The following is a 144,179-nucleotide window of genomic DNA, read 5'->3' as shown; positions in this document are numbered from 1 at the left end:
CCACATTATAAATAAGTTATTACAGTACAGAAATTACAAACAACTTACACTCAGATTTTTGAAATCCCTAGCCTCCAGTCTAGGAATTTCGGCCGCCCCCCTCTCTCTGTCTTAGAGAATTTTCAGTCTGCGAATTTCGAATTTGCAGTCTGAATTAGCAGATCATATGTGTTTTATCTCTTCGTAGAAACTTCTGATATACTTTCTAGTGCAGTCTATCATAGGGATTAAACTTCTGTTCGTGGACCTGATTGAAGAATTGTTCGTTCATCAGTTCCTGGGATATACAACAAGAGCAGTTTAATCTGTTGGTGTCCATAATCTCGTTTCGAGATTTTAAGGTAAAATTTATATTGTTTAAATTTTATATTATCAATTTTAATCGTAGGAATTTGATACCCATATGGAATCGTTCCATATAAAAATTTTAAAACTTCCGCTGCACCGGGTATCATTTTTTTTTTCGATCCGGAGAACGACCGTGTTCCAACAGTGGTATCAGAGTCAGGCTGTTCTTGGATTTTACGATTAAAATTTTGTCTATTGTACAAAGCCCCGATTGAAAATTGTTTCAGTTGGTCCACGAGGCAATGGGTCAAAATTGTTTGAGCCCAAAATTTTTAAGAAAATTAATTTTTGGATAAATTTTGAATTTTGGAAATTTATAAATTTAATCCCATAAATTAAATTTTTAATTATTAATTTTGGTACAATTGATAATAAAATATGATTTTATGTATAAAATTGGATTTTATATGTAAAATATGATTTTATGGATAAACTAGATAAAATATGATTTTATATATAAAATAAGATTTTATGTTTGAAATATGATTTTATCTATTTATATTTATTGTCATTGCATGATATCCAATAAATTAATTTTTGAATTAAATATTATTGGATAAGGATGATCGATTGTCATGACCAATATTATAGGTGTATGTTAGGTTGTTTACATTTGACTTTATTATTGATTGTTGGATTTTATTAATGGGCCTGGTTTATGGCCCAAATTTGATTTTATCATTTGTAATAAAAGTGGGGCCCGTTTAAATATTTAAATATTTAAATATTGTTTAAATGTTCCTACCTTCCATCAACGATCAATGTATGAGATGCTACCCGCGGATACGGTCCGGCTCATATTATTAGGGGGGCCCGTTCGTCGAAAAAAAGTACATTGGATCGACACATGTTGTAAGTTGGATGGAACTCCCATGGGATTGGCTCATATTATTGGGGATCCACATGGCGACCGTCCATCACAACTTAATATTGATGGGTAATCTTGACATGTCACAATAAACGGCGTCATATTATTGGGCCCTTATTGGACATGAGGTAAAAACATGGAGGTTGCTTTGGAAGCAATTGGGCTCTACCTTTTGAAAATTATGGTTGGCTGATATTATTCGGGACTATAGTTTGTCAATTGGACTCCATGTTCCCACTAAAGAAAATGTTTTTCGTTTTCACTAGAGGGTAGTGAAATCGTTAAAATAGTGGGAGTGAGATTCATAAAATAAATTTCGCCTATTTTATGTCTTAGTAAATTAATTAAACAATCACTGATTATTGTCTGTTTCTTTTCAGTATTTCATTAAGATGAATTCGCGCAATCCACTATTCTCTATTCTCGAACAAAATAAACTGACTGGCGCAAACTATATGGAATGGTTCCGTAAGTTGAAGATTGTCTTGACCTCGGAGAAGATGTTCTACGTGTTAGAAAAATCTCCTCCGAAGGAAGCACCAGCTGATATAAGTCCGGAAGAATTGGCCAAACTTGATAAATGGTGGGACCATGATATCAAGGCCAAATGCTATATGCAAGCTTCGATGTCTGATGAACTCCAGAGGTGATTTGAGGATACCGTGAATGCTGCTGACATTCACGTACAACTCAAGGAACTTTTTGGGGCTCAATCGAGAGCTGAAAGGTTCGCTACTATAAAAGAGTTAATGGCGTGTTGCATGCGTGAAGGGACTTCGGTCCGTGATCATGGGGTACGCGTGATTTGGCTCATTTAGAAGTTGGTAACGCTTGAATTGGTATTGGAGCATGAACTCAATGTGGACTTATTACTTCTCTCTCTTCCTTCATCGTTTGATGGTTTTGTGGTGAATTTCAATATGAACAAGATAGAGGCCTCCCTTGAAGAGATGGTCAATATTCTTGTAACTTATGAAGCCACTTTAAAGAAGGATAAACCGGTTCTCTTGGTGGGCTCCTCTTCTTCTGCTAAGAAGGGGCCAAGTACAAAGGATAAGAAACTTTCTGCCCCATCCAAGAAAACCGGACCCGAGAAGAAGAACAAGACAAAGGCTTCAAACATGGAAAAGTCCAAGGATGTTTGCCATCACTGCAAGAAACCCGGTCATTGGAAACGTAACTACAAGGAATATCTAGAGCAGTTGCGAACTGCGAAGGCTATGTTTTATATTGAAATAAATGTTTCACTTAATACTACTTCTTGGGTATTGGATACCGGATGTGCATCTCACATTTGCAATGATTTGCAGGTGATGATAAGAAGTCGCAAGCTTAGAATGGGTGAGACCCAGCTGAGGCTCGGAAATGGTTCTAGAGTTGAAGCCAAAGCTGTGGGAGACGTTTATTTAATTTTGCAGAACGATTTTAAGTTACTTTTGAGAGACGTTTTATTTGTTCCAGACTTGATTAAAAACATTATTTCTGTTTCTATGCTTGATAGAGATGGTTGTTCTTGCAATTTTGTGAATGGGATTTGCAATATTTACAAGAATGAATGTTTGATTGGAAATGGACAACTTGAAAACGATCTATATAACTTAAAATTAAAAGACGTTCCATTAAATTATGTTGATAAACCGGTAACAACGAACAAAAGGAAAATCGATAGTCAAAACCCGGTAAACCTTTGGCATGCTAGGCTAGGTCATATTTCCTCAAGGAGGATGAACAAGATAGTGGGAGAGGGCATGTTTGATATGTCTGATATTAACTCTCTACCTACTTGTGAGTCCTGCCTGAAAGGAAAAATGACTAAATCTCCTTTCAAAGGAAAACCTGAGCGTAGTCAAAATCTATTGGATTTGATCCATACGGATGTTTGCGGACCATTTAGTATTGGTACAAAATTTGGTCACACCTACTTCATTACCTTTACTGATGATTATTCTAGGTATGGGTACTTATATTTGATGAAATATAAGTCTGAATCATTTGAAAAGTTCAAAGAATTCAAGGCTGAAGTAGAAAACAAACTAGGTAAGAGGATTAAAGCACTTCGATCGGATCGAGGTGGAGAATACTTGAGTACCGAGTTTTTTAGCTATCTAAAAGAGAATGGGATTCTCTCTCAGTGGACTCCTCCTATGACACCTCAGCTTAATGGTGTTTCAGAGCGTCGCAATCGAACTTTGTTGGACATGGTTCGATCCATGATGAGCTTCACTGAGCTCCCACCTTCGTTTTGGGGCTATGCTCTTGAAACGGCGGTATTGTTGTTGAACAACGTTCACACTAAAGCAGTGAACAAAACACCATACGAGTTATGGAATGGCAAAGCTCCTAAGTATTTGTACTTGAGGATTTGGGGATGTCCTGCTTACGTGAAGCAGACAGTGGGAGATAAGTTGGATAGTCGATCCACGTTATGTTATTTTGTAGGGTATCCGAAGAATTCAATCGGATATTATTTCTATCATCCTACTGAAACAAAAGTGTTTGTTTCAAGGAATGCCACCTTCTTAGAGAAGGAGTTCTTATTGGATAAGAAAGGCAAGATGATGGAACTCGAAGAAATTCGAGAAGAACCCAAGATACAAAATAATGATCCTACACCTCAGGAACCATTGATTGACACGCCTATTGCTAGAAGATCCGAGAGGACTTCTAGGCCTCCTATTAGATATGGTTTTCTTCTTGAAGGGGAGCAAAGTGAACCCGACATTGGATGTGATCCAAGAAACTTCAAGGAAGCAATTTCTGATGCAGATTCGAATTTATGGCTTGAAGCTATGCAGTCGGAAATAGATTCGATGCATACAAACTGTAACGCCCCGATTTTATCTTAATCGACTTTATTTGAGATAATCGGAGATTCCAGAGTTCAAGAGCCGACTTGATTTTGATCAGGATCCTTTTTGCAAATTTCGGATTTTTTAGGGACTAAAACGCAAATATGGACTTAATTAGATATTTATACCTTGTTTTGACTCCTCCTTCACTCCACCCTCTTCTCTCCCAACCGATTCCTCCATTGAAGGCATGAGAAAAGCTTTTCAAGCTTTTGGATTTCAGTCCGAGCTCGATCCGTCCGTTGGAATTTATTTCTGAAGGCAGATTAGCGATCACGGCTGCGAGAGCTTCGTTATATCGTAAGTTTTTCTACGATCAAATACGTTCTAATTTTGGGATGTCGTTAGAATCGTTTGAGATTCGAGTATGTTGATCTTGGCAGAGTTCTGATCGTTTATTCTCTGTCGGTTTTGAAATAGAGCGTCGTTCGGAATTGTTATGAATTTTGAAGGGATTTTCGAAAATGTGAGTTTTGATATGTGTTGGATTTGAGTTTGAATGTTTGAATGATGATTGTTATCAGTTGTTGGGATTGATATTATGCTGTCTGCGTTTCCGGTTTATCAGATTATAGCCGTTATGCCGTCAGTTTGAAGTTTGAATATCGTTTCGTTGTTTTGATTAAACGATGTTTGATTGAAGAATTGGAATGCCGATATTGATCTTTATGACTTCTTTGTTAGATTGATTTGAAGCCAGTGGAGTTGCGAGATTTCAGCTTTGAACAGTTCTGAAGATTATAGCCGGTATCGTATCGATCTTCTTATTGTCGACTAGAAAGTTTGATTGAATCTAAAGTGAATTATTGTTGTTGTTCCAGGTTCGGAGCATCGACGTCTTGAGAAGAGGTATAAGATGACTTAGACTGAAATGGAACGTGTGACTCGAATCCGACTTGATTCAAGTGTTCCGAAGAATCACATACTTGCATGTTATTTGCTCTTGAATTTAGTTTATTGAGTTATGTTTTGCATTGCATTCATCTTGAGCCAGAATCCTTGACTTGAACAGCGGGCAAGACGACCCTTTTATGATAGACGTTTTGGGGATTATATTGTGAGTGGCCTGGGTGTAGCCGTTTCACGTAGTGCTAGCATACTCCTTATAGTCGCACCAAAGTCTAGAGGATAGAGATACGTAGCACCACCTCGATCGGGAGAGTCGGTGAGTTGTTTACGTGATCTCGTCCTCGGGATCCCAAAAGCTAAAGTAGCAACTCTTTGATTATCCGACTTGATAATCCCATATTTTAAAGACATGCATTGCATTGCATGCATTTGAATTGAGTTTAGATATGAATTTGGAAGTTGATGTATTTCGTTTGAGATACTTATTTGATATTGCATGTCTGTCTCTTTTACTGGGAATATCGTTCTCACCGGTTATCCGGCTGTTGTCTTTGTTTGTATGTGTACTTGGCAACAGGTGGGGCAGGACCGAGTCAGAGGCAGCATGGCTAGGTGGTTGAGATGATAGACGTGAGGCCTTGTTGTTTTAGAAGTCGAATATGTAATCGAACGTAGATTGTATTCGAACTCGTTTTGTATCGGTTATGGAACTTAGAAGTGATGCATGTTCTACTAGATTGATTATTGTACAACTCTAGAACTTCATGTATTGTATTTTGACAGTTTGGTGTATCAATGCATGCTTATGATTAAGTTGGTTTATGGTTTTGCACTTTCCCAAGCTTTAGTTTTGCTTTTGGGAGTGTTTTTCAGTGCAGGTCGAAGAGGCAGCGCGCCCGCGCGACTTGAGGAGCGCCCGCGCCTCCCCTGGGCTTGGAATTTCGCATTTTACGAAATTCCGGCGCGCCCGCGCCTGAAGCTCGTTTTTAAAAAAAAAAAAAAATTTGTTGTTTCGCGACGTGATTTTGCGTCGCCAAATGTCCGATTTTGCGTCGCCAATTGTGCTGGATTAATTTTATGTTTTCTTTGGCGAGATTAGATGATTAGAATCGAGGTCTCACACAAACCAAGTTTGGACTTTAGTAGATCCTCCTGATGGAATTGTTCCAATAGGGTGTAAATGGATCTATAAGAGAAAACTTGGGCCTGATGGAAAGGTACTGACATACAAGGCACGATTGGTGGCAAAAGGTTATACTCAAAGACAAGGAGTTGACTATGATGAAACTTTTTCACCAATCGCAATGTTCAAGTCCATAAGAATTCTTATTGCCATAGCAGCATGGTATGACTATGAGATATGGCAAATGGATGTGAAGACTGCATTTCTTAATGGAAACATTAAAGAAGAAATCTATATGATGTAGCCCGAGGGATTCACATCCATGGGAAGCGAGCATAAGGTATGCAAGCTTCAGAGATCGATCTATGGTCTCAAACAAGCATCAAGAAGTTGGAACCATAAATTTGATGAAACAATAAAGGATTTTGGTTTCATCAAGAACCCGGAGGAACCGTGCGTGTACAAGAAAGTAGTTAAGGATGCTGTGACATTCTTAGTACTTTATGTTGATGACATCTTACTCATTGGGAATGATGTAGGGATGTTGCAGTCAACAAAGATATGGTTATCAGGTAGATTTTCGATGAAGGATTTGGGTGAGGCATCCTATATTCTAGGGATACAGATCTATAGAGATAGATCTAAGAGAATGATAGGACTTACTCAAGCTACCTACATCGACACTATATTGAAAAGGTTTTCAAGGGATGAGTCCAAGAGAGGACATCTACCTATGTGTCATGGAGTCTCTCTATCCAAGTTTATGTGTCCCAAGACTGATGAAGAGATAGAGAAAATGACACACATACCATATGCGTCAGCCATAGGGAGTATCATGTATGGGATGATATCCACCAGACCGGATGTGGCATTTGCTCTGAGTGTCACGAGCAGATATCAAGCCAATCCTGGTCAAATGCATTGGAAAGCCGTGAAGGATATTCTTAAGTACTTGAGAAGAACTAAGAATGTATTCATGGTTTATGGAGGAAGAGAACTGAAATTAGAAGGCTATACCGACTCTAGCTTCCAAAGTGACGTGGATGACTCGAAGTCAACCTCTGGATTTGTGTTCATGCTCAACGGCGGTGCTGTCTCTTGGAAGAGTTCCAAGAAGGACACCACAGCGGATTCCACCACTGAGGCAGAATACATTGCGGCATCAGCTGCTGCTAAAGAGGCCGTTTGGATGAGGAATTTCGTCCAAGAGTTGGGCGTTATTCCTGAAGCTGTTGGTCCAGTCCCGGTATACTGTGACAACACGGGTGCCGTTGCTCAAGCAAAGGAACCAAGGTCTCATCAAAGATCCAAACACGTACTGAGGAAATACCACATCATCCGGGAGATCATGGAAAGGGGAGACATCACTGTCGAGAGAGTGGCCTCTGCAGACAATATCGCTGATCCACTTACTAAGCCCTTGCCAGGACCATTATTTGACAAACATCGCGAAGCAATGGGACTACATAGTATGACTAGTTGGCTTTAGGGCAAGTGGGAGATTGAAAGAGTGGGTGCCCGGTGAGCCAACTTGTGGCTAAGGGCTTTTATGACTCTATGTATAAACAATCTTTTGTCTAATATAATTTACACTTTTATAATGGCATTTACTTTATCTTTTATCATATTATTATGTTGTGACATACTATAAGATGTTTAGATGAAGACCTTGAATATACTATAGTATATGTAAGATGTGGTGGCACATGGGGATGGCTATCATGAAACACATCTTATAGTCACTGTATATTCTAAACAGTTCCTAGTCGATTGAGCCGTCCGTTAATAAGGATAAGGATCGCTCGAGATTGAGACTAGCATTTGCGATGCCGAGTACCACGTTTCATTGGTATGGAACATAGAGATGTTCAAAGCATGCAAATGGATATTCATACGATGAATGATCGAACTACCCTATCCGGACTTTCCAAGTGGTTATCACTTATCGAGTGGATAAAGTCCGCGGTTTTGGTTGTACACCATTAGTCCTTACTACTTGAAACATCATTGAGACTCTATATGCTAGTACTGTACTTTGACTCGTTTACCGACTCTATTGGGGTCATCAGGTGTCGGGATTGGGTACAGTTACGACACATATAGGAGTCGATGCTTTGTTGTCAAGGATTCAACACATACTTGTGAGTGTGGATATCCTATGCAATCTGATGAGATATTAGTGTGACGAATCTCTGACCAGAGTACATGATGTGTTTTAAGAAATGGTTTCTTAGTAGCACATGCGATGTCACTATTTGATCTTCAAGATGCATTGCATAGTTATCGAATCTCGAACGACTCTCGATTTACCAATGGTTGTCGATTCGATTGGGATATATGGATGAAGGGACCGTACTGTACGCTAACCAAAATCTATTGGTTCTTGCAGGCACTATCAGTGATACCTAGGGAATCATGGGGCGATGTTGCTAGGCGCTCTTACCATGATTCGATGGGCAAGTCGGAAATTGTTGTTCCGAGTCAGAAGGAATTGTGAGCCCACGGCTAGCTGTATCCATGAACCATTGAGGGTCACACAAGTAATGGATTTTTAATCCCCGTTGAGATAATTAAATTTAAAGAGTTAAATTTAGTGAATAAAGAAGTGGGACTTCTTATTTAAGAGTAGAGGAAGTAAGATTTCCTAAAATGACATAGTGATGGACATTTTTGGAAACCACTGAATTCGGATTCAGAAAATTTATCTTGACTTTAAAAGATGCAGAAATGGTTTCTGTGCATATTGGTGAAATTGGTTTATCAATCTGAGTCACGATGAATTTTATATTAATTTCTGAACATGCGAGCTTTGCTTGTCAGGCTTGAACTTAGGACTAATGGGCCCTAAGCTATTAGCAGCCCACATTATAAATAAGTTATTGCAGTACAGAAATTACAAACAACTTACACTCAGATTTTCGAAAACCCTAGCCTCCAGTCTAGGAATTTCGGCCGCCCCCCTCTCTCTGTCTTAGAGAATTTTCAGTCTGCGAATTTCGAATTTGCAGTCTGAATTAGCAGATCATATCTGTTTTATCTCTTCATAGAAACTTCTGATAGACTTTCTAGTGCAGTCTATCAGAGGGATTAAACTTCTGTTCGTGTACCTGATTGAAGAATTGTTCGTTCATCAGTTCCTGGGATATACAACAAGAGCAGTTTAATCTGTTGGTGTCCATAATCTCGTTTCGAGATTTTAAGGTAAAATTTATATTGTTTAAATTTTATATTATCAATTTTAATCGTAAGAATTTGATACCCATATGGAATCGTTCCATATAAAAATTTTAAAACTTCTGCTGCACCGGGTATCATTTTTTTTTTTCGATCCGGAGAACGACCGTGTTCCAACAGTTCTTGCAGGCACTATCAGTGATACCTAGGGAATCATGGGGCGATGTTGCTAGGCGCTCTTACCATGATTCGATGGGTAAGTCGGAAATTGTTGTTCCGAGTCACAAGGAGTTGTGAGCCCACGGCTAGCTGTATCCCTGAACCATTGAGGGTCACACAAGTAATGGATTACTAAATTCCGTTGAGATAGTTAAATTTAAAGAGTTAAATTTAATGAAAGAGAAGTTGGACTTCTTAACTAAAGGGAGTGGAATTTCCTAAAATGACATATGGATGGGCATTTTTGGAAATCACTGAATTCGGATTCAGAAAAATTATCTAGACTTTAAAAGATGCAGAAATGGTTTCTGTGCACATTGGTGAAATCAGTTTATCAATCGGAGTCATGATGAATTTTATATTAATTTCTATAATAACAGGCTTGGCTTGTTGGGCTTAAGTTATGGATTATGGGCCCTAAGGAGTTAGAGTCCTAATATAATTATAACTTAATCTAGTCTAGAAATTATCTATAAATATAGGTGTAGTGTTCGAAAATTAGAGGCATTCCATTCTTGCAATTTTCGAATTACACACAAATATTTTCAAGGGGTTTTTTCGAAAATCCTCTACTCCCTTTTGAGAAAATTCGGTCTGTGATTTTTCTGAAAAGTCACTTTCTGAATTGACAGATCAAATCTGTTTATTCTCTACGATAAGCATCTGGTTGATTTCTAGTGCAATCAATCAGAGGGTTTCTGTTTTCTATTCGTGGACCTAATTCCGGAGATTGATCGAGCAAGTCATCGGTTCCCGGGATTTACAACAAGAGCAGATTAAATTTTGTTGGAGTCCATAATCAAGCCTTAGCTTGAAGAGGTAAAATATTTAACTGTGTTTATTATTTTACTTGCAAAAATTTTAATCGTTAGGATTTGATACCCACGATATGGAATCGTTCCATATCGAAAAATAACATTTTTAAACTTTCGCTGCTCCGGGTATCACATCCGTGTGATCAGAGAACGCATGTTCCAACAGTGGTATCAGAGCCAGGTCGTAAACTTTGATCAAACGATTAAATTAATCGATTGTACAAAATTTTTAGCCTCGGTTTTTGAAACAAAACGAAAAATTTTTAAAATTAAATTTGAAGGGAAACAAGGGCAATCGGGCACCAAGCGTCGCTGCCCACCTCCACGTGGGAAGCCCTATCCCACATGGAGGCGGGGCTGCCCGGGAATGTCCCGGGTAGTCCGGAAATTTTAAAATTTGATTTTTTGGATTTTTTGAAATTTTTGAAATTTTTTTTTTGGTCCGATCAAAAATTGTTTTTGATTGGTCCACGAGGAATCGGATCAAATTGTTTGAGTCCGAAATTTTTAAAATTGATTTTTGGATAAATTTGAATTTTTGGAAAATTTTTAAATTTTATCCGTTAAATTAGATTTTATAAAATTAATTATTTTGGTACAATTGATGATAAGATATGATCTTATGAAATGATAAGATAAAATTTGATTTTATCTTTTTAATTATGATACCATTGCATGTTATCCAATTATTTAATTTTGAATTAATTATTGGATAAAAGGATGATCGATTGCCATGACCAATATTATAGGTATATGTTAGGTTGTTTACATTTGGTTTTATTGTTGTTGGGTTTTATTAATGGGCGTGGTTTATGGCCCAATTTGAATTGTCATTTGTAATAAAAAGTGGGTCTGGTTTATGGCCCATTCCCACCCTTAAATATATATTCCCTACTTGTCATCGAAATTTATTGTAAATTTATTAGACGTAGTGGGAGATAAAGATTTGAAGACAAAGGTGGGCCCAGCAGACAATAAAGACCGAAGAAATGTAAATTGGAAGCTCAATGTAATAGGATTGCATTGCATACTTGCATATCACCTAGGATTGGACTTAGACTCGTGATTGGCAACCACGGGTCGATTAGTGATTGGGATCGATCATCCTTTAAATAATATATGATATTATTGTTGTATGCATGTTTAGACTAAATTGTAAGAATCCTGCAAGCATACAAATATTGCATGATGAGACAATTTTCAAAATTTAAAATCTCTCATTTTAAATATGATTTAAAATTGATATCAAGATAAACAGAAGGGAATTTAAATATTGTTTAAATGTTCCTACCTTCCATCAACGATCAATGTATGAGATGCTATCTGCGGGCACGGTCCGGCTCATATTATTTGGGGGGGGGGGGGGGGGGCCGTTCGTCGGAAAGCTGTACATTTGATCGACACATGTTGTAAGTTGGGTGGAACTCCCATGGGATTGGCTCATATTATTGGGGATCCACATGGCGACCGTCCATCACAACTTAATATTGATGGGTAATCTTGACATGTCACAATAAACGGCGTCATATTATTGGGCCCTTATTGGACATGAGGTAAAAACATAGGGGTTGCTTTGGAAGCAATTGGGCTCTACCTTTTGAAAATTATGGTTGGCTGATATTATTCGGGACTATAGTTTGTCAATTGGACTCCATGTTCCCACTAAGGAAACTAGTTTTCCGTTTTCACTAGAGGGTAGTGAAACCGTTAAAATAGTGGGAGTGAAATTCATAAAATAAATTTCGCCATATTTTATGTCTTAGTAAATTAATAAAACAATCATCGATTATTGTCTGTTTCATCTCAGTATATCATTATGATGAATCTTCGTAATCCACATGTTTCAATTCTCGAACAAAACAAACTTTCTGGCGCAAACTATACGGAATGGTTCCATAAGTTAAGATTGTCCTGAGCTCGAAAAAGATTTTCTAAGTGTTAGAAAAGGCTCCTCCGAAAACAGCCCCGGCTGATGTAACTTCGGAAAGGTTGGCCGAACTAGAGAAATGGTAGGACCATGATCTCAAGGCCAAATGTTACATGCAAAGATGGACAAGTCTAATAAGTTTGACATCACTGCAAGAAACCCGGTTACTGGAAGCGCAACTGCAAAGAATGTATATCGAGTAGTTACGAACTACAAAGGATATATTTTATAAATGTTTCACTTAATACTATTTCTTGGGTATTGGATACCAGATGTAGATCTCACATTTGCAATGAGTTGCAGATGATGACAAAAAGTCGTAAGTTTAGGATGGGTGAGACCCAGTTAAGGCTCGGGAATGGTTCCAGAGTTGAATCCGAAAGCTATGGGAAACATTTTTTTAATTTTGCAAAAACAATTTTAAGCTATATTTTGAGAGAGATGTTTTTATTTGTACCAAGATTTCATTAAAACATTATTTTTTTTTCTATTCTTGATAGAGAAGATATTTCTTGAAAATTTGCGAATGGGATTTGCAATATTTACAAGAATGAATGTTTGATTTGAAATGGACAATTTAAAAACGATCTATATAACTTAAAATTAAAAGACGTTCCAGTTGATTATGTTGATAAACCGATAACAACAAACAAAAGGAAAATCGATAGTCAAAACCCGGCAAACCTTTGGCATGCTAGGCTAGGTCATATTTCCTCAAGGAGGATGAACAAGCTAGTGGGAGAGGGCATGTTTGATATGTCTGATATTAACTCTCTACATACTTGTGAGTCCTGCCTAAAAGGAAAAATGACTAAATCTCCTTTCAAAGGGAAGCCTGAGCATAGTCAAAACCTGTTGGATTTGATCTATACAGATGTTTGTGGACCATTTAGTATCGGTACTACATTTGGACACACCTACTTCATTACCTTTACTGATGATTATTCTAGGTATGGGTATTTATATTTAATGAAATATAAGTCTGAATCATTTGAAAAGTTCAAAGAATTCAAGGCTGAAGTAGAAAACAAACAAGGTAGAAGTATTAAAGCACTTCGATCGGATCGAGGTGGAGAATACTTAAGTACCGAATTTTTGAGCTATCTAAAAGAGAATGGGATTCTCTCTCAGTGGACTCCTCCTATGACACCTCAGCTGAATGGTGTCTCGAAGCGTCGCAATCGAACTTTGTTGGACATGGTTTGATCTATGATGAGCTTCATTGAGCTCCCTCCTTCGTTTTGGGGCTATGCACTTGAAACGGCGGTATTATTGTTGAACAATGTTCACACCAAAGCAGTGAATAAAACTCCATAAGAGTTATGGAATGGCAAAGCTCCTAAGTATTCATACTTGAGGATTTGGGGATGTCCTGCTTACGTGAAGCAGACAGTGGGAGATTGAAAGAGTGGGTGCCCAGTGAGCCAACTTGTGGCTATGGGCTTTGATGACTCTTTGTACAAACGATCTTTTGTTTAATGTAATTTACACTTTTATTAATGGCAATGACTTTATCTTTCTTCATATTGTTATATTATGATATACTATTGTTGTTTTGATAAAGACCTTGAATATACTATAGTGTATGTAAGATGTGGTAGAACATGGGGATGTCTATCATGAAATACATCTTATAGTCACTGTATATTCTAAACTGTTCCTAGTCGATTGAGCCGTCCGATAATAAGGATAAGGATCGCTCGAGTTTGAGACTAGCTTTGCGATGCGGAGTACCACGTTTCATTGGTAGGGAACATGGAGATGTTCGAAGCATGCAAATGGATATTCATAGGATGAATAATCGAACTACCCTATCCGGACTTTCCAAGTGGTTATTACTTATCGAGTGGATAAAGTCCGCGGTTTTGGTTGTACACCATTAGTCCTTACTACTTGAAACATCATGGAGACTCTATATGCTAGTACTGTGCTTTGACTCATTTACCGACTCTATGGGGGTCATCAGGTGTCGGGATTGGGTACAGTTACAACACATATAGGAGTCGATGCATTGTTGTCAAGGATTCACCACATACTTGCAAGTGTGGATATCCTATGCGATCTGAGGAGATATTAGTGTGACGAATCTCTGGCCAGAGTACTTGATGTGATTTAAGAAATGGTTTCTTAGTAGCACATGCGATGTCACTAATTTGATCTTCAAGATGTATTGCATAGTTATCGAATCTTGAGCGACTCTCGATATACCAATGGTTGTTGATTCGATCGGGATATATGGATGAAGGGACCGTACTGTACGCTAACCAAAATCTACTGGTTCTTGTAGGCACTATCAGTGATACCTAGGGAATCATGGGGCGATGTTGCTAGGAGCTTTACCATGATTCGTTGGGCAAGTCGAAAATCGTTGTTCCGAGTCACAAGGAGTTGTGAGCCCACGGCTAGCTGTATCCCTGAACCATTGAGGGTCACACAGTGTAATGGAGTTTTAATCCCCGTTGAGATAGTTAAATTTAAAGAGTTAAATTTAATGAATAAAGAAGTTGGACTTCTTAAATAAGAGTAAGGGAGTAGGATTTCCTAAAATGACATAGGGATGTACATTTTTGGAAACCACTGAATTCGGATTCAGGAAAATTTATCTTGACTTTAAAATGTGCAGAAATGGTTTCTGTGCACATTGGTAAAATCGGTTTATCAATCGGAGTCACGATGAATTTTATATTAATTTCTGAACATGCGGGCTTTGCTTGTCGGGCCTCAACTTTTGACTAATGGGCCCTAAGGTGTTAGTGGCCTGCATTATAAATAAGTTATTGCAGTACAGAAATTACACACAGTTGGTCATAATTTTGAGAGACAGTTTTCGAAAAAAACCCCTAGCTCTCTCTAGAAATTCGGCCGCCCCTCCTTCTCTCTGTCAGAGATTTTCCGGTCTGTGATTTTGAATTGCAGACAGATTAGCGAATCAAATTCGTTATTCTCTTCGCAGAAAACTTCTGATAGATTTTCTAGTGCAATCTATCAGAGGGATTAAACCTCCATTCGTGGACCTGATTGAAGGAAAGCTTGTTCATCAGTTCCAGGGAGATACAAGAAGCGCAGAGAAATCTGTGTGGTGTCCAATAATCTCGCTTCGAGATTGAAGGTAAAATTTAATAATAGTTATTTAATTTTACACACACAAATAATTTAATCGTATGGTTGATACCCACACTATGGAATTGTTCCATACTAAAAATTTTAAACTTCCGCTGCACCGGGTATCAATCGTGATTGATCTGAACGCCAGTTACCCAACAGTGGTATCAGAGCCAGGTTACTCAGATCAAACGATTAAATTAATCGATTGTACAAAAATTTTTGAGTCTTGGTTTTTTAAAACAAAATAAATATTTTAAATAAAAAAAAAAAAAATTTCGGGCAAAACCCGGGCAGCGATTGGATTGCTGCCCGGTGGGGCAGCGACGGTCGCTGCCCCGGGCGGCGCCGGGGGCGCACAGCGCCACCCACGGCGGCGCACGTCGCCGCCCAGGGGCGGCGCTCAGCGCCGCCAGGGCAGCGCTCGGCGCTGCCCAGCGCAGGGCAGCGATTGTCGCTGCCCTAAAGGGGCAGCCGGGCTGCCCCGGCCCGCGCCCACGGGTGCGGGCCGGCCCGGGAGTGTCCCGGGCGGCCCGCGGGAAAAATTATTTTTGTATTTAAATTAATTTTAATGTGTTAAAATTTTATTTTTGGTCCGGTCAAAAATTGTTTTTGATTGGTTCACGAGGCATCGGATCGAATTGTTCGAGTCCGAAAATTTTAAAATTGATTTTTGGATAAATTTGAATTTTTGAAAAATTTTAATATTTTATCCTTAAATTGAATTTTGAAATCAATTATTTTTGGTACAATTGATGATAAGATTTGATCTTATGTATATATTAAGTAAAATATGATTTTATCTATAAAATTAGATTCTGTAGATAAAATATGATTTTATTTAATAAAAGGTAAAATATGATTTTATATGTAAAATTTGATTTTATATATAAAATATGATTTTATCCTGTTTAAATTTAAATTGCCATATGCATGATATCCAATAAATTAATTTTGAATTAAATGTTATTGGATAAGGATGATCGATTGCCATGACCAATTTTGTAGGTGTATGTTAGGAATTTACATTTGTTTTATTGTTGTTGGTTTTATTAATGGGCTTGGTTTATGGCCCAATATGAATGTCATATGTAATAAAAGTGGGCTTGGTTTATGGCCCGTTCCCACCCCTAAAATGTATCCCCTACTTGTCATTGCTATTTATTGTAAATACATTAGATTTAGTGGGAGATCAAGATTTGAAGATGGTGGGCCCAGCAGACAATAAAGACGAAGAAATGTAAATTGGAAGCTAATGTAATAGGATTGCATTGCATACTGCATATTACCTAGGATTGGACTAAGACTCGTGATTGGCAACCACGAGTCAATTAGAAATGGAATCGATCATCCTAAATATAATATATGATATTATGATTGTATGCATGTTTTAGACATAATTGTATGAATCCGGCAAGCATACAATAAATTGAAAAATGATGAGACAAATTTTCATAATTAAAAATCCCTCATTTTAAATATGATTTAAAATTGATATCAAGATAAATAAAGGAAATTTGAATTTGTTTAAATGTTCCTACCTTCCATCAACGGTCAATGTATGTGATGCTACCCGCGGATACGGTCCGGCTCATATTATTGGGGGGGCCCGTCCGTCGGAAAGCTGTACATTGGATCGACACATGTTGTAAGTTGGGTGGAACTCCCATGGGATCGGCTCATATTATTGGGGGATCCACATGGCAACCGTCCATCACAACTTAATATTGTTGGGTCATCTTGACATGTCACAATAAACGGCGTCATATTATTGGGCCCTTATTGGACATGAGGTAAAAATATGGAGGTTGCTTTGGAAGCAATTGGGCTCTACCTTTTGAAATTATGGTTGGCTGATATTATTCGGGACCATAGATTGTCAATTGGACTCCATGTTCTCACTAAGGAAAACAGTTTCCCGTTTTCACTAGAGGGTAGTGGAATCGTTAAAATAGTGGGAGTGAGATTCATAAAATAAATTTTGCCTATTTTATGTCTTAGTAAATTGCTTAAACAATCACTGATATTTGTCTGTTTCTTTTCAGTATTTCATAAGATGAATTCGCGTAATCCACTTTTCTCGATCCTCGAACAAAACAAGTTGACTGGCGCAAACTATACGGAATGGTTCCGGAAGTTGAAGATTGTCTTGACTTCGGAGAAAATGCTCTACGTGTTAGAGAAATCACCTCCGAAGGAAGCACCAGCTGACGTAAGTCCGGAGGAATTGGCCAAACTTGATGCATGGTGGGACCATGACATCAAGACCAAATGCTATATGCAAGCCTCGATGTCTGATGAACTCCAGAGGCGATTTGAGGACACCGTGAATGCTGCTGACATTCACGCTCAACTCAAGGAACTTTTTGGGGCTCAATCGAGGGCTGAAAGGTTCGCTACTGTTAAGGAGCTAATGACGTGTCGCATGCGTGAAGGGACTTTGGTCCGTGATCATGGGGTACGAGTGATTTGGCTCATACAGAAGTTAGCAACTCTTGATTTGGTGTTGGAGCATGAACTCAACGTGGATTTACTGCTTCTGTCTCTTCCTTCTTCGTTTGACGGATTTGTGGTAAATTTTAATATGAACAAGATAGAGGCCACCCTTGAAGAGATGGTCAATATGCTTGTGACATATGAATCCACACTAAAGAAGGATAAACCAGCTTTCTTGGTGGGCTCCTCATCTTCTGCTAAGAAGGGGCCAAGTACGAAGGGTAAGAAACGTTCTGCCCCACCCAAGAAAGTCGAACCCGAGAAGAAGCACAAGACAAAGGCTTCAAACAATGGAAAATCCAAGGATGTTTGTCATTACTGCAAGAAGCCCGGTCATTGGAAGCGCAACTGCAAGGAATATCTAGAGCAGTTGGGAACTGCAAAGGGTATGTTCTATATTGAAATAAACATTTCACTTAATACTACTTCTTGGGTATTGGATACCGGATGTGGATCTCACATTTGCAATGATTTGCAGGTGATGACAAGAAGTCGCAGGCTTAGAATGGGTGAGACCCAGCTGAGGCTCGGGAATGGTTCCAGAGTTGAAGCTACAGCCATTGGAGATGTTTGTTTAATTTTGCAGAACGGTTTTAAGTTATTTTTAAGAGATGTTTTATTTGTTCCGGATTTAATTAAAAACATTATTTCTGTTTTTATGCTAGATAGAGATGGTTATTCTTGCAATTTTGTGAATAGGATTTGCAATATTTACAAGAATGAATGTTTGATTGGAAATGGACAACTTGAAAACGATCTATACAACTTAAAACTAAAAGACGTTCCAATAAATTATGTTGATAAACCGGCGACAACAAACAAAAGGAAAATCGATAGTCAAAACCCGGCAAACCTTTGGCACGCTAGACTAGGTCATATTTCCTCAAGGAGGATGAACAAACTAGTGGGAGAGGGCATGTTTGATATGTCTGATATTAACTCTCTACCTACTTGTGAATCCTGCCTAAAAGGGAAAATGACTAAATCTCCTTTTAAGGGGAAACCTGAGCGTAGTCAAAATCTGTTGGATTTGATCCATACAGATGTTTGTGGTTCATTTAGAGTTGGAACTCAACATGGCCACACCTACTTCATTACCTTTACTGATGATTATTCAAGGTATGGGTATTTATATTTAATGAAATATAAGTATGAAGCATTTGAAAAGTTCAAAGAATTCAAGGCTGAAGTAGAAAATAAGCTAGGTAAAAGTATTAAAGCACTTCGATCGGATCGAGGTGGAGAATACTTAAGTACCGATTTTTTGGACTATCTAAAAGAGAATGGGATTCTCTCTCAGTGGACTCCTCCTATGACACCACAGCTTAATGGTGTATCGGAGCGTCGTAATCGAACTTTGTTGGACATGGTTCGATCCATGATGAGCTTCACTGAGCTTCCACCTTCGTTTTGGGGCTATGCGCTTGAAACGGCAGTATTGTTGTTGAACAACGTCCACACTAAAGCAGTGGACAAAACACCATACGAGTTATGGAATGGCAAAGCTCCTAAGTATTCGTACTTAAGGATTTGGGGATGTCCTGCTTACGTGAAGCAGACAGTGGGAGATAAGTTGGATAGTCGATCCAGCTTATGTTATTTTGTAGGGTATCCGAAGAATTCAATCGGATATTATTTCTATTATCCTGCTGAAACAAAGGTGTTTGTTTCTAGGAATGCCACCTTCTTGGAGAAGGAGTTCTTATTGGATAAGAAAGGCGAGATGATGGAACTCGAAGAAGTTCGAGAAGAACCCGAAATACAAAATAACGATCCTACGCCTCAGGAACCATTACTGGACACGCCTGAACCTAGAAGATCCGAGAGGACTTCTAGACCTCCTGTTCGATATGGTCTTCTTCTTGAAGGGGATCAAGATGAACCCGACATTGGATGTGATCAAAGAAACTTCAAGGAAGCAATTTCTGATGCGGATTCAAATTTATGGCTTGAAGCTATGCAGTCTGAATTGGATTCAATGCATACAAACCAAGTTTGGTCTTTAGTAGATCCTCTTGATGGAATTGTTCCAATAGGGTGTAAATGGATCTACAAGAGAAAGCTTGGGCCTGATGGTAAGGTATTGACCTACAAGGCGCGATTGGTGGCGAAAGGTTACACTCAAAGACAAGGAGTTGACTATGATGAAACCTTTTCACCAGTTGCAATGTTCAAGTCCATAAGAATCCTTATTGCCATAGCTGCATGGTATGACTATGAGATATGGCAAATGGATGTGAAGACTGCTTTTCTTAATGGAGACATTAAGGAAGAAATCTATATGAAGCAGCCGGAGGGGTTCACATCCATGGGAAGCGGGCATAAGGTATGCAAGCTTCAGAGATCAATTTATGGTCTAAAACAAGCATCAAGAAGTTGGAACCAGAAATTTGATGAAACAATAAAAGATTTTGGTTTCATCAAGAACCCGGAGGAACCGTGCGTGTACAAGAAAGTAGTTAAGGATGCTGTGACATTCTTAGTACTTTATGTTGATGACATCCTACTCATTGGGAATGATGTAGGGATGTTGCAGTCAACAAAGATATGGTTATCAGGTAGATTCTCGATGAAGGATTTGGGTGAGGCATCCTACATTCTTGGGATACAGATCTATAGAGATAGATCTAAGAGAATGATAGGACTCACTCAATCAACCTACATCGACACCATATTGAAACGGTTTTCAATGGATGGGTCCAAGAGAGGACATCTACCCATGTGTCATGGAGTTTCTTTATCCAAGTCTATGTGTCCCAAGACTGATGCAGAGATAGAGAATATGACACATGTACCATATGCGTCAGCTATAGGTAGTATCATGTATGGGATGATATCTACCAGACCGGATGTAGCATTTGCTCTGAGTGTCACGAGCAGATATCAGGCTAATCCTGGTCAAATGCATTGGAAAGCCGTGAAGGACATTCTTAAGTACTTACGAAGGACTAAGAATATGTTCATGGTATATGGAGGACGAGATCTGAAACTGGAAGGCTATACCGACTCTAGCTTCCAAAGTGACGTGGATGACTCGAAGTCAACCTCTGGATTTGTGTTCATGCTCAATGGCGGTGCTGTCTCTTGGAAGAGTTCCAAGCAGGACACCACAGCGAATTCCACCACTGAGGCTGAATACATTGCAGCATCAGCTGCTGCTAAAGAGGCCGTTTGGATGAGGAAGTTCGTCCAAGAGTTGGGCATCATTCCTGAATTTGTTGGTCCAGTCCCGGTGTACTGTGACAACACGGGTGCCGTTGCTCAAGCAAAGGAACCAAGGTCTCATCAAAGATCCAAACACGTACTGAGGAAATACCACATCATCCGGGAGATTGTGGAAAGAGGAGACATCACTGTTGTACGAGTGGCCTCTGCAGACAATATCGCTGATCCGCTTACTAAGCCCTTGCCAGGACCATTGTTTGACAAACATCGCGAAGCAATGGGTCTACGTAGTATGACTAGTTGGCTATAGGGCAAGTGGGAGATTGAAAGAGTGGGTGCCCAATGAGCCAACTTGTGGCTATGGGCTTTGATGACTCTTTGTACAAACGATCTTTTGTTTAATGTAATTTACACTTTTATTAATGGCAATGACTTTATCTTTCTTCATATTGTTATATTATGATATACTATTGTTGTTTTGATAAAGACCTTGAATATACTATAGTGTATGTAAGATGTGGTAGAACATGGGGATGTCTATCATGAAATACATCTTATAGTCACTGTATATTCTAAACTGTTCCTAGTCGATTGAGCCGTCCGATAATAAGGATAAGGATCGCTCGAGTTTGAGACTAGCTTTGCGATGCGGAGTACCACGTTTCATTGGTAGGGAACATGGAGATGTTCGAAGCATGCAAATGGATATTCATAGGATGAATAATCGAACTACCCTATCCGGACTTTCCAAGTGGTTATCACTTATCGAGTGGATAAAGTCCGCGGTTTTGGTTGTACACCATTAGTCCTTACTACTTGAAACATCATGGAGACTCTATATGCTAGTACTGTGCTTTGACTCGTTTACCGACTCTATGGGGGTCATCAGGTGTCGGGATTGGGTACAGTTACAACACATATAGGAGTCGATGCATTGTTGTCAAGGATTCACCACATACTTGCGAGTGTGGATATCCTATGCGATCTGAGGAGATATTAGTGTGACGAATCTCTGGCCAGAGTACTTGATGTGATTTAAGAAATGGTTTCTTAGTAGCACATGCGATGTCACTAATTTGATCTTCAAGATGTATTTCATAGTTATCGAATCTTGAGCGACTCTCGATATACCAATGGTTGTTGATTCGATCGGGATATATGGATGAAGGGACCGTACTGTACGCTAACCAAAATCTACTGGTTCTTGTAGGCACTATCAGTGATACCTAGGGAATCATGGGGCGATGTTGCTAGGCGCTTTACCATGATTCGTTGGGCAAGTCGGAAATCGTTGTTCCGAGTCACAAGGAGTTGTGAGCCCACGGCTAGCTGTATCCCTGAACCATTGAGGGTCACACAGTGTAATGGAGTTTTAATCCCCGTTGAGATAGTTAAATTTAAAGAGTTAAATTTAATGAATAAAGAAGTTGGACTTCTTAAATAAGAGTAAGGGAGTAGGATTTCCTAAAATGACATAGGGATGTACATTTTTGGAAACCACTGAATTCGGATTCAGGAAAATTTATCTTGACTTTAAAATGTGCAGAAATGGTTTCTGTGCACATTGGTAAAATCGGTTTATCAATCGGAGTCACGATGAATTTTATATTAATTTCTGAACATGCGGGCTTTGCTTGTCGGGCCTCAACTTATGACTAATGGGCCCTAAGGTGTTAGTGGCCTGCATTATAAATAAGTTATTGCAGTACAGAAATTACACAGTTGGTCATAATTTTGAGAGACAGTTTTCGAAAAAAACCCCTAGCTCTCTCTAGAAATTCGGCCGCCCCTCCCTCTCTCTGTCAGAGATTTTCCGGTCTGTGATTTTGAATTGCAGACAGATTAGCGAATCAAATTCGTTATTCTCTTCGCAGAAAACTTCTGATAGATTTTCTAGTGCAATCTATCAGAGGGATTAAACCTCCATTCGTGGACCTGATTGAAGGAAAGCTTGTTCATCAGTTCCAGGGAGATACAAGAAGCGCAGAGAAATCTGTGTGGTGTCCAATAATCTCGCTTCGAGATTGAAGGTAAAATTTAATAATAGTTATTTAATTTTACACACACAAATAATTTAATCGTATGGTTGATACCCACACTATGGAATTGTTCCATACTAAAAATTTTAAACTTCCGCTGCACCGGGTATTAATCGTGATTGATCTGAACGCCAGTTACCCAACAGAGATAAGTTGGATAGTCGATCCACCTTATGTTATTTTGTAGGATATCCGAAGAATTCAATCGGATATTATTTCTATCATCCTACTGAAACAAAAGTTTTTGTTTTGAGGAATGCCACCTTCATGGAGAAGGAGTTCTTATTAGATAAGAAAGGCAAGATGATGGAACTCGAAGAAATTCGAGAAGAACCCGAGATACAAAATAACGATCCCACACCTCAAGAACCTTCAGTGGACACGCCTACACCTAGGAGATCAGAGAGGACTTCTAAACCTCCTATTCGATATGGTCTTCTTCTTGAAGGGGATCAAAGTGAACCCGACATTGGATGTGATCCAAGAAACTTCAAGGAAGCAATTTCTGATGCGGATTTGAATTTATGGCTTGATGCTATGCAGTCAGAAATAGACTCGATGCATACAAACCAAGTTTGGTCTTTATTAGATCCTTCCGATGGAATTATTCCAATAGAGTGTAAATGGATCTACAAGAGAAAACTTGGGCCTGATGGCAAGGTACTAACCTACAAGGCACGATTGGTAGCAAAAGGTTATACTCAAAGACAAGGAGTTGACTATGATGAAACATTTTTACCAGTCGCAATGTTCCAGTCCATAAGAATCCTTATTGTCATAGCAGCATGGTATGACTATGAGATATGGCAAAATGGATGTGAAGACTGCATTTCTTAATGGGAACATTAAGGAAGAAATCTATATGATGCAGCCCGAGGGATTCACATCCATGGGAAGCGATCATAATGTATGCAAGCTTCAGAGATCAATTTATGGTCTCAAACAAGCATCAAGAAGTTGGAACCAGAAATTTGATGAAACAATAAAGGACTTTGGTTTCATCAAAAACCCGGAGGAACCGTGTGTGTACAAGAAAGTAGTTAAGGATGCAGTGACATTCTTAGTTCTTTATGTTGATGGCATCCTACTCATTGGGAATGACGTAGGGATGTTGCAGTCAACAAATATATTATTATCAGGTAGATTCTCGATGAAGGATTTGGGTGAGGCCTCCTATATTCTAGGGATACAGATCTATAGAGATAGATCTAAGAGAATGATAGGACTCACTCAAGCAACCTAGATCGACACCATATTGGAATGTTTTTCTATGGATGGATCAAAGAGGGGACATCTATCTATGTGTCATGGAGTTTCTCTATCCAAGTCTATGTGTCCCAAGATTGACGAAGAGATAGAGAAAATGACACACATACCATATGCGTTAGACATAGGTAGTATTATGTATGGGATGATATCTATCAGATCGGATGTAGCCTTTGCTCTGAGTGTCACGAGTAGATATCAGGCCAACCCCGGTCAAATGCATTGGAAAGCCGTGAAGGATATTCTTAAGTACTTGAGAAGGACTAAGAATATATTCATGGTTTATGGAGGAAGAGAATTGAAATTGGAAGGCTATACCGACTCTAGTTTCCAAAGAGACGTGGATGACTCGAAGTCAACCTCTGGATTTGTATTCATGCTCAATGGCGGTGCTGTCTCTTGGAAGAGTTCCAAGCAGGACACCATAGCGGATTCCACCACTGAGGCAGAATACATTGCACCATCAACTGCTGCTAAAGAGGCCGTTTGGATGAGGAATTTTGTCCAAGAGTTGGGCATAATTCCTGAAGCTGTTGGTCCAGTTCCGGTGTACTGCGACAACACTGGTGTCATTGCTCAGGCAAAGGAACCAAGGTCTCATCAAAGATCCAAACACATACTGAGAAAATACCACATCATCCGGGATTTTGTGAAAAGAGGAGACATCACTGTCGAGAGAGTGGCCTCTACAGACAATATCGCTGTTCCACTTACTAATCCCTTGCCAGGACCATTGTTTGACAAACATCGCGAAGCAATGGGATTACGTAGTATGACTAGTTGGCTTTAGGGCAAGTGGGAGATTGAAAGAGTGGGTGCCCGGTTAGCCAACTTGTGGCTAAGGGCATTTATGACTCTATGTATAAACAATCTTTGTTTAATATAATTTACATTCATTAATGGCATTTTCTTTGTCTTTCTTCATATTGTTATATTGTGATATACTATTGTTGTTTTGGTAAAGACCTTGAATATACTATAGTATAAGTAAGATGAGATAGTGAATAAAGAGAGATCACTATTATGAAACACATCTTATAGTCACTGTATATTCTAAACAGTTCCTAATCAATTGAGCCGTCCGCTAATAAGGATAAGGATCGCTCAAGAATGAGACTAGCATTTGTGATGCAAAGTACCACGTTTCATTGGTAATGAACATGGAGATGTTCAAAGCATGCAAATGGATATTCATATGATGAATGATCGAACTACCCTATTCGGACTTTCCAAGTGGTTATTATTATTTGAGTGGATAAGTCCGCGGTTTTGGTTGTACACCATTAGTCCTTACTACTTGAAATATCATTGAGACTCTATATGCTAGTACTGTACTTTGACTCGTTTACCAACTCTATTAGGGTCATCAGGTGTCGGGATTGGGTACAGTTGATAGGAGTCGTTTTTGTGCGTTATTTTGCATGTTTTGTGTTTGTTTTGCATTCGTTTCGGTTACGTTGTGTCTGTTCCTTACCATTCTTGTTCTGTTTTGTAGTTTTATTGTGTTTGTAGTCACTCCTCTGGTTTATTTATTTGTACTGCAGAAAATCACTAGGAAATGCTGATTTATAGTGAGAAGGCGTTGCACGCATGCGGCCGTGAGGAAAGCAAGAGAAGGGCTTTGTATTTCTGGAAAAAGACAAGGCGCTCGGGCGGCACTTTTCTACCGCCCGCGCGCACTCTCGTTTGAAGAAAAACCCTCGAGGCAAAGCTTAGGCGCTCGGGCGGCACTTTTCTACCGCCCGCGTGCACTCCCGTTTGAAGAAAAAGCCTTGAGGTAGAGCTCAGGCGCCCGAGCGGATCTTTTCTACCGCTCGGGCGCCTGCGCGTAATTTTGGGAAATATTTTATTTCGGGCAATTGGTTTGACGAGGACTCTTGGGCCATATAAATAGGATGTTATTAAACAGTTTTGAGGAATGGACACACGCACAGAGACAGGAGGAGGCGGCTCTGAATATTGAAGATTTCTCATCTCCGTTGGGAGTTTTTCTCTTCATCTTTTCTGAATTTTTATGTTAAGCATTGTTTTTAGATTGAATTTTGTAATGACGTTTAGTAGCTAAACTAATATTTTGTTGGAATCAAGGGGATCCGAACCCCGAAACACTTTAGTGTGATTGAATCACCGAACGTATTGAGATTTGATTTATGTTATAATTGATTTTATCATGTGTTTTTCTCTATGTTGATGATTAGCTACCCTTAACATAGATTTATAAATTGTGAATTGCTGTCGAGAGATAGGTTCATAATTAGGACGAATGATAGAATCCATGGACTTAAAATATGCATAGAGATATGGTATTTAGTACATGTTGATAGCTGATAGAGCAAATACTACCACAAAAAATCAACGTAAATATATCTATCAATTAAGCTCGAATAAATCGTAAGTGCACGATTCAAGTTATAATAGAATGTACTAAGTATGAGTATCGTCCTCAGGGACTAACGAAAATAATTTGTCTTTTCAATTTTTAACTACACAAAGTATCGAAAAAATGATTTGTGAATTATCTAACATCTAAAATTAAAACTCAATATAAATAAACTTAAACTTCACAACCAAGCCAACAAATCTCAAAGTGAAGAATAATAATTCAAAATGATTTTGTTGGAATTTCGGTTCACCTTTTCCCTAATTGAACTGGATGATTGGAACTTAATTTATTTTTATAAATTTAACATAAGTTCCTATAACATTGACATTCTCTCTCGAGGTGATGCCAAACTAATCAAATCAGTGAAATAATTAAATCTCTCTAATTATTTATCACGACTGATTGCTTTGCGTTCTATGAATTCTACAACTTTCAACCTGGTGGTCTATGGCTATCAACATGTACTAAATACCATATCTCTATGCATATTTTAAGTCCATGGATTATATCATTCGTCCTAATTATAAACCTATCTCTCGACAGCAATTCATAATTTACGAATCTATGTTAAGGGTAGCTAATCATTAACATAGAAATAAAAACATGATAAAATCAATTATAAACATAAATCAATTCCCAATACGTCCGGTGATTCAATCACACTACAGTGTTTCGGGATTAGGATCCCCTCGATTCCAACAAAATAATTTTTTAGCTACTAGAATTCATTACAAAAATTCAATCTCCAAGATGTTCAACATAAAAATTAAGAAGAAGAAGAAAAGGAAAAACTCCCAACGGAGAAGAGAAATCTCCAACGTTCAGCCGCCAGTAGTCTCCTGATATGCGTCCCGTGTAACCCTCAAAAACTAAAGAAATAATTGTATTTATAGTTCCCCAGAATCCTCTCCGAAATAAACTCTCAAAATAATAAAAAAAAATAAAAACTGTGCGCCGCGCCCGAGCGGTAGAAATTGGCCGCTCGGGCGCCTCGAAATTCCTTGCGCTACTGTTTTTCTCAACCGTGTATGCGCCCGCGCGGTTGAATATGGCCGCCCGCGCGCCCTTCTTCTTTTCCAGAATTTTGCCTTTCTTCTTGTTCTATCTGCATGGCCTCTACTGTGCATCACCTTCCCACCAAGTATCGGCATTTCTTGGTGACTTCCTGCCATAAAAATACATAAACCAGAGGAGTGAATACGAACATAATAAAACAATAAAAAGAACAAGAATGGAAAAGAACGGAAAATAAGTAAACGAAACAAAAGCAAAACAAACACAAAACAAACAATAAAAACACATAAAAACGACTCCTATCAACCTTCCCAAACTAACCTTTTGCTCGCCCTCGAGCAAAATAGGAGATAAACTAACATGCAGACACAACAGAACGACGAAACAAGGAAGTGAAATTAATCTTCTTAAGCCTCAGAATATTTTCCACAAAATAAACAATCCAATCAATCAACATGCTTACATTTTGAAAATGTAACACCAACTAGCAAACCTTGCAAACTTCAAAATCTCGCAACTCCGTATTTTGGAATACTCTACTCTAAATTCAATTCACACATTCTAGAATCATGAGGACTTTTTCGGGTATATCAGGATCATGATTTTGAAACATTCAATAATACACACACTCATGACTGGTATAACTCAATGAAAAATAGTGTGTGCATGTTTTTGATCAAGAATCCACATTCATTAACTGTGTCTATCAACAGTCCATACGCAAAATTCTCACAACCCCTCTCCACTAGTATATTAGGCAACTGTAACTCGGTCAATAGGTCTTATTCGGCTTATAATGTTAGGCTAGGCTAATGGCTCCAAATGAAGGACACGAATTCAAAGAGGGAGTAAATAATGATCATTCTATACAGACTACTCTTTTCGAATTACAAATTTTCACTTCTTCTCATTCATTGATTTCCAGATTTTTCTTTCCTTTCACTTGCCTTTTGCCAACATTCTTCTCTTTCTTTTTCCCCATTTTTTTTCTCAATATTTTCATATTTTTAAACATATCCCTTCTTTTTTCTTTTCTTCTTGCTACCCCCTTTTGATTTTTTTTTTTTTTTTTTTACAACACTCAACACACCATTCGTTTCTCAGCTTTTCAGTAGGAGCATACACATCAATGATCTACATTCAATTTACTCCCAACAAGTTAGGAATGAGTGTTTAAGCTATGGGTAGTAATTGTAGGTTCTTGAAAAATGTCGAATGGGGGTTTTCCACACGTTTTCACGCGTGCCATTCATTTTCTATTAAGCTCAAATAAGGTACTAGGGACAAAATAAATCAAGGGTGGTTTGAAAGGCACAACCGAAATTCAGAAATAAATGCCTATATCACTCCTAAATCACAGTATGCCCGTATTGCGCCTCGAGGGATGTTCAAACTTGTTCTAGACAAATCTCAAGTCACAGTTAACTCATACAGATCTCAATCAGTGCAGAAAAAAGAATCATCAGTAGTAAGCGATGATTACACCAACATAAAATCCAGATTATGCACCTCTCGTGCTCATATAAATGTGAAGGCTCAATTGGGCATCTAAAGGTAATTCACGAAAGATTTCTTTCTAGCCCAAAAATCAAACAAATTGCCTCAATCATATCCAAGTTTGTGTGTTTCAAATACAGATTCAAGTGTACCTCACAGAATGTTTTGAGACCTATTCATCGACTTGGTTATACTAGTTCAAAACGATTTGTCAAACAAAGAAGATAGTCATGGACTTAAGCAAAAACAAACAGTGAACCCAAAAAAAAAAAATTTCATCATTGGCTTTTCTGATTTTCATTCACAGCACTTGCAACTACATTACAAACGACTCAAACGAACAAAGAAAACACGAAAAACAATACTGAAAACACAAAAGACACACACCCTCCCCAAACTAAAGACAAGCATTGTCCCCAATGCTACTTAACACCACCAAAACTAAAACAAACTAAAAGAAAATAAAAACAAAAAAACAATAAAAACTCCCCTGGTACTAATCAGACTCCTCCTCATCCATGTCTTCAGGAAGATCCCGAACCGGTGGAGCATATTGGAACTGGAACGGTGGAGGATATGGCGGTGGTGCAGGATAAACGGCCGGGTCCATCCCAGCATTGGCGAGCAGTCCTCGCATCATGGCATGGGTGGATTCATTGTAGGCGGCATTTACCTCTTGGCAGTGCTCCTGATGTTGCATCCATGCCGATATTTCACTCAATGAATCATGTGTGGTGCGGCGAGCAGGAGGTGGCCGAGGTGCAGTCCGTGATGATTGACCAGGGCCAGAGCTGGCCTGGCCAGGAAGTGAAAACTCGCATACGCGGAAGGCGTGTTTTGCTTTCAGAATTGTGCTATCCACTGCCTGCATTGGGTGCAACCATTCTTCTGTGTCCTTGTATGGGACACCAGCTTGCACACACAGTAAAGAAACAATGGTCGGAAAGAAAATTGAAATGTTGGACGTGCGAATGGAAGTGTACAACTCTTGGTTGATAATTTGTCCAACATTAATCGGCCATTGTTTGTGCACAGCATAGAGAAGCACCGCCCTGCTCATTGTCACAACATGTGTATGGGACACCGGCATCAACCTGTGGGTCAGAAAAGCATACCACAAGGCCGGTTCCAGCCGCAAATTTTTCTCCTTAAAAGATATGAACTTCACCGAATCCTTCCACACATTAGCTTCATAGCACAACTCATTCGAAATTGCATTATAATCCGGATTGGCCTTAAAAGCCTGAAATTGGCTATCATCTACTTCCGGAGTTTGCAATAACGCATTAATAGCAACGGGAGTAAAAGAAACCATCTTACCCCACACGAAGGTAGTGCTATCGGTACGCTCGGCGGCGTTGGCGTAAAATTCACGGACCAAGGGGACTAATGCCGCGACAGGTTGGCGGCAAAACTCGGCCCATCCTCGAGCTACGATGCCAAGGGAGTCGGTGCGGTTTTCAGAAAAATTAATTCCTCGCTCCGGAATGGGATTCCTAACGGCCTTGGCTTCCTCATAACGTGCCTTTGCTTCTTCAGAAATAAATTTCCCATCTATTAAGTGGGATGGGTTGGCCTTAGAGGTGGCAATCTTCTGTTTCTTTGGCGCCATGTCGAGAGATGTGAGAAATCGAGTGAATTACCTGCGAAATTGAGAAAAGAAGAAGAAATTGAGAGTGAGGGAGATGGCGGCTGTGAGGGAATTAGGGTTAGAGAGAAAGGAAAGAGAGAAAATAAAGAAGGGAAAAAGGAATCGGGTGTTTTAAAATTCTGATTTTGCGCGAGGCGCCCGCGCGGTAGAAAAGTGCCGCGCGGGCGCACACCCCTTTTTTTTAAAAAATTATGACAGAGGGTTGGGTGCGCGGGTGGCAGAAAACTGCCGCGCGAGCGCACCCCCTTTTTTTTCAAAAAATTTTTAACAGAGAACTCAACTCGAGAAAGACAGGAAATTAACTAAAAATTCTACACTTGAACTAAAATGAACAAAAAAAAAACGCGAATAAATAAAAGGGAAAGTAGAATGTAGTTCTCAATTTAAAGTCGAGAGCTTGACTTTTCACCCTCCCCAAACTAGTCTTGGTCAGTCAATGTGGTGATGACTGGCGTGGAATCCACATCACCCCCCACATAGTGTTTTAACCTTTGAGCATTGACCGTGAACGACTCGTTGCGGGAATCTTTGATCTCTATGGCCCCTGATGGATACACCCTGGTGATCTTATAAGGCCCAGACCATCTAGACTTCAGTTTCCCGGGAAATAGTCTTAACCGGGAGTTGAACAGCAACACAGCCTCTCCTTCCTTGAATTCCCGCTGACGAATACGCCTATCATGTATTCTCTATGTCCGTTCCTTGTACGAAACCGCCATGTCATATGCATTGTCGCGGAATTCTTCCAGTTGATTGAGCTCCAACAATCTTTTTTCACCTGCAGCAGCAAATTCATAGTTTAGAGTCTTAATAGCCCAAAATGCTCTATGCTCTAATTCAACAGGTAAATGGCATGTCTTTCCAAATAATAATCTATAAGGGGAAGTGCCGATAGGGGTTTTAAATGTCGTCCTATAGGCCCATAAGGCATCATCAAGTCGAAGTGCCCAATCCTTCCGATTAGTACTCACACTTTTCTCCAGGATCTGTTTGATCTCTCGATTGGACACTTCCACTTGGCCACTGGTCTGGGGATGATATGGGGTAGATACCTTATGATTGACACCATATTTCTTAAAAAGTTTGTCAAAAAGTTTATTGCAAAAGTGGGTGCCACCATCACTAATGATTGCACGGGGTGTACCAAACCGATTAAAAATATTTTTCTTCAAAAATTTTAGTACAACTTGTGCATCATTTGTTGCAAAAGCTTCAGCCTCTACCCATTTTGAAACATAATCGACTGCGACCAAAATGTATTTTTTCGTCAAAGAAGGTGGAAATGGTTCCATAAAGTCGATTCCCCAAACATCGAATATCTCACACTCAATGATATTATTCATAGGCATTTCATTTCGGTTAGAGATATTACCTGTCCGCTGACATCTATCACAAGCTAAAACATACCGGCGCGCATCCTTAAAAAGGTCGGGCCAATAGAACCCACATTCCAGTACCTTCGCTGCAGTTTTGATTGGCCCAGTATGGCCACCAACCTCACGATCATGACAATGACTGAGGATGCTTTGCATTTCTCCTTCCGCCACACATCTCCGAATCATTGAGTCAGCACATATTTTAAACAAAAATGGTTCCTCCCAAAAATAGTGCTTGACATCCGATAAAAAAATTTTCTTCTGATGGAACGATAGATTATGTGGGAGTGTGCTTGTGACCAAAAAATTAGCAAAATGTGCATACCATGGTGAACTCTCTATGGCGAAAAGTTTTTCATCAGGGAACCAATCATCTATATCCTTTACTTCATTTTGTGCATCATCAGTAATGCATTCTAATCTAGACAGATGGTCAGCTACTACATTTTCAACACCTTTCTTATCCCTGATCTCTAAATCAAATTCTTGCAAAAGCAAGATCCACCTAATCAGTCTAGGTTTCGCATCTTTCTTTGCCAACAGGTGTTTAATAGCAGAGTGATCTGTGTAGACTGTGATTTTTGAAAGCACAAGGTACGAATGAAATTTATCTAGTGCAAATACTACAGCTAGCAACTCTTTTTCAGTTGTGGCATAATTGAGCTGAGCTTCATTAAGAGTCTTACTAGCGTAGTAGATGGTTCGGAATACCTTGTCTATTCGTTGGCCAAGTACCGCACCAACAGCAGAATCACTAGCATCGCACATTACTTCAAATGGAAGCTCCCAGTTTGGCGATGTCAATACTGGCGCAGTCACCAGTCTTTCTCTCAACACCTCAAAGGCCTGCAAACAATTCAAATCAAAATCAAAAGGGGCATCTTTCATGAGCAAAGAGGATAGAGGTTTGGCAATTTTTGAAAAGTCTTTAATTAATCGCCGATAAAAACCAGCATGTCCGAGGAAGCTTCTAACTCCCTTTACTACTGTAGGTGGAGGCAGATTTTGAATAATGTGCACCTTAGCCTTGTCCACCTCGATCCCCTGTTCAGAAATTCTGTGACCCAACACTATACCTTCTGTCACCATGAAGTGACACTTCTCCCAGTTAAGCACCAAATTGGTCTCCTCGCATCTTATCAACACAGAATTTAAGTTATGCAGACATGCATCAAAAGATTGACCGAAAATAGAAAAATCATCCATGAAAATTTCTAGAAACTTTTCGACCATATCATGAAAAATAGCAGTCATACATCTCTGAAAAGTAGCAGGAGCGTTACATAATCCGAAAGGCATACGTCTGTAGGCAAATGTACCATATGGGCAGGTAAAAGTCGTTTTATCCTGGTCTTCAGGTGCAATCGCTATTTTATTGTATCCTGAGTACCCATCTAAAAAACAGTAAAATTCATACCCAGCCAATCTTTCTAGCATTTGATCAATGAACGGGAGGGGAAAATGATCCTTACGGGTTGCGTCATTTAATTTTCTATAATCTATGCACACACGCCAACCCGTAACTGTCCTAGTAGGTATTAATTCATTATTCTCATTCTTTATGACACTTATCCCCCCTTTCTTTGGTACACACTGCACTGGACTCACCCACGGACTATCAGAAATAGGATAAATGATACCTGCATCCAACAGTTTGATCGTTTCAGCTTTCACAACTTCCTGCATCTTTGGGTTTAGTCTCCTCTGCGGTTGGACTAATGGGTTGATGCTCTCTTCCATTAAAATCTTGTGCATGCATATGGATGGATTGATTCCTTTGATATCCGCCACTTTCCAAGCAAACACACTCTTGTGTTTCTTAAGCACCTCCATTAGTTTGTCCTCCATCTCACCTGTCAAAGAAGAAGATATTATGACAGGTAACTTATCGTTCTCACCTAAAAACATGTATTTAAGATGAATGGGTAATGGTTTCAATTCCACAGTAGGTGGTTCCTCAATGCTTGGTTTCTAAAGAACTAAATCCTTTCGGTCACCAAGGTCTTCAAGTCTAAGCTTTCCACCTCTTCTCCATGACTGGTTGTCATTCAAGTATGCGGTCATCTCTTCTACTCCGTCACTGAGGTCGCCCAACTGTTCAGATACAAGTGCAGCCTCTAACGGTTCCTGAAAATTATCCTACACATAATCAAATAAGAGGGAGTCTACTACATCTAACTGAAAATATTCTTCATTATTCTGAGAAAATTTCAAAGCATTAAAAACGTCAAAATAAATTTTCTCCTCTCCCACTCTCAACAACAGCTCTCCCTTCTGGACATCTATAAGTGCTTTTCTTGTTGCCAGAAAAGGTCTTCCCAAGATGAGTGGCATGTCTAGATCTTCTTCCATATCTAACACCACGAAGTCCACGGGGAAGATGAATTTGTCCACTTTCACAAGCACGTCCTCGATAATCCCCCGTGGATATTTGATGGACCTGTCCGCCAGTTGTAAAGACATTCTGGTGGACTTTGGTTCTCCCAAGCTCAGTTTCCTGAAAACAAAGTAAGGCATTAAATTTATACTTGCACCCAAATCACACAAAGCCTTATGAAACTGAACATCATTAATTACACAAGGGATAGAGAAACTACCTGGATCCTTTTTCTTTTGTGGGATTTTGTTCTGCACCAGTGCCGAGCAATTTTCTGTCAGACTTATCATTGCATGCTCCTCCAATTTCCTCTTGTTAGAGAGGATTTCCTTCAAGAATTTTGCATAGCTTGGCATTTGCATCAGTGCATCGGCGAAGGGTATATTGATGTTCAATTTCTTGAACACTTCTAAAAATTTACCAAACTGGGAGTCTAGCTTGGCCTTCTTAAGAGCTGCAGGAAAAGATGGTGGCACAACAATTTTTGATTATGAAGTGGGTGGGGGTGTTGAGATAGATGACTTACCTGAAGTTTTTTTTGATGTACCCGTTTCGGGCTCTTTCTCGCTTTTTTGTTCAGGCTCGACCGTCTTTCCACTCCTTAATTCAATTGCTTTCACCTGTTCCTTCGGATTCTTCTCAGTGTCGCTCGGCAAAGTACCCTGATCTCTGCTGGAAATTGATTTGGCCAATTGACCTATTTGATTCTCCAGATTTTTGATCGACGCATCTTGATTCTGCATACGGGTTTTAGTAGATGATATAAATTTCTGCATCATCTGCTCCATGCTTGATTTCTCCTCTTGAGGATGCCTGCTGTAATTCTGATTTCCATACGGCTTATTATTCTGTCCACCCCATGAAAAATTCGGATGTTGTCTCCACCCTGGATTTTATGAATTCGAAAATGGGTCATTCCTGGGGCGATTTTGATTTCCCATGTGGCTTGCCATAACTTCCTTTGGTTGAGAGAATGTTTGACAGTCTTTCGTGAAATGCTCTGCACCGCATTTTTCACACCATACTTCTTGCACTCGCATTGCCGAATGTCCTACACTCAGTTCCTCGATTCTTTTGTTCATGACTTCAAGTTGAGCAGCCACAGATGTGAATGCTTCAACTTGATGAATTCCAGTTGATTTCCGGGCCCCACTCCTTTCAGATTGAGGATGATAGCTACTGGTTGCCATTTCCTCGATTAATTCATAACCATCCTCCGACGACTTTCGTAGTAGATTCCCACCTGCAGCTGCATCTAACATGGTACGATTTGAATGAGAAAGTCCATAGTAAAAAGTTTGTACCACAAGACCGTCTGGTAATTGGTGGTGTGGACATCTCCTCAGTAGATCCTTGTAGCGTTCCCATGCTTCATAAAATGTTTCCTGTTCACCTTGGGAAAAAGTTGTGATGTCCGCTCTCAGCTTCATTGACTTCGATGGTGGGAAGTATTTGGTGAGGAAAGCTTTAGCCAGATCATCCCAAGTTATGATGGAACCTGCAGGTAAATTCGTTAGCCATGCTTTTGCCTTGTCTCGTAGTGAAAAAGGGAATAAACGCAAACGAATAGCGTCATCTGAAACTCCCTGTATCTTGAATGTATCACAAATTTCTAAAAAATTTGTGAGATGCACATAGGGTTCATCAATGACACTTCCACCAAATTGAAGCGTGTTCTGAACCATTTGAAGAATCGTCGGCTTTATCTCAAAGTGATTCGCTGCTACAGTTGGCCGGATAATGCTTGGTCGAGCACCTTCAATATTTGGTAAGGCAAGATCCATCATGGATCTGTAAACTGGTGGTTCTTGTTCGTGTTCTCCTTCCATTTCTTGCTGTTGTTGCCTTCTTCTTCTGTGAAAGGTTCTGTCGATTTCTGGATCAAAAGGCAATAGTCCTTCAGGTGAGTGTTGCATGTACTGCAAGAGAATCCTGCAGTCCACAGATGGAAAAGAATGATTAAAATTGTAATAGAGAAAAATCAAATCAAACAAATTAAATTCTATTTAGTCCCCGGCAACGGCGCCAAAAACTTGATCGAGCAAATACTACCACAAAAAATCAACGTAAATATATCTATCAATTAAGCTCGAATAAATCGCAAGTGCACGATTCAAGTTATAATAGAATGTACTGTGTACGAGTATCGTCCTCAGGTACTAACGAAAATAATTTGTCTTTTCAATTTTTAACTACACAAAGTATCGAAAAAATGATTTGTGAATTATCTAACATCTAAAATTAAAACTCAATATAAATAAACTTAAACTTCACAACCAAGCCAACAAATCTCAAAGTGAAGAATAATAATTCAAAATGATTTTGTTGGAATTTCGGTTCACCTTTTCCCTAATTGAACTGGACGATTGGAACTTAATTTATTTTTATAAATTTAACAGAAGTTCCTATAACATTGACATTCTCTCTCGAGGTGATGCCAAAATAATCAAATCAGTGAAATAATTAAATCTCTCTAATTATTTATCACGACTGATTGCTTTGCGTTCTATGAATTCTACAACTTTCAACCTGGTGGTCTATGGCTATCAACATGTACTAAATACCATATCTCTATGCATATTTTAATTCCATGGATTATATCATTCGTCCTAATTATAAACCTATCTCTCGACAGCAATTCATAATTTACGAATCTATGTTAAGGGTAGCTAATCATTAACATAGAAAGAAAAACATGATAAAATCAATTATAAACATAAATCAATTCCCAATACGTCCGGTGATTCAATCACACTACAGTGTTTCGGGATTAGGATCCCCTCGATTCCAACAAAATAATTGTTTAGCTACTAGAATTCATTACAAAAATTCAATCTCCAAGATGTTCAACATAAAAATTAAGAAGAAGAAGAAAAGGAAAAACTCCCAACGGAGAAGAGAAATCTCCAACGTTCAGCCGCCAGTAGTCTCCTGATATGCGTCCCGTGTAACCCTCAAAAACTAAAGAAATAATTGAATTTATAGTTCCCCAGAATCCTCTCCGAAATAAACTTTCAAAATAATAAAAAAAATAAAAACTGTGCGCCGCGCCCGAGCGGTAGAAATTGGCCGCTCGGGCGCCTCGAAATTCCTTGCGCTACTGTTTTTCTCAACCGTGTATGCGCCCGCGCGGTAGAATATGGCCGCCCGCGCGCCCTTATTCTTTTCCAGAATTTTGCCTTTCTTCTTGTTCTATCTGCATGGCCTCTACTGTGCATCACCTTCCCACCAAGTATCGGCATTTCTTGGTGACTTCCTGCCATAAAAATAGATAAACCAGAGGAGTGAATACGAACATAATAAAACAATAAAAAGAACAAGAATGGAAAAGAACGGACAATAAGTAAACGAAACGAAAGCAAAACAAACACAAAACAAACAATAAAAACACATAAAAACGACTCCTATCAATAGCCATAGACCACCAGGTTGAAAGCTGTAGAATTCATAGAACGCAAAGCAATCGGTCGTGATAAATAATTAGAGAGATTTAATTGTTTCACTGATTTGATTAGTTTGGCATAACCTCGAGAGAGAGTGTCAATGTTATAGGGATTTCTGTCAAACTTATGCGCATTAATTAAGTTCCAATCGTCCAGTTCAATTAGGGGGAAGGTGAACCGAAATTCCAACAAAATACTTTCAAATTGTTATTTCTTTTAGTGGTGCAAATTGGTTTCGTGATTGTGAAATTTAAAATTATTTACATTGAGTTCTTAGTGTTAAATGTTAGATAGAATTCAAAATCAAATTTTCGATACTTTGTGTAGTTAAAGAAACAAATTATGATCATTTGGTCCCTGAGGACGATACTCATACTCAGTACATCTTATTATAACTTGAATCGTGCACTTGCGATTATTTCGACTGGAATTGAGAGATTTTTAGAGCAAATTTAAGTGTTAGTATTCCGTCGATCAAGTTTTTGGCGCCGTTGCCGGGAATATTGAGATTTTAATTTGTTTTATTTGGTTTTTCTCTATTACAATTTTAATCATTCTTTTCCATCTGTGAACTGCAGGATTCTCCTGCAGTGCATGCGACACTCATCTGAAGAATTAGTGCCTTTTGATCCAGAAATCGAGAGAACTTTTCACAGAAGAAGAAGAAGGAAACAACAAGAAGAAATGGAAGAAGAACAAGAACAAGAACAACCAGTTTACAGATCCATGATGGATCTCGCCTCCTTACCAAACATCGAAAGTTCTAGACCAAGCATCATCAGGCCAACTGTAGCGGCAAATCACTTTGAGATAAAACCTGCTATTCTTCAAATGATTCAGAACACACTTCAATTTGGCGGGACTGTCATTGATGAACCCTATGTGCACCTCACAAATTTTCTGGAAATTTGTGATACATTCAAGATACATGGAGTTTCTGATGACGCTATTCATTTGCGTTTATTCCCTTTTTCACTACGAGATAAGGCGAAAGCATGGCTGACAAATTTACCTGCAGGTTCCATCATGACTTGGGATGATCTGGCGAAATCTTTCCTCACCAAATACTTTCCACCATCTAAGTCAATGAAACTAAGAACTGACATTACAACTTTTTCCCAAGGAGAATAGGAAACATTTTATGAAGCATGGGAGCGCTACAAAGATCTACTAAGGAGATGTCCACACCACCAATTACCAGATGGTCTTGTGGTACAAACTTTTTATTATGGTCTTTCTCACTCTAATCGTACCATGTTAGATGCAGCTGCAGGTGGAAATTTACTGCGAAAATCGTCAGAGGATGGTTATGAATTAATTGAGGAAATGGCATCTAGTAGCTATCACCCTTTATCTGAAAGGAGTGCAGCCCGGAAATCTAATGGGATTCATCAGGTTGATGCATTCACATCAGTGGCCGCTCAACTTGAAGTCATGAACAAGAGAATTGAGGAACTGAGTATAGGAAACTCTGTGATGCGAGTTCAAGAAGTATGGTGTGAAAAATGTGGTGCAGAACATTTTACGAAAGACTGTCAAACATTTTCTTAACTAGAGGGAGTTATGGCAAGTCACATGGGGAATCAAAATCGCCCAAGGAATGACCCATTCTCGAACTCCTATAATCCAGGGTGGAGACAACATCCAAATTTCTCGTGGAGTGGACAGAACAATAAGTCATATGGGAATCAGAACTACGGCAGACAGCCTCAAGAAGGGAAATCGAGTTTAGAGCAGATGATGCAGCAATTCATATCATCTACTGAAACCCGGATGCAGAATCAAGATGCTTCGATAAAGAATCTGGAGAATCAGATAGGGAAATTGGCCAAAACAATTTCCAGCAGAGATCAGGGTACCTTGCCGAGTGACACGGAGAAGAATCCAAAGGAGCAGGTAAAAGAAATCGAACTGAGGAGTGGGAAGACAGTAGAGCCTGCACCACAGGTCGAGAAAGAGCCAGAATTGGCTACATCAACAAGAATTGCAGGTAAGTCATCTATCCCAACACTTTCACCCACTTCACAAGAAAAAATTGTTGTGCCACCATCTTTTCCTGTAGCCCTGAAGAAGGCAAAACTAGATTCTCAGTTTGGAAAATTCCTAGAAGTATTCAAGAAATTGAATATTAATATTCTCTTTGCCGATGCACTAATGCAAATGCCAAGTTATGCAAAGTTCTTGAAAGAGATCCTCTCCAACAAGAGGAAACTGGAGGAGCATGCAATGATTAGTCTGACTGAGAATTGCTCAGCACTGGTGCAAAATAAAATCCCATTAAAGCAAAAAAATCCAGGGAGTTTCTCTATCCCTTGTGTGATTAATGATATTCAATTTCATAAAGCTTTATGTGATTTGGGTGCTAGTATAAATCTAATGCCTTACTCTGTGTTCAGGAAATTGAGCTTGGGAGAACCAAAGTCCACCAGAATGTCATTACAACTGGCAGACAGGTCCATCAAATATCCACGGGGGATAATCGAGGACGTGCTTGTAAAAGTGGACAAATTCATCTTCCCCGTGGACTTCGTGGTGTTAGATATGGAAGAGGATTTGGACATGCCACTCATATTGGGTATGTAGTGACCCTTACCCGGATCACCTACTAAACAGAACTTAGGCATGCAATTAACTTAATTAAAAAGATATCAGAATAAAACTGCGGAAACCATAAACAAAATACAATCCCAAGTAAAGGAATCTGTAATTTATCCAATAATATACAACCAAATCGAATAGCTGTATAAACCCAAACAACAGTAATAAAACCTAAACGAAGCTCCATCTGGCCAACCACTGACTAGCCCCTCCTGGATCCACCCTCCTCGTCCAATCGAAAACCTGCCCCATGGAATAGGGTGTCCAGAAAATACAGAGTACGAGACGTGAGCATAAAACGCTCAGTACAAAAGTATGAGTATACATGCATGCAAAGTGAACTCCCTATAGACTCGAGGTCAAGAATCAGATAACAGAGACAGACCGGGCCCTGGTATGTAGCACGGTGTGCCGTCGCTTCAGGAGGTGGCTCCCATACCGAGATAACCGTGGATACGCCGGACCCAAATCGATGGAAGTCCATCCACTAACAGGATATGGTACAACCCTACTAACAGACATCTCGAAAGAGATACAGCAAGATGCAAATGAATGCAGCATAATATCATGGCATATAAATCATGTAGTCACATAATACATGCATACTCAGTCAGGATATCTCGAACAGTACTTTCGTACCTCAAAACAGTGCAAGCTCTACCAACTCTAGGTCCACACCTATAGTCTGCTCTACACTGCCAAATGATACTACTATCATTAAAGTGCTCTAAAAGCCTTAACTAAGCTATTGCATACTCCTAAATATTTATAGGAAGCAAAAGTTATACCTTCGTCCGTTGTTAGCCCTTTGATGTCGATGCCTACAGAACTTGGGCACAACTCCGCTACGACTACCGAACGCCTCGCCGACCTCCGGACCAAGCCTAAGAAGACTAGAACAGCTCCAAAAAGGACTACAATGGAAAGGAGACTCGGAATTGGCAAATGAAAGTGAAGCCTCGGCCTTCTATTTATAGACAACGATCGGAACTTCCGATCCTTGATCGGAACGTCCGAACCTCGATCGGAACGTCCGATCCAGCCATCGGAGCTTCCGAAGATCCTGATCTGTCACGTGTCAAAATATCACTTGTTGACTCCGGATAGGGGTGATCGGAGCTTCCGGTCCTGATCGGAGCTTCCGATCCAACCACACGTCATGCCTGGCGTAATATCATCGGTGCCTCCGATCGCTCATCGGAGCTTCCGATCGTGCCTTCGGAGCTTCCGATCCGTTCGATACCCAATTCAATTAATTAGCATTAATCCTTAATTACTGATTTTGGTTACGGGCTACTACATTCTCCCCCATTTAAGATATTTCGTCCTCGAAATCAGATCTTAAGTACCGAATGCCAAAATACAAAAATCAGAAACATTCTTTATTCAAATCAAACATTTACAGAGTTTGCAACTGAATACAACTTAAAGAATGAAATCAAAACAACTCAGGATGGTCTTTACGCATCCTGTCCTCGAGCTCCCAAGTAGCTTCCTCAGTGCCTCGGCGCTGCCATTGAACTAAAACCAAAGGAATGACTTTGTTCCGTAAAACCTTATCCTTATAATCCAGGATACGAAGGGGTTTCTCGACATAAGTCAAATCCTTGTCTACCTGAACCTCAGACCGCTGCAGAATATGAGATTCATCCGCCACATACCGTCGCAACAGAGATACGTGGAACACGTCGTGAATACTGGATAGATGCGGTGGCAAAGCTAGTCGATAAGCCAAATCGCCAATGCTCTCCAAGATCTCAAACGGACCGATAAATCTGGGAGACAACTTGCCCTTAAGGCCAAATCTGAGAATCTTGCGGAAAGGTGACACTCTCAGAAACACTTTCTCCCCGACCTCGAACTGCAAAGGCCTACGCTTGATATTAGCATAACTGGCCTGACAATCCTGTGCAGTCTTAATCCGTTTCTTGATTTGATCAACAATGTCTATCGCCTGCTGGATAAACTCCGGTCCCTCAGCCTATCTCTCCCCCACTTCTTCCCAGAAGAGTGGAGTACGACAACGTCTCCCATACAACGCCTCAAAAGGTGCCACCCCAATACTAGTGTGATAGCTGTTGTTGTAAGCGAACTCGATCAACGGCAAATGATCCTGCCAGGCTGAACCAAAATCCATGACGCACGCTCTAAGCATATCCTCTAAAGTACGGATAGTGCACTCTGACAGACCATCAGTCTCCGGATGATAGGCTGTACTCAAACTGAGAGTAGTACCCATCTTACGCTGAACACTCCCCCAGAATCTAGAAGTAAACCTGGGGTCCCGATCGCTGACAATGCTCACAGGCACTCCATAAAGTCGGACGATCTCCTGAATGTACATCTGTGCCATGCGATCCACAGAGTACTCTCTGCTATAGGCAATGAAATGCGCTGACTTGGTGAGTTGGTCCACCACAACCCAGATAGCATCACAGTTCTTCGGGGATACCGGCAAATGGGTCACAAAGTCCATTGTGATAAACTTCCATTTCCATTCAGGAATAGGCAGACTGTGAAGCAATCCTCCAGGTCGTCGGTGCTCTGCCTTGACCTGTTGACACACCAAACATCTCGAAACAAACTGATAAACACTGCGTTTCATTCCCTTCCACCAGAAACGAGTACGTAGATCCTTGTACATCTTGTTGCTCCCAGGATGAATACTCAACTTAGTGCGATGCGCCTGAGACAAAATTTCCTCTCGCAACTCTTCATCCTGCGGAATCACAAGCCTACCAGACAAACACAGAAAGCCATCTGACTGATAATGAAACCCAGACGAGCTACCCTCGTTAGCTAGACGAGCTAAACGCTGGGTCTTTGAATCAGACATCTGAGCATCTCGGATCCGCGAATACAAGGCTGGCTCAGATAATATCGCAAACATCTGGATACTCTGCATACCTTTCTTATGCTTGAAGGTATAACCTGAAGTACAACAGTCACTGATCGCACTAGACATCAAACAAGTCTGAAGTGCGGATAGTCGCACCTTGCGACTCAAAGCATCAGCGGTGAGATTAGCAGCTTCCGGATGGTACTTAATCTCGCAATCATAGTCCTTAAGCAAGTCCATCCAACGTCTCTGCCTCATGTTCAACTCCGCCTGAGTGAACAAATACTTGAGACTCTTATGGTCGGTGAAGATCTCAAATTTTTCGCCATACAGATAATGACGCCAGATCTTCAAAGCGAACACAATGGCTGCCAATTCCAAATCATGGACTGGGTAGTTGTCCTCGTGAAGCTTCAGCTGTCTAGAAGCGTATGCGATCACATGCCCATTCTGAGTCAGGACACAACCTAACCCGTGAAGAGAAGCATCCGTGTAAACCACATACCCTCCAGATCCTGACGGTAATGCCAACACCGGCGCAGAAGTCAACCGCCGTCGAAGCTCACGGAAATTCTCCTCACATTCGGAGGACCACTCAAAATCCACACCCTTGCGGGTAAGCTGCGTCAACGGTCGAGCTAACTGAGAGAAGTTCAGAATGAAGCGACGATAATACCCTGCTAGACCCAGAAAACTACGGATCTCAGCGACTGTCGTCGGACGCGACCAATTAAGTACTGCTTCAATCTTGCTTGGATCAACAGAAATACCTTCCCTGAATATGATATGGCCAAGAAAGACCACTCTATCCATCCAGAACTCACACTTGCTCAGCTTGGCGTACAACTGCTCATCTCGAAGAGTTTGCAGTACCAACCGCAAATGAGAAACATGCTCTTCCGTATTACGCAAATACACCAAGATGTCGTCAATGAAGACCACGACAAACTTGTCCAAGTACTCCCTGAAGACACGGTTCATCAAATCCATGAATATAGTCGGCGCATTAGTCAAACCAAATGGCATCACTAGGAACTCGTAATGCCCATAGCGAGTACGAAATGCAGTCTTGGCTACGTCCTGATCACGGACTCTCAACTGATGATACCCAGATCTCAAGTCAATCTTGGAGTAAACTGACGTGCCCTACAGCTGATCAAACAAGTCATCAATACGAGGCAACGGATACTTGTTCTTCACAGTGACTCGGTTCAGCTGCCGATAGTCAATGCACAGCCGCATCGACCCATCCTTCTTCTTCACGAAGAGAACAGGAGCTCCCCAAGGAGATACACTAGGACGAATGTACCCCTTGTCCAAAAGATCCTGTAGCTGATTCTTCAACTCACGCATCTCTGACGGAGCCAGATGATATGGTGCTCTAGAAATAGGCAAAGTACCCGGCATCAACTCGATGCCAAACTCGACTTCCCTAGCAGGAGGAAAACCCGGAATCTCATCAGGAAATACATCTGGAAATTCATCCACAACAGGAATGCTCTCTATCCCAATACTCTCAGCGGACAAATCAACTGCATATATAAGGTAGCCTTCCCCGCCAGACTCTAGAGCTCGACAGGCTCTCAAAGCTGATACCAAAGGCATCGGGGGTCGCGCTCCCTCACCATAGAAAAACCAGCTCTCGCTCCCCTCCGGATGAAAGCGTACTAATTTCTGATAGCAGTCCACTGAAACTCGATAGGTAGTCAACATATCTATTCCCAGAATGCAATCAAAGTCGTCCATCGCCAGGACCATGAGATTCGCTAACAGAATGTTCCCTTCGAACTCTAAAGGGCAACCCATCACTAGACGCTTAGCCAAAGCAGATTGGCCCGTCGGAGTAGAAACAGACATCACTACGTCTAGTGCAATGCATGGTAACTTATGCCTCTTAACAAAACGTGCAGAAATGAAGGAATGAGATGCACCAGTGTCAATAAGTACAAGAGCAGGTATACCATAAAGCATAAATGTACCTGCGATGACTTTCTCATTCTCCTCCACAGCCTGATCATGCCTCAGGGCAAACACCTGGCCAGAAGCTCGTGGCCTCAAATGAGAACTCCCAGCAGACTGTCCCTGCGACCTCTGCTGTATGGTGGCCTGAGAACCCGATCCTGAACCAGATCCAAAACCGCCTCCCCCAGACAGTGGACAATCCCTCCGGATGTGACCAGTCTCTCCACAACGGAAACAAGCTCCAGAATCTCTACGGCACTTGTCGGATGGATGGTTCTTCCCACAGTGATCACACTTGTCCTTCTTACCGAAACGGACAATACCTCCAGAACCAGAGGAAGAAGAAGATCCAGACTTCTTGAAAGTTTGGGCATGGGGACCCAAAGAACTAGCAGGCCTCGACTGAGGGAAAGACCTGTTCCGCCGAATGCTGTCCTCCGCCTGGTGACAACGGCTCACCAAACCCTCGTAGGACATGTCATCACCAACCGCCACACGGTCATGGATCTCAGGGTTAAGACCTTGAAGAAACAGATTATACTTCATCTCTGAGCTATCAGCAATCTCGGGGCAATAGGATAACAGATCAAAGAACCTCTGCTGATACTCATCGATAGACATGGCTCCCTGTCGCAGAATCAGTAGCTCGCCTGCCTTCGACTGACGGAGTGCAGGAGGAAAATACCGCTTTTGGAAAGCTGTGCGGAACTCGGCCCAGGTGGCCACTCCTCTCGCCGCAACAAAAGGTGCAGAAGTAAACCTCCACCACCTACGCGCACGCCCATCCAGAAGATAGCCAAGGGTCTCCACCTTCTGCTCCTCGGTGCATTGGAAAGTCTGAAAAGTCGTCTCCATGCGGTCTAACCAGTTCCCCGCATCCTCCGGAGACTCACCTCCAACTAAGGGCTTAGGACCCATAGCTAAGAATCGATGCACAGTGAAACGCTCGTCGTCATGATGACGATGACGCCGTTCTCGACGAGGCTCCCGGTCGGCATCACCCCAACGCCCACCAACACTGCCATGAGAACTCTGGTCGTCACGATTTGACATCTACAAAAATACCTCAAGATGAGACTAAATCCCAAGAATTCTTTTGCATGCTCTGATACCATAAATGTAGTGACCCTTACCCGGATCACCTACTAAACAGAACTTAGGCATGCAATTAACTTAATTAAACAGATATCAGAATAAAACTGCGGAAACCATAAACAAAATACAATCCCAAGTAAAGGAATCTGTAATTTATCCAATAATATACAACCAAATCGAATAGCTGTATAAACCCAAACAACAGTAATAAAACCTAAACGAAGCTCTAGCTGGCCAACCACTGACTAGCCCCTCCTGGATCCACCCTCCTCGTCCAATCGCAAACCTGCCCCATGGAATAGGGTGTCCAGAAAATACAGAGTACGAGACATGAGCATAAAACGCTCAGTACGAAAGTATGAGTATACATGCATGCAAAGTGAACTCCCTATAGACTCGAGGTCAAGAATCAGATAACAGAGACAGACCGGGCCCTGGTATGTAGCACGCTGTGCCGTCGCTTCAGGAGGTGGCTCCCATACCGAGATAACCGTGGATACGCCGGACCCAAATCGATGGAAGTTCATCCACTAACAGGATAGGGTACAACCCTACTAACAGACATCTCGAAAGAGATACAGCAAGATGCAAATGAATGCAGCATAATATCATGGCATATAAATCATGCAGTCACATAATACATGCATACTCAGTCAGGATATCTCGAACAGTACTTTCGTACCTCAAAACAGTGCAAGCTCTACCAACTCTAGGTCCACGCCTATAGTCTGCTCTACACTGCCAAATGATACTACTATCATTAAAGTGCTCTAAAAGCCTTAACTAAGCTATTGCATACTCCTAAATATTTATAGGAAGCAAAAGCTATACCTTCGTCCGTCGTTAGCCCTTTGATGTCGATGCCTCCAGAACTTGGGCACAACTCCGCTACGACTACCGAACGCCTCGCCGACCTCCGGACCAAGCCTAAGAAGACTAGAATAGCTCCAAAAAGGACTAGAATGGAAAGGAGACTCGGAATTGGCAAATGAAAGTGAAGCCTCGGCCTTCTATTTATAGACAACGATCGGAACTTCCGATCCTTGATCGGAACGTCCGAACCTCGATCGGAACGTCCGATCCTGCCATCGGAGCTTCCGAAGATCCTGATCTGCCACGTGTCAAAATATCACTTGTTGACTCCGGATAGGGATGATCGGAGCTTCCGGTCCTGATCGGAGCTTCCGATCCAACCACACGTCATGCCTGACGTAATATCATCGGTGCCTCCGATTGCTCATCGAAGCTTCCGATCCTGTTCGGAGCTTCCGATCGTGACTTCGGAGCTTCCGATCCGTCCGATACCCAATTCAATTAATTAGCATTAATCCTTAATTACTGATTTTGGTTACGGGCTATTACACGGTAGACCCTTCCTGGCAACAGGAAAGGCATTAATAGATGTCCAGAAGGGGGAGTTGCTGTTAAGAGTGGGAGAAGAGAAAATTTCGTTTGACGTTTTTAATGCTTTAAAATTTTCTCAGAATAATGAAGAATGTTTTCAACTGGATGTAGTGGACTCACTGTTATTTGATTATGTGCAGGATACTTTTCAGGAACCATTAGAAGCTGCACTTATCTCTGAGCAAGTGGAAGTTCTCAGTGATGGAATTGAAGAGATGACCGCATATTTGAATGACAACCAGTCATGGAGAAGAGGTGGAAAGTTTAGACTTGAAGACCTTGGTGACCGGAAGGATTTAGTTCTCCAGAAACCAAGCTTTGAGGAACCACCTACTGTGGAATTGAAACCATTACCTGTCCATCTCAAATACATGTTTTTAGGTGAGAATGATAAGTTACCTGTTATAATATCTTCCTTTTTGACAGGTGAGATGGAGGCCAGACTAATGGAGGTGCTCAAGAAACACAAGAGTGTGTTTGCCTGGAAAGTGGCGGATATCAAAGGAATTAATCCATCCTTTTGCATGCACAAGATTTTAATGGAAGAGAACATCAACCCATTGGTCCAACCACAAAGGAGATTGAATCCAAAAATGCAGGAAGTTGTAAAAGCTGAAACGATCAAACTTCTGGATGCAGGTATCATTTATCCTATATCTGATAGTCCATGGGTGAGTCCGGTGCAGTGTGTACCAAAGAAAGGGGGAATTACTGTCATACAGAATGAGAAAAATGAATTGATACCCACTAGGAAAGTTACAGGTTGGCGTGTGTTCATAGACTATAAAAAACTAAATGACGCAACCCGTAAGGATCATTTTCCCCTCCCCTTCATTGATCAAATGCTAGAGAGACTGGATGGGTATGAGTTTTACTATTTTTATATGGGTATTCGGGATACAATCAAATAGCGATTGCACCTGAAGACCAGGATAAAACGACTTTCACTTGCCCATATGGTACGTTTGCCTATAGACGTATGCCTTTCGGGTTATGTAACGCTCCTGCTACTTTTCAGAGGTGCATGACTGCCATTTTTTATGATATGGTCGAAAATTTTTTAGAAATTTTCATGGATGATTTCTCTATTTTCGGTAAATCTTTTGATGCATGTCTGCATAACTTGAATGCTGTTTTAATGAGATGCGAGGAGACAAATTTGGTACTGAACTGGGAGAAGTGTCATTTCATGGTGACAGAAGGTATAGTATTGGGTCACCAAATTTTTGAGTAGGGGATCGAGGTGGACAAAGCCAAGGTGCACGTTATTCAAAATTTTCCTCCACCTACGATAGTCAAGGGAGTCAGAAGTTTCCTGGGCCATGCCGGCTTCTATCGGCGGTTTATTAAGGATTTTTCAAAAATTTCCAAACCTCTTTCTTCTTTGCTAATGAAAGATGCCCCTTTTGACTTTGATTCAAATTGTTTGCAGGCCTTTGAAGTGTTGAGAGAAAGACTGGTGACTGCACCAATACTTACATCACCGAATTGGGATCTTCCATTTGAAGTCATGTGTGATGCAAGTGACTCTGCTGTTGGCACAGTGCTTGGCCAATGAATAGACAAGGTATTCAAAACTATTTACTATGCTAGCAAGACTCTTAATGAAGCTCAACTAAATTATGCCACCACTGAAAAAGAGTTGTTAGCTGTAGTATTTTCACTGGATAAAGTTCATTCATACCTTGTACTCTCAAAAATCATAGTATACATAGATCACTCTGCTATTAAGCACTTGTTGGCAAAGAAAGATGCGAAACCTAGACTGATTAGGTGGATCTTACTTTTGCAAAAATTTGATTTAGAGATCAGGGATAAGAAAGGTGTTGAAAATGTAGTAGCTGATCATCTATCTAGATTAGAATGCATTGTTGATGGTGCAACAAATGAGATAGATGACATAGATGATTGGTTCCCTGATGAAAAACTTTTTGCCATAGAAAGTTCACCATGGTATGCTAATTTTGTGAATTATCTAGTCACAAGCACACTCCCACATAATCTGTCTTTCCATCAGAAGAAAAAAATTTTATCAGATGTCAAGAATTATTTTTGGGAGGAACCGTTTTTGTTTAAAATATGTGCTGACTCAATGATCCGGAGATGTGTGGCGGAAGGAGAAATGCAAAGCATCCTCAGTCATTGTCATGATCGTGAGGTAGGTGGCCATGTTGGGCCAGTCAAAACAGCAGCAAAGGTACTTGAATGTGGGTTCTATTGGCCCAATCTCTTTAAGGATGCGCGCTTGTTTGTATTATCTTGTGATAGATGTCAACGGACAGGTAATATCTCAAACCGAAATGAAATGTCTTTAAATAATATCATTGAGTGTGAGATATTTGATGTATGGGGAATCGACTTCATGGGACCATTTCCAATTTCTATGACAAAAAAATACATTCTGGTCGTAGTCGATTATGTTTCAAAATGGGTAGAGGCTGAAGCTTATGCGACAAATGACACACAGGTTGTACTGAACTTTTTGAAGAAAAATATTTTTAATCGGTTTGGTACACCCCGTGCAATCATTAGTGATGGTGGCACCCACTTTTGAAATAAACTTTTTGACAAACTCTTAAAAAAATATGGTGTCAAGCATAAAGTCTCTACCCCATATCACCCCCAGACCAGTGGCCAAGTGAAAGTGTCCCATCGAGAAATTAAACAGATTTTGGAGAAAAGTGTGAGTACTAATCAGAAAGATTGGGCACTTCGACTTGATGATGCCTTATGGGCCTATAGGACCGCGTTTAAAACACCTATAGGCACTTCCCCTTATAGACTGTTATTTGGAAAGACATGTCATTTACCTGTTGAGTTAGAACATAGAGCATATTGGGCTACTAAGACCCTAAACTTTGAATTTATTGCTGCAGGTGAAAAGAGATTGTTGGAGCTTAATCAACTGGAGGAATTCCGCGGCAGTGCTTATGATATGGCGGTTTCGTACAAGGAACGAACCAAGAGAATACATGACAGGCGCATTCGTCAGCGGGAATTCAAGGAAGGAGATGCTGTCTTGCTATTCAACTCCCGGTTGAGGCTGTTTCCCGGGAAACTGAAGTCTAGATGGTCAGGCCCCTATAAAATCACCAGAGTGTATCCATCGGGGGCCATTGCGATCAAAGATGCCAGAAACGAGTCTTTTACGGTCAATGCTCAAAGGCTTAAGCACTACATGGGGGGTGAAATTGATTACATGTCGGTCATCACCACATTGACTGACCAAGACTAGTTTGGGGAGGAAGAAAAGTGAAGCTCTCGACTTTAAATTGAGAACTACATTCTACTTTCTCTTTTATTTAATTTTGTTTTTGTTCGTTTTAGTTTTAGTTTAGAAAAAATAAATAAATAAAAAATAAAAAATTTGGATGCGCTAGGACGGTTGTTTTTCGCCGCCCGGGCGCATCCCTTCTGTTTTCATGTTTTTTTCAAAAAAGGGGGGTGCGCCCGAGCGGCTATTTTCTACCGCCCAGGCGCATCCCTTCTGTCCAGTGTTTTAAAAAAAAAAAAGGGGAGGTGCGCCCGAGCGGCTATTTTATACCGCTCGGGCGCATCGCGCAGACTCAGAAAAAAATAAAACCCGATCCCCCTTTCATTCTTTTACAATTCCCTTTCTAATTCTCTTCCTAACCCTAATCTCTCTCGCCGTCTCTCTCTCTCACTCCATACTTCTCTTTGTTCTCTCCAATTCACAGGTCCATCAATTGATTCTTCAAGTTTCGTACACCATGGCGCCAAAGAAACAAAAGATTGCCACTTCTAGGGCTACCCCATCCAACATCATAGATGGGAAATTCATCTCGGAAGAAGCTAAGGCGAGGTATGAGGCGGTCAAATCTAATAGGAATCCAATTGCAGAGAGGGGATTCAATCTCTCCGAAGAACGCACTGCCTCCCTTGGCATCGTGGCTCGAGGATGGACCAAATTTTGCCGACAACCTCTAGCGGCGATTGTTCCCTTGGTACGAGAGTTCTACACCAATGTCGTCGACCGTACAGATAGCACGGTTTTCGTGCGGGGTAAGATGGTTTCTTTCACTCCTGCCGCTATTAATGATTTTTTGGAAACTCCAGATGTGGATGATAGCCAATTTCAAGCATTTAAGGCTAACCCAGATTATAATGAAATTACTAATGTGTTGTGCTATGATGGAAAAGTTTGGAAAGACTCCGTGGAATTTGTGTCTCTTAAAGAAAAATATTTGCGGTTGGAACCGGCCTTGTGGTATGCTTTTTTGACTCATAGATTAATGCCGGTATCCCACACCAATGAGGTGGTGATGAGCAGGGCGGTGCTGCTGTATGCCCTGCACAAGCAATGGCCGCTCAATGTTAGACGGATTATCAACCGAGAGTTGTACACGTCCATTCGCACTTCCAACATTGCGATATTCTTTCCGACCATTGTTTCTGCACTTTGTGTGCGAGCTGGTGTCCCAACCAGGGATGATGAAGAATGGTTGCACCCAACGCAGGAGGTGGATGACACTATTTTGAGGGCGAAAAAGTCGTTCCGACTCAGGGAGTTTACATCTGATGGCCGGGCACGTTCTGGACCCGGTCAATCATCGAGGAATGTGCTTAAGCCACCCCCTGCTCGACGCACCACGAATGAGACACTGAGAGAAATTTCTGCCTGGGTGCAACACATGGATAAATGCCAGGAGGTGAATGCAGCCCACAATGAATCTACCAATGCCATGATGCGAGGGCTGCTCGCAAATGCTGGGATGGACCCTACAACTTATCCAGTTCCATCGCCGTATCCTCCGCCCTTCCCATTCCAATATGCTCCGCCGCTTCGGGATCTGCCCGAAGACCTCGAGGAGGAGGATTCTGATTCAGACCAGGGGAGTGATTAGTTTTTTTTTTTTTTATGTTTCTTTTTGTGTTTTTAGATTTGGTGGTGTCAAGTAGCATTGGGGACAATGCTCGTCTTTAGTTTGGGGAGGTTGTGTCTTTTGTGTTTCCATTCTGTTTTTATGCTTTTTGTTCGTTCGAGTCGTTTGTACTGTTGTTGCAAGTGTTGTGAATGAAACCAAAAAGGCAAAGAAAAAAAAATAAAAGAAAAAAAATAAATATTTTTTAGTTTTGAATCCATGATCATCTTCTTTGCTTGACAAATAGTTTTGAACTAGTACAACCAAGTCGATGAATAGATCTCTAAACACTCTGTGAGGTATACTTGAATCTGAAGTTGAAACATACAAACTTGGATATTATTGAGGCAATTTGTTTGATCTTTGGGCTTAAAATTTTTCGTGAATTATTCTTAGATGCCCAGTTGAGCCTTCATGTTTATATGAGCACGAGAGGTGCATAATCTGAAGCTTGTTTTGGTGTAATCATCGCTTACTACTGATGATTCTCTGTTCTGCACTGATTGAGATCTGTATGAGTTAACTGTGAATTGAAATTTGTCTAGAACAAGTTCAAACATCCCTTGAGGCGCAATACGGGTATACTGTGATTTAGGAGTGATATAGGCAATTCTTTCTGAATTATGTTTGTGCCTTTCAAACCACCCTTGATTTAATGTGTCCCTAGTGCCTAATTTGAGCTTAATAGAAAATGAATGGCATGCGTGAAAACGTGTGGTAAACCCCCATTCGACTTTGTTCAATATCCTATAACTTCTACCCATAGCTTAAACACTCATTCCTACCTTGTGGGGAGTAAATTGAATGTAGTTTATTTTTGTTTATGCTCCGAATGAAAAATTGAGATTGGAATGGTGTGTTGGTTGTATTCAGTACAAAAGAAAGAAAAAAAAAAGTGGTGGAAAATAAAGAAAGAAAAGAAGGTTGGCAGAAGGCAAGTGAAAGAAAAGAAAAATTTGGAAATCAATGAATGAGAAGAGGTGCGAATTTGTGAGTCAAAAGGAGTAGACTGTAGAGAATGATCATCATTTACTCCCTCTTTAAATTCTTGTCCTTCATTTGGAGCCATTAACCTAGCCTGGCATTATAAGCCGAATAAGACCTATTGACCGAGTTACAGTTGCCCAATATACTAGTGGAGAGGGGTTGTAGGAATTTTGCTTATGGACTGTTGATAGACACGGTTAATGAATGTGGATTCTTGACCAAAACACGCACACACTATTTTTCGTTGAGTTATACCAGTCGTGAGTGTGTGTATCATTGAATGTTTCTAAATCTTGATCCCAGTATAACTGAAAAAGTCCTCATGATCTTAGAATGTGTGAATTGAATTCGGAGTAGAGTATTCCAAAAACGGAGTTGTGAGATTCTTAAGTTTGCAAGGTTTGCTAGTTATTGTTAAATTTTTTTTGTTTTAAAAGGTCAGCATGTTGATATGATTGGAATGGTTTCTGTTGGAAAAAGTTTTGAGGCTTGAGAAGGTTGATTTTACCTACTTGTGTCGTTTTTTTGTTGTTTCTGCATGTTAGAATTGTCACCTATTTTGCTCAAGGGCGAGCAAAAGGTTAGTTTGGGGAGGTTGATAGGAGTCGTTTTTGTGCGTTATTTTGCATGTTTTGTGTTTGTTTTGCATTCTTTTCGGTTACGTTGTGTCTGTTCCTTACCATTCTTGTTCTGTTTTGTTGTTTTATTGTGTTTGTAGTCACTCCTCTGGTTTATTTATTTGTACTGCAGAAAATCACTAGGAAATGCTGATGTATAGTGAGAAGGCACGCATGCGGCCGTGATGAAAGCAAGAGAAGGGCTTTGTATTTCTGGAAAAAGAAAAGGCGCTCGGGCGGCACTTTTCTACCGCCCGCGTGCACTCCCGTTTGAAGAAAAAGCCTCGAGGCAGAGCTCAGGCGCCCGGGCGGCACTTTTCTACCGCTCAGGCGCCTGCGCGTAATTTTGGGTAATTGGTTTGACGAGGACTCTTGGGCCATATAAATAGGATGTTATTAAACAGTTTTGAGGGTTGGACACACGCACAGAGACAGGAGGAGGCGGCTCTGAATATTGAAGATTTCTCATCTCCGTTGGGAGTTTTTCTCTTCATCTTTTCTGAATTTTTATGTTAAGCATTTTTTAGATTGAATTTTGTAATGACGTTCAGTAGCTAAACTTATATTTTGTTGGAATCAAGGGAATCCGAACCCCGAAACACTGTAGTGTGATTGAATCACCGGATGTATTGAGATTTGATTTATGCTATAATTGATTTTATCATGTGTTTTTCTCTATGTTGATGATTAGCTACCCTTAACATAGATTCGTAAATTGTGAATTGCTGTCGAGAGATAGGTTCATAATTAGGACGAATGATAGAATCCATGGACTTAAAATATGCATAGAGATATGGTATTTAGTACATGTTGATAGCCATAGACCACCAGGTTGAAAGCTGTAGAATTCATAGAACGCAAAGCAATCGGTCGTGATAAATAATTAGAGAGATTTAATTGTTTCATTGATTTGATTAGTTTGGCATAACCTCGAGAGAGAGTGTCAATGTTATATGGATTTCTGTCAAACTTATGCGCATTAATTAAGTTCCAATCGTCTAGTTCAATTAGGGGGAAGGTGAACCGAAATTCCAACAAAATACTTTCAAATTGTTATTTCTTTTAGTGGTGCAAATTGGTTTCGTGATTGTGAAATTTAAAATTATTTACATTGAGTTCTTAGTGTTAAATGTTAGATAGAATTCAAAATCAAAATTTTGATACTTTGTGTAGTTAAAAATCAAAGAAACAAATTATGATCATTTGGTCCCTGAGGACGATACTCGTACTCAGTACATCTTATTATAACTTGAATCGTGCACTTGCGATTATTTCGACTTGAATTGAGAGATTTTTAGAGCAAATTTAAGTGTTAGTATTCCGTCGATCAACAGTTACGACACATATAGGAGTCGATGCTTTGTTGTCAAGGATTCACCACATACTTGCGAGTGTGGATATCCTATGCGATCTGAGGAGATATTAGTGTGACAAATCTCTGGCCAGAGTACATGATGTGCTTTAAGAAATGGTTTCCTAGTAGCACATGCGATGTCACTATTTGATCTTCAAGATGCATTGCATAGTTATCGAATCTCGAACGACTCTCGATGTACCAATGGTTGTTGATTCGATCGGGATATATGGATGAAGAGACCGTACTGTACGCTAACCAAAATCTACTGGTTCTTGTAGGCACTATCAGTGATACCTAGGAAATCATGGGGCGATGTTGCTAGGCGCTCTTACCATGATTCGATGGGTAAGTCGGAAATTGTTGTTCCGAGTCACAAGGAGTTGTGAGCCCACGGCTAGTTGTATCCCTGAACCATTGAGGGTCACACAAGTAATGGATTACTAAACCCCGTTGAGATAGTTAAATTTAAAGAGTTAAATTTAATGAAAGAGAAGTTGGACTTCTTAACTAAAAGGAGTGGAATTTCCTAAAATGACATATGGATGGGCATTTTTGGAAATCACTGAATTCGGATTCAGAAAAATTATCTTGACTTTAAAAGATGCAGAAATGGTTTCTGTGCACATTGGTGAAATCAGTTTATCAATCGGAGTCATGATGAATTTCATATTAATTTCTATAATAACAGGCTTGGCTTGTTGGGCTTAAGTTATGGATTATGGGCCCTAAGGAGTTAGAGTCCTAATATAATTATAACTTAATCTAGTCTAAAAATTATCTATAAATATAGGTGTAGTGTTCGAAAATTAGAGGCATTCCATTCTTGCAATTTTTGAATTACACACAAATATTTTCAAGGGGTTTTTTCGAAAATCCTCTACTCCCTTTTGAGAAAATTTGGTCTGTGATTTTTTTGAAAAGTCACTTTCTGAATTGACAGATCAAATCTGTTTATTCTCTACGATAAACATCTGGTTGATTTCTAGTGCAATCAATCAGAGGGTTTCTGTTTTCTATTCGTGGACCTAATTCCGGAGATTGATCGAGCAAGTTATCGATTTCCGGGATTTACAACAAGAGCAGATTAAATTCTGTTGGAGTCCATAATCAAGCCTTAGCTTGAAGAGGTAAAATATTTAACTATGTTTATTATTTTACTTGCAACAATTTTAATCGTTAGGATTTGATACCCACGATATGGAATCGTTCCATATCGAAAAATAAAATTTTTAAACTTCCGCTGCTCCGGGTATCACATCCGTGTGATCAGAGAACGCATGTTCCAACACTGGGGCCTTCAATTCCCACCAAAATCGACACAATTTCCCCTTTTTCAATCAAACCGAGATGAAATTGATCCCTTCCGTGGATTCGTCGGTGCCGCTACAACCCTTGTATGTATTCTCATGTAAATATTTTATGATTTGTCCCTTTTGATATGATTATTTCTTAATTTTTGTTTATATATGTTTCGATCTTGTGTTCCGTGGAAGAAATGGATGAATACGACTTTTTTCTTCATTTTGTTGTATTACAATAGACTCATGGACCTTCTCTTCTCATTAATGGAATCAAAAGGCATATACCACTTGCAAGGATACTAGAGGCTGAACTTTATCCCACTTTGCTCTCCAAAGCTCGTAATTTTGGCATGAGTGACTTTTGGATCCAGGTAACCTACTGCTTATGCAATTCTTTTTGTTCTTTACTTTTACAAGGGAACATATATTCATCTCGGTGTTTGTTGTCTGTATATAGTAGTGATTAGTTTATTAGGCATGAGAATTCAACTATAAATGACGCAATCTTTATCATAGCTTTCCCTATTTGTGTTAGTGGATATAAGATGCTTATGCATCTGTTTATTCATGTCGTGATGATTTCTTAGGCTAATCTTTCTTGGTTTTTCCCATAACAATTTTATTAAAAATAATTAATGCCCCTTCTAAGGTGGGCTTTTTGAAAAAAAATGTTTTATTTTTTGAATATTCCTCTTATCACGACCACCTTGTAATTATATTAAAAGATTATTTGATAGTTGATACAGTTTGTAGATTTAATACCATAAGAATTTTGTTTTGATGATAATATGCACTGAATGTCTTTTATCCAATTTTCGTATTATTTTTTGTAATTGCTGAGATGGACAATGTTTGTTTATTGTGATGATTTACTTGCTAATTATTGAATGTTTCTGAGGAAACAAGCAGAGAAACATTTATCCAGAAAATTGAGAAGGATCGCAAAATAATGAGTAGGATTCAGTTGCTGCAACAAACTGGTAAGAATTTCATTATGGTTTTCAGAGCTTGATCATGGATAAATACCTTTCTAGTGAATATCTAAATTAACTAGTGTCTATCCTTGAGATGCGTGACAAGCCAACTTGGTTTAGGTTGGATATCCATGGATAATGAGCAGTTCCAGTTTCTTGCTAGGATCATGAAGCATCCTCTGGAAACCGATACCAAATGGAAAAGCTCCACTCTTTCTCTAGCGACCAGTAAAGCAAATCGGACAGATGAAAATGCAGCAATCATCATTCATGTTATGAATTGCATGCAGGTTGTGTCACTGTATATTGTTGAATAGTACATAGGTGATGATTTTTCTTTTCAGTTTACATTAAGCTATCAAGGTTTCTAATTAATAAATGTCAAGTTGGTATCTTAGTAGCTCTATTTTGTAATATCACTTTGAAATTGAATTTTCATATACATATGTGGGTCTCGAATGAGTAGTTTTGTTTTTTGTTCTTTTCAAACTTTATTTTATATTCAATCATTTTGATTATAAATATTAATAGCACGATGCATGGAGTTAGTTAGTGTTTTCCTTTCCCTTGTAAGTCAGAAATTATTATAATGACATTAAGTTGTCAATATATTCTCAATTTTTTGCAAAATAATAATACTTTGATATAAAGAGTCACATTAAAAACTAATACTTTTATAATTAAAACTAATACTTTTCACAGGAAGAATAATATTTTTTATGTCAAATAATCATAATCTAAAAGTAATACTTTTATTATAAAGATTAATATTTTTACTAAAAAAAAGTAATAATTTTTATGTCAAGTAGCATACAATAGAAGTAATACTTTTAACCAAAACACTAGTACTTTTGACGAAATAAGTAATACTTTTATCATAAAATATACTATTTTTTATGTCAAATAAACATACATTAATGTTGGCATAACTTGTTAACGAATACGTTGAAAATAATACTTTTAACAAAAACACTAAACTTGACAAAAAGTGTAATATTTTTGGCTGAAAAAGTAATACTTTTATGTCAAATTAGCATACATTTGACGTAATACTTTTATGATAAAAATTAATATCTTTCAAAGCAAAAAATAATACTTTTGACTAAAAAGAAATTTTTTTTTTCAAATTAAAAAACGATAGAATTGTGTATTTGTATTTCTTATAATCTAAAGAACGATTATCCGATGTTTTTGTTTTTAGCTTCACAAGATTTGCTTTAGGTAAATTGCACAATCGTTATCTTGAATTTTCTATTTGGATAATCTATTTCAAATTTGGATGGATTAAACTCAAATCAAATTTTGTAATCCGTATATAATTTACTTTGAAAAATAAAAAGTATTACTTGATTTTTATATTAAATATGCATGCATTAGTTAGAAGTTATATTTTTCACATATAACTAATATTTTTCACAACAAAAAAAATTGGAAATGTTTTATGTCCAATTAGCATATGTTAGAGGTGATATCTTTAATAAAAAAATTAATACTTTTGACAAAACATATAATACTTTTTTATGTCAAATTAACATACTCTAGAAATAAAAACTTATCATAAAAAGTAAAATTTTTAATTAAAAATATAATACTTTTTATTAAAATATTAATACTCTTCACAGAAAATTTAATATTTTTTTATGTCAAATTAACATACTTTAGAATTAATAATTTAACAGAAACACTAATACGTTTGATCTAAAAAGTAATACTTTTGCAATGAAAACTATTAGTTTTTATATTTACAAAATTATATTCTCGATTGTATGAAGTTAATGTTTCTATAATATCTTATCTTACTTTTATTAAAAATAATAACAATAAGAATATAACAAAATTAAAAAATATGACAGAAATTTTATATTTATAAAATTATATGTGTTCAGTGTGCTTAAATTACATCAACTAATATATTTCTTAAGTATTACATGTGTACATCGTGTGCAATTCATCTCTATAATCACTAATGTTTTTCGTAATCATATATTACAAAGTAATGTTTTTCATGTCAAATAACGATCTGTTTCCAACTAATTTTCATGAAAATTAGGAGTCACAATGCTCTAAAAACCTAAATCTTTAAATATGGGAAGTGTGAAACATCTGTAAAAATCATAACTTCCAAGGACATAGTCACCCCATGAGATCTTCTAGCTACACCGTCTGCAACACGATCATCAGCAAAAGCGACAAAACCAAATCTTCGATGACCACTCCTCTTGGGTTCCTATGCAGAGTAGAACGACAACGTGGTTCTTGTACTAGGCCAGTTTGCTCCTTCAGGGACCTTAATGAATTTATAGCCTTGGCTCGTATACAACGTGGTTGCTCCGCGGTTGTTAAGATCGCAGTGTAAAGCTATGGAACGACATCCCCAACTTTTAGCTTATGCCTCTGCTTTAGAGATTAGCCTCTTTGCTATTCCCTTTTTGTGGTACTCATCTCGAAAGGAAACATTTGATATGTATGCAATTCATTTCCTGTCCACACAACCACAATGTACTTCATGAACAAAGAATTTACTTGTCCACCTTGAAATTCCAATTTAATTACAAGATTAGGATTATTCGATATCTTGATGTTCTTACAGAATATCACATAAAAGAAATACCACCTTTCAATCTGCAGCAAGTTACTCCTTTAAATCTTAGTTGCCAGATCAGGCATTTATTCGCACTTACCTATCACGATGAAAACAGAGAATGAATAAATTTGATACTAATAACAACACATAATCTCAATTTCACAAAAAAAAATGCAAAATGGCATTCTATAATATGATTTCGCCTCTTACCTTGCAAGTTCGAGTTTCTAAACAATTTACCAAATCACCGGTTAACAAATATATTGAGGTGTGCCAATGTCATCTCCTCATCATAATTTATTTTTACGACAAAGTGCATAACAATGGATTTGGCGGATTCTGACTAGAATGCAAGCATTTCCAAACTCCAGGATTGGTGTTTAAGATCCTCAGTAGCGAGATTTTTCAAGGATTCCTTTTTCTTATGGGTGGGAGTAGATGTAATTTGTCCGAGTAACTACTGATAACCAAATGGTTTATGATTAGGGGAAGAAAATGACCACCACATGGTCAGATGCTAAGCTCGAGCTCCTTTGTATTAAATCTGAATGAAGTTAGTTTTATGACATCTCCAAGAGAAGATAAATATTTATTTATTTGTTGAGCTTCTTTTAATTAGCTTTATTTGTTGAGCTTCTTTTAATGCTAACTACATTACAAGCTCCAAATTCCAATCCATAACCTCCATCACACAGGAAAAAAAAACAGTGATGGCAGCCTACACTACGGCTCACAAAGGCTGGGATCAAGCTCGTAATATCCAAGACTCTAAGCAAAATTTCAGCAAAGAAAGATTCTAGCAAGAATCATACAAAAAATCGAGCGAGCTATCCAACACTTTAAATTACGTTTGAAGTAAAAAATAAGTATTTCCATCAAAATAGGCATTATCCAATATATGACATCGTGTGTTTTTAAAAGTCATTTCAAAAAAGAAATTAGCAAAGAAAAGTTTTAAAGCTGGCCCAGATTTCCCACATACGAGAATTCACCACTCCCATTGCTTGAATTGAATTTAATATTTGGCCCAGATTTCCCACATACAAGAATTCACCGCTCCTGCCAACATGGTAGAAATTGTCCAATGAAGGATATAATTGTTCTAGAAATAGACACACACTCTGGTCCGAAAGAGCAATTGACAAGTAGCTAGAACAAACACCAATGTAATCAATCACGATATCCTACATGCCAAACCAGATATGCGTACATCAGTTCCCAAAATTTTCGTTCAATGTCGTGAGGAGATTTTGAGCATAAAAAAAAAAAAGAGTGTCACTTCTACTACCCGTTGTTGAAAATTATCCTTATCATGTACTAACATTAAAAACATCGATACAATGGAAATCGAAAGCGATACAATGAAAACTTTACAAATCTCGATAAATAATTACAAATTACCAGAGTTGTAGCTTCTTCAGTTCGATATGGTCTTGGAATTTCTTCGTTGAAATCAAATGCGATGGAGTTTCACCCTTCAATTTTGTATGGAGAATGCAAGGCTAAAGTTTGGATGTTCAATTTTGAGAGATATTTTGTAAGAAAAGCGATAGAATTTGGGCCAGATTATTTTGAGAGAATTCGGAGTAAAATTTGACGGGTCGGGTAATTTGACGGGTCGGGTAATGTTTGCCTTATTAGTTTCAACCCAAATTAGGATCCGTTGCATGAACGATCTCATACAAGTGTTTGCTTTATTATAAATATAGGTAGAGTTGACCTGTCTCACGAATGAAACCGTCTCATAAAAGTATTACTCTAATTAATATGATAGAGCTAATGTAACAAATCATTAAATTTGTTGTTTGAAACAGTAGTTTGAACTCAAGCGCATCCCAAGTCTTTTTTATGCCACGTGACAGTTGAGATTCTGACGACTCTTCAGAATCCCTTTTGACGATTAATTTTTCACCTTTTGACTTTTGTTGTTCCAATGTTCATTAATCAACATGTACTAATATCTAATTTTTTTCACATTTAATTAAATAAACAATTAAAGTCATAATAAATAAATTGTTTGTTATTGCAGTCTCGGTTTGACCAGATTAACATTATCAAATCAATTAATCTAGCTGCTCATAAAAAAAATAACAAAAATAATATGATGATCAATCTTAACATTTATGAAAAATTACAATTTTAGTCTAGTAAGTTAGCTTGTTTTTTGTTTTAATCCTATAAGTTTTCAAAGTTCGGTCTTAGTCCAGTAACTTATATTTTTTTTTTGGTTTTGGTCTATTTTTTTTAATATCGAAAGACACTATATCAATCGAATATTACTTATTTAATATTGTACCCTTCTATATATCTCATTTGGCAAAAATTAACATGTTACATAAAATAAAATCCACGCAAAAATAAATGGAAAATAAAAAAAAAACGACACCTAGTATTTACAAATCGGAGGAAAAAACTCGTCGTTTTGTTATATTTTTATTAGGCATGTTTTAATATGTGTAATATAAGCTTAATTCTAACTACACGAGTCTTATAGGGGAACATCGACGCCAAATAAGTAATATTCGATTGATTTAGTGAATTCCGATGAAAAAAAGATCAAAATCCAAAACAAAATCCAAGTTCCTGGACTAAGACAAAACTTCGAAAAGTTATAGGACTAAAACAAAAACCAGACCAATTGAAATGACTAAAATTGCAATTTTCCCTAATATTTACTTTGGTCAGAATTTTTGTGAATACTTAAAAAAAAAAAACTCTAGCATATAAAAAAATAATAATTATAGTTTAAAATATATTTGAAGTATGATTAAAGTTAAAGGTACATTTTTATCGAATATTAAAGCACTATTAATAACACAAATATTCAACAAATGGTGATGAGAAATAGAATCGATTGACTTTCGGAAAGGGGTTTTGTGTATCAATTTAATTTATTTATTTTTGTTATATATATTCCAGTTAGGATTTTATAAATTTAATTTCTTTTTTGTTTGGAAACGATATATACCAGAAAATTGATTAGGATTGAAAGGGGTTTGGTGTATCAATCGATATATAGTTATAAATAAGATTCTTTTTATATATTTCGTCTACAACTGCTCAAGGTGGTAATAAAGATTATGATAGGTCATATGTTGGAAAACTGTGTTCAGATCAATTAGAATTGATATCCGGTGCAGCGGAAGTTTAAAATTTTATTTTATTCATATGGAACGATTCCATATCTGGGTATCAAAACTTTTACGATTAAATTCACACAAGTAAAAAAATAATCATAATTAATGTTTTACCTTAAATCTCGAAACGAGATTATGGACTCCAACAGAATTTAATCTGCTCTTCTTGTAAATCCCGGGAACTGATGGCGTCACGATCAATCACCGGAATAAGGTCCACAAACAGAAAACAGAAACCCTCTGATTGACTGCACTATAAATCAATCAGAAGTTTTGCGTAGAGAATAAACAGATATGATCTGTTAATTCAGAATTGTAATTTTTCACAAAAATCACAATCCGAATTTTCTCAAAAAGGAGCAAGGAATTTTCGAAAAATCCCTTAGAATTATTTATGCAGTGTTCGAAAATTATATGACACAATCACTCACAATTTTCGAACCCACTACATGTATTTATAGATAATTTCTAGACTAGGTTAAGTTATAATTGTGTTAGGACTCTAACTCCTTAAAGCCCACAATCCATAACTTAAGCCCAACAAGCCAAGCCCGTTGTTCTAAAAATTAATATAAAATTCATCGTGACTCCGATTGATAAACTGATTTTACCAATGTGCACAGAAACCATTTCTGCATCAGTTAAAGTCAAGATAATTTTTCTGAATCCGAATTTAGTGATTTCCAAAAATGTCAATCCCTATGTCATTTTAGGAAATCTCACTCCCTTTAGTTAAGAAGTCCAACTTCTCTTTCATTAAATTTAACTCTTTAAATTTAACTATCTCTACGGGGTTTTAGTAATCCATTACTTGTGTAACCCTCAATGGTTCAGGAATACAGTTAGCCGTGGGCTCACAACTCCTTGTGACTCGGAACAACAATTTCCGACTTACCCATCGAATCATGGTAAGAGCGCCTAGAAACATCGCCCCATGATTCCCTAGGTATTACTGATAGTGCCTGCAAGAACCAGTAGATTTTGGTTAGCGTACAGTACGGTCCCTTCAACCATATATCCCAATCGAATCAACAACCATTGGTGCATCGAGAGTCGTTCGAGATTCGATAACTATGCATAACATCTTGGAGATCTATTAGTGACATCGCATGTGTTACTAGGAACACCAAGTAACCTAAAACACATCATGTACTCTGGCCATAGATTCGTCACACTAATATCTTCTCAGATCGCATAGGATATCCATACTCACAAGTATGTGGTGAATCCTTGACAACAAAGCATCGACTCCTATATGTGTCTTAACTGTACCCAATCCCGACACCTGATGACCCCAATAGAGTCGGTAAACGAGTCAAAGTACAGTACTAGCATATAGAGCCTCAATGATGTTTCAAGTAATAAGAACTAATGGTGTACAACCAAAACCGCGAACTTTATCCACTCGATAAGTGATAACCACTTGGAAAGTTCGAATAGGGTAGTTCGATCATTCATCATATGAATATCCATTTGCATGCTTTGAACATCTCTATGTTCCATACCAATGAAACGTGGTACTCGGCATCGCAAATGCTAGTCTCAATCTCGAGCGATCCTTATCCCTTTTTTGCGGACGGCTCAATTGACTAGGAACAGTTTAGAATATACAGTGACTATAAGATGTGTTTCATGATAGCCATCCCCATGTGCTACCACATCGTACATACACTATAGTATATTCAAGGTCTTTATCAAAAACAACAATATTATATCATAATATAACAATATGAAGAAAGATAAAGTCAATACCATTATAAAAGTGTAAATTATATTAAACAAAAGATTGTTTTACATAGAGTCATAAAAGCCCTTAGCCACAAGTTGGCTAACGGGGCACCCATTCTTTCAATCTCCCACTTGCCCTAAAGCCAACTAGTCATACTACGTAATCTCATTGCTTCGCGATGTTTGTCAAACAATGGTCCTGGCAAGGGCTTAGTAAGCGGATCAGCGATATTGTCTGTAGAGGCCACTCTCTCGACACTGATGTGTCCTCTTTCCACAATCTCCCGGATGATGTGGTATTTCCTCAGTACGTGTTTGGACTTCTGATGAGACCTTGGCTCCTTTGCCTGAGCAACGGCACCCGTGTTGTCACAGTACATCGGGACTGGACCAACAGCTTCAGGAATTATACCCAACTCTTGGATGAATTTCCTTATCCAAACCGCCTCTTTAGCAGCAGTTGATGCTGCAATGTATTCTGCCTCAGTGGTGGAATCCACTGTGGTGTCTTGCTTGGAACTCTTCCAAGAGACAGCACTGCCATTGAGCACGAATACAAATCCAGAGGTTGATTTCGAGTCATCCACGTCACATTGGAAGCTAGAGTCGGTGTAGCCTTCCAACTTCAATTCTCTTCCTCCATAAACCATGAACACATTCTTAGTCCTTCGCAAGTACTTAAGAATATCCTTCACGGCTTTCCAATGCATTTGACCGAGATTGGCTTGATATCTGCTCATGACGCTCAGAGCATAGGCCACATCCGGTCTGGTAGATATAATCCCATACATGATACTACCAATGGCTGACGCATATGGTATGTGTGTTATCTTCTCTATCTCTTCATCAGTCTTAGGACACAGACTTGGATAGAGAAACTCCATGACACATAGGTAGATGTCCTCTCTTGGACCCATCCATTGAAAACCATTTCAATATGGTGTCGATGTAGGTTGATTGAGTAAGTCCTATCATTTTCTTAGATCTATCTCTATAGATCTGTATCCCTAGAATATAGGAGGCCTCACCCAAATCCTTCATCGAGAATCTACCTGATAACCATATCTTTGTTGACTGCAACATCCCTACGTCATTTCCCATGAGTAGGATGTCATCAACATAAAGTACTAAGAATGTTACCGCATCCTTAACTACTTTCTTGTACACGCATGGTTCCTCCGGGTTCTTGATGAAACCAAAATCCTTTATTGTTTCATCAAATTTTTGGTTCCAACTTCTTGATTCTTGTTTGAGACCATAAATTGATCTCTGAAGCTTGCATACCTTATGCTCGCTTCCCATGGATGTGTATCCCTCAGGCTGCGTCATATAGATCTCTTCCTTAATGTTTCCATTAAGAAATGAAGTCTTTACATCCATTTGTCATATCTCATAGTCATACCATGCTGGTATGGAAATAAGGATTCTTATGGACTTGAACATTGCGACTGGTGAAAAGGTTTCATCATAGTCAACTCCTTGTCTTTGAGTATAACCTTTTGCCATCAATCGTGCCTTGTAGGTCAACACCTTTCCATCAGGCCCAAGCTTTCTCTTGTAGATCCATTTGCACCCAATTGGAACAATTCTATCGGGAGGATCTACTAAAGACCAAACTTGGTTAGAATGCATCGAATCTATTTCCGATTGTATAGCTTCAAGCCATAAATTTGAATCCGCATCAGAAATTGCTTCCTTGAAGTTTCTTGGATCACATCCAATGTCGGGTTCACTTTGATCCCCTTCAAGAAGAAGACCATATCTAATAGGAGGCCTAGAAGTCCTCTCGGATCTCCTAGTAGTAGGCGTGTCTTGTGATGATTCTTGAGGTGTAGGATCGCTGTTTTGTATCTCGGGTTCTTCTCGAATTTTTTCGAGTTCCATCATCTTGCCTTTCTTATCCAATAAGAACTCCTTCTCCAAGAAGGTGGCATTCCTTGAAACAAACACTTTTGTTTCATTAGGATGATAGAAATAATATCCGATTGAATTCTTCGGATACCCCACAAAATAACATAAGGAGGATCGATTATCCAACTTATCTCCCACTGTCTGCTTCACGTAAGCAGGACATTCCCAAATCCTCAAGTACGAATACTTAGGAGCTTTGCCATTCCATAACTCGTATGGTGTTTTATTTACTGCTTTAGTGTGGACGTTGTTTAACAACAATAGCACCGTTTCAAGCGCGTAGCCCCAAAACGAAGGTGGGAGCTTAGTGAAGCTCATCATGGATCAAACCATGTCCAACAAAGTTCGATTGCGATGCTCTGAAACACCATTAAGCTAAGGTGTCATAGAAGGAGTCCACTGAGAGATAATCTCATTCTCTTTTAGATAGTCCAAAAACTCGGTACTTAAGTATTCTCCACCTCGATCTGATCGAGGTGCCTTAATACTTTTACCTAGTTTGTTTTCTACTTCAGCCTTGAATTCTTTGAACCTTTCAAATGCTTCAGACTTATATTTCATTAAATACAAATACCCATACCTAGAATGATCATCAGTAAAGGTAATGAAGTAGGTGTTGCCACATTTAGTACCAATCCTAAATGGACCGCAAACATCTGTATGGATCAAATCCAACAGATTTTGACGACGCTCAGGTTTTCCTTTGAAAGGAGATTTAGTCATTTTTCCCTTTAGGCAGGACTCACAAGTAGGTAGAGAGTTAATATCAGACATATCAAACATGACCTCTCCCACTAGCTTGTTCATCCTCCTTGAGGAAATATGACCTAGCCTAGCATGCCAAAGGTTTGCCGGGTTTTGACTATCGTTCTTCCTTTTAATTGTTGTTATCGGTTTATCAACATAATTAATTGGAACGTCTTTTAATTTTAAGCTATATAGATCGTTTTCAAGTTGTCCATTTCCAATCAAACATTCATTCTTGTAAATATTGCAAATCCCATTTACAAAATTGCAAGAAAAACCATCTCTATCAAGCATATAAATAGATATAATGTTTTTGACCAAATCCGGAACATATATAAAACATCTCTAAAAAATAACTTAAAATTGTTCTGCAAAACTAAATAAATGTCTCCTATAGCTTTGGCTTCGACTCTAGAACCATTCCCGAGCCTTAGCTGGGTCTCACCCATCCTTAGCTTACGACTTCTTGTTATCACCTGCAAATCATTGCAAATGTGAGATCCACATCCGGTATCCAATACCCAAGAAGAAGTATTAAGCGAAACATTTATTTCAATATAAAACATACCCTTTGCAGTTCGCAACTGTTCGAGGTATTCCTTGCAGTTACGTTTCCAATGACCGGGTTTCTTGCAGTAATGGCAAACGTTTTCATCTTTTATTCCAATTGAAGCCTTAGCCTTTCCCTTCTTATTTGGTACAATCTTCTTGGGCGGGGCAGAACGTTTCTTACCCTTTCCACTTGGTCCTTTCTTAGAGTTAGAAGAGGAGCCAACCAAGAGTACCGGTTTATCCTTCTTTAGTGTGGCTTCATAAGTCACAAGCATATTGACCATCTCTTCAAGGGTGGCCTCTATCTTGTTCATATTGAAGTTCATCACAAAGCCGTCAAACGACGAAGGAAGTGAAAGAAGCAACAAGTCCGCATTGAGTTCATGCTCTAATGTCAGTTCGAGTTTTACCAACTTTTCAATGAGCCCAATCATGTGTACCCCATGCTCACGGACCGAAGTCCCATCTCGCATGCGGCATGTCATGAGCTCTTTGACAGTCGCAAATTTCTCGGCCCTTGACTGAGCTCCAAAAAGTTCCTTGAGTGCGCTGTGAATGTCAGCAGCATTCACCGCATCCTCAAATCGCCTTTGGAGTTCATCAGACATTGATGCTAGCATATAACTCTTTGCCTTGACATCATGGTCCCACCAATCGTCAAGCTTTTTCAACTCTTCCGGACTAGTGTTAGCCGGGGCTTCCTTCGGAGGACGCTTCTCTAACACGTAGAAAGCCTTCTCCGAATTTAGAATGATTTTTAACTTACGGAACCATTCCGAATAGTTAGCGCCAGTCAACTTGTTTTGATCGAGAATTGAGAGTAGTGGATTACGCGAATTCATAGTAATGAAATACTGAAAAGGAAACAGACAATAATCAGTGATTTGTTCAATTAATTTACTAAGACATAAAATATGGCGAATTTCATTTTATGAATTACACTCCCACTATTTTGACGATTTCACTACCCTCTAGTGAAAACAAGAAACATTTTCTTTAGTGGGAACATGGAGTCCAATTGACAAACTATAGTCCCGCATAATATCAGCCAACTATAATTTTCAAAAGGTAGAACCCAATTGCTTCCAAAGCAACCTCCATGTTTTTACCTCATGTCCAATAAGGGCCCAATAATATGACGCCGTTTATTGTGACATGTCAAGATGACCCATCAATATTAAGTTGTGATGGACGGTCGCCATGTGGATCCCCAATAATATGAGCCAATCCCATGGGAGTTCCACCCAACTTACAACATGTGTCGATCCAATGTACAGCTTTCCGACGAACGGGCCCCCCCAATAATATGAGCCGGACCATATCCGCGGGTAGTATCACATACATTGATCGTTGATGGAAGGTAGGAATATTTAAACAATATTTAAAATTCCCTTTTGTTTATCTTGATATCAATTTTAAATCATATTCAAAATGAGAGATTTTATTTTGAAAATTTGTCTCATCATGCAATTTATGTATGCTTGCGGGATTCATACAATTTATGTCTAAACATGCATACATCAATAATATCATATATTATTTAAGGATGATCGATCCCATTTACTAATCGACCCGTGGTTGCCAATCACGAGTCTAAGTCCAATCCTAGGTGATATGCAAGTATGCAATGCAATCCTATTACATTGAGCTTCCAATTTACATTTCTTCGTCTTCATTGTCTGCTGGGCCCACCATTTCTTCAAAACATTATCTCCCACTAAGTCTAATAAATTTACAATAAATTTCGATGACAAAAATGGGATACATTTTAGGGGTGGGAACGGGCCATAAACCAGGCCCACTTTTATTACATATGACAATCATATTGGGTTATAAACCAAGCCCATTAATAAACACCAACAACAATAGGATAAATGTAAATCACCTAACATACACCTAAAATATTGGTCATGGCAATCGATCATCCTTTTATTCAATAATTAATTCAATAATTAAAATAATTGGATAAACATGCAATGACATCATAATTAAAAGATAAAATCATATTTTATCTTATCCATCCATAAGATCATATCTTATCATCAATTGTACCAAAATAATTAATTTTATAAAATTTAATTTAACGGATAAAATTTATAAATTTTCCAAAAATCAATTTTAAAAATTTCGGACTTGAACAATTCGATCCGATGCCTCGTGATCTAATCAAAAACAATTTTCGATCGGATCAAACACTCGAATTTCAAAAATTCAAAATTTTAAAAATTAAAATTTTAATTTTCCGGGCTGCCCGGGAGCTCGGGCTGGGCAGCCCGTCGCTGCCCATTGGGCAGCGACGATCGCTGCCCTTGGGCAGCAATCCAATCGCTGCCCGTGTTTTGCCCGTCAAAATTTTGATTTTTTTAAAATTTGTTTTGTTTCAAAAACGAGTCTTAAAAATTTTGTACAATCGATTAATTTAATCGTTTGATCTGAGCAACCTGGCTCTGATACCACTGTTGAAAAACTGTGTTCAGATCAATTAGAATTGATACCCGGTGCAGCGGAAGTTTAAAATTTATTAATATGGAACGATTTCATATCTGGGTATCAAAACTTTTACGATTAAATTCACACAAGTAAAACAAATAATCACAATTAATGTTTTACCTTAAATCTCAAAACGAGATTATGGACTCCAACAGAATTTAATCTGCTCATCTTGTAAATCCCGGGAACTGATGGCGTCACGATCAATCACCGGAATAAGGTCCACGAACAGAAAACAGAAACCCTCTGATTGACTGCACTAGAAATCAATCAGAAGTTTTGCGTAGAGAATAAACAGATATGATCTGTTAATTCAGAATTGTAATTTTTCACAAAAATCACAATCCGAATTTTCTCAAAAAGAAGCAAAGAATTTTCGAAAAATCCCTTAGAATTATTTATGCAGTGTTCGAAAATTATATGACATAATCACTCACAATTTTCGAACCCACTACATGTATTTATAGATAATTTCTAGACTAGATTAAGTTATAATTGTGTTAGGACTCTAATTCCTTAAAGCCCACAATCCATAACTTAAGCCCAACAAGCCAAGCCCATTGTTCTAAAAATTAATATAAAATTCATCGTGAGTCCGATTGATAAACTGATTTTACCAATGTGCACAGAAACCATTTCTGCATCAGTTAAAGTCAAGATAATTTTTCTGAATCCGAATTCAGTGATTTCCAAAAATGTCCATCCCTATGTCATTTTAGGAAATCTCACTCCCTTTAGTTAAGAAATCCAACTTCTCTTTCATTAAATTTAACTCTTTAAATTTAACTATCTCTACGGGGTTTTAGTAATCCATTACTTGTGTAACCCTCAATGGTTCAAGAATACAGCTAGCCGTGGGCTCACAACTCCTTGTGACTCGGAACAACAATTTCCGACTTACCCATCGAATCATGGTAAGAGCGCCTAGCAACATCGCCCCATGATTCCCTAGGTATTACTGATAGTGCCTGCAAGAACCAGTAGATTTTGGTTAGCGTACAGTACGGTCCCTTCAACCATATATCCCGATCGAATCAACAGCCATTGGTGCATCGAGAGTCGTTCGAGATTCGATAACTATGCATAACATCTTGGAGATCTATTAGTGACATCGCATGTGTTACTAGGAACACCAAGTAACCTAAAACACATCATGTACTCTGGCCAGAGATTCGTCACACTAATATCTTCTCAGATCGCATAGGATATCCATACTCGCAAGTATGTGGTGAATCCTTGACAACAAAGCATCGACTCCTATATGTGTCGTAACTGTACCCAATCCCGACACCTGATGACCCCAATAGAGTCGGTAAACGAGTCAAAGTACAGTACTAGCATATAGAGTCTCAATGATATTTCAAGTAATAAGGACTAATGGTGTACAACCAAAACCGCGGACTTTATCCACTCGATAAGTGATAACCACTTGAAAAGTTCGAATAGGGTAGTTCGATCATTCATCATATGAATATCCATTTGCATGCTTTGAACATCTCTATGTTCCATACCAATGAAACATGGTACTCGGCATCGCAAATGCTAGTCTCAATCTCGAGCGATCCTTATCCCTTTTTTGCGGACGGCTCAATTGACTAGGAACAGTTTAGAATATACAGTGACTATAAGATGTGTTTAATGATAGCCATCCCCATGTGCTACCACATCGTACATACACTATAGTATATTCAAGGTCTTTATCAAAAACAACAATATTATATCATAATATAACAATATGAAGAAAGATAAAGTCAATACCATTATAAAAGTGTAAATTATATTAAACAAAAGATTGTTTTACATAGAGTCATAAAAGCCCTTAGCCACAAGTTGTCTAACGGGGCACCCACTCTTTCATCATATTCATAGCTTATATAGGAAATCATTGCATGTTCGATGTTTGGCAACTTACATGGAATATTGGAATACCATCTTCTCCTCTTTAATGGTTTGTTCCCCTCTTATTGAAAATATGCATGAGATTATGTTTGCTTGCACGGAAAGATTTAAATTAGATAGATTAATTTAATTTGACGAGAAATTCAAAGAATGTAGATGAAATGATATTCATTTTGAAAATATTTCAAATTCATCATAATCGTCATTACATCTACATAATTAACAAAATGGTCGATTTGAAAATCATCAAGTATAAATTTAGGCAAACAATTCAATAGATATAAATCCAAAGTTTCAAATCCCTCAAGAGAACATTTCTTAGCGGGTGTTTCAAAATTTTGACTATATCTGATATACCTCAATAAAGTGATCTCCTTGGATGAGCTGATGAAACTCCTCCAATAGAAGATGAACTGCTACCGACCTGAAATCACGAACAAGAGTGTTAAGGGGGGCCGGAAGGTGTTCTGGCGTATCCCCTCCGACGCTCAAGTCAGATGCTAGGATAGCGAAATATAGAGAGTGGTGTGTGCGCACAAGTAAAAATTAGGATCCAAATAATGAAAGTAAACCTGGTATTTATAAGAGAGGGCTCCGAGTCTTGCGCTTACTTTCCTTATCCAAAACCCAAGAATTCCGGGATCAAAATCCCGGATATTTTGGATGAGATCTCGCCCAAATATACCCTGGCCAAGGAAATAATAATATGCTTAATCTGAGCTGCACTGCCCTCATGAAAATCACTTAGTTGTCGTCCTCTAAGGACTAATAGAGAAAGTGATGAATGAGCTATTACCAAACTCGTGAGCTCACTACAAATGACTGATCCTAACATATTAGTTAGCCTACTGAAGTTACTGTATTAACCCCTCTACTAAGCTAAACCCCTACTGACCTCGGGACCGAGCTGAACTCCCGATCTACCGAGCTGAGCTCCCGACCCGAACTGGTCATTACGATGGGAGAGCTTGCCCGAGCTCCCGACCCGAGTTAGTCATTACGATGGGAGAACTTGGCCGAGCTCCCGAGCTCCTGGGTTGACCCCTCGGACAGTTCTGGCTAGTTAAGGATTGATCTTTACCTTAGGGTCATCTATAAGCTGAGGTGATTTCCTCACCCGGGTATCACAAGTCCCTCCCATAAAAGTCGAATTGAGGTCAAAGACTCGAAATTCATTTTTATTCTGAGATGACCCTAAATGAATGTCGAACTGAGGTGCCTCACCAAGCCCAGCTGTCATTCTGACAAGTATTATGTAACGGTAACTTTTCGAATCCCACTCGATCTGAGCCGTCCACCTGTCCTACAATCAACGACCTGAATTGATTCGAGCTTTCTATAAATAGGCCTCACTGTGAAAAATTTCATTTTAACTTTTTCCGCTTCTTACTACTGTGAATTCTCTCTTGAATTTCCTTTATGAGCTTCTTTGCTTCCTTCTCTTTCTCCCAAGTTTCCGAGCTTCCTAAGTAAGTAAATACTTTTTATGGCCGCTTCTTCCCGAGCTCACTCTGGAAGCTCAGACGAAGTGTTCCGTGAGGTGGATCAATTTGATTCCTCGCCCTTACTCCCGCAGGAGAGCCTATAAGCCAGAACCCTGCTCACCCCTCGACGTCAGCTCAGGAGGATGACTTGGGCAATGATCCCGATGTCCCCGTGGTGCCGTGGTTTGAGCTATACCCTTCCGAGCTGGATGCCTCGAATGAGGGCAAAATAAGGGCTCTATCTCATGCTCCTGCGGACTACGAGTTCATTATCCCTGATCCTGATGACCGAGCTAACAATCCCCCAGAGGGATACTACACCTTTTATGTAGATCAGTTAGAATCCGGTCTTAGGTTTCCCCTGCCCCTCCTCTTTCAACAGCTCAGCCGTTACTATGAGCTTCACTTAGGGAAATTCACCCCTAACTCCTTCCGAACCTTGTGCAGCTTTGTAGTTCTCTTTAGAACACTAGGCTTTGAAGTAACTTGCTTCACTATCTGCAACTTTTTTCTCCCCAAACGTTCTGAGGAGGGCCCTTTTTATTTCTCCTGCCGTCCCAACTGTAAATTTTTCAAGGGTTCTCCTAGTTCGAAAAAGAACTGGAAGAGCTCCTTTTTCTTTGTTCATCCCTCTGATGACTGGGATATATGCTAGGTCTGGAGGGATGCTCTCCCCCTCTTACCTGTCCCCGCCCCGGGCTTCCGACAGGCGGAATTGTTCACTGGGGCCCTAAGGGCTATAGGGGGAAGGTGCTTTGATACTGCCGCCCTGCTGGCGGAGGATCTACTCTGCCACCACGGGCTCAGCTCGGCCGACGTTTCGGTTTGAGGAAACTTAGGTACGGCCCTTCCCCTGCCCTGGCTCCATTTTACTATTATTATCGTTATTTAACTGAACCTCCATCTTACTTATTCAGAAAAAAGGGTCATGGATGCTGCCATGAAGAGAATGATAGAGAAGAAGAAATCAGCAGCTCCGCCAGGGAGCAAGGCTGGAGTGAGCTCGGCCAAGCCCAAAGCTGCTTCTTCCCGAGCTGCTGCTGATGCCTCTGAGCCCTCTACTTCTCTTCCCAAAGGCTCCAAGAGAAGTGCTACATCCAGCCCCCCCCTCCCTAAAGTAGTAGAGCTGGATTCGGGAAAATCTACTATTCCCGAGGTAGTGCCTCTTCGACAGTTCAGGTCGGAAAAGCCCCAAACCCCCGTGGTTCGATGTCGCTCCAATTTCTTCGACATGTACCATGATGAGCTTCGGTTAGTGGGGGTAGGCCCTACCCCAACAGCGGGCTCAGTCCTTCGGGACACGCTTTCTCAAGCCGATGCTGACTATGTAAAGAGCCTTGGCTGGGCTCAGCTTCTACAACGCTCCAATACTGCTTTCGCTGAGGTGACTTACACTTTATTCACTTTATGTTCAGCACTTTATACTCAGCTCATAACATCTACTTGCTCTTTTCCTATTCTAGGCCGTCGCTCTGAATTCCGAGGTGTCCCTCCGAGCCTTTATTGCTCGGAAGCAACTCATCAAAGACACCAGAAGCTACGAGGCTCATGTTGCTGATCTGACCCAGAAACTGGAGGACTTTAACCTTGCTCATGACAAGAAGGTGGCCACTCTCCAAGCTCAGATGGAGGAGATGAGGATGGGTTTCCAGGCCGAGAGGCTAAAGTATCAAAATGACCTCCGAGTCTCTGAAGTGCAAAAGGAAGTCCTCCAAGGGGAGCTCAAGGGATCACAGGATCAGCTCGCCCAAGCCGTTCGGGAATTGGAAACGTCCCGGGTCGAGCTGACCAAAGGAATCGAGGGTTTTAAAGAAATCTTCCTGAAGTCTGATGAGTACATGGACGAAGTCGCTGTCCAAGCCTATGGATATCTGGCCAAAGGATTCCAGGGCTGCACTAACCAATTCAGGGCGGCTGACTATCCTCCTGAAAGGACTCCCATAGACTTCCTAGATTTGGATGGGCTTGCTCTTGCTGTCACTTCAGGGGAGGCAGCAAAGGAGGGTGAGGGCGAGGCTGATAGGGGCGAGGGTGAGGGTGAAAATGAACATTAAAATTTTTTGTACTGGTGGATGTAAACACTTTTGATTTCCTTTTGCTATTACGAGTGCCTTTGTTTTCTTATTACTATTATTTCCGAGCTGACCTTACTAAAGGGATTCCCCAAAAATGTTTTCAAATAATCTTCCTTGGAGACGAGCTGAGCTAAGCTCCCTGATATGAGACACCATAAACAATTAAAAATAAACCAACACCCGAAGGTGGGCCGAGCTGAGCTCCCTAAGAGGAGGCATAATTAACACTTAAAAATAAACTAACACCCGGAGGTGTTGAGCTGAGCTGAGCTCCATGAGGAAAGCAAAATACATACTTAAAAATAAACTAACACCCTAAGGCGTTGAGCTGAGCTGAGCTCCCTGAGGCGAGGTAAGATTATCACTTAAAAATAAACTAATACCCAAAGGTGTTGAGCTGAGCTGAGCTCCCTGAGGGAAGCACGATACATACTTAAAAATAAACTAACATCCTAAGGCGTTGAGCTGAGCAGAGCTCTCTGAGGGGAGGTGAGATTATCACTTAAAAATAAACTAACACCCAAAGGTGTTGAGCTGAGCTGATCTCCCTGAGGGAAGCAAGATACATACTTAAAAATAAACTAACACCCTACGGCGTTGAGCTGAGCTGAGCTCACTGAGGGGAGGTGAGATTATCACTTAAAAATAAACTAACACCCAAAGGTGTTGAGATGAGCTGAGCTCCCTGAGGGAAGCAAGATGAACACTGCAAGGTCGGATATAGGCTTAGAACGTCACACGGTCGGAGTAACCGAGCTGAGCTGAGGCGACCGAGCTGAGCTCCCTCCTCCCGAGCTGAGCTCTCAAACCGAGCTGGTAAATACGTCGAAGAACTTTAGCCGAGCTCCCGAACTAGCACAACAAAGCTCCCGACCCGACCTAACTTACAAGCCCCGAGAGCTAAAATGGACTCCCGAGCTCCCGACTGACTTACCAGCCTCGAGAGCTTAAATGAGCTCTTGAGCTCCCGACCTGACCTGACTTACCAACCTCGAGAGCTTAAATGAGCTCTCGAGCTCCCGACCTGACCTGACTTACCAGCCTCGAAAGCTTAAATGAGCTCTCGAGCTCCCAACCTGACCTGACTTACCAGCCTCGAGAGCTTAAATGAGCTCTCGAGCTCCCGACCTAACCTGCCTTACAAGCCTCGAAAGCTTAAATGAGCTCCCGAGCTCCCGACCTGACCTGACTTACCAGCCTCGAGAGCTTAAATGAGCTCTCGAGCTCCCGACCTGACCTGCCATACAAGCCTCGAAAGCTTAAATGAGCTCCCGAGCTCCCGACCTGCCCTAACCTGAACTCGTTCCAAGCTTACCTTGATAAGCCTTGTTTAATAATGAACTGTGTTGATATGTCAGTACTAAATGTGCTCCAGTTAAAATGAGTGTGTTTGGTTGAGCTAAAACCAAAGGCCAAAGCAATGTGGCTAGGTATTGAGCTAAACCAAAGTAAGGGGCCTAAGAGGCGTGACTAAGGTAGTGAGCTGAGTCAGAGTCAGGGGCCTAAAAGGCGTGACTAAGGGGATGAGCTGAACCAAAGTCAGGGGCCTAAGAGGCGTGACTTAGGTGATGAGCTGAACCAAAGTCAGGGGCCTAAGAGGCGTGACTAAGGTGATGAGCTGAACCAAAGTCAGGGGCCTAAGAGGCGTGACTAAGGTGATGAGCTGAACCAAAGTCAGGGGCCTAAGAGGCATGACTAAGGTGATGAACTGAACCAAAGTCAGGGGCCTAAGAGGCGTGACTAAGGTGATGAGCTGAACCAATATCAGGGGCCTAAGAGGCGTGACTAAGGTGATGAACTGATCCAAAGTCAGGGCCTAAGAGGCGTGACTAAGGTGATGAGCTGAACCAATGTCAGGGGCCTAAGAGGCGTGACTAAGGTGATGAGCTGAACCAATATCAGGGGCCTAAGAGGCGTGACTAAGGTGATGAGCTGAGGCACATTTACATCAATATTTCTGAAAAAGTAACTGCTTATAGATAAAAGTGGAATGTAACTTGCATGAATTACAACTTAAAGGAAAATTGTACTTGCAACATTAAGAATAATATTTGCGTAAATTGTAAGCGCTCCAAGGTCTCTTCAGCATCTTTCCCTTTAAATCTTCCAAGTAGTAAGCATCCGAACTGAGCCTCATCACAACCTTGTATGGTCCTTCCCACTTAGGATCGAGCTTCCCTACAGCCACCTCCTGAACTCTCCTGAGTACCAAATCTCCTACCTGAAAGCCCTTCCTGCGCACCCGACGATTATAGGACCGAGCTATCCTGTTTTTGTATGTCTCCATTCTGATAGCAGCAGCTTCTCTTTTTTCATCCAAAAAGTCTAAGTCTTCCATCCTCCTTTTTCCATTTTCCTCATCATAGAAAATGATCCGAGCCGACTCTTCTCCAATTTCTGCTGGCAGGACAGCCTCATTTCCGTATACCATACTAAATGGAGTCTCTCCAGTCCCAATTCTCGGCGTGGTACGATATGACCATAACACACTAGGAAGTTCTTCCACCCAATTTCCCTGGGCTTTTCCCAAGCGCGTCTTCAAGCTTTGCACCAAAGACCTATTAGTCACCTCCACCTGACCATTACTCTGAGGATAATGGACAAATGTGAAGTGTTGCTGAATTTTCATTTCTTTACACCAAGCTTGCACTCGAGCTCCTTGAAACTGCCTCTTATTGTCAGATATGAGCTTACGTGATACTCCAAATCTGCACACAATATTCCTCCACAGAAATTTCAAAACTTCCCCCTCAGTAATTCGAGCTAAAACCTCCGCCTCAACCCATTTAGAGAAGTAATCAATAGCAACCAACAAGAATTTCTTCTGATCTGGTGCTAGAGGGAAGGGACCCACAATATCAATTCCCCATTGATCGAAAGGACATGCTGCCACTATCCCTTTCATCAACGCTACTGACTGGTGCTGAAGTCTACTATGTCTCTGACAACTATCACAAGAAGTTACCAAAGCTATGACATCTTTCAGAATAGTAGGCCAGAAATATCCTGCTAGGAGGACCTTACGGGCTAGAGAATAAGAACCCAGGTGATTGCCGCAACACCCCTCGTGTATTTCCTGTAGGACATAATGAGCTTTCTTAGGGCCTAAGAATTTGAGAAGAGGTCCAGAAAATGACCTTTTATAAAGAACTCCCTCCACCATCACAAAGCGGAGACTCCTCTGTTTCAACTGATATGCCTTCTTCGGATCCCTAGATAACTTTCCCTTCTCCATGTATTTCAAGAGCTCTTTTTTCCAGTCACTCTCCTCATGAGCTAATGGTGTGAGCTCAGTAGAGGGTGTCAATTCCACTTGCACAATTATCTCCCTATTTTTCCAGTTATGAAGTGAGCTAGCCATCTTGGCAAGAGAATCTGCTTTCTCATTGCTTTCTCTAGGGATTGCTCAAATATCACTTCGTCAAAAAGGCCCCGAGCTTCCTCTATTACCTTCATATATTCTTTCAACTTTTCACTTTTAACCTCGTATGATCCATTCACCTGCTGAGCTACCAACTGGGAGTCGGAATAAAGATGTACTCGAATTTCCCCAACTTGTTTAGCTGCCCGGAGGCCGATTATCACAGCCTCATATTCTGCCACATTGTTGGAAGCTCGAAAATCCAACCGAACTGCCAATCTGATCTCATCTCCGCAGGGGGAAACCAAGAGCACCCCCACTCCACATCCTTCATTGTTAGAAGCACCATCAACATATATCTTCCACAAGTCCTCCTTCTCCTTATGTTTGGTTTCGGCTAGGAAGTCGGCCAATGCCTGAGCTTTAATAGCTGACCTTGGCTCATACTGAATATCATACTCACTGAGCTCTGTAGTCCACTTCACCAATCTTCCAGAAATATCAACTCAAGTCAATATTCTCCCAATTGGACTGTTGGTTAGCACCACAATGGGATGCGACAAAAAGTAAGGCCTGAGCTTCCTTGCTGTCATAACCAAAGCTAATGCTAACTTTTCCACCCCTGAATACCGAAGTTCAGCACCCTTGAGGGCATGTGAGAAGAAATAGATAGGATACTGAGTTGTTCCTTCCTGCCTTATAAGCACCGAACTGACTGCCCCCTCCAAGGCTGACAAGTAGATGTACAGTGGTTCACCCAAAATTGCTTTAGCCAATAGAGGGAGTTCAGCTAAATAATTCTTTAGGTCCTCAAAGGCCTTCCTACATTCATCATCCCACTCAAACTTCTTAGCTTTACGAAGCACCTTGAAGAAAGGTAAACTTCGATGAGCTGATCTGGATATAAATCGAGATAGAGCTGCTATCCTTCCTGATAGCCTCTGAACTTCGTGCAGACTACGAGGAGCAGACATAGATCGAATAGCCTGCACCTTTTCAGGATTAGCCTCTATGCCCCTCTCAGTAACTATGTACCCCAAAAACTTACCTCCCCTAACTCCAAATACACATTTCTCTGGATTGAGCTTCACTCTGTAAAACCTCAAATTCGAGAAAGTCTCCTCCAGGTCAGTCAACAGTTCCACATCATCCTGAGATTTCACCAGGATGTCATCCACATAAACTTCCACATTTCTACCAATTTGGGAGGCGAACACTCTGTCCATGAGCCTCTGATAAGTGGCCCCTGCATTCTTCAAACCAAAAGGCATCACTTTGTAACAAAAAGTTCCATGAGAGGTAGTGAAACTTACTTTGTCCTGATCTTCCTCCGTCAAAGAAATTTGGTGGTACCCTTGATATGCGTCCATGAAGCATAAATACTGATGACCGGCCGTAGAGTCAACCAACTGATCAATTCGAGGCAGTGGATAGCAATCTTTTGGACACGCCTTGTTCAAGTCCCTGAAATCAACACACATCCTCCACTTGCCTGAACTTTTAGGAACAAGGACCACATTGGATAACCAGGTAGGGAACTGCACTTCCCTAATGTGTCCTGCCTTAAGAAGATCATATACCTCTTTTTTAATGACCTTATCCTTCTCTGGTCCAAAGTGTCTCTTCTTTTGTTTTATCGGCCTTACTCCCGCAAGAGTATTGAGTCGATGAACCATAATTTCTGCGCTGACCCCTGTGAGCTCTGACACAGACCAAGAAAAAACATCCTTGTTCTTCTTCAAGCAACTAACCAATCTTTTCTTCACCGACGGGCTGAGATCAGCAGCTAATTTGACAATCTGAGCTCCCGGGCTTAACTCCACCTTCTCATGGCCTTCTTCAGACATCAGAAGCTCCTTCTGACCAAACATCCTCGGTGTCCGGCTCATTGAAACCATTCCTACCTCCCTCCTACTTCTCTTGGCATCAACCTTTACTTCGTTCACATAGCACAAACGAGCTGCCTTTTGATCACCCCGAACGACCCCCACTTCTCTTCCACTCGGGAACTTCAACTTCTGATGATAAGTGGATGCCACAGCTCGGAAATCACTCAGGGCAGGGCGTTCCAAGATTCCATTGAAAGAGGATGGTGCATCCACCATCGTGAAGCAAGCCATTTTGGTTACTCTCTGCTCCCCATTTTCAAGAGATAATGGGAGCACTATTTGTCCAAAGGGTTGCAAAGCATGACCTGTGAACCCATACAACTCCGTGGTGATTGGGTCCAACTCAAATCCTTCCAATTTTATTTGATCAAGGGTCTCTTTGAAGATAATGTTCACCGAGCTCCCAGTATCCACGAAGATGCGAGACACATCATAATTGGCTATGGTCAAAGTGACCAATAAAGGATCATTATGAGGTATCACCAAATCTTTTATATCTTTCCTTCCAAAATTGATATTCGGATCATTAGGACAGCTGAGCTGAGAATTTACCTCGAAGTTTTCCAACTTACGCCCGTGAGCTTTGCGAGCCCTTCCTGAATCTCCATCAGTAGCGCCCCCTGAAATCATATGGATCATACCCCTATGAGGGTGATTCGCAATTTGTTGAACCCTCTCTTCTTGACCATTTTGAGGAGCTCTTCCTTGACGATCACCTTGATTTTCCCCGCCTTCATTCCTCTGATTTCCCCATTGTGAGGCTCGGCCTTGACGAGGAGGATTTGCTCTCCGAGTCAGCTCAGCCCTGATTCGAGCATCCTCATAAATAATTCTTTGCACCTCCTCCCCTAGCCTCTGGTAGTCGTTAGTGAAATGTCCATATTCTTGATGAAAATCACAAAATTTATGAGACGGAGGCAAACGCGGGCCTCTTTCAGCATTCCGAGGTCTCGCAAGCACTTGTCTTTCCTCACATACCTGCATCGCTTTTTTCAAGCTCACTGAAAGTGGTACATAAGGATAAGGCCCTTTACCTCTGCTTGATTCTTCCGCAGTCCTCTTTCTCCCAACTTCCACTTTACCTTCTGCCTTTAGTCCTGATTTACTTCTTGACTTACTTCTAGATGTTCTTTCCTGCCTTCTTTGTCTCTGTGCGTCCTCCAAATTCACATACTTCTCATCTCGGCTAAGGAGCTCATCATAAGTCAAAGGAGATTTCTTAACCAAGGATTTGAAAAACTCTCCTCCCCTCAACCCTTGAGTGAAAGAGTTAACCAAGGTGTCAGCAGTGGCAGCAGGCACTTCCAGAGCTGCTGTATTGAAGCGTTGAACGTACTCCCTCAAGGGTTCCACCTCAGATTGCTTCAGATTAAACAAACTGAGGGAAGTCTTCAAATATTTTTTACTGCTCGCATATTGGTGTAGAAAAGCTGAAGTGAAATCGTTGAAGCTCCGGATGCTACCAGGCTGTAAGAGGTTGAACCATTGTTGAGCTGACCTCACTAAAGTAGTGAGAAAAACCCGGCATTTAATTGCATCCGAATATCTATGCAACATGGCTGCATTTTCAAACCTTCCCAAATGTTCCTCTGGATCTGAGCTCCCATCATATTCCCCTAAAGTGGGCTGCTTAAAATTCACAGGGAGTTTTTCATCTAGAATAGCCCGAGCAAAAGGGCTTTCCCTCTGCATAGGCCCAGGCCGACCTCCAACTTGCCGACTCAATCTCCTAATCTCTTCCCACACCGCATCCATTTGGTTTGGCTGACCTCCGGGTGGAGGGGGAGGAGGTGGTGGATTCTGACCCATGGCTGTTTGCACCGTTTGAGTGATGAAATGGCTGAGCTGATCTACAGTCATGTCCGCCACATTCCCTCCTCCCCTTCCTCTTCCTCTTCCTCTTCCTGCCATATCTACGCCTTAGCTTAAATTTCCCACAAACGGCGCCAATTGATATACCTCAATAAAGTGATCTCCTTGGATGAGCTGATGAAACTCCTCCAATAGAAGATGAACTGCTACCGACCTGAAATCACGAACAAGAGTGTTAAGGGAGGCCGGAAGGTGTTCCGGCGTATCCCCTCCGACGCTCAAGTCAGATGCTAGGATAGCAAAATATAGAGAGTGGTGTGTGCGCACGAGTGAAAATTAGGATCCAAATAATGAAAGTAAACCTGGTATTTATAAGAGAGGGCTCCGAGTCTTGCGCTTACTTTCCTTATCCAAAACCCGAGAATCCCGGGATCAAAATCCCGGATATTTTGGCTGAGATCTCGCCCAAATATAGCCTGGCCAAGGAAATAATAATATGCTTAATCTGAGCTGCACTGCCCTCATGAAAATCACTTAGTTGCCGTCCTCTAAGGACTAATAGAGAAAGTGATGAATGAGTTATTACCAAACTCCTGAGCTCACTACAAATGACAGATCCTAACATCTTAGTTAGCCTACTGAAGTTACTGTATTAACCCCTCTACTAAGCTAAACCCCTACTGACCTCGGGACTGAGCTGGACTCCCGATCTACCGAGCTGAGCTCCCGACCCAAACTGGTCATTACGATGGGAGAGCCTGACCGAGCTCCCGAGCTCCCCAGCTCCTGAGCTCCCGACCCGAGCTGGTCATTACGATGGGAGAACTTGTCCGAGCTCCCAAGCTCCTGAGCTGACCCCTCGGATTGTTCTGGCTAGTTAAGGATTGATCTTTACCTTAGGGTCATCTATAAGCTGAGGTGATTTCCTCCCCCGGGTATCAATATCCTTTGGAACTTCTTTGGTTTTTTTGTTCCAGCCATTCATTCAACAATTATGAATGTCACAAATACTTTGTTTCATTATCAATAATATACGAAACGAAGATTTTCGATTTAGCTACCAATTTTAAAATTTCATCGGACGTCGATAATGTTTGAGGTTACGTAATTGATTTTTTGATTGACGTAGAATAATGAAAAAGATGTGGGAGTCTTTTTTAGCTAAATCCATATGATGATCAAGTAATGAATGATGAAAAAATGGGAAAATATAGGCTAAGGATACAAGGCCGAGAAAATCTAGAAGCCACATCCTATGATTACTTGTCAAAACTCAAAACCTCATGAATCTAAATATAAGTTTAATTTTTTTTTTTAAAGTTTTAACTTGACTTTTGATTTATTTATAATTAACACAATGAGATCGAACTATGACTCTCTTCTATTGAAAGATGTTTATATCGCTGCAACACCACATGTGCTGCGAATTTAACTTATTCTTGTCCCAATTTTTTCACAATGAGCTTAAATTAATATGCATTTTACAAGATCCATCTTTACCTGTTATTTTCAAGATCAACTTGTATATAGAGGTAACAAGATCACCAAGTAGTTAGAACTTGAATCCTGATGAACAGTTCAATCTATTGGTGACAATGAAGAGTGAAAGCCCCTCAAATCAAGTGCCATCCCAAATGAAAAAATCCAACATACTCTAAAGCCAACTTCAACATTATCACACCAATCTTTTACTCAGCTCTTGCCCATAAAGAAAGTTGATTGAATCTCATTTCTGTATTATATCATGAAAAATGACAGTACATTTAACCTGAGAATCAATGGTTTTCTAAAGAAAATTACTATTAATGATCAATTCTTCACTCTGTATGAGAACTAATATACACTCCCTAAGGCCAAACTGCTATAAAAGGCGTGGTTGCTATAAACTTACCAGCTGTATCGTTAAATATGTACATTGTGAGACTCTACACAATCTGACGGTACATTGACAATGCCAGGAATTCATCCAAGTGGAGGGTGGTAACAGCCCCTTGATGTTCGAGTTTCATAGTCGTCGGTGTGCTACATTTGACTGTTGCAGAATCGCTACTGCTGTAAACACAAGCAAATCAGTTTATTAGCGTACATCTAATCTGATGCATGCAACTTTATAATCCGGATCAATAACTGCTAACAGTAAAGAATTTGAATTCTGTACACTTCATTGTTGTGTTTAGTTGGTATGATTAAAGTAGAATTTCTCAATAATGAGTTTTTGTTCCTACTTTGGTAACCATCTCTTTTCCAGCTTGTTACCTTTCCGGCTCGGCACAAATCCATGTTTTGGCCTGGCTAGAAATCCTAGAATAAATGTGTTTTTATCACCTCCAACATCTTAAGCTAAATTACAAGGTAAAATACAAAAATATCCTTTCCACTTACAAAAGTAAAAGTAAAATGCTTCCTCCACATATCCATATTCACTTGTCAACTATTTCTCCCATGGAAGATTCAAGGTCATGGTACAGAAGATTCAAAGGTCATATTACTGATTTTCACCACTAGTAGATAGCACTAGAGTGTAAAAAAGGAATAAGAGGAAGCACGGGGAAAAAGAAAACAGCAAAACATGACCAGTGGCTCTGTGATGGTGGGGCTTCGGTAGCGCAGATATGATGCTAGTAGAAAATGTGGGTCCTGACTGTACTGCAATGGTGGTGGCTGTGTTGATGTCAAAGCAAAATAACACATTTTTTTCTCTAAGGATGTAGTAAAAGAGAGGAACGACGGCTCTTCATTCAATCACAAAATAGCAATGCTTATCAGTTAAATAATCAATCACACTGTCATCCCATCAATACAACCAACACACCCTAAGGACTTTATTCAAGTAATCTAAAGACAGGTGACTAGTGAACCAAAGAGATTGATTATATTTATGGAAACCATATTCCTCACCGAACATTCATATTCTGCGACCTGGATTTTGAATCAAGCAAGGATCTCATCTTACTGCTAGTAATCAATAAAAAGTGGAGCATAATCATCAAACTTCAACTTAAAAAATAAACTCAATATTCTCTATGCTCCCAATATTTTATTCTGAAATTGTTAAAATCAAACACAATAATTGGTTCCAACCATTCTTATAACTGAAACCATGAGACACTGCACTTGGAAAACAGAAAGTTTGATGTAGAGCAAATCGAATAATAGTAATCATTCAAAGAACGAATAAAGAGCATGCACCACTTACATCATGAAAAGGATGGTTCAAAAGAAAAGAGACTCCTTTGTGTATCAGTTCGATTCTTCAGCCATCTACAGTATAAACAAGCTGCCCCAACCACTGATAGAAGTGACAGCACGGCCAGAAATCCAAAATGCGAAACATCGTTTACAATTATCACAATCCCTAGCATTACCGCCTCAGCCAAACTAGCAACCGAAGCTTCTGTAGTCCCAATAAGATTCGCTTTCGATGCAGGGATCCCAGTTTGTAAAATCTGTGTCCCTACAACATCATATGACATGTACCCCAATCTAGACAATACCTGTTCATGGGAAATATCTCATTGGGTCACAACATGCTTAGGAGAAAGGTCCACCATGAAGCTAAGAAGCAAGCATCATAAAGCATAACGAGAATCTATAACATTCAAACTAGAGACAGTACCTAAATCAAAGCATATGCATCCAAACATGCGATACAGAACAACATACAGCACAAGCTTACCAAGTCCAGTCACAAACATTTGAAAAAATCCAGTAGAGAGCACAGGCTGAACTTTGATTGTTTATTATGTTAAATTCCTCAATTATACATAAATTGTCCAACCCATAAAAAAATCCAAACAAATTTTCTTCAGAACAGTTTTGGCAAAGTTAAATGCAGCTATTTTACACCAATACAAGAAAAACTACTCCTCCAATGATTGAAATATGAGTTCTCTCGAAATAAGCTGAAACTCAATTGTCCCTACAATAATTTAACTTCAAATGAATATGAAAGCAACAAAATATTGACATTCCTAATCATCATTCAAGTAATTTAATTCAGCGAATCAACATGTTTGCATAAATGAAGAATAGCACTTCAATGATAGGCTTAAAAACTCACAAACTGTTTAAGTTTTCACAACAAACAAAGGCTTCACTTTTTTAGAATCGTAATAATAAGACAAAAAGTAAAAAAGATTGCAATTTATTCTGAAGATGAATGAAGAAAACATGACTAAGATACTCAAATTGTACCACATTAAACCCCATTAAGCATGTCCAATAACACGTGCCATCATTTAAAGGGATGGTCTATTTCATGTTCCATCAACGGCTGTTTGCCTCAGTTATAATTGAATAAAACGTATAAAGTTGCCCAAAGGACTCATTCACAATTTTTATACATATATCTAGCATTTGCAGATGGAAATAGAAAAGGAACTCACAATTAAACACAAGAAGAATAGAAATGGAATTTTCTGAGAAACAGAACCAGTCCAGTACACAGCAACAGCCATCATGAGAAGTGAAGCCTGAAAGATGAGGCCGGCTGCTCCGGCCTGCCACAAGAAGTACTTTGAGATTGCGAAAGATTAACACAAACAATATAAGAAAAATAAATCCAGTAAGAACTAATGTGTAGATAGAAAAAAACCTCGAGAATGCCAAGTCGCTTGACCATCTTTACAGATACAAATGTTGCAGCAACACCAATAAAAGCAGATAACACATTGAACCCCCCAATAATCGAAGGTCTTAGACCTGAAAAGAATCTCAAATATGTCAATACAAAAACACTAACTATCACCGGAATATCAAAGAAATTATTAGCATCTCCAGATCATTTGCAATATGAACATAAGAGAACATTTATCTCAATTACACATCTTCATCATACAACCTTTATGACACTGACAACTTCCCTCAGTATCATAATCTCACAAAAGAAATGTTAATAGAATTCCATTTTCAACTTCTTCCAATCAATCTCGATGTCATTTTAACTAATGGGGACAAGAAAAAGGATGAGGGTGGTTGCAACTCCATCATGCCATATAGTCACTACTCATCCTGTTGCCATTGATCTTAAACAAGCTACATAGCTTTTTCTGCGAATAATAAACATTGACGTGTCATAACCAATTAATTAGCCACAATCAGTCACCTCATTGGCTATGAGTAAAATTGGACATCAAAGATGAATTAGGTGGACCAAAACTCTCCTAGTAACTTGATGCTTGATTGCATTCCCTGTAACTTCACCTGGAGATCCCACATCACACACTTTTCTGGTATCAGCTTTAGATAGAGATATTCATGAACTTCAGTTCAAAATCATGCCTCCTATTAGAGATGTTTTATGTTTCTTTACATCTCGACAAAACTATGTTTCACCGGTCAAGAACATGAATTTCACCCGCCTCTCCATGCATCCGAACGAATTTCAAAACTATCGTGATCAAGGAATCAAATATGCAAATCTTCAATTTGACAGCAATTATAAATTCTAGATTTTTATTCAGTACCAACTTGGGAAAAAATTAACAGAATTTGTTGAAATTTATAAACTCGTAAGTGCCATCCAGGAAGCTAATTCAGCTAGTTTAAGAGCCTAAGCACTACCATGTTGTGTTAAGAAAGCCGTCATCAGACCACCGGGAGCAAGTACATTGAAGTAGAGCAACACATAAGCAAGGCTTGCTGGGAGAACAGGTTGTTGAAGGTATTCAAGCCACCCATGCCTAATAGATTCTACACTGCTAGCCACTGTACAAACAAAAGCAAAATCATCACACTATCGAAAAATCCAAAATCCAGAACAGCGTGGATTACTAAAACTTACATATATTTTTGGGATCTAAGATAGATAATGGAGGGGAACAACTGCCACCACTTTGTGGACATTTGGCACGGTCCAGGACTCCAGCAGAAACCTTATTAGTTATCCACCCGAGAATAACCTAGATAATGCAAAAAGAAAAAAAAACTCAGAAGATCAACTAGTTCAACGACATTGCAATAACTAAGTTCGATGACGCTACCACGACAGGCAATGACCATATCATCAAATTAGCAGCCAGCATTAAGCATGTCACTGGTTCATATTTGGATAAAAAAATGCCAAATAATGACGCTCCTGTAACCTGCAGTTGTACCAGAACACAAAATTATTAGCACCAGAGTTAATACTGAACAAAAACCATTATTATTTTTGCTAACTACTAAATTCTAATCCGTTTAGACATGCGTATGAATATCATGTAATGCGAAAAAGTAAAGGATTACAAATGCAATCACCTCGCACACGAGGTCAATACGGCTGAGAATTGCATTTGCTTGGGCAAGAGCAATAGGTCTGTTTGTCCCTGCCAACTGAAATAAATGTATTCCAGACTTTAAAAAGCATGAAAACATGATAAACAAATACTAAAGAGACTGAAAGAGATGCTGCAGCAAAAGAAACAGAGAAACCAAAAAGGACCTACCAAAACAACCCAATCACGCTCCATAGCGACTCCCAGAGCCAATCCACAGAGCCTTTCAACAGCCAGAGCTATTACAAGCACAGAAAACCAAGGTTTGACAAGAATAGAAGACACAGTAGAGTGGACAGTATGGGCATGGATTATGATTCCTACAGATAACAACTGAGCAGCTCCCTGAAACAAAAACATGACTGTAAGAAAGTGGAATCAAAGTTTTCAGTTCCAATAATGTTGATTTCAAGTGAAGAATAAGAACCTGGATAATAGTCAAACAATTATATGCAGGTAGTCTAGGACAGCGGTCCATAAGTTTCCCCACTAAAGGACCTCCAACAATGACTGCAAACTGTTACAACATGCAGATGATTAAGAAGATAATCCCAGTTCTGGCTTTAAATAGTAGTTTATGTGGATTTGATACCTTAGCAAAAAAGCCCATGACGGCCACAGGACGAAGACTAGGATGAATTGATGCAATGGCAGCAGGCCAAGCAAAATTCCAGAGCTGCTCAACTGAATTCCCAGCCAAGCAGCAAGCGTATAAAGCTAATGTACAAGAGACATTTTGTTAAATACTGAGTAAACATGAATAAACAATAGCACCGCTGCAGATATATCATCTTATGTAACCACTTCCATTTGAAGAAAAATATCAGGGAAAAAAATCTAAAATTGTAAGAATATCTACACGCATGAATCGGCATGAAATCAGTCTGTTCACATTAAGAGAACTTTTTAGTAAAACCAAAGATAATATCTGTCATAGTGATAGTTCTTTTGAAATGAAAATATTAATACTGAAAAAAAACAAAGAAACTGAGGTTTATCAACTGGACTCTGAGAACCAAGGCAATCCTCTAATTCTATGGAAATACAGGAATCGTTGAAGAATATGCAAGTGCCTCTATATCTGAACTGTAGTTTTATAGAGTGGTGCAAAGCTGATCGAAAATAATTGTTACATAGGAAATAGGAAATGAGATGGAATGTACTTTAATGAAAATATGGTTTGCATTTGCAGGAACTTATAATTTTTCAGTGGAAGTTTTATTCTCTAGATGAAAATTCATTTAGAAAATTGTCCATCAAATCAACGAGAATGCTATCACGGTATAGGAGCACACAAACCATAGAGTCCGGCTGGATGAGCAGGAGTGGCAGCAATTGCATTCTGCTCCTCCTCTGACAAAACCTACATGATCCCACAGAAAGAAAGAACAACCAAAAATCAAGATATCTAGACTTGCATAATTCAAAGATGAAATGATACTGAGGAATGGGGAAGAGTGAGACCAAGCAAGTCTTACAGGCAGTGTCGTCAAAATAGTATCCACATAAGAGTCACCAACCAGTAAATTAAGCCCTTCAGTCTCCAGAGTATCAGATTCGAGATGAACAACTGGAATTAAACAGTTTGACTCAAGAGACATAGTATCCTCGTGAACTTCATTGATCTCAACGGAATGACAAACGTCAGTATCAACCAATGAACACCGTACGCTAAAAGTGTTAAGCCTGCAAATGAATCACATACTTAACAATAGTTATATACTAGTAGTATTTGTGTGCGCACAATAAATACTATATTTTTTTTATACAAAGTTTTTGTTAACTTCAAATATAGAATAGAATAAAAAATATATATTTTGGCTTATGGTTTCGATATGCAAGAAGTTGATATAATTATTAAAATTTTACAAAAAGGAGAATAATTTTGGAAAAACTTAAAAAAAACATATAAATGTTTGATATATAAAATTTTAAGAAAATAAGTAAATGCAATATCAGAAAAAAAAGGATTAGGAAATCTACATTCGGTGACCAAAGGTAGTTACTGAATGACACAATCTTAATTAACAGGATAGATAGTCGTGAATGGCAACCATACAGAAGTCACAAACAGCAGAATATAACTGCACAAGGGAAATTAACAGCCATGGTTGGTAGAGGAATTTTTGGTAGAAGAAATTCTCGTCCATTTCAAATATAGAATCTAAGAGTCTCGGACCATAAGCCATTGAAGGAAATAAATGAAAAACACAGAAGGAAACAATGGAATATATTACTAGAACGATCACAGTGACTCATCCACTACTTAATCCTAAAAAAATACTTGATGTCAAATGTAGCAGTTAACATATGCGCAATAGTTCAAAATTTGGCCAAAGCCAAAATTTCTCAAGGCAATTCAACACCAACTTTGGACGTAATGTTTTACTTTATAGGCTTGATTGATATACATTCAATTAGCTCAATAGGAGCTTTTACTCATTCTTTGGCCCTCAGCTTGTAACTGAACCTCCATCCATGCCTACTTAAAGAATCAATTTTGCACTCCCAAGCATAAATCCTTCCAGTTTTGGCCATAAAGCAATCAGCAACAATATAATCTTTTAACAAACTTTCCCAAAAAAAAGTAGCCAATCGCAATTCTTTTAAAACACAAGAAAATTGAATTGATGGTACCTGGAAGGCGCGTAATGCGGATTCAACCATCGTCGAGCATAAGATACTCCACCAGGGCGTACTCTACGGTGATACGACGACGTAGACTGAGCTCGGACATGGGAGATAACGGCGGAAGGCTGGCCATGAGCGTTGATAAACACACCCATGGCACTCTTTCTCCGTCTGTACAACTCCAAACTGCTAATGCTAACAATAATTCTTGGGATTCTTGATGAAAAGTCATGCAGCCTCCTGAACCGATCGATGGAAACAGCACAAAATCATGCCAGTGAAGGGAATTCAGGCCACGCCACCAAAACCACTTCGAATAAACTTTTTCGCTAAATCAATGGAAGAATTTTGCAACTTGTGGGCATTGAATTTCTGGGAAAATCGCTAATTCGTTTTTGAGGTAAAGATTAATCGATTGATTGTTTGAAAGAACAAGGATAGTGTGCACAGCCTACAGGCTAGAAATCACGCTGACGTGTCCCATTTCTTTCCACTCCCAAACCAAGCCCAGCAATTATAAGGGAAAATGGGGGATATGGACGGGAAAATGAATAGATTTTGAGGGTAGGGTTAAGCACTTTTTTTAAGTCAAAATTAGAGGTTTTTTAAAGCAAAAAATTATAAATTAAAAAAGTGTTTTTTTTAAAAAAATGTCTACAAAATTCAAACGGGGCCTAAGTCTTGAGTTTAAGTGTAAAGTTGAGTGTGTAAGTATAGGTGTATGTATATAAATGTGCGTGTGTGAGTGAAATGGGAAAAGTGCTACTCACCTTAAAAAAAATGCTACCCCATGTGAGTGAAATGGGAAAAGTGCTACTCACCTTAAAAAAAATGCTACCCCAAACTTAGCAACTTAGGATTACAAATTTAATTGCACTAAATATAACAAAGTTTGAAAAATAAAAAATTAAACTCTTTAAATATTCTGATGTCACGGCAGCGAATAGAATATTTAAATAACAAGAAAATCGATTAAAATAATTTAAACAAACTAAACAAGCGTTTAAAAGTAATTTAAATAAATACACAAACAGAAATAAAAATCTTTAAAATGATTTGGACAATTAAATATGATTTAAATAAATAATCTAGACATTTAAAATAATTTAAAATAACTAACCGCTAAACTTAGACTATTTAAAATAAATAAGTTGGACACTCGAAAATATTTAAACAAATATGCTAAACAGTTAAAAATCATTTAAAAGAATAAACTAAACAATTAAAATTAAAATCATTTAAATATGAAAGCTTAAACTTTTAAAATATTTAAAACAATTTAAATTGCACAATAAAATCATTTAGACAAATAAACAACTAAAAACATTAATTAAATAGTTAGTTCAATATAAATTATTTGAATAAATAATAAAAATATCTTATTAGCACATTATTCACATAAGGAATTTAATCAATTAAACTAAAAAAATAATAATCCTAATATTTATTAAATTTAATGCATGAGATTTAGTAGTTTGGATTTTTGGTGCTACATATATCCTTAACAAATTTGATTAAAGTGATTCTTAAAGATCTAAGGGGTAAAAGTTTTACGGTCCCACAATTAATTGATTCTCAGTTAGGAAAATGCTTGGTTTTTGAGGATGTCGAGTTTGTGGGGGGAGATAAAATTATGAAAGTTATCTTTAAGGAAGAATATTTTAATATTCTCACAGGTGTTATTGACATTGATCAAAATTCTATTTTGAATTTGTTTAAAACACAATACGATAAGACAATTTAAGAAAATCTCTCATTCAAGATATATTCTGAAAACACAAACTCTTACATCTCAATAACCTCGTCATTATGGAATTCTACTCGAAAGAAAATAAGTGCAATATTAGGTAATTTGATTGTATTTCTCCAAGAGAATAAGGTCAACATTGACATGATAGAAAACAATTTTTTTCAATTTCTATCGAGTCATAAAAATTCTAACTCTCGAAATGGATTGATGTCAATATAAAGAGATAAAATCTATGAAAGACAATGACAATTGATAACTTGTCCCATTGCCTAAAGTGTGAAGTTCATTGGTTCTAAATGGATATTTAAAACCATGAGTATTCAAAAGGTAGTGTGGAAAGATATAAGGCTCGTCTTGTCATTAATGAGTTTTTACACAGTAAGAGGATACAATTGTAAAGGGTCTTTCTCTTTGGTTTCTTTGAAGGACTCTTCAGAAACATATTGACATAGTATTGAATTTTTTAATAAATAAATGATATTTTTACATTTCATCATGTGATCATCTCGTTTGGTTTTGAGATGAATTTGGTCGATTATTGTATATATCATAAGGCCTGTGGGAGTAAATATATTTTTTTGGTTTTGTATGTGATGATAGCCTACTCGCTAACAACGATATAGATATGTTGCATGAGACTAAGAGATTTCTAGCTAAGAATTTTGAGATGAAATAACATGATGATGCAACTTTTGTACTGGGTATCCAGATACATTGGGATCACTCTCGATGTATTCTTGGATTATCACAGAAAAACTATATCGAGAAAGTTCTCAAGCGATATGGGATGAAATATTTGTAAAACAGGTGATACCCCTAACTTAAGGGAGACAATTTAGTCTCAATCAGTGCTCTAATAATGATTTAAAGAAAAGAAATATAAAATATTCTTTATGACTTAGCAGTAGGGAATCTAGTGCACTGCTAAGGTATATACACGTAAAGTTTTTTTATATACGTGACTGGGATGTTGGACAAATATTTAAATAATTCAAGAGTAGACTATTGGAAAATAGTCAATTACTTATTATGAAATTTACAGAAAATAAGGAATTTTATGCTCACATATCAGAGGTCAGATCGGTTTTGAGATCATTTGGTATACTGACTCTGATTTAAGGGATGCCTAGATAGTGTGAAAGTATGTTGGACTATTTAAATCTACTGTCAACAGATGTCATTTCACAAAAGAGTACTAAAAAGTCACTTGTTATAGTCTCTTTTGTCATGATAGTAGATTTTATAGTGTGTTATAAGGCATCCAATCAAGATTCTGATTATTGAAGTAAGAGTTCAGAGTGAATAATGTCTATAAAGCACATCAGTACAAACTCCATAATTGTGGATCAACTTGCTAAGGGACTATCACCCAAAAGGTTTTGTGTGCACATTATTTGTATGGGTGTTTTGTCAATTAAGGATATTCAGTTTTTGTGGGAGTTTGTAATTTTAAATGCTTTTATAAACATGTTTCAGTTATTCGGTTTTTTGGTTTATGGATACATAAGATAAGGTTATTTCTGCAGAAATAAAGGTTTGATTTATTCACACTCTGACTCTGTTTTGGTTGATCTCACTAAAGTTAAGGGTGGACTAGTTGGAAATAGGCATGTTAAGATCACGTTACATGAAATTTCCAGGCTACACATCCACATCATAATCCATGTCGTTCAGTTATATGATATATGTGACCAATGATGGGTCGAGTTACGATGAATGTGACAAAGGCCTCTTTGATCCTATGTTAATATGATTGATGGACCAAATTATCAGTAGATACATTTCGGTAATGACAGCGAAGTTGAGCTCATTTGGTTATTTTTTCAAAACATAATTATAAAGTTTCACATATAGCCTAGTGGGAGATTATTGGATCATAAATCCAACGTTGAGCTTATATGTAAATAATTATGTATTGTGGAATGTCAAATAAAGTTAGCTCATAAAAGTGATCTAAATAAAGTTTCGATTTATTTGGGCTTCAATGTATCTAATAGAGTGTGATCTTTAATGTGTAGATACTAGTAGGATTTTCTTTTTGATTAATGGGCTTAAATAGAATCCCAAAATATAAATTAGGGTTATGGTCCCCAGATCACACGACGTTGACAACACTGTCATTCTGTTCTATTCTATTCTATTCTCATCGATAGTTCAAGAGCATGAGAGAATTGAAGGAACTCTCAAGGAAAATCGTGTTGATCTGGAAGGCCAAACCATTCAGATCTACATCAGTATCAATGTTATCAATTAAGATACGCTTCCGCTTCAGTTTACAGTTATAATCTTGATGATTTAACATGATAATTCTGGATTTAAGTTTATATGGATTTTTCCCCCAACACGGAATACTTCAACGTGGAATGTAGGATTTTTGGAGAAATAATCTTTGACAAGACGAGAAAGCATGTCTTCACCATCTCGATTCACATGTCTCCTTGAATTTCTAGATCGTGCATTCTTTAGGGCTGTTTGGAGTATATGCTCTTCCTCTTCAAGAAGCGTAATCATCATTCGATCTTCATCATCTTCCGTATCTTCCCACATCTCATTTCCTCAAAACTCAGAAATGAGACGTTCTGTAGCACGACGTGGATCTTTAAACATTTTTATTATAAGTGTTAAAAATTTGAAAATATTGAATGAAAGAAATGAAAGTTTCAAACTATATTTTTAGAATAAAAGTTTAAATTTTAAACTATCCATTGCACGTAATTAAATGTAATACTATCCGTCATGCACAATTCGATGTTACATTATCCGTTACACATAATTCAACAATATACAATTTGTTACACAAAAACATTGTTATACTATCCATTGCACTGTATTGATTTTTTTTTATCTAAATAATTTTTTTATGGTTATTTTATTTTTACTTATTAAATAAAAAATTTATGAATTAAATCATTACAATGATGTAATAAAATAAAACACAACATGATATATTACTAGTTGATAATAAAGAACAACATAATTAATCACATTCGTACACAATCGATAAAGACCGACATAAAATTTAAAAAAACATAAACGTACACAAACTGTAACGCTCCGAAAATTTATTATCGAATTAATTGGCAATTAAAATAATTATTGAGTGGATAAAATAATTATTATTTCCAAATGAGTTATAGAGTGTATTCATAAAATACACTTGACAATTAGTCAATGAGTTTGACTATTTTTGGATATCTGGAATATTGACATTTTGAAATAATTATTGAGATATTGAAATAAAAATAATTATTTATGCCAGATAATTTAATTTAGAAAAGTATTTGACAAAGTTGACTAGTCATAGTCTAAGTTTGACTCAATAATTAATTTGAGAAATTATGAGTCCAACTGGCTGGTCAAAGTCAATAATTTCAGAAATTTGAATTAATAGATGTTGGGTGTATACCGGAAAAATATCAAATTAGAGACTAATTTTACCAGTTGAGTATCAAATAAATTGGTTCGGGTCAGGAAATTATCGAGTTGCTATAAATAGAAAAACACACACACTGAAACACCATAAAGAAAACACAGATTCGGATTTTTCCCCATTTTCAAGGGATTTTCTCGACCAGTACTGTAGCAGGTCGCAAAGATCGCGTTGCCGGCCGTTCATCGTTGTTTCGATCAAAGATCCGAACGGTCAAGTTGTAGCCAAGATCAATACAAATATATTGGTATAAGGAAATGGACAATCAAACGGTTGGATCGCTGGGAAATCAACGAAGAATAGGCGGGTTCGCGCAGGTACTGTTCTTCGTCTTCTTCGCTGAGATTTCGCGATTTCTAGCTTGTTTTTGTTGGTTTTAGAGCTATTAAACGATGTTATGAGGTTTTTAGAACAATTAGCAAGCCTAGTATTGTATTTTGGTGTACAAATAACACAGATCGGAGCATTTTTGGGGTCATCGGAACCGGACTGAAATTTGAATATCCCGGTCGCGTTGGAGCTCCGTTATGGTCGTGGCTTAGATGTTTGGAATCGTCTCGTCGAGCTCTACAAATCTGGAAAATTTCATAATTTTTGGACAAATTTTTGCCGTGTCGTCGTCGCCGCCGTCTTCTCCGGCGAGCCACCAGATTTCGACATGTTAACCATTTTTTATTGTCTCGACGTGATAGATCCAAATATCCAAGTTTCGAGTCGAGATTCAAAGCCGTGAAGCGGTGAGAACGCAATAAAGTTTGCGAATTTTTGGTTAAAGTTTGACCAGAGTTGACTAAGGTTGACTTTTGACCATTATGTGATTTTTCGCAGATCGAAAGCTAGTTGAGGATATTAAGAGTCATAAATCAGCAGTTAGGGATTTGAGTTTTCCAGAATTGAAAGATTATGAGATTCGCGAGTTACGATCTACGAAACCGGTTAAGTTTTCGTGTGTTAGAAACGCAAAGGCATGTTTCTATCCATTCTTGCTCACCATTTAATTCATATGTACAAGGTTTTATGCATTAAAGGTATGTTAGAGTGCATGGTATGTGGTTTAGAACAAACTCATGAAAGCATGCATATGACTTAAGTTATGATGTATTTCTGCCATGTACTCGTTCAAGCCTGCTGATCCATGGGTTGCAGTTTGAGTTAGGGTCCTTACGGTCGGGTTATTTTTATTCCGGGTTTGAGTAATTTAATTTGTGTTTAAGTGATTAACTATTGGATCATGGGCTTGGTTAGCTTTAATGCATAATTGGGCTAAGTTATGATTCGGGTCAGATTAAGAGTTTATGGGCTAGATTAAGTTATTAATGAGCTAGCTTAAGTTGATGAATCAATTTTTAAATTAATGAGTCAATTTAAATTGATAACAGGCTATTCTAGCAATTTATGAGCTTAAGTTAAATGGGTCAGCAGCTCGAACAAATCTATGGAAATAAATGGTCCGTAAATATATATTTAATTCGTGCATGTATTTTTAGAGATATATATATATATATATATAAGTATGGATTTTATGAAAAATAATTAAATATATATTTACGGGAAAATTTTCATGAAATAAAGAAATAATGATAAATTTTAAGTACATGCATCATGAAAGATTTTATGAATTATGTTATATGTATGATCATGGGCATTTAAGAAAAATATGAAAGAGTGGGTGCCCGGTGAGCCAACTTGTGGCTAAGGGCTTTGATGACTCTATGTATAAACAATCTTTTGTTTAATATAATTTACACTTTTATAATGGCGTTTACTTTATCTTTTATCATATTATTATGTTGTGACATACTATAAGATGTTTAGATGAAGACCTTGAATATACTATAGTGTATGTAAGATGTGGTGGCACATGGGGATGACTATCATGAAACACATCTTATAGTCACTGTATATTCTAAACAGTTCCTAGTCGATTGAGCCGTCCGTTAATAGGGATAAGGATCGCTCGAGATTGAGACTAGCATTTGCGATGCCGAGTACCACGTTTCATTGGTATAGAACATAGAGATGTTCAAAGCATGCAAATGGATATTCATACGATGAATGATCGAACTACCCTATCCGGACTTTCCAAGTGGTTATCACTTATCGAGTGGATAAAGTCCGCGGTTTTGGTTGTACACCATTAGTCCTTACTACTTGAAACATCATTGAGACTCTATATGCTAGTACTGTGCTTTGACTCGTTTATCGACTCTATTGGGGTCATCAGGTGTCGGGATTGGGTACAGTTACGACACATATAGGAGTCGATGCTTTGTTGTCAAGGATTCACCACATACTTGATAGTGTGGATATCCTATGCAATTTGAGGAGATATTAGTGTGACAAATCTCTGGCCAGAGTAAATGATGTGTTTTAAGAAATGGTTTCTTAGTAGCACATGCGATGTCACTATTTGATCTTCAAGATGTATTGCATAGTTATCGAATCTCGAACGACTCTCGATTTACCAATGGTTGTTGATTCGATCGGATATATGGATGAAGGAGCCGTACTATACGCTAACCAAAATCTATTGGTTCTTGCAGGCACTATCAGTGATACCTAGGGAATCATGGGGCGATGTTGCTAGGCGCTCTTACCATGATTCGATGGGCAAGTCGAAAATTGTTGTTCCGAGTCACAAGGAGTTGTGAGCCCACGGCTAGCTGTATCCCTGAACCATTGAGAGTCACACAAGTAATGGATTTTTAATCCCCGTTGAGATAATTAAATTTATGTAAGAGTGGGTGCCCAGTGAGCCAACTGTGTGGCTATGGGCTTTGTTGACTCTTTGTATAAACAATCTTTTGTTTAATATTATTTACACTTTTATGGCAATGACTTTATATTACTTCATATTGTTATATTGTGATATACTATTGTTGTTTTGATAAAGACCTTGAATATACTATAGTGTATGTAAGATGTGGTAGAACATGGAGATGTCTATCATGAAATACATCTTATAGTCACTGTATATTCTAAAACCGTTCCTAGTCGATTGAGCCGTCCGATAATAAGGATAAGGATCGCTCGAGTTTGAGACTAGCATTTGCGATGCGGAGTACCACGTTTCATTGGTAGGGAACATGGAGATGTTCGAAGCATGCAAATGGATATTCATAGGATGAATAGTCGAACTACCCTATCCGGACTTTCCAAGTGGTTATCACTTATCGAGTGGATAAAGTCCGCGGTTTTGGTTGTACACCATTAGTCCTTACGACTTGAAACATCATGGAGACTCTATATGCTAGTACTGTGCTTTGACTCGTTTACCGACTCTGAGGGGGTCATCAGGTGTCGAGATTGGGTACAGTTACGACACATATAGGAGTCAATGCATTGTTGTCAAGGATTCACCACATACTTGCGAGTATGGATATCCTATGCGATCTGAGGAGATATTAGTGTGACAAATCTCTGGCCAGAGTACTTGATGTGATTTAAGAAATGGTTTCTTAGTAGCACATGCGATGTCACTAATTTGATCTTCAAGATGCATTGCATAGTTATCGAATCTTGAGCGACTCTCGATATACCAATGGTTGTTGATTCGATCGGGATATATGGATGAAGGGACCGTACTGTACGCTAACCAAAATCTACTGGTTCTTGTAGGCACTATCAGTGATACCTAGGGAATCATGGGGCGATGTTGCTAGGCGCTTTACCATGATTCGTTGGGCAAGTTGGAAAGTGTTGTTCCGAGTCACAAGGAGTTGTGAGCCCACGGCTAGCTGTATCCCTGAACCATTGAGGGTCACACAGTGTAATGGAGTTTTAATCCCCGTTGAGATAGTTAAATTTAAAGAGTTAAATTTAATGAACTAAGGAGTTGGACTTCTTAAATAAGAGTAAGGGAGTAGGATTTCCTAAAATGACATAGGGATGGACATTTTTGGAAACCACTGAATTCGGATTCAGGAAAATTTATTTTGACTTTAAAACGTGCAGAAATGGTTTCTGTACACATTGGTGAAATCGTTTCATCAATCAGAGTCACGATGAATTTTATATTAATTTCTGAACGAGCGGGCTTTGCTTGTCGGGCCCCAGCTTATGACTAATGGGCCCTAAGGTGTTAGTGGCCTGCATTATAAATAAGTTATTTCAGTACAGAAATTACACACGATAGCTCATAATTTTGAGAGAAAAAAAATCGAAACCCTAGCCCCTCTCTCAAGCTTGGCCGTCGCCCCCCTCCCTCTCTGTCTGAGAAATTCCGGTCTGTGATTTTGAATCGCAGTAAGGAATAACGAATCAAATTCGTGTATTCTCTTCGCAGAAAACTTCTGATAGATTTTCTAGTGCAATCTATCAGAGGGATTAAACCTCTGTTCGTGGACCTGATTGAAGGCGTTCATCGGTTCCAGGGAGAGACAACAAGAGCAGAATTGTTCTGTTGGTGTCCATTAATCTCGTTGCGAGATTTGAGGTAAAATTTATTTAATTGTTATTTAAATTTTACACACACGTAATTCAATCGATGAACGGTTGATACCCATACCATGGAGACGTTCCATGAAAAATTTTTAAACTTCCGCTGCACCGGGTATCAATCGTAATTGGTCTGGGAACTCGCCAGTTTTCCAACAGTGGTATCAGAGCCAGGTTGCTCAGATCAATCGATTGAATTAATCAATTGTACAAAATTTTTGAGTCTCGGTTTTTGAAACAAAATAAATATTTTAAATAAAAAATTTTTTTTCGGGGCAAAACCCGGGCAGCGATTGGATCGCTGCCCGGTGGGGCAGCAATTGTTGCTGCCCCGGGCGGCGCACGGCGCCGCCCAAAGGGGGCGCACGGCGCCACCCAAGGCGGCGACCGTCGCCGCCCAGGGCGGCGCACGGCGCCGCCCAGGGCAGCGCTGTGCGCTGCCCAGCGCAGCGCTGGGCGCTGCGCAGGGCAGCGCTCGGCGCTGCCCAGGGGCGGCTCTCGGCGCCGCCCAGGGCAGCGCACGGCGCCGCCCAGGGGCGGCGCCAGGCGCTGCCCTAAGGGGGCAGCCGGGCTGCCCCCGGCCCGCGCCCCGGGTGCGGGCCGACCCGGGAGTGTCCCGGGTGGCCCGCGGGAAAAATTAATTTTTAATTTTTATTAATTTTAATATTTAAAATTTTATTTTTGGTCCGGTCAAAAATTGTTTTTGATTGGTTCACGAGATTTCGGATCGAATTGTTCGAGTCCGTAAATTTTAAAATTGATTTTGGATAAATTTGAATTTTTGGAAAATTTTAATATTTTATCCGTAAATTGAATTTTGAAATCAATTATTTTGGTACAATTGATGATAAGATATGATCTTATGATATATTAGATAAAATATGATTTTATTTGTAAAATTGGATTTTATAGATAAAATATGATTTTATTTGATATGGAGATAAAATATGATTTTATATGTGAAATGTGATTTTATATATAAAATATGATTTTATCTTGTTTAAATTTGAATTGCCACAGCATGTTATCCAATAAATTAATTTTGAATTAAATGTTATTGGATAAGGATGATCGATTGCCATGACCAATTTTGTAGGTGTATGTTAGGAATTTACATTTTGTCTTTATTGTTGTTGGTTTTATTAATGGGCCTGGTTTATGGCCCGATATGAATGTCATATGTAATAAAAGTGGGCTTGGTTTATAGCCCGTTCCCACCCCCTAAAAATGTATCCCCTACTTGTCATTGTTATTTAATTGTAAATACATTAGATTTAGTGGGAGATCAAGATTTGAAGATGGTGGGCCCAGCAGACAATGAAGACTGAAGAAATGTAAATTGGAAGCATATGTAATAGGATTGCATTTGCATACTGCATATTACCTAGGATTGGACTAAGACCCGTGATTGGCAACCACGGGTCAATTAGAAATGGAATCGATCATCCTATATAATATGTGATATTATGATTGTATGCATGTTTAGACATAAATTGCGTGAATCCGGCAATGCATGCAATAAATTAAATATGATGAGACAAATATTTTTATAAATAAAATCCCTCATTTTAAATATGATTTAAAATTTATATCAAGATAAATAAAGGAAATTTAAATATTGTTTAAATGTTCCTACCTTCCATCAACGGTCAATGTATGTGATGCTACCCGCGGATACGGTCCGGCTCATATTATTGGGGGGGCCCGTCCGTCGGAAAGCTGTACATTGGATCGACAAATGTTGTAAGTTGGGTGGAACTCCCATGGGATCGGCTCATATTATTGGGGGATCCACATGGCGACCGTCCATCACAACTTAATATTGATGGGTCATCTTGACATGTCACTTTAAACGGCGTCATATTATTGGGCCCTTATTGGACATGAGGTAAATACATGGGGATTGCTTTGGAAGCAATTGGGCTCTACCTTTTGAGAATTATGGTTGGCTGATATTATTCGGGACCATAAGTTTGTCAATTGGACTCCATGTTCTCACTAAGGAAAAAGTTTCCCGTTTTCACTAGAGGGTGGTGAAATCGTTAAAATAGTGGGAGTGAGATTCATAAAATTAAATTCGCCTATTTTATGTCTTAGTAAATTGTTAAACAATCATTGATATATGTCTGTTTTTCCTTTTCAGTATTTCATACAATGAATTCGCGAAATCCTTTATTCTCGATCCTCGAACAAAACAAGCTGACTGGCGCCAACTATACGGAATGGTTCCGGAAGTTGAAGATTGTCTTAACTTCGGAGAAAATGCTCTACGTGTTAGAGAAAGCACCTCCGAAGGAAGCACCAGCTGACATAAGTCCGGAGGAATTGGCCAAACTTGATGCATGGTGTGACCATGACATCAAGACCAAATGCTATATGCAAGCCTCGATGTCTGATGAACTCCAGAGGCGATTTGAGGACACGGTGAATGCTGCTGACATTCACACGCAACTCAAGGAACTTTTTGGGGCTCAGTCGAGGGCTGAAAGGTTCTCTACTGTTAAGGAGTTGATGACGTGCCGCATGCGTGAAGGGACTTCGGTCCGTGATCATGGGGTACGAGTGATTTGGCTCATACAGAAGTTAGCGACCCTTGATTTGGTGTTGGAGCATGAACTCAATGTGGACTTGCTGCTTCTATCTCTTCCTTCTTCATTTGATGGATTCGTGATAAATTTTAATATGAACAAGATAGAGGCCACCCTTGAAGAGATGGTCAATATGCTCGTTACATATGAATCCACACTTAAGAAGGATAAGCCAGCTTTCTTGGTGGGCTCCTCATCTTCTGCTAAGAAGGGGCCAAGTATGAAGGGCAAGAAACGTTCTGCCCCACCCAAGAAAGTGGAACCCGAGAAGAAGCAAAAGACAAAGGCTTCAAACGATGGAAAATCCAAGGATGTTTGCCATTACTGCAAGAAGCCGGGTCATTGGAAGCGCAACTGCAAGGAGTATCTTGAGCAGTTGGGAACTGCAAAGGGTATGTTCTATATCGAAATAAACATGTCACTTAATACAACTTCTTGGGTATTGGATACCGGATGTGGATCTCACATTTGCAATGATTTGCAGGTGATGACAAGAAGTCGCAGGCTTAGAATGGGTGAGACCCAGCTGAGGCTCGGGAATGGTTCCAGAGTTGAAGCTACGGCCATTGGAGATGTTTGTTTGATTTTGCAGAATGGTTTTAAATTATTGTTGAGAGATGTTTTATTTGTGCCAGATTTAATTAAAAACATTATTTCTATTTCTATGCTTGATAGAGATGGTTATTCTTGTAATTTTGTGAATGGGATTTGCAATATTTACAAGAATGAATGTTTAATTGGAAATGGACAACTTGAAAACGATCTATACAATTTAAAACTAAAAGACGTTCCAGTAAATTGTATTGACAAACCGGCGACAACAAACAAAAGGAAAATCGATAGTCAAAACCCGGCAAACCTTTGGCACGCTAGACTAGGTCATATTTCCTCAAGGAGGATGAACAAGCTAGTGGGAGAGGGCATGTTTGATATGTCTGATATTAACTCTCTACCTACTTGTGAATCCTGCCTAAAAGGGAAAATGACTAAATCTCCTTTTAAGGGGAAACCTGAGCGTAGTCAAAATCTGTTGGATTTGATCCATACAGATGTTTGTGGACCATTTAGAGTTGGGACTCAATATGGCCACACCTACTTCATTACCTTTACTGACGATTATTCAAGGTATGGGTATTTATATTTAATGAAATATAAGTCTGAAGCATTTGAAAAGTTCAAAGAATTCAAGGCTGAAGTAGAAAACAAGCTAGGTAAAAGTATTAAAGCACTTCGATCGGATCGAGGTGGAGAATACTTGAGTACCGAGTTTTTGGACTATCTAAAAGAGAATGGGATTCTCTCTCAGTGGACTCCTCCTATGACACCACAGCTTAATGGTGTATCGGAGCGTCGTAATCGAACTTTGTTGGACATGGTTCGATCCATGATGAGCTTCACTGAGCTTCCACCTTCGTTTTGGGGCTATGCGCTTGAAACGGCGGTATTGTTGTTGAATAACGTCCACACTAAAGCAGTGGACAAAACACCATACGAGTTATGGAATGGCAAAGCTCCTAAGTATTCATACTTGAGGATTTGGGGATGTCCTGCTTACGTGAAGCGGACAGTGGGAGATAAGTTGGATAGTCGATCCAGCCTGTGTTATTTTGTGGGGTATCCGAAGAATTCAATCGGATATTATTTCTATTATCCTGCTGAAACAAAGGTGTTTGTTTCACGGAATGCCACCTTCTTGGAGAAGGAGTTCTTATTGGATAAGAAAGGCGAGATGATGGAACTCGAAGAAGTTCGAGAAGAACCCGAAATACAAAATAACGATCCCACACCTCAGGAACCATTGCTGGACACGCCTGCACCTAGAAGATCCGAGAGGACTTCTAGACCTCCAGTTCGATATGGTCTTCTTCTTGAAGAGGGTCAAGATGAACCCGACATTGGATGTGATCCAAGAAGCTTCAAGGAAGCAATTTCTGATGCGGATTCGAATTTATGGCTTGAAGCTATGCAATCAGAATTGGATTCGATGCATACTAACCAAGTCTGGACTTTAGTGGATCCTCCCGATGGAATTGTTCCAATAGGGTGTAAATGGATCTACAAAAGAAAGCTTGGGCCTGATGGTAAGGTATTGACCTACAAGGCGCGATTGGTGGCTAAAGGTTATACTCAAAGGCAAGGAGTTGACTATGACGAAACCTTTTCACCAGTTGCAATGTTCAAGTCCGTAAGAATCCTTATTGCCATAGCTGCATGGTATGACTATGAGATATGGCAAATGGATGTGAAGACTGCTTTTCTTAATGGAGACATTAAGGAAGAAATCTATATGAAGCAGCCTGAGGGGTACACATCCATGGGAAGCGAGCATAAGGTATGCAAGCTTTAGAGATCAATTTATGGTCTAAAACAAGCATCAAGAAGTTGGAACCAGAAATTTGATGAAACAATTAAAGACTTTGGTTTCATCAAGAACCCGGAGGAACCTTGCGTGTACAAGAAAGTAGTTAAGGATGCGGTGACATTCTTAGTACTTTATGTTGATGACATCCTACTCATTGGAAATGATGTAGGGATGTTGCAGTCAACAAAGATATGGTTATCAGGTAGATTTTCGATGAAGGATTTGGGTGAGGCATCCTACATTCTTGGGATACAGATCTATAGGGATAGATCTAAGAGAATGATAGGACTCACTCAATCAACCTACATCGATACCATATTGAAACGGTTTTCAATGGATGGGTCCAAGAGAGGACATCTACCCATGTGTCATGGAGTTTCTCTATCCAAGTCTATGTGTCCCAAGACTGATGCAGAGATAGAGAATATGACACATGTACCATATGCGTCAGCTATAGGTAGTATCATGTATGGGATGATATCTACCAGACCGGATGTAGCATTTGCTCTGAGTGTCACGAGCAGATATCAGTCTAATCCTGGTCAGATGCATTGGAAAGCCGTGAAGGACATTCTTAAGTACTTGCGAAGGACTAAGAATATGTTCATGGTTTATGGAGGACGAGAACTCAAACTGGAAGGCTATACCGACTCTAGCTTCCAAAGTGATGTGGATGACTCGAAGTCAACCTCTGGATTTGTGTTCATGCTCAATGGCGGTGCTGTCTCTTGGAAGAGTTCCAAGCAGGACACCACAGCGGATTCCACCACTGAGGCTGAATACATTGCAGCATCAGCTGCTGCTAAAGAGGCCGTTTGGATGAGGAATTTCGTCCAAGAGTTGGGCGTCATTCCTGAATTTGTTGGTCCAGTCCCGGTGTACTGCGACAACACGGGTGCCGTTGCTCAAGCAAAGGAACCAAGGTCTCATCAAAGATCCAAACACGTACTGAGGAAATACCACATAATCCGGGAGATTGTGGAAAGAGGAGACATCAGTGTCGAACGAGTGGCCTCTGCAGACAATATCGCTGATCCACTTACTAAGCCTTTGCCAGGACCATTGTTTGACAAACATCGCGAAGCAATGGGTCTACGTAGTATGACTAGTTGGCTATAGGGCAAGTGGGAGATTGTAAGAGTGGGTGCCCAGTGAGCCAACTGTGTGGCTATGGGCTTTGTTGACTCTTTGTATAAACAATCTTTTGTTTAATATTATTTACACTTTTATGGCAATGACTTTATATTACTTCATATTGTTATATTGTGATATACTATTGTTGTTTTGATAAAGACCTTGAATATACTATAGTGTATGTAAGATGTGGTAGAACATGGAGATGTCTATCATGAAATACATCTTATAGTCACTGTATATTCTAAAACCGTTCCTAGTCGATTGAGCCGTCCGATAATAAGGATAAGGATCGCTCGAGTTTGAGACTAGCATTTGCGATGCGGAGTACCACGTTTCATTGGTAGGGAACATGGAGATGTTCGAAGCATGCAAATGGATATTCATAGGATGAATAGTCGAACTACCCTATCCGGACTTTCCAAGTGGTTATCACTTATCGAGTGGATAAAGTCCGCGGTTTTGGTTGTACACCATTAGTCCTTACGACTTGAAACATCATGGAGACTCTATATGCTAGTACTGTGCTTTGACTCGTTTACCGACTCTGAGGGGGTCATCAGGTGTCGAGATTGGGTACAGTTACGACACATATAGGAGTCAATGCATTGTTGTCAAGGATTCACCACATACTTGCGAGTATGGATATCCTATGCGATCTGAGGAGATATTAGTGTGACAAATCTCTGGCCAGAGTACTTGATGTGATTTAAGAAATGGTTTCTTAGTAGCACATGCGATGTCACTAATTTGATCTTCAAGATGCATTGCATAGTTATCGAATCTTGAGCGACTCTCGATATACCAATGGTTGTTGATTCGATCGGGATATATGGATGAAGGGACCGTACTGTACGCTAACCAAAATCTACTGGTTCTTGTAGGCACTATCAGTGATACCTAGGGAATCATGGGGCGATGTTGCTAGGCGCTTTACCATGATTCGTTGGGCAAGTTGGAAAGTGTTGTTCCGAGTCACAAGGAGTTGTGAGCCCACGGCTAGCTGTATCCCTGAACCATTGAGGGTCACACAGTGTAATGGAGTTTTAATCCCCGTTGAGATAGTTAAATTTAAAGAGTTAAATTTAATGAACTAAGGAGTTGGACTTCTTAAATAAGAGTAAGGGAGTAGGATTTCCTAAAATGACATAGGGATGGACATTTTTGGAAACCACTGAATTCGGATTCAGGAAAATTTATTTTGACTTTAAAACGTGCAGAAATGGTTTCTGTACACATTGGTGAAATCGTTTCATCAATCAGAGTCACGATGAATTTTATATTAATTTCTGAACGAGCGGGCTTTGCTTGTCGGGCCCCAGCTTATGACTAATGGGCCCTAAGGTGTTAGTGGCCTGCATTATAAATAAGTTATTTCAGTACAGAAATTACACACGATAGCTCATAATTTTGAGAGAAAAAAAATCGAAACCCTAGCCCCTCTCTCAAGCTTGGCCGTCGCCCCCCTCCCTCTCTGTCTGAGAAATTCCGGTCTGTGATTTTGAATCGCAGTAAGGAATAACGAATCAAATTCGTGTATTCTCTTCGCAGAAAACTTCTGATAGATTTTCTAGTGCAATCTATCAGAGGGATTAAACCTCTGTTCGTGGACCTGATTGAAGGCGTTCATCGGTTCCAGGGAGAGACAACAAGAGCAGAATTGTTCTGTTGGTGTCCATTAATCTCGTTGCGAGATTTGAGGTAAAATTTATTTAATTGTTATTTAAATTTTACACACACGTAATTCAATCGATGAACGGTTGATACCCATACCATGGAGACGTTCCATGAAAAATTTTTAAACTTCCGCTGCACCGGGTATCAATCGTAATTGGTCTGGGAACTCGCCAGTTTTCCAACAATTTAAAGAGTTAAATTTAGTGAATAAAGAAGTGGGACTTCTTATATCAGAGTAGAAGAGTAAGATTTCCTAAAATGACATAGGGATGGGCATTTTTGGAAATCACTGAATTCGGATTCAGAAAATTTATCTTGACTTTAAAAGATGCAGAAATGGTTTCTGTGCACATTGGTGAAATTGGTTTATCAATCTGAGTCACGATGAATTTTATATTAATTTCTAAACATGCGGGCTTTGCTTGTCAGGCTTGAACTTATGACTAATGGGCCCTAAGCTGTTAGCAGCCCACATTATAAATAAGTTATTGCAGTACAGAAATTACATAACAAAGGCATAATTTTCGAAATTCACTAGGATTTTTCTCCCTAGTGGCCGTCGCCCCCTCTCCCCTCTCTGCTCGAAAAATTCCAGCCTTTGAATTTGCAGTCTGGTTTAACGGATCAAATTCGTTAATTCTCTTCGTAGAAACTTCTGATAGATTTTCTAGTGCAATCTATCAGAGGGATTAAACTTCTGTTCGTGGACCTGATTGAAGAATTGTTCGTCCATCAGTTCCTGGGATATACAACAAGAGCAGAGTTATCTGTTGGTGTCCATAATCTCGTTTCGAGATTCCAGGTAAAAATTTAATTGTTATTTAATTTTTACACGCACAATTTAATCGTAAAGTTTTGATACCCATGATATGGAATCGTTCCATATAAAATTTTAAAACTTCCGCTGCACCGGGTATCAATTCTGATTGATCTGATCACAGTTCTCCATCAGTGGTATCAAAGCCAGGTTGCTCAGATCAAGCGATTAAATTAATCGATTGTACAAAATTTTTAAGCCTCGGTTTTTGAAACAAAACAAATTTTAAAATTAAATTTTTCGACGGGCAAAACACGGGCAGCGATTGGTTCGCTGCCCAGGGGCAGCGACGGGCTGCCCGGCCCGAGCCCCTTTTGGGGCGCGGGCTGCCCGGGATCGTCCCGGGCGGCCCGGGAAAAATTAATTTTTATTTTAAATTAAAATTTTAATATGTTAAAATTCTATTTTTTGATCCGATCAAAAATTGTTTTTGATTGGTCCACGAGGCGTCGGATCGAATTGTTCGAGTCCAAAAATTTTAAAATTGATTTTTGGATAAATTTGAATTTTTGGAAAATTTATAGATTTTATCCGTTAAATCAGATTTTATGAAATTAATTATTTTTGGTACAATTGATGATAAGATATGATCTTATGAAAATATTGAATAAAATATGATTTTATGTATAAAATTGGATTTTATATGTAAAATATGATTTTATTTGATAAAAAGATAAAATATGATTTTGTATGTAAAATAAGATTTTATATATGGAATATGATTTTATCATTTTTAATTTGATTGCCATTGCATGTTATCCAATAAATTAATTTTGAATTAAATATTATTGGATAAGGATGATCGATTGCCATGACCAATTTTGTAGGTGTATATTAGGAAATTTACATTTGTTTTTATTGTTGTTGGATTTATTAATGGGCCTGGTTTATGGCCCAATATGAATTGTCATATGTAATAAAAGTTGGCCTGGTTTATGGCCCGTTCCCACCCCTTAAAATGTATCCCCTACTTGTCATAGTTATTTATTGTAAATACATTATACTTAGTAGGAGATGAAGATTTGAAGACGGAGGTGGGCCCAGCAGATAATAAAGACTGAAGAAATGTAAATTGGAAGCTCAATGTAATAGGATTGCATTGCATACCTGCATATTACCTAGGATTGGACTTAGACTCGTGATTGGCAACCATGGGTCGATTAGTAATGGAATCGATCATCCTAAAATATAATATATGATATTATCGTTGTATGCATGTTTAAGACTAAATTGTATGAATCCCGCAAGCATACAAATTTTAAATGATGAGACAAATTTTCAAAATTAAAATCCCTCATTTTAAATATGATTTAAAATTGATATCAAGATAAATAAAAGAAATTTAAATATTGTTTAAATGTTCCAACCTTCCATCAACGATCAATGTATGAGATGCTACCCGCGGATACGGTCCGGCTCATATTATTGGGGGGGCCCGTTCGTCGAAAAGCTGTACATTGGATCGACACATGTTGTAAGTTGGGTGGAACTCCCATGGGATCGGCTCATATTATTGGGGGATCCACATGGCGACCGTCCATCACAACTTAATATTGATGGGTCATCTTGACGCGTCACAATAAACGGCGTCATATTATTGGGCCCTTATTGGACATGAGGTAAAAACGTGGAGGTTGCTTTGGAAGCAATTGGGCTCTACCTTTTGAAAATTATGGTTGGCTGATATTATTCGGGACCATAGTTTGTCAATTGGACTCCATGTTCCCACTAAGGAAAACAGTTTCCCGTTTTCACTAGAGGGTAGTGAAATCGTTAAAATAGTGGGAGTGAGATTCATAAAATAAATTTCGCCTATTTTATGTCTTAGTAAATTAATTAAACAATCACTGATTATTGTCTGTTTCTTTTCAGTATTTCATTAATATGAATTCGCGCAATCCACTATTCTCTATTCTCGAACAAAATAAACTGACTGGCGCAAACTATACAGAATGGTTCCGTAAGTTGAAGATTGTCTTGACCTCGGAGAAGATGCTCTACGTGTTAGAAAAATCTCCTCCGAAGGAAGCACCAGCTGATATAAGTCCGGAAGAGTTGGCCAAACTTGATAAATGGTGGGACCATGATATCAAGGCCAAATGCTATATGCAAGCTTCGATGTCTGATGAACTCCAGAGGCGATTTGAGGATACCGTGAATGCTGCTAACATTCACGTACAACTCAAGGAACTTTTTGGGGCTCAATCAAGAGCTGAAAGGTTCGCTACTATAAAAGAGTCAATGACGTGTCACATGCGTGAAGGGACTTCGGTCCGTGATCATGGGGTACGCGTGATTTGGCTCATACAGAAGTTGGTAACGCTTGATTTGGTATTGGAGCATTAACTCAATGTGGACTTATTACTTCTCTATCTTCCTTCATCATTTGACGGTTTTGTGGTGAATTTCAATATGAACAAGATAGAGGCCTCCCTTGAAGAGATGGTCAATATGCTTGTAACATATGAAGCCACTTTAAAGAAGGATAAACCAGTTCTCTTGGTAGGCTCCTCTTCTTCAGCTAAGAAGGGGCCAAGTACAAAGGGTAAGAAACGTTCTGCCCCATCCAAGAAAACCGGACCCGAGAAAAAGAACAAGACAAAGGCTTCAAACATGGAAAAGTCCAAGGATGTTTGCCATCACTGCAAGAAACCCGGTCATTGAAAACGTAACTGCAAGGAATATCTAGAGCAGTTGCGAACTGCGAAGGGTATGTTCTATATTGAAATAAATGTTTCACTTAATACTAATTCTTGGGTATTGAATACCGGATGTGGATCTCACATTTGCAATGATTTGCAGGTGATGACAAGAAGTCGCAAGCTTAGAATGGGTGAGACCCAGCTGAGGCTCGGAAATGGTTCTAGAGTTGAAGCCAAAGCTGTGGGAGACGTTTATTTAATTTTGCAGAACGATTTTAAGTTACTTTTGAGAGATGTTTTATTTGTTCCAGATTTGATTAAAAACATTATTTCTGTTTCTATGCTTGATAGAGATGGTTTTTCTTGCAATTTTGTGAATGAGATTTGCAATATTTACAAGAATGAATGTTTGATTGGAAATGGACAACTTGAAAACGATCTATATAACTTAAAATTAAAAGACGTTCCAATAAATTATGTTGATAAACCGGTAACAACAAACAAAAGGAAAATCGATAGTCAAAACCCGGCAAACCTTTGGCATGCTAGGCTAGGTCATATTTCCTCAAGGAGGATGAACAAGCTAGTGGGAGAGGGCATGTTTGATATGTCTGATATTAACTCTCTACCTACTTGTGAGTCCTGCCTGAAAGGAAAAATGACTAAATCTCCTTTTAAGGGGAAACCTGAGCGTAGTCAAATCTGTTGGATTTGATCCATACAGATGTTTGTGGTCCATTTAGAATTGGTACTCAATTTGGCCACACCTACTTCATTACCTTTACTGATGATTATTCTAGGTATGGGTATTTATATTTAATGAAATATAAGTCTGAAGCATTTGAAAAGTTCAAAGAATTCAAGGCTGAAGTAGAAAACAAGCTAGGTAAAAGTATTAAAGCACTTCGATCGGATCGAGGTGGAGAATACTTAAGTACCGAGTTTTTGGACTATCTGAAAGAGAATGAGATTCTCTCTCAGTGGACTCCTCCTATGACACCTCAGCTGAATGGTGTATCGGAGCGTCGTAATCGAACTTTGTTGGACATGGTTCGATCCATGATGAGCTTCACTGAGCTTCCACCTTCGTTTTGGGGCTACGCGCTTGAAACGGCGGTGTTGTTGTTGAACAACGTCCACACCAAAGCAGTGGACAAAACACCATACGAGTTATGGAATGGCAAAGCTCCTAAGTATTCGTACTTGAGGATTTGGGGATGTCCAGCTTACGTGAAGCAGACAGTGGGAGATAAGTTGGATAGTCGATCCACCTTATGTTATTTTGTAGGGTATCCGAAGAATTCAATCGGATATTATTTCTATCATCCTACTGAAACAAAAGTGTTTGTTTCAAGGAATGCCACCTTCTTGGAGAAGGAGTTCTTATTGGATAATAAAGGCGAGATGATGGAACTAGAAGAAATTCGAGAAGAACCCAAGCTACAAAATAATGATCCTACACTTCAGGAACCATTGATGGACACGTCTATACCTAGAAGATCCGAGAGGACTTCTAGACCTCCTATTCGATATGGTCTTCTTCTTGAAGAGGATCAAGATGAACCCGACGTTGGATGTGATCCAAGAAACTTCAAGGAAGCAATTTCTGATGCGGATTCAAATTTATGGCTTGAAGCTATACAGTCGGAAATAGATTCGATGCATACAAACCAAGTTTGGTCTTTAGTAGATCCTCCCGATGGAATTGTTCCAATAGGGTGTAAATGGATCTACAAGAGAAATCTTGGGCCTGATGGTAAGGTATTGACCTACAAGGCACGATTGGTGGCGAAAGGTTATACTCAAAGACAAGGAGTTGACTATGATGAAACCTTTTCACCAGTTGCAATATTCAAGTCCATAAGAATCCTTATTGCCATAGCTGCTTGGTATGACTATGAGATATGACAAATGGATGTGAAGACTGCATTTCTTAATGGAAACATTAAGGAAGAGATCTATATGACGCAGCCTGAGGGATACACATCCATGGGAAGCGAGCATAAGGTATGCAAGCTTCAGAGATAGATCTATGGTATCAAACAAGCATCAAGAAGTTGGGAACAGAAATTTGATGAAACAATAAAGGATTTTGGTTTCATCAAGAACCCGGAGGAACCATGCGTGTACAAGAAAGTAGTTAAGGATGCTGTGACATTCTTAGTACTTTATGTTGATGACATCCTACTCATTGGGAATGACGTAGGGATGTTGCAGTCAACAAATATATGGTTATCAGGTAGATTCTCGATGAAGGATTTGGGTGAGGCATCCTATATTCTAGGGATACAGATCTATAGAGATAGATCTAAGAGAATGATAGGACTCACTCAATCAACTTACATCGAAACCAAATTGAAAAGGTTTTCAATGGATGGGTCCAAGAGAGGACATCTACCTACGTGTCATGGAGTTTATCTATCCAAGTCCATGTGTCCCAAGACTGATGAAGAGATAGAGAAAATGACACATGTACCATATGCGTCAGCCATAGGTAGTATCATGTATGGGATGATATCTACCAGACCGGATGTAGCATTTGCTCTGAGTGTCACGAGCAGATATCAAGTCAATCCCGGTCAAATGCATTGGAAAGCCGTGAAGGACATTCTTAAGTACTTACGAAGGACTAAGAATATGTTCATGGTATATGGAGAAAGAGAACTGAAATTGGAAGGCTATACCGACTCTAGCTTCCAAAGTGACGTGGATGACTCGAAGTCAACCTCTGAATTTGTGTTCATGCTCAATGGCAGTGCTGTCTCTTGGAAGAGTTCCAAGCAGGACACCACAGCGGATTCCACCACTGAGGCAGAATACATTGCGGCATCAGCTGCTGCTAAAGAGGCCGTTTGGATGAGGAATTTCGTCCAAGAGTTGGGCGTTATTCCTGAAGTAGTTGGTCTAGTCCCGGTGTACTGTGACAACACGGGTGCCATTGCTCAGGCAAAGGAACCAAGGTCTCATCAAAGATCCAAACACGCACTGAGGAAATACCACATCATCCGGGAGATCGTGGAAAGAGGAGACATCACTGTCGAGAGAGTGGCCTCTGCAGACAATATCGCTGATCCACTTACTTAGCCCTTGCCAGGACCATTATTTGACAAACATCGCGAAGCAATGGGACTGCGTAGTATGACTAGTTGGCTTTAGGGCAAGTGGGAGATTGAAAGAGTGGGTGCCCGGTGAGCCAACTTGTGGCTAAAGGCTTTGATGACTCTATGTATAAACAATCTTTTGTTTAATATAATTTACACTTTTATAATGGCGTTTACTTTATCTTTTATCATATTATTATGTTGTGACATACTATAAGATGTTTAGATGAAGACCTTGAATATACTATAGTGTATGTAAGATGTGGTGGCACATGGGGATGGCTATCATGAAACACATCTTATAGTCACTGTATATTCTAAACAGTTCCTAGTCGATTGAGCCGTCCGTTAATAGGGATAAGGATCGCTCGAGATTGAGACTAGCATTTGCGATGCCGAGTACCACGTTTCATTGGTATGGAACATAGAGATGTTCAAAGCATGCAAATGGATATTCATACGATGAATGATCTAACTACCCTATCCGGACTTTCCAAGTGGTTATCACTTATCGAGTGGATAAAGTCCGCGGTTTTGGTTGTACACCATTAGTCCTTACTACTTGAAACATCATTGAGACTCTATATGCTAGTACTGTGCTTTGACTCGTTTACCGACTCTATTGGGGTCATCAGGTGTCGGGATTGGGTACAGTTACGACACATATAGGAGTCGATGCTTTGTTGTCAAGGATTCACCATATACTTGATAGTGTGGATATCCTATGCAATCTGAGGAGATATTAGTGTGACGAATCTCTGGCCAGAGTACATGATGTGTTTTAAGAAATGGTTTCTTAGTAGCACATGCGATGTCACTATTTGATCTTCAAGATGTATTGCATAGTTATCGAATCTCGAACAACTCTCGATTTATCAATGGTTGTTGATTCGATCGGGATATATGGATGAAGGGACCGTACTGTACGCTAACCAAAATCTATTGGTTCTTGCAGGCACTATCAGTGATACCTAGGGAATCATGGGGCGATGTTGCTAGGCGCTCTTACCATGATTCGATGGGCAAGTCGGAAATTGTTGTTTCGAGTCACAAGGAGTTGTGAGCCCACGGCTAGCTGTATCCCTGAACCATTGAGGGTCACACAAGTAATGGATTTTTAATCCCCGTTGAGATAATTAAATTTAAAGAGTTAAATTTAGTGAATAAAGAAGTGGGACTTCTTATATCAGAGTAGAAGAGTAAGATTTCCTAAAATGACATAGGGATGGGCATTTTTGAAAATCACTGAATTCGGATTCAGAAAATTTATCTTGACTTTAAAAGATGCAGAAATGGTTTCTGTGCACATTGGTGAAATTGGTTTATCAATCTGAGTCACGATGAATTTTATATTAATTTCTGAACATGCGGGCTTTGCTTGTCAGGCTTGAACTTATGACTAATGGGCCCTAAGCTGTTAGCAGCCCACATTATAAATAAGTTATTGCAGTACAGGAATTACATAACAAAGGCATAATTTTCGAAATTCACTAGGATTTTTCTCCCTAGTGGCCGCCGCCCCCTCTCCCCTCTCTGCTCGAAAAATTCCAGCCTGTGAATTTTGAATTTGCAGTCTGGTTTAACGGATCAAATTCGTTAATTCTCTTCGTAGAAACTTCTGATAGATTTTCTAGTGCAATCTATCAGAGGGATTAAACTTCTGTTCGTGGACCTGATTGAAGAATTGTTCGTCCATCAGTTCCTGGGATATACAACAAGAGCAGAGTTATCTGTTGGTGTCCATAATCTCGTTTCGAGATTCAAGGTAAAAATTTAATTGTTATTTAATTTTTACACGCACAATTTAATCGTAAAGTTTTGATACCCATGATATGGAATCGTTCCATATAAAATTTTAAAACTTCCGCTGCACCGGGTATCAATTTTGATTGATTTGATCACAGTTCTCCATCAAAATATTTTATGGAAGTTGAAGTGATGTGGCAACACAGATGTAGTTTACTACCGGCATAGAGGTGATTTTATCACCGGCACAGAGGTAGTTCTACTACCAGCATAGAGGTGGAATTTCCACCGCCACGTACGATGGTTCTCAGATTGATCAATCACTCATGTTTTAGAGCCACATTTACGGATACAACCTGCACATAAAGTTTATGATTATGTTATGCCCTATTATGATTTAAGAAATATGTTATGCTTATGATGAAGAAATAAGACTCATGATTATGATTTAGTATTTACGATCAAGATTTTATGAACATGCATAGATAAACAATATTCATGATATTTTATACAAAATGTTAATGTTTTTAAGATGCACGTATATGATATATTCATGATATTTTATACGATATGTTCTTGCATGTGGTTTCATATTTGTTATTACTGGATAGAGCATGCTGAGTCTCTAGGCTCACTAGATTTAGATGGTGCAGGTGATTTTGAGTATGATGATGATGATGAGGTCCCTACTGGCAATGAAGGCGGATGAGTATCCATTGCAGCTAGTACACCCGTGACCGATGCTCAGTTTATGTTCAGTGGATTTTGAAATTTAAAGAAGTTATTTCCGCACATGTTTTATTATTTTCTCTTTTACAATTTATTGGTTTTGAAATATTTTGCGTATGCATGAATTTATGAGAGTATATTATTTAAGTTTTTATGTTACGGATCTTGCATGCAAGGATATTTTTTTAAAAATATATATAGTAGTAGTATCGGGTCTTTTCACAAACAACAGACACCAACGTAAATTATAAATAAATAAACACACAACCGATACATCTACCGACTACCACGTCTCTTTGCAATTGCTTCAACTGTTTTCATATGCCAATGAAATTGGGCCTTCGTCATACCACTAGTTTCCTTCGTAATAATTTTATAATCTTTTTGTTCCAATTCGAATTCTTTCTGTACCATCTTAGCGTCCTTCTGCTTAATCTCAGCTTCCTTATTTTTTAGTTTGGTTTCCTTTATCGCCAATTTTTCTCTTTGATATTCCTGCATTTGTTCTCATTTCAATGAGAAATCTCCTTCATCCGTGACCTTGAATTTGTGCTTTCTTTTGGCCTCCTCTTGCCCTATTGGACGTGTTCAAATTTCAAATGAGTCATCAGTATCGGGATTGGTCGAAGATGTATGTGCCCCTAACTGGGATGTTCTCGAATTCTTATTAGCGTGATGCTCAAGTGATTGGGGAGCCTTTTTCCTGCACTCCATTAAAATCTTCCACACATGTTTGTATTTGAATGTCTTATTCTTGTTTGAAGTTTTCCACATATCATGTGCAACAGCTAAAACATCAGCTTCACTTGGACCACTAGCTCGATTGTTGAGCAAATTGTTGTACCATCCCGAAAACTTATCAACATCAGGCATAACACGATAGTAATGCGATTTTATCACATTCCATTCTCTCATTGGTATTCCCACGGGTCGATTATCATTATAGTATGTGGCGGTACTTTGCCAGAAATGCTTACTTTTTTGTGCGTTGCCTACTTTTGGATCGTTGTAGTAGTAACCCAAGCTCTTGCAATACATTTCTCTTCCTCGATTGACAACATCACCTTAAATTTATTACGAGGAACATTATTTTCTTTTGCACATGCATCATCATCATCGAGGTTAATATTTTCTATCCCGGGCTGCGTCGAATGTGTTGGAATTTGAGAACCGAACCTTGACATTGGTGTTGTTGGCTCTCTGTCCGATCTAGATCTTCCGAAACTGACGTTTTAAGATTCACCTGGTGAGATTTTCCATGGTGGTGGATGAGAAAATATGTGAGAATAGCGTGGCATCATATAAGGACCACCCCTTGGAGTATAATAATCGGTTGGGAACATTGAGTGATAAAATTGAGGGTTAAGAACAACATTCGAATCAGTGTGAATATTTTGTGGAAAATAAGTTGGGTAAGGAAATTCAAAAGGAAGAGGATTGAGAGCGAATTTTGAGAGTTTGAATTTTCTTATGTATTTGGAGAACCCAAATAATTGTTGAATGTACAAGTGAATTGAACAACCATTTGATTTATACAATAAAATGAACTAAGATGTTTCAAAGAGAAATTTGGAATGGTTTGTGAATCAGATTCATGCCTCATTTATAGTTGATTTTATTTTATTTTTTATTTTTTAATAAAATTAAATTATTTTTTAAATGTATCTTATCTAATCTTATCGGTTTACAAATTTCAAGACATTGTGCATGGTTTTTCTGCAATTGGCACATATTTCAACTTTCTTTACGTTTTATTAAAAAAAATTTCCCGTTTAAAAAAAAATTAATATGCATGGGGCCCATGCCCCACGCGTGAGTGCCATGCCAAATACAACCTTTGATGCTGAAGCTGCAGGCTGCATCATGGGCAGCCTACACAAAACCCATTTCTTGGGTTTTGTGATGTCCGCGTTGCAGCTACCCTTAGTGCCTATAAGTTTGAACTCTCTAACAAATCTCTATCTCTTCGTCCAACTCCCTATTTCAATCCAATTTACGAAATGTCCTTAATTTCATTTAAAATCCAACACTACCCTTTACTCATATTTAAAAACAAAAACAAAAATCCGAGAACGGTCATCGGGTATTTTCTCTCGTTCTTCTTGATTCTCTCCAACCTTCTCCATCAACCATAAACGAGTAATCCATCTGCCAAAATGTTACAGATTTGTTGACTTGGGAAATTTTAGATCTGCATTGACTTGGGGTGGAGAAAGTTGTCAATCTTTGTGCTCACAATTATTGTTTCAAATATTTCAAGGTTTGATTTTTGATTTAGATTTTTTAAAATTTTGGGCGAAAAAATGATTGTCACGGCTTGATGTAGTGTGTTCGTGTTTAAAAATGTTCAATTTAGCTATTGTTTGAGATTTGTTATGATTATAGTGATTGGGTTGAATTTTCGTGCATTGTGTGAATTTTACAGATTTTCTTACCAATATCAATCTTTCCATCCGTTAGTGGGAATGCAGTTCATTTGATTGAATTTTGTGATAGATTAGTTGATATTTCTTGTTGTTCTCGATTATAATGATTTGATTCCAAATATAATGGTTTCATATTGTACTATTACATATATATATATATATATATATATATATTGTTATTTGAAAGATTAAAATTAAAATCTGGTTCTTGAATTTGTTATTGTGTACTATTTGTTTGTTTGTGTTATGAATGAATGAATTATGTTTCGATTTTATAATTTGTTTTTTTAGTTTGAGAATGGATATTGGAAGTTGTCCTTGCAGTCTTTCGTTTCTGAGTTGATGTAAATACAAGAATTAACTTTTTATCATCTCAATCTTTAATGGTTGTATCTTGAATATGAATATTTTTGAGAGCCTGACCAATAAAATGTGCAGAAATATCTCCAAAATCCATGATTCTTCAATACGTAACTCAACTGCACAAGATGCTTGTGTCTTTGAACGGTGATGATGTCCTTAATATGATTCATCTTCATATGTGTGTAAAACTTACGGCGATTGAATTGAGAACAGAGAAAAGAAATGAACAATCAAAAACTTGAATTATGGGAGGTAAAATAAATTTACTTATTATTAGACACATTTTCATATTCCTGTTTTGATAATATTTAGTACCAAGTTTAATAAATAAAAAATAAAATGGGAAATATAGTAGATTGTTTTGTATACATTATCAATTAGTTATTTGTAATTAGTTTAAAATTTTTGAATATTTATATTAGTTTTTGTAGTCGTTGTTCTTTTTTATATTATTAATTTTATATTAAACTGATAAGTGTTAATGAGGAAGACATGCAGTCGAGGAGTGATAACGAGGTTAAACAGGTCCTTCCTCCAATACCATAGATGTCTGTATTAATTGCATTCATGTTGTAAGACAAACAATCAATTGTGCTTCTCAATTTAGAAAATATTTGAAAAAATATTTTGCTGCTACCAGACGTTCATTTGTGTATCATAAAAATTACAGTGAAAAATTTATTATCATTTGTAGTGAAAATAGCTGTGATTGGAGAATTTATGTTTCAAAACATAAAGCAAACAATCTTTTTGCCATCCGAAAATGTAACCTGCAACATAATTGTGGTGAGAACAATCTACTTAGCAGAGGGCATCCTAGAGCCGATGCATATTGAATAGCGAATGTTGTGAAAGAAAAATTGAGAGGAGATCCATCTTATCGTCCTTGTAATATGCAAAAGGACTTGTGACCGCTTAATTCGGTATTAAAAATAATTATTGGCAAGCGTACCAGGTCAAGTTATAGTAAGTGGACAATGAGTCCAAGTATTGATCCCACAGAGACTCTATTTAATTCTCAAGATTTAATTATTTAGCTTAATCTAGACAGAATAATAAACAGGAGTGCGAAGAATTAAATAAAAATTTAATTACTAAAAAAATAAGAAATAAAATAGCTGAAAGATAAATTTAATTAAAATAAGACAAGCAAGACACACGAAGGTACCAAACAAATTATGCAAACAAGTGGCAAATCTAGGATCCAGATTTAAATCTTAAATTACGGTGAATTTTCCTAACTTGTTTAAAGGTCTATTTCTAGAACAAATAAACCTATTCAAATATTGATGGTTCAATCTTTCATAATTCAAATCAAATTCGAATGCATTGAGAATCGTGAGAATTCAGTTTGCACCTAAAACCGCACAATGAAATCGAATACTATTTCTAGTCGATTTAACCTTGTGTTAATTAATGAGGTGATCAAAATCAATTCCTCCTCCGTCGACTTGGAATCGATTAACATGCAAGTAAACAATTGATCAGATTATTCACAAGAACAAAATATAAATCCAAAAATCAATAATCTAGATAAAAATCCAAAAATCCCAAATAAACATCCAAATATTCAACATAAAATTGTTCGGCCCAATCTCGCCGTCTTGGTTGAAGAAAAACTACTCAATAATTAAAAACAATAATTCAATAAACAAGTTTAATAATCGAAAGAAAAGAAAGAAGAAACTAGAATGGAGCGTTCTTCAATCTACAAGCCTCCGCCTAGCCGCCTCCTTCTGTCTGCATGAATCCTCTTTTTCTCCTCTTCAATATCGTATTTATATGTCTTATAAAGCACAAGAAATAAAGCCCGCAAGATAAGTGTTTTAATTTCAGAAAATTTTGATTCGCGATCTCTCGCTCGAGCGCATAAAGCTGCGCTCTAGCGAGACATGTTCTGTCTCTTTTCTTTTCACGCTCCTCCAGGCTCGCTCGAGCGCATAAAGTGGCGCTCGAGCGAGAGCTTTTTTGCTTGTAATTTCCTCCAGGCACAACATCAAGCCCAGTAGCGCCTTATTCCAGCGCAATTGCGCTTCCTTCTCCTTCAAAGCGCTATTGCGCTACTTTCTTCTCTTACAAAGCGCTATAGCGCTCTTTCTTCATTTCTTCCTAGAGCTGTTGTATAGAGCTTTTGTATAGAGCTGTAGCTCTACTTCTTCATCTTCATGGCGCTTCAAGCTTATCTTCTTCCTTTTCTTTCTTTTTCACAAAACTCCTTTAATTTGTCATCTTTCCTACAAATAAAACTCGGAGAGTGAAATACACACAAATGCAATAAAACACATAAAAATACACATAAAACAATATGAATGCATACAAAATAGACATAAAAATAACACGAAATAATGCACACAAAATGCACTTATCAACTTAAAAACACGAATGCTCTCAACTTTCATAATACACCTTTGGTTTAGCGTGAACGTGTGTGCGTGCGATGTCATTCCAGTTACATGCAACTTAGATAGAATCAGTTTCAAGACTGCTTAGCGACCTATGACATATCAGTGCAAGTTTCACTCTCAAGTGTCCATTTCTTCCAACGACCTCTTAACAAAACACACCTCCCTTGAGATTATTTTTACACACCGTCGGATTTTGCACCCGACTTTCTTAATCCCCATTAATTACCCACAAACTTAGCTATAACTGTGATAGGATTAGAATTTCAATCCTCTCGTCTATAGCCCGGATGGAGCATCAACCCCATTTCATCCGCAGACTTAGCCTTGGATGTGGTAATTAGGATTTCAATTCCTCGTCCATGACCCGGATGGAGTTGAGTTTTTCAAAACCAAATTTTTTTTCTTCAATTTTTCAAAAATTTTGGTGCGCCCAAGATCATAAGTGCAATGTAAAAGACTCATCAAAATTCACAGAACACAGTTAAGCTCCACAAAACACCTATTGCCGTGCAATGATCAAACAGATAGAAACTTCATCAAATCTTTTGCTACAATTCACTGGTCTAACATAAGTGCTTAAAAATATTCACGGGTCAACCTACAGTTTCTCATAACAAGTCAAGAGAAAAAATTAAAATTTTTCACAAAATTCAAAACTTCATATCATCATCGGCTCCCATTCATCATACTACTTAACACATATGCAAACAACTATAAAAACTAACAAGACACAACAAACACGACACGAACTATATGCAAAAAAATTAAACGGTTACTAATGCAACACAAACATGAAAAACAATGAAATAAACTAGTCTAACTTTTTTTTTAATCACATTCATCATCCTACATAACACACATGAAAACAACTATAAAAACTAACAAGACAAAACAAACACGACACGAACTATATGCAAACAAAATAAACGGTTACGAATGCAACACAAACATGAAAAACAATGAAATAAACTAGTCTACCCCCATACTTATCCAAAGCATTGCCCTCAATGCTTCAGAAAAATAGAACAAAAAAATGAAAGACGAACAAAAACACAATGAAAACAAAAATAGCACTCCCCTGGTCTATGCTTCGTCCTCTTCCTCCGGCTGTATAACTCTAACAACAACTTCACTTATCGGGGCAACCTATTGAACATGGAAAGCGATGGGTAAGGCTTTGGATTAGCAAAAGATAATAAAAATAAAAATAAAAAGAACAACTAAATAAAATAAAATATAAAATAAAGAAAAAACTGGGTTGCCTCCCAGTCAGCGCTAAGTTTATAGTCTATTTCCCGACTTTCCAGTAGCAGCCATCAAAGAGCGGCTGCCGTCCATAGTAAGAATTATACGACTTTACGTATGGGTCTTGATTTCCTATGCCCTCAATCTTGGCGTGATATTGACATGAGAAGCTCGTCGGTCCAGCAATACTCGACATAAACTGATTAGTTTGGAAGGAGAATCCGAATCTAGACTGAAGCTCATGGAGGATGTAATATTTTGTAGTTGGCGTCAATGGTAAGAACGGATCTTCTAATGGTGTACATGTAAAGACCACTGACGAGGTCAAATCCTTCTTCTTGTATATTTCTTCCGACTCTACTGTCACTTTTGGCTCCTCTTCACATGCAAATTCCTCAAATAATATTTCCTCTTGATCTTTCTCAATTATTTCATTCTCCTGATAGATTTTAGAAAATGGTTCTGTAAGAAACGCAATCTGTTCATCCAAGAAACTCAAAGAGTTGATGCGACTTTCTAAGAACTTATTTGTCTCTTCTTGTTTTCTCACAATGTTCTCCAACTAAGCCACATGATCTTCAAAATGTCATATACACTCTTCTTGAAGCTCAAATGTTTGGTTCACAAAATTTGTGTAGTTGAATTCTGGAGGATATTTGTGACTCCAACCCTGCAATGAAGGATCACAATGCCAATGGTAGTCGAAATCTGTCATATCATTTAACAAGTACATCACACTATTATAATCTCTTCTGAACAAGTGACTGCCAGTTGCCAAAGCTCCATAATCCACCCAACTTCTTGTTGGCTCATCCAAACCACCATAGAAAATCTGAATTAGAGTGTAGTTTGACAAATCATGATATCAAAATCTGTCTGTCAAATCATTGAATCTCCTCCAAGCAGCAAATAATGGCTCTGAGTATTGTTGGCCAAACCTTGTGAATACCCGTCGATGATCCATTTCCAAGTACCTCACAAGTAAAAAAAATTAAAATTAAAAATTAAACAAATGCAAGAGGAAATTTTTTTTTCTAGTCTTAAGCAAATAATCTATCCTAATATTAACTAAACAGTCCCCGCCAACGGCGCCAAAAACTTGACCGCTTAATTCGGTATTAAAAATAATTACTGTCAAGCGTACCAGATCAAGTTATAGTAAGTGAAAAATAAGTTCAAGTATCGATCCCACAGAGACTATAGTCAATTCTCAAGATTTAATTATTTAGCTTAATCTAGACAGAATAATAAACAGGAGTGCGAAGAATTAAATAAAAATTTAATTACTAAAAAAATAAGAAATAAAATAACTGGAAGATAAATTTAATTAAAATAAGACAACCAAGACACACGAAGGTACTAAAAAAATTATGCAAACAAGTGGCAAATCTAGGATCCAGATTTAAATCTTAAATTACGATGAATTCTCCTAACTTGTTTAAAGGTCTATTTCTAGAACAATTAAACCTATTCAAATATTTACGGATCAATCTTTCATAATTCAAATCAAATTCGAATTCATTGAGAATCGTGAGAATTCAGTTTCCACCTAAAACCGCACAATGAAATCGAATACTATTTCTAGTCGATTTAACCTTGGGTTAATTATTGAAGTGATCAAAATTAATTCCTCCTCTGTCGACTTGGAATCTATTAACATGCAAGTAAACAATTGATCAGATTATTCACAAGAACAAAATATAAATCCAAAAATAAATAATCTAGATAAAAATCAAAAAATCCCAAATAAACATCCAAATATTCAACATAAAATTGTTCGGCCCAATCTCGCCGTCTTGGTTGAAGAAAAACTACTCAATAATTAAAAACAATAATTCAATAAACAAGTTTAATAATCAAAAGAGAATAAAGAAGAACCTAGAATGGAGCGTTCTTCAATCTCCAAGCCTCCGCCTAGCTTACTTCTTCTGTCTGCGTGAATCCTCTTTTTCTCTTCTTCAATCTCGTATTTATATGTCTTATAAAGCCCATGAAATAAAGCCCGCAAAATAAGAGTTTTAATTTCAGAAAGTTTTGATTCGCGATCTCTCGCTCGAGCGAGACATGTTCTATCTCTTTTCTTTTCACGCTCCTCCAGGCTCGCTCGAGCGCATAAAGTGGTGCTCGAGCATTCTTTTCTACTCGTAATTTCCTCCAGGCACAACATCAAGCGCAGTAGCACCTTATTCCAGCGCAATTGCGCTTCCTTGTCCTTCAAAGTGCTATTGCGCTACTTTCTTCTCTTACAAAGCGCTATAGAGCTCTTTCTTCATTTATTCCTAGAGCTGTTGTATAAAGATGTTGTATGGAGCTGTAGCTCTACTTCTTCATCTTCATGGTGCTTCAAGCTTCTCTTCTTTCTTTCTTTTCTTTTGCACAAATTAAAACTCCTTTAATTTGTCATATTTCCTAAAAATAAAACCCGGAGAGTGAAATGCACACAAATTCAATAAAACACATAAAAACATACATAAAATAATATGAATGCATACAAAATAGACATAAAAATAACACAAAATAATGCACACAAAATGCACTTATCAACTTGTAAAGAGATTTTGGAGTAGATTTAGACTACCGCAAAGTGTGGAATGACAAGGAGTTGGCGATGCATGATATTCATGGAACATACGAAGGATTCTATGATAGATTAAGATGGTACTGGTATGCTGTTAAAAAGATAATCCTGGTAATGTTGTTGAGTGTGAGATTGACCCGTTGACTAAAAACTTCACAAGATTGTTCATTTGTTTTCATACATGTGCTATTGGTTTTGTTAGTGGTTGTAGGCCATTGATTTTTTTTATTGTACTCATATAAAAAATAAGTATAGAGGAAATATCTTAGTTGAGGTGTCAAAATATGCGAACGATGATCTTTTCACAATTTCTTATGCTATAGTAGATGCTAAGAATGATGTGAACTGGGATTGGTTTTGTTATCATCTGAGAAGTGTGCTAATTTCCTATCAATGGATTCCATTCGACGAGTTCACATTTTTATCGAACAGACATCCCAATATCATCAAGGTAGTCAATCAACTTTTTGTTGGGAGTCACCATGCTTATTGTTTGAGAAGTTTAGTGGATAATTTTGTGAAACAGGTAAATTCAAAATTAATTATCCTTGAGCACTTGTACTATAATTTTATATTATTTGATAATTTTAAGCTCAATTTAAATTGATTTGCTTCATTTTAGGTGTTGAGAAAGTTACTCCCGACATAAAAAAAATTGATATTTGGTATTTAAGAAAGTTGTGTATGCTCCATATTTTCAAGAGTATGAACAACATGTAAAGAGTATATTTGAGTCGATGTCACTTGCTAGATGGTTATTGTAAATTCTGATCCATAAAATTGGGAGAATGTGTTGTTTGTTGGTAATAGATGTAGTGTTATAATAATAATATAGCCGAGTGTTGGAATAGTTGGGTTAGGCCAGCTCGTCATCTGCATATTGTTGCTATGGTGGATCACATACGCGTGCAAATAATGAACATGATGCACCAACGACATGAATTAACTTTATCCATGATTAAGGAATTAAGTCCAACAAAGAAAAAATCCGTTTCAAGCGTATATATTGAATCCCGAACATTAAGAGTGAATCGTTCATGTAATTGGAAGTTTGAGGTTGTTGATGGTGAAAAGTAATTTTCCGTAGAATTAATGGATATGACTTGTTAATGTAGATCTTGACAGATCAATAAGCTTCCATGCAAGCACGTTTGCTCCGCCATTGAGTCGAAATCTCTGTCTTTATATGATTTTTGTGACAAGTATTTCAAGATCGAAATGTATCGTGTGGGGCACAAATGAATTATTATTCCAATCCCAACCTTTGACATGAGTGAGTCATGTGTTGACGAAGCCAATGTAATCCAAGCTTCTTGTGTACGTAGTTAGCCCGTTCGTAGGAAGACTAGGAGGATACCATCGAAAGTTAATACACGTGTGTCAATATGTGGTCGTTTTCATACGAGAGGACACAACAGATACAGTTGCAAGGAACCTATAGAGTAGCTGTAATTGTTTCAAAAAATTGTGTTTCAATTTTTGATTACTAGTAAAAATTTGTAACTTTTAAAAATTAATCTTGTTTGCGCTACACTTACGCAAGAGAAAGAGGTTATTGGAAGGAGGTTCGAGCATGGAATTTCGCTCGAGAAGACTTACATGTTCGAGTGGAACCATTGCTGGTTTGCGTTTGGTTTGAGGCTTTTGTGGAACCAACTTTGTGATATTTTAACTTGAGTTGTGCTCGTAGTATACTAAAATATATTGTGTTGTCTTATGTTGTTGAACCAACTCTTTTTTAACCAACTGTAGGATTTTGTGGAACCAATTATTACATTATTTAGACCTTGTATGTTTGGAAGTTATTGTTGTGGTTAACAATTATTGTAACGTTCTCATTTTTCTTAAAGATATTTTAAAAATAATATAATTTAAAATAAAATAAAAGTTGACTATTTTTTTAAAGCGGGGAAGGGATGGACATAAAATAAAGTAAAATAAAAATCCTTAAAATAAATCAACTGTTTTTCCAACAACTTTCAGTAGTGCAAAAACTAGAATAAAATATAGCAAAACAACTAGTAAAAAGTTCTAGAATCTAAAAAAAAAAACTTAAAAATTCAACTTCCAACATAATAATAAAAAATTCATAAACAGTTTTCTAGTTGTGGAACTTCATGGTCTTAGATAGGCACCCACCCACCGTCCTTGCCAGACTGCACCGCATCAAACATCCTCACATGCATCGATGAAGTCTAGTGAGCCTAAATGCCCAACAAATAATATCAAAAATATCAAATACATAAATATTAACATTAAAACTTTCAATACCATTAAACCTTTAAAAATTCTCAAATGTAACACAAGCAAGCAAGAACACACATGTTACAAACCTCCACCTTTCTTTAAACTTTACACCTTTACATTTTACACTTTACCCATAACACCTCAACAAAAATAACACCTTAAACATTTTCTTTCTTTTGACCCGGGGTTCAGAAACGTTCATATTCTTTTATAATGGATGCTTGATCAATCTAGGTTGACGAAACAACATGACCCGAAGGCCTTAACCACACGTCGTCAACTTTAGTGGTGGGGCATCATGACTACAAGACCTACATTCAGACGCCGTCAACCTCATTTGGCGAGGCATCATGACCCGAAAACCTCATCCACATGCCGTCAACCTCAATCGTAATTTCACCACAAGTCATAAAATATTTACGTCTTTTGTTCTCCTAAAAAACCAACAAAACACACACCAAAAATCACACAAATCACACACTTACACACACTAACTCATGCACACACCACACACTCACACACTCACACACAACACACACACACACACACATGACACACCCACACCCACACCCACACCCACACCCACACGCCTACACACACACACACCAGCACACAAATAAACACACCAACATGAAAATACACACACTCACACACAGTACACATGCACACACAGTACATACACTCACACACACACACAACACACTTAGGGGTGTTCATTTGGCGGTTTGGCCCGAACCGAACCAAAATTTTGGTTTTTCGAAAAGCCAAACCGAAAACCGAACCGAATTGAGAGGTTCGGTTCGGTTTTTAAGAGAAATTATTTCGGTTTTTCGGTTAATCGGTTTTTTTTAAAAAATATTTTTTTTAAAAATAGGTTTTTTTGAAAAAAATTAAAATTTTTAACTAAAACTTTTTTTTTTTAAAAAAACTAAATATTTTTAGTTATTCGAATAATTTTTTGGAAAAAATTAATGGTTAAATCAAATATTTGTGATTTAATGCTTCGAAAAATATATTTGAAAATAACTGCACTTAGAACAAAGAAATTGCTAACGTTTTTAATTTCAATAACAATAATTTATGAATTTATAAAAATAATGTAATATATAATGCAAATATGTGTATATATAATATAATAAAATAACTTCATTAATTTTTAATTATTTTTATTTGAAAAATCAATATCTTTAAAATCACTAAATCAATATATTTTCCAAGTTGAATCCACAATTCAAGTCATGTATGTTTGACTAATTAGATAAGTAATTAAACAAATTATGTTTTTTTAAAGAACGAATTATGACTTTTGTTCTATCAGTTTTTCCATGAAATTAATTTTCTGAGCACACATTGATGTACATATTAATTGATTAGTAAAAAAATTCAAATTCAAATACCAATACCAAAAAAAAAAAATAAATAAAAAAACGGTTTTCGGTTCGGTTAACAGTAGAAAAAACCGAACCGAACTGAAAAACCGAAAATCCGGAAATCCAAAAACCAAAAATCGAACCGAATTTTTGGTTCGGTTTTCGGTTCAAATCGAATTTTCGATATCGGTTCGGATTGGGCGGTTATCCGAATCGTGAACACCCCTAAGCACACCCACCCACCCATGTTTTTCCCACACACACACCCAAAAATACAAACGCACACATGCGAATATACACACATGCACACACACGAATATACACACACACACACGCAAATATAGTACGCACACACACACACAGTACACCAAAATACACACAATACATGAATACACACACACAATTTCATATATTTATACATAAATCCTCAAATCTCGTATAGATCGTTAAAAACATCATCAAGTTCCTTTAAAAAAACTATATGGCTTCAACGATGCATTAAAGAAACTGATTATACTTGCCTTATACCGTAGTAGAGATGATCCAGAGATGATTCTGCGATCGGAGCGTACTCGGAACACAATCGAAACTTTACAGAAAGCAAGTAGAACTAGCCCTAGCTGCCTTTCCTGACTCATGCCTCTCACTCTCGTTCTTTTCTGCGTTCTCTCGTTCTTTTTTTTTTTTTACTCTTTTCTTCTCTTTTTTTGTACGATTCTCCCTTTTTTTTTATTTGACTCCCAAGCCCGGTCCAACAATATATGTAATCTATTATATAATCTAATAATCTAAAGGGTCCAGTTCGCTCCCTAATATAAATTTATATATGTATATATCACTAGATAACCCAAAAGTTTATAAAAATAAATAAAATATATATTTTACCTCTTACCATGTCCGGGTATCTCTTCACGAGAATACATCCAAAATCATCCCCTAAAATTCAAAAACCTCAAAACAGTTAAACATTAGAAAAATAAAATCATTAATGTCTAACACATAAAATTTAGACTTTTATAACTTAAAAATCAATCAACTGTCATGCATGTGGTAAGGACGGTCACTTAAATTCTCGGATGTTACAATTATTGTAAGACCCGAAAATATTAAGTTATTAATTATGGAATTTGAGATTTAAATTCTGTAATTTGGGAAAATATTAATTGGAGTATTTATGGAAATTAGAGATTTAATGACCGAATCGAAAATATTTAATTTGAGAATTTACTGATTTTGAGAATTAAATTCCGGGATTCTTAAATTAAAAGAATAAAATATTTGGATTAAATATTTATAAAATTTAAGATTAAATTCCGATATTCGAGAATTTAAGAAGATTTAATTTGAAGATGCAACTCGAACAGGGATTGATTTGCAAATATCGAAGTTTCAAGGGCTAAAGTGCAATTGTTCTTTTTAATTTTAATGCAAGAATATTTAAATTGAGAATTTAGAAGTTTAGAATTAAATTATAATATTCTTAAATTATTTGGGATTGCAATTGCATTAAATAGATGGGCCGAGAACTGAATTGCAATTATCAAAACTTTTAGGGACCAAAGTGAAATTTTTCCTTTCAAGTGGGACATCACACGTGTATGTATGTATCTAGGTGTAATATATATCCTTTCCATCAGATTCAATAACAGAGAAGTCGAAGGAAAGGGAAAAGGAAGTGTTTGCTTCATTTTTATTTTGATTTAATTCCGATCCGCCCGATAGAATTCAAAACGGATCGTATATTCGCGATCACGACTTCGAGTGCTACGTTTTGACGTAAAAATTATGAATATCTACGATGTTTGAAATTTTATGATGTTGTTAGAATTAAGATTTGATTGTATAAACGTGTTCTAGTATATACGACGATAGCATATCTAAGTCGGATCGAGAAAAGATCGTCGTTTTAACATGTTTTTGATTTATTGAATAATTTCTGAAATTCTGAATATTTGGGATTGTTGAAAACGTGTATGGATTGAAGTATTGATAATGATATTGAGTTTATATCATAGATAAGATGATGTTTCAGTTTTTAGAATCATCGAAATTGAGCCGTTACGATGTCGGTTTGTATTAAACGAATTCTGCAAATTGTGAACTGTTATTGTTGAGTTTTTAAATGAGGAATTGCGGTTATTGATGAGGATATGTAACTGAAACGATGATGGTTAAGTTATTAGAATTGCCGGTTCGAAATTATTATGCCGACGATTCGAGATTTCGGATCGCTTGAGACTTGGAATGCTTGAGCTAAGTTGGTAACTTGAATAGGATTGAAAGTTGATGTTTAAGATTATAAGCACTTTCTTTCAAATGATAGTTGAGATTATATAACTTCATTTCAGATTTGAAATGAATGTTATCGAATTCGAATCGATGAGTTGAGTTCGAATAATGATTTAATTGAAGTGTTTGAAGTTGAAAAGAGACTTGATCAATTAGAAGCTTATGTTCAAAATTTTCAAATTTTGATATGCTGATATATGATTTTATATATCCTGATATATGTTGAGTTTAAGTTGGAGATGATTGATATATTGTGGTATTTGAGTTTCGATTATCGATTTTGATATCGTTACGCTACCGACTCAAGAAGTGATTCAATTTTGAGTTTTGTGGATTGAGGTAAACATGATATGAGTTCATTGCTGATCAATTGAGATTATGATCACTTCTTTTCAGTTGGATAATAAAGTTTTCCAACTTGAGAATTCAGATTCGAATCGAGAATGAAGTGATCAAGCTTTGAAGTTATGTTACTTTGAAGATTAGACGATGAACTTGAGCAGAATTGAAGATTTATCCAGATTTGGAGTACTTTCAGAATTCAGAGTAAAAGGTATAAGATGACATCGAGAGTCAGAGATTCGATACTCGAGAATGATGATTCTTGAGTTATCCAGAAAAAATCACATACTGGTTATGTTTTATTCTTGATTTAGAATTTGGTGTTGTCGATCCATCTCAAGTAGTGGATCTTTATTTGATTTTGATATGATATGATATATGAATTGATTCTCATGCCAAGGTCAGATGAGACCTTATTTTCGAGTTAGATGTGACTAAGATAGATGGATATCCATGTCAAGATCGGATACGAATCTTGATGACAGAGATTTGATATGAATCAATTCTAGATATACACGCTCTATTTATTTGAAGATTTGAATTGATATGTCTTGAGTTGATATGTATTGCGTGGTTATCGTATTGATTTTATACGTTTATGTATTTTATACTGGGAATTATATTCTTACTGGAGTTTATCCGGCTGTTGTCTTGTTTTGTATGTGTGTGATAAGTGTATTTTATACAGTTAATTTATATATGATTTTAATTATTAATTGTTTGTTTCGAGCAGATTTATGTGGGTGTTTTGTTGTTTTTGTGAGTGTAGGAAATTATTGATTTTATGTGGAAAAGAGACGAAAAAGGAGAAAAAAAATAAATTAAAGAGAAAAGAAGTAAAAGGGAAGAAAAGAAGAAAGAAAAGAACGTACAGACAAGAAGGAATAATTTTTGGGCTTTCTTATTGGGCTTAAAAGATTAGCGCCAATCTTTAGCGCTTAACAAGAGCTAACGCGCAATGCTATTGAAGACTGGAGAATTGGAAATTACGAGATCAAGGCGCGCCCGCGCCTTCACTAGAGCGCCCGCCCCAATCGAGATTTGGAAATTTTATTAAATCGGGCAATTATTTTATGGGCTTTTGAGTGGGCTTTTGTGCATGGTATAAAAGGGAATTCTTATCAGACTTGGAAAGAGAGCCACCACAATCAGAATTACAGAATATCAGAGTTGATCGTGTGATTTCTGGAGAAGTTTCTGAAGCTTATCTGAAGAACAAAGACGGAGTTTGATCGACCGGACACGGCGTCGACGACGGATTTGTTTATTTTATATTTTATTTATTTAATCTGAATATGTTTGGATTTTTGAACATGTTTTAGTTTATTCATAATTTTATTATAAACTAAATTTTTAGAATCTAGAGGTCGGATGGAACCTGGTGTAGACGCTTTCATGAATTTTTGACTTTATTGAATTGAGTTTTGTTTCTAGATTAATTATTTTTTCTAGAATTGATTGTCTTTTCAATTATCTGATCAATAATTGATTTGTTATATTTATTTGAAATCATTGCTCGGGAGAGGGGATTTTGAATAGGACATTAGAAACTACACTGTTAATTATTGATACAGCTCGGGAGAGTGTATGATTTTAACAGAGCTTTTAAAAAGAACATTGTTTTGTGATAGATCACTGCGATAAATCCTTAATAGGAATATTGTAATTGAATTGTAGTTGATAAACATTATTTGTTGCTCGGGAGAGGGAAATAATAAACTTAAGTGTTCTTGGCTATTAATTGACTGAAATTCATGAAGATTAATCATTTAGGATTGACTGTTGTTGAAATCAGGTGAAATCTATACCTCTAGACCATTTTTCTCTGATTGATTTTTTTTGAAAGTTGTGTGCGTGCTATCAAAACTTCACTGATTATTTATTTTTATTGCAAAATTCTTGATTATTGATTTTCTAGATAAAGTTTAGACTATTTTAATTACAAGCACTAAATATTTTCATTTTACTCCCTGTGGGATCGATATATGATTTAATCACTATATTAAAATTTGACACTCGTACGCTTGCGAGGAATTTTCACAACAAGTTTTTGGCTCCGTTGCCGGGGAGTAAATTTTGATTATTTTTTAGTCTTGTTACCAATTAGTCTAGATTTTAATTTAGAGTTTTTATTTTATTTTTAATTTATTAATTAATTTCTTCTTATTTTTAATTGCAGTTTTATTTAATTGATTTTTATTTTTATAATTTTTTTTTCTTTTGTTTTCATTGCAGTTTTAGTGAATACATTTGGCGTGTGAGAGCGAAGAAAAAAATCAACTATCACCGATGAAAGTCAGGCTGACGACTATAAACCAAGCGCTACTTGGGAGGCAACCCAAGCATTTTATTTTATTTGCTTTTATTTTTAGTTTATTTAATTTTCTTTATTTAATTGTTTTAAGTTTTTTTTTTATATTTTTTTAGCTTAATTTTTCTTAATTTTATAAAATTTTTTTTAGGCTCCAGAAATCTCAAAGTCGAGGAGAGGGCGCGCCCAACCCATTAATCGAGCGCCCGCGCCATACCCTGAAGAAATTTGCGAGCAATAGGCGCGCCCGCGCCACTCCATTCGAGCGCCCGCGCCTACCCTTCGTTTCACTGATTTACGAACGGCGCAACAACAAGCTCTATCGCGCATCACATCCGCGCAACGAAAAGTGCTATCGCGCATCTTCCCATAACCCACCATCAGCGCAGAACGAAGCGCCATCGCGCTCCTAGCTCATCAACCGCGCCACAATCTGCGCTATCGTGCATCACCAGCAGCGCTCCTAATCTGCGCACCTACAAGCTCTATCGCGCTACATCCCCAACCCTTCAGCGCAGGCCAGCAGCTCTCCATCTTGCGCAATCGCGCTCCAACATTCTCCATTAGCGTTTCCAGCTCCACATCAGCGCAAACCCAACACTTCTATGCGCAAACAACCATCATTAGCGTTTCTCCATGAGCAAGCGTGCATGCTCTCAGCTGCTACACCATCTGCACTTCACCTTGTACTATCGTGCGTCCAAGCTGCTGCAATTCTCAGCCAACCAGGTCTACCAGAAACACTCCATGATGCGCTATCGCAATCCTAACTCTCATCCGTGTACTAACAAACATCATCAGCGTCTTCCTCTTGAGCAATCACATGTCTCAGCTGCTGCACTCATGCGTGAACAATCCCCTTGCATCCCATCTGCTCTGCCAATAATCACCAACAGATTAACATGTGATCTCGCGCTCCTACTTGATCAAAAACATTGTGCAAACGTGCCACTTCCTAGAACCTCCACCATGCACAGCTTGAAATTTCAGCAGTTCTCTCAAATATTGCGCTGATTACCTCATCTGTGCATCAACCATGAACTACCGTGTTCTTAAAGTTCCTTTAGATGTTCATGTCGTTCTTGTAAGGCCCGGGATTAATTAGAAATTCATCCGAATTTAATTTGATTTTAATCCGAGTATATTTAATTTGGGAATATTTAGAGTTTTGATTTAAATTCTAATATTCTTAAATTATTTAAGATTGAAATTGAATTAAAATAAGGGCCGAGGACCAAATTGCAATTATTGAAGAGTTGAGGGACTAAATTGCAATATTGATTGAAAGTTATCAGATTTGTATTGTAAGACTTAGCATGTGCACGTGTAACTTTAAGTTCAATTCAGAAAACTAAGAACAGAGAAGCCGAGATCCTTTCTTTTCTTTTGGATTTGCAATCTTCAAAGTCTCATAACTTTTGAACCGGTTATCCGATTTCGATTCCGTAAATTGTTCTGGAATCCTTACGATGATGGCTTCGATCTAGTGTAAGTGTTTATATCTTTCAGTATGGTTTGAAGCTCAAAAGTTGACAGATATCAGATGTTGAGTTTTCGATTATGTTTATCGACGTTTATGCGATTCTATATCGAAACCGGATTGATGAGTTTGTGTTATTTGTATTCAACTTTGATTCCAGCAGGTACATCAATTTTTATAGCTATTGAGATGAAGATTTGAATGATTTATCAGCTGGTTATTGACTTGAATATACGTATGATTGGGTTTTGAAGTTAGAAATGGTTTCGGGATTACGTCGGTTACCGATTTTCAATCGCTACGCCGTTTAATCGAGTTTTTGGATTGTTTTGATATTCGATAGCTAAGCTGAAACACTTATCTTGATGATGTGAATGTTATAGTATTTTTCTTATTCAGTTTCAGTTGAGTTTGAAGGCTAAACAACACAAGACGCCGATGTGAACTAACGAAGAAAGAGTTGAGGTTTGAAATGCGATTGATTGATGAATTCTTGATGGTTTTGACTCGTTTCTGAAATGATAGATTGATTTGAAGTTTGATATATGTATTTTGTTTATATCTCACAAATTTGAAGAGTTCAGAACTTCGATAAACGAAGGTATAATGACGACATCGTGAAGTAGGGACTTTGAAACTCAAGAACGACTAATCTTGAGTTGGCCCGCAAAAACCACATACTTGTTTATGTTTTTGATTTGATTGTGATGTTGTCGATCCATCTCAGGTAGTGGATCTTTATAATCGAGTTGATATGATGCTATATTGAATCGATTCTATGCCAAGGTTGCGGTTAACCTTATTTGCGAGTCGTTTACGAACTCGTTAGATGGATATCCATGTCAAGATCGTTTACGAATCTTGATGGCACGAAGTTATATGAATCAATTCTTAGTCGAAGCATTATTTACTCTATTTGTTGAGTCGAGTTTAAATAGAGTCGATATGATTTATTTAACGCCTTTTATATGTTGGTTATACTGAGAATCATTTCTCACAGGAGTTTATCCGGATTTTGTCTTGTTTTGTATGTGTGCATGACAACAGAAGGGGAAGGAGCTAGTCATCGACGTCATTGACAGCTGGGAGAGAGTCTAGCACGTGAGGACTCGGGTTGTAGATGTACTTAGAAGTATGGCAAGCATGATAGAACACTTAACATGATATGTTGGAAGAACTTTGAAACAAGTTGTGTAATCTTATGTTTTGAGTAGTGTAGTGACCCGTATCCAGAATTAGCGATTAATGAGTATATTAATCATGTAATCATGTTTAGGTTAAGTAAAACATGATTAAGAAAACTCCAAAAGAGTTAACGGAGTCCAGAAATGGATTCAGGACACTCGAAAGTAGCCGGGAAGGTCCCGAAGGTCCGGAGGGTTCGAAAGCTCCAAACCAAGTCAGGAGGCTCCGAACTGGATCGGAGGATCCGAACTCAGGATCGGAGGCTCCGAAGTGGATCGGAAGCTCCGTCGGCAAGATCGGACGTTTCGATCGGGACCAGGGAACACGTCATCGCTTATGTAAGCAAGGTGACATCATGGCTGGCATAATATTGGGCGATCGGATGCTCCGAAGGTGGGATCGGAGGTTCCGATCGTGTTCGGACGTTTCGAATCGGGTTCGGAGGCTCCGAACTCCATCTATAAATAGGGGGCCGAGATTTCATTTCAAAGTGCACCTTTTCCTCTCTTCTCTCTGATTCCTAAGCCTTCTAACTCATATCTAGTGAGTTCTAGGCATCCTATTGGGAATCCGGAAGTGGCATAGCGATCCAGGTGTCGAGGTGGAGCTGTGGCCTAGTTTTGAGGCAATTGTCATCAGCGGGCTGACGACGGACGCAGGTATAGCTATGGTCTCCTTAAATTATTTAGGAGTATGCAATAGCTTAGTTAAGGCTTTTAGAGCTTAATTAATGATGCATGGGTATTTGCATTGTAGAGCTGATATAGGCTTGGAACCTAGAGCGGGACTGCTAGGAACTGCCTGTAGTAAGGTACGCAAGTACAGACTGAGATTGCCAGCGGGTTTTGCATGCTTATATGTTGCATTTTTTATGTCATTTATTATGCAGCATGTTCATATCATATTGTGCCTATCCATCTTGCGAGATGAGCCACGTAGGGCCACTCAGCCCTGTCTGGACGGTTGATGTCTAGGGCCTATTGACTGACGGGTCATGGGTGGCTAGCATTGGGGGACACGGTCCACATCCTGTAGGAATGAGCAGTGTACGCAGGGTTTGCTCCCCGTGTTATACCACTCATGTCCTAGGCGCCATTACTGAGCAGTTATATACAGTTATCCCAGATATGGATACCCTATCATTTGCATGCATCATATTTGTATGTTTTACCCAGTGCTTTCGTATTGAGCTTAGAGCTCACGTCCAGTATTTTCTATGTATTTGGACACCCCATTCGACGGGGCAGGTGTAGGTGCAGGATTGAGCACCAGGAGCTTGGAGTAGCCAGTGACCAGTGAAGACAACAGGATTAGCTATAGGTTTTGCCTTTAGGCTATTTATTCGATTTGGTTGTATAAATCAAATTTATTTAACCGGTTGTATTCTGCCGGTCTGTTTTTATTTAAGTCTTCCGCAACGATTTATTTAATGCATGTTTAATTATGCTCTTAACTCTGATTAGCTAGCGGATCCGGGTAGGGTCGCTACATTTATTGGTATCAGAGCATATGCATGCAAGAGATTTGTTATATAGTAATAAGACTTTGGGTTATCCTTATAGGATGGATGAAACCTTGGAAGAAGTGATGATGCGGAAATTAGTTTGCCCAGATACTATCATCATCGGCAGGATTTCTGAAGATTTGTCTTATGGGATTCAAGCTAGTGCGGACAGGAGTGATGGATCGTGTCCGAGTTTTCATGACTTCTACTAATGTGGATCCTAGCTTTGGATCGAATACCGAATGCCAGAGGCAGTGGCAGAGCATTGGATGGGACGCACTTGATGCTTGCATCTGTATCATCCATACCATGATGACACTACTCTGAAGATTCTCCAGTCATAGTTGGAGAGATTGTCAGATAGACCTTCACCAAAGAATGCCTCGAGTGCCTAAAGCATGACAGGTTTTGAGAGTGAGGTCTTTAACCTCATGCAGAACATGGTTTTGCCGGTATGCTGATATCGATACTTTCGGTAGGCACACGGAAAACTTCATGTTCAAAAGCATGATATGAATACAAGAAGAACGCTGATGGTAGATCGTGAGCAGAAGGGGTCGACTGACATGCACTGACGCAGAGCATAGCTGATTAGCTATCACGAGCCATTTCTCCGAAGTTCTTCGTAGGAGGACATGTAGAGAGACTTGGTCGGGAGTATGCTTGTATCGATGCGTGTGTCAATTAGAAGCTTCATGCTCAAGAAACGAAGACTATTACGATGATTTAAATACTGTATTGATGTAGTTATAAACAGTATTTCAGTTGTAAATAAATCATCATACTTTAGTTGTATCATTTCAAGTTCTATTGTACATTTCATTGTATTTTGAATACTGTATGTATTACATGGGATTGTAATTGAGAAATTGTACATAAATGGAAGCAATGATACATGTTTTATTTATCCAGCAATTCGTGAATGATTGCGAGTGATTTTGCTAGGATTGGCATTGTTTTAGTTGATTAGTTTCAAACTGTGGTAACTCATGGGATTTGAGTGGGCTAACTGTGACTGTTTGACTTGCGGTTAGTCTAGGCGTTTTCCTAGGATTGACCTAGTTAGTCAGTGGACTATGTTAGTGCCAACGATGGGTGGACTCATCTAGAGGCATTAAGGGTATTGTTCGGTTTAGAACATTTGGGCTTTGTTCTAGGTTGTTTCCTTGAGAATAGTAGGCTGTCTGACCTTTGTTAGGTTGAGACTTGTGATGATGGGTTTTCATCGGGATACCAGGTCCAGTATATACCTAGAGTTGTGGACTATGACCATGACTAGACGTGATGAGGCGCGACCCTTTGCCAGTTTTACTCTGGGAGTCCTTGTACTTCAGAGGTTATCTGGGAGCCTTGGTGCTTCAGGATTGGCGGTGGGAAAGCTACTCAGTCTAGGGATTTGGTAGCAGTCACGACAGGGTATGACCTTGGATTAAATATCAGGTTTAAACATCGATGGTTCGATATCGTCTGGTGTGCCAGAGATATTGTTTACGTTCTGCTGTGGGAACCAGTCATGGAGGGATTTTCTTGACAAGTGTGTACTCTGAGCAGATAGGTTTTAAACTTTGAGTTACTGCTAGACGTGTGGATCTAGTAAGTGGACGGATTTCTACCAGCAATGACTAGGGGTTGTCACCAGAATTGTAGTTAGAATTTCCTTGTGATAGGAATTATCCAAGAACTTGGATAGGATGTTGTTCTAACACTTCAACTCGAGTAGGAGAATTACTTCATGATGATGGACTTCATCTGTGATGGTTTATACTGTATGCTAAGGATTGTATAAGCATTAATTGAGATGTGAGGGAAGCGTGGCCTATACCCGTGGTGATTGTTCAGGTGGGTTATTGAGGTAAGCTACCTTAGTCTTAATTTGTTGCACAATCTTTGTGTAGGATATAATCAGGAGCATGACCGGGAATGTTGCGAATCTTTGGAATTCCATAGGTATAAATTTGGACTTGACGAATCGCAATGTTCATCCTGCATGAACGAGGCAAGGATAGTGAGTCCAGTGGTTGCGCCAAGTACTGTCTGATATTCAGAGGTTGAGCGTAAGATTTTCCATGGGATGGAAATGGGCTTAGTCTATCTTGATGTTTGCCTTCGGTGAACAAGACAACGATTAGTAGTGCTAATGTAGCGACCCGACCCGGATCCACTACCTAATTAGAGTTTAAGAGCATAATTAAGCATGCATTAAATAAATCGCTGCGGAAGACTAAATACAAGTAGACCGGCAGAATACAACCGGCTAATCAGACTTGGTTTATACAACCCAATCGAATTACTTTTAATAAAAACCTACAGCTAAATACTACTGTCTTCTAGGTCGCTGGCTCTTCCAGGCTCCTGGTGCTCAATCCTGCACCTACACCTGCCCCGTCGAATAGGGTATCCAGATACACAGAAAATACTGGACGTGAGCTCTAAGCTCAATACGAAAGCACGGATAAACATACAAATATGATGCATGCAAATGACAGGGTATCCATATCTGGGATAACTGTATACAACTGCTCAAACTGGCGCCTGGGATATAAGCTCGTCACATCGGGGTAGCTAACCACTGTGTGCGACCACTCATTCCCGAATCCCGGACGCGGACCATGGAGTCCTTCAAGTATCAGTACCTAGGGGTACTCGATATCAAACGTCCTAACAGGGCTGAGCAACCCTAACTGTCTCATCTCGAAAGATATACATATGTACAGGCACAAGATGATATGCACATGCCGCATAACAATAATAACATGCAAACACATAAATGCAACATATAAGCATGCATATCCGCTGGCAATCTCAGTCAGTACTTACGTACCTTTCTAAGGCAGTCCTAGTAGTCCCACTCTAGGTTCCAAGCCTATCATCAAGTCTACAATGCAAATACCCATGCATCATTCAATAAGCGCTAAGAGCCTTAACTAAGCTATTGCATACTCCTAAATAATTTAAGGAGACCATAGCTATACCTGCGTCCGTCGTCAGCCCACTGATGGCGACTATCTCGCAACTAGGGGCACACCCCCGCTGCTGCTCCACAGCCTCGAGCACTACTCCGCTACACGAGCGATGCTCCGCTACTCGAGCACTGCTCCGCTACTATGTCAGACACTGTCTGACTATACTTAAAAATATATTCCCTACTCCAACTCTAAAATAAGAGTACCCAAAGCCCTTAAAATAGAGCTACTAGGCGAAGGAGAGGAACTCGGAATTGGCAAGAAATGAGGAGCTCGGACCTCATATTTATAGGCATCGATCGGAAGCTCCGTTCCTCGATCGGAAGCTCCGAACGTGTAGATCGGAAGCTCCGTTCCCCCGATCGGAAGCTCCGTTCTCTATGTGTCAATACGGTCCACATGCAACCACACACCTGTCACCGACAGCCATCGGAAGCTCCGATCCTGATCGGACGTTCCGATCTCCCTGCTTCCGATGTGGTTCCGAACTCACCAAGATCGGAAGT

General features: G+C 38.6%; 5 protein-coding genes, 1 long non-coding RNA gene and 2 other non-coding genes across 14 annotated transcripts; 3 read left to right on the top strand and 5 right to left on the bottom strand.

Annotated features, from left to right (window-relative positions):
• Positions 1-35,858: 35,858 nt before the first annotated feature.
• LOC140870116 (small nucleolar RNA R71) lies at positions 35,859-35,965 on the top strand. Its single transcript, XR_012147094.1, has one exon. It is a non-coding gene; the product is annotated as a small nucleolar RNA R71 (small nucleolar RNA).
• Positions 35,966-39,070: 3,105 nt separating this feature from the next.
• Positions 39,071-39,177, bottom strand: LOC140869920 (small nucleolar RNA R71). The gene has a single exon (XR_012146909.1). It is a non-coding gene; the product is annotated as a small nucleolar RNA R71 (small nucleolar RNA).
• Positions 39,178-39,235: 58 nt separating this feature from the next.
• Positions 39,236-51,114, top strand: LOC140860998 (uncharacterized). Its single transcript, XM_073263996.1, has 7 exons — positions 39,236-39,515; positions 39,612-40,556; positions 47,862-48,741; positions 48,855-48,927; positions 49,312-49,402; positions 49,586-49,832; positions 50,622-51,114. The coding sequence occupies exons 1-7, from the start codon at positions 39,236-39,238 to the stop codon at positions 51,112-51,114; spliced, it is 3,009 nt and encodes a 1,002-aa protein (XP_073120097.1).
• Positions 51,115-57,000: 5,886 nt separating this feature from the next.
• Positions 57,001-58,382, top strand: LOC140860996 (uncharacterized). Its single transcript, XM_073263995.1, has 4 exons — positions 57,001-57,117; positions 57,264-57,395; positions 57,923-58,004; positions 58,119-58,382. The coding sequence occupies exons 1-4, from the start codon at positions 57,001-57,003 to the stop codon at positions 58,313-58,315; spliced, it is 528 nt and encodes a 175-aa protein (XP_073120096.1). The 3' UTR covers positions 58,316-58,382.
• Positions 58,383-59,893: 1,511 nt separating this feature from the next.
• LOC140867168 (uncharacterized) lies at positions 59,894-62,388 on the bottom strand. The gene is made up of 3 exons (XR_012145064.1): positions 61,984-62,388; positions 60,613-60,679; positions 59,894-60,478 (listed from the first exon to the last, which is right to left on the bottom strand). It is a non-coding gene; the product is annotated as an uncharacterized lncRNA (long non-coding RNA).
• Positions 62,389-80,468: 18,080 nt separating this feature from the next.
• LOC140860212 (uncharacterized) lies at positions 80,469-85,691 on the bottom strand. 4 transcript variants are annotated; one of them, XM_073263093.1, is made up of 4 exons: positions 85,559-85,691; positions 85,168-85,399; positions 84,030-84,143; positions 80,469-83,881 (listed from the first exon to the last, which is right to left on the bottom strand). In XM_073263093.1, exon 4 carries the CDS (start codon positions 83,764-83,766, stop codon positions 80,473-80,475), a length of 3,294 nt encoding a protein of 1,097 aa, XP_073119194.1. In that variant the 5' UTR covers positions 83,767-83,881; positions 84,030-84,143; positions 85,168-85,399; positions 85,559-85,691; the 3' UTR covers positions 80,469-80,472. The 4 variants fall into 4 exon arrangements, with proteins under 4 accessions (XP_073119194.1, XP_073119193.1, XP_073119196.1 ...); XM_073263092.1 differs by having other exon boundaries at positions 80,469-84,143; XM_073263095.1 differs by lacking the exon at positions 85,168-85,399 and having other exon boundaries at positions 85,559-85,672.
• Positions 85,413-93,048, bottom strand: LOC140860213 (solute carrier family 40 member 3, chloroplastic). 4 transcript variants are annotated; one of them, XM_073263097.1, is made up of 14 exons: positions 92,559-93,048; positions 91,400-91,607; positions 91,221-91,284; positions 90,514-90,638; positions 90,349-90,438; positions 90,093-90,266; positions 89,905-89,979; positions 89,649-89,750; positions 89,450-89,567; positions 89,230-89,373; positions 88,262-88,368; positions 88,053-88,166; positions 86,860-87,161; positions 85,413-85,719 (listed from the first exon to the last, which is right to left on the bottom strand). In XM_073263097.1, the coding sequence occupies exons 1-13, from the start codon at positions 92,705-92,707 to the stop codon at positions 86,865-86,867; spliced, it is 1,767 nt and encodes a 588-aa protein (XP_073119198.1). In that variant the 5' UTR covers positions 92,708-93,048; the 3' UTR covers positions 85,413-85,719; positions 86,860-86,864. The 4 variants fall into 4 exon arrangements, with proteins under 4 accessions (XP_073119198.1, XP_073119199.1, XP_073119200.1 ...); XM_073263098.1 differs by having other exon boundaries at positions 85,413-85,716; XM_073263099.1 differs by having other exon boundaries at positions 85,413-85,716; positions 86,864-87,161.
• Positions 93,049-119,553: 26,505 nt separating this feature from the next.
• On the bottom strand, positions 119,554-120,003 carry LOC140860995 (glutathione S-transferase T2-like). Its single transcript, XM_073263994.1, has one exon. The coding sequence runs from the start codon at positions 120,001-120,003 to the stop codon at positions 119,554-119,556; it is 450 nt and encodes a 149-aa protein (XP_073120095.1).
• Positions 120,004-144,179: the final 24,176 nt, after the last annotated feature.

Source organism: Henckelia pumila, chromosome 4 (genome assembly GCF_033568475.1).
Source record: "Henckelia pumila isolate YLH828 chromosome 4, ASM3356847v2, whole genome shotgun sequence".
Taxonomy (NCBI): Eukaryota; Viridiplantae; Streptophyta; class Magnoliopsida; order Lamiales; family Gesneriaceae; genus Henckelia; species Henckelia pumila.
Note: the sequence above shows the minus strand (reverse complement) of the source record. Positions and strands in the feature narration are given on the sequence as shown.

Excerpts from the sequence above, each read along its gene's own strand:
- LOC140860213 (XM_073263097.1), bottom strand. The coding sequence starts at position 92,707 with ATGGGTGTGTTTATCAACGCTCATGGCCAGCCTTCCGCCGTTATCTCC. Across the intron at positions 89,980-90,092 it reads AGCGTGATTGGGTTGTTTTG|TTGGCAGGGACAAACAGACC; the intron begins GTAGGTCCTTTT and ends CATTTATTTCAG. Across the intron at positions 89,751-89,904 it reads GTATTGACCTCGTGTGCGAG|GTTACAGGAGCGTCATTATT; the intron begins GTGATTGCATTT and ends GTACAACTGCAG.
- LOC140860998 (XM_073263996.1), top strand. The coding sequence starts at position 39,236 with ATGTTAGATGCAGCTGCAGGTGGAAATTTACTGCGAAAATCGTCAGAG. Across the intron at positions 39,516-39,611 it reads AGAACATTTTACGAAAGACT|GGTGGAGACAACATCCAAAT; the intron begins GTCAAACATTTT and ends CCTATAATCCAG. Across the intron at positions 40,557-47,861 it reads GGACATGCCACTCATATTGG|GAAAGGCATTAATAGATGTC; the intron begins GTATGTAGTGAC and ends TCCTGGCAACAG.
- LOC140860212 (XM_073263092.1), bottom strand. The coding sequence starts at position 83,766 with ATGGCAGGAAGAGGAAGAGGAAGAGGAAGGGGAGGAGGGAATGTGGCG.
- LOC140860996 (XM_073263995.1), top strand. The coding sequence starts at position 57,001 with ATGTTCCAACACTGGGGCCTTCAATTCCCACCAAAATCGACACAATTT. Across the intron at positions 57,118-57,263 it reads TCGGTGCCGCTACAACCCTT|ACTCATGGACCTTCTCTTCT; the intron begins GTATGTATTCTC and ends GTATTACAATAG. Across the intron at positions 57,396-57,922 it reads TGAGTGACTTTTGGATCCAG|GAAACAAGCAGAGAAACATT; the intron begins GTAACCTACTGC and ends AATGTTTCTGAG.
- LOC140860995 (XM_073263994.1), bottom strand. The coding sequence starts at position 120,003 with ATGTATTGCAAGAGCTTGGGTTACTACTACAACGATCCAAAAGTAGGC.